Here is a 144,179-nt window from a genome sequence, read left to right on the forward strand (position 1 = left end):
CAATAGGGAATTATCAATGGAAATAGTTGGTTTTCAGTTCAACATTTGTTAGGAACGTCAGTCCTGAACTCATAGCTACATGTGGCAAGCTCTCATTGGTACAACCTGAAGTAGGATACTTGTTATTTGGTCATTGGCACAGTTTTATTGCAAGGAATTCTAATTGTCAACCACAGGCTAGGGATTGGTTATAAAGTACATCCTGTCCCTTTGTTCTGTGGAGAGAATCACAGGGGACGGGCGCATGAACAGCAACCATCAATCGCCCTGCATGATTTGTTCTCTCTGAATAAACCTATTATATGTGAGCTTTTCTGACAGCTGGTGCTTAAAGCTAGTGAGGGAGATAAGCATTTCCAGTTTCAGAGATTTTTGTAGTTCGTTCCAGTCATTGGCAGCAGAGAACTGGAAGGAAAGGCGGCCGATGGAGGAATTGGCTTTGGGGGTGACTAGAGAGATATACCTGCTGGAGCGCATGCTGCAGGTGGGTGCTGCTATGGTGACCAGTGAGTTGAGATAAGGCGGGGCTTTACCTAGCAACGACTTATAGATGACCAAGAGCCAGTGGATTTGGCGACGGATGTGAAGCGAGGGCCAGCCAACGAGAGCATACAGGTCGCAGTGGTGGGTAGTATATGGGGCTTTGGTGACAGAATGGATGGCACTGTGATAGACTGCATGCAATCTGCTGAGTAGAGTGTTGGAGGTTATTTTGTAAATGACATCGCTGAAGTCGAGGATCGGTAGCAGAGTCAGTTTTACTAGGGCAAGTTTGGCGGCGTGAGTGAAGGAGGCTTTGTTGCGAAATAGAAAGCCGACTCTAGATTTGATTTTAGATTGAAGATGTTTGATATGATTCTGGAAGGAGAGTTTACAGTCTAGCCAGACTCCTAAGTACTTATAGATGTCCATATATTCTAGGTCGGAACCATCCAGGGTGGTGATGCTAGTCGGGCATGCGTGTGCAGGCAGCGAACGGTTGAAAAGCATGCATTTTGTTTTACTAGCGTTTAAGAGCAGTTGGAGGCCACGGAAGGAGTGTTGTACGGCATTGAAGCTCATTTGGAGGTTAGATAGCACAGTGTCCAAGGAAGGGCCAGAAGTTTACAGAATGGAGTCGTCTGCGTAGAGGTGGATCAGGGAATCGCCCGCAGCAAGAGCAACATCATTGATATATACAGAGAAAAGAGTCGGCCCGAGAATTGAACCCTGTGGCACCCCCATAGAGACTGCCAGAGGAAAAGGACAACATGCCCTCCGATTTGACACACTGAACTCTGTCTGCAAAATAATTGGTGAACCAGGCAAGGCAGTCATCCGAAAAACCGAGGCTACTGAGTCTGCCGATAAGAATATGGTGATTGACAGAGTCGAAAGCCTTGGCAAGGTCGATGAAGACGGCTGCACAGTACTGTCTTTTATTGATGGCGGTTATGATATTGTTTAGTACCTTGAGTGCGGCTGCGGTGCACCCGTGACTGGCTCGGAAACCAGATTGCACAGCGGAGAAGGTACGATGGGATTTGAGATGGTCAGTGATTGTTTGTTGACTTGGCTTTCGAAGACCTTAGATAGGCAGGGCAGGATGGATATAGGTCTGTAACAGTTTGGGTCCAGGGTGTCTCCCCCTTTGAAGAGGGGGATGACTGCGGCAGCTTTCCAATCCTTGGGGATCTCAGACGATATGAAAGAGAGGTTGAACAGGCTGGTAATAGGTGTTGCGACAATGGCGGCGGATAGTTTCAGAAATAGAGGGTCCAGATTGTCAAGCCCAGCTGATTTGTATGGGTCCAGGTTTTGCAGCTCTTTCAGAACATCTGCTATCTGGATTTGGGTAAAGGAGAAGCTGGGGAGGCTTGGGCCAGTAGCTGCGGGGGGGGGCAGGGCTGTTGGCCGAGGTTGGAGTAGCCAGGAGGAAGGCATGGCCAGCCGTTGAGAAATGTTGAAGTTTTCGATTATCATGGATTTATCGGTGGTGACCGTGTTACCTAGCCTCAGTGGGGAGCTGGGAGGAGGTGCTCTTGTCAGAGGAACTTTACAGTGTCCCAGAACTTTTTGGAGTTAGAGCTACAGGATGCACATTTCTGCTTGAAAAAGCTGGCCTTTGCTTTCCAGACTTTTTAATTATTTATTTTTTTACCTTTATTTAACTAGGCAAGTCAGTTAAGAACAAATTCTTATTTTCAATGACGGCCTAGGAACAGTGGGTTAACTGCCTGTTCAGGGGCAGAACGACATATTTGTACCTTGTCAGCTCTGGGATTTGAACTTGCAACCTTTCGGTTACTAGTCCAACACTCTAACCACTAGGCTACCCTGCCGACTGACTGTGTGTATTGGTTCCTGACTTCCCTGAACAGTTGCATATCGCGGGGACTATTCGATGCTATTGCAGTCCGCCACAGGATGTTTTTGTGCTGGTCGAGGACAGTCAGGTCTGGAGTGAACCAAGGGCTGTTCTTAGTTCTGCATTTTTTGAACGGAGCATGCTTATCTAAGATGGTGAGGAAGGTACTTTCAAAGAATGACCAGGCATCCTCAACTGACGGGATGAGGTCAATATCCTTCCAGGATACCCGGGCCAGGTCGATTAGAAAGGCCTGCTCGCAGAAGTGTTTTAGGGAGCGTTTGACAGTGATGAGGGGTGGTCGTTTGACTGCGGATCCGTAGCGGATACAGGCAATGAGGCAGTGATCGCTGAGATCCTGGTTGAAGACACCGGAGGTGTATTTGGAGGGCCAGTTGGTCAGGATGACGTCTATGAGGGTTCCCTTGTTTACAGATTTAGGGTTGTACCTGGTGGGTTCCTTGATGATGTGTGTGAAATTGAGGGACTCTAGCTTAGATTGTAGGACTGCCGGGGTGTTAAGCATATCCCAGTTTAGGTCACCTAACAGAACAAACTCTGAAGCTAGATGGGGAGCGATCAATTCACAAATAGTGTCCAGGGCACAGCTGAGAGCTCAGGGGGGTCGGTAGCAGGCGGCAACAGTGAGAGACTTATTTCTGGAGAGAGTCATTTTTAAAATTAGTACTTCGAACTGTTTGGGTATGGACCTGGAAAGTATGACATTACTTTGCAGGCTATCTCTGCAGTAGACTGCAACTCCTCCCCCTTTGGCAGTTCTATCTTGACGGAAAATGTTATAGTTGGGTATGGAAATCTCAGAATTTTTGGGGGCCTTCCTGAGCCAGGATTCAGACACGGCAAGGACATCAGGGTTAGCAGAGTGTGCTAAAGCAGTGAGTAAAACAAACTTAGGGAGGAGGCTTCTGATGTTGACATGCACTTAACCAAGGCTTTTTCGATCACAGAAGTCAACAAATGAGGGTGCCTGGGGACATGCAGGGCCTGGGTTTACCTCCACATCACCCGCGGAACAGAGGAGTAGTATGAGGGTGCGGCTAAAGGCTATCAAAACTGGTCGCCTAGAGCGTTGGGGACAAAGAATAAAAGGAGCAGATTTCTGGGCATGGTAGAATATATTCAGGGCATAATGTGCAGACAGGGGTATGGTGGGGTGCGGGTACAGCAGAGGTAAGCCCAGGCACTGGGTGATAATAAGAGAGGTAGTATCTCTGGACATGCTGGTTGTAATGGGTGAGGTCACCGCATGTGTGGGAGGTGGGACAAAGGAGGTATCAGAGGTATGAAGAGTGGAACTAGGGGCTCCATTGTAAACTAAAACAATGATAACTAACCTGAACAACAGTATACAAAGCATATTGACATTTGAGAGAGACATACAGCGAGGCATAAAGTAATCGCAGGTGTTGATTAGGAGAGCTAGCTAAAACAACAGGTGAGACAACAACAGCTAATCAGCTAACACAACAACAGCAGGTAAAATGGTGATGACTAGGCAGAGAGGGTCAGATTAACTACACACAGAGCCTGAGTTCGCGGCTGGGGCCGACAGATAAAAATAAATAAACAGAATGGAGTACCGTGATTAATGGACAGTCCAGCAGGCATCAGCTATGTAGCCAAGTGATCATAGTGTCCAGGGGGCAGCAGTAGATGGAACAGGGAAGCCGCCACTACGTTAGCATGCGGGCGACACAGCGTTAGTAGCCCGGGGATAGTAGGAGCGTCTGCTCCGACGGAGGCCGGTTGAAGGCACAGCGGATGGAGTATTCATCGTCAGACCAGTCGTGGTGGTGCGGCGGGGCGCCGTGTCGACAGAGAATCCAAGCCAGATGGCGATGTAGAATTTAGTTTGCTAGCCGGGAGATGCGCCTGGCTCACGGCTAACACGGTTAACTGGTGCTAGCTTCGTGGCAGTGTCATTAGCCACTAAAGCCAATCGGTAGCAGCAGTGATCCGGTGCCAAGGTCCAGAGTTTACAGCAAGGATCCGGTGGAGTATTGGGCTCTAGCCGTGTATGAGTGGGGTTCGGGTGAACAGCTGAGTAGGCCAGGAGGTGGGCCTCAGGGATAGCTTCGGTGCCACGGTGAATGCAAGCTAGCTGTTAGCTAGCTGTGAAGATCAGAAGTAGTGGTCCAGGGATTACGGCAGGAATCCGGCGTTGTTGTGGAGAGACAGTCCGATACTGGTAGACTAGCGAGTATTATCCAGGCTAAAAACAGGGCTGGTATCTGTGCAGAAAGTAAAAGCCGCTAGCAGTGGCTAACAATGACTAAATAGCTTGTAGCTAATTAGCTGGTTAGCTTCTGGAGGTTCTTGAATGTGTTCTAAAATTGAAAATAATAGCGATTCCGTATCACATTGGGTGAGGCAGGTTACCGGAAGGTATAATCTAATTAAAAATCGAAAAGAGTTTGAAAATAAATTGAAATATATATACAAAAAATATGAAAAAAATACAAAAGTATTAAAAAAACACGTCTTCACTGCTACGCCATCACTGAGGTATAAAGAACTGGAGACAGCATCCAAGATGGCCGACAGTTGTTTTCAACGCATACACCGTTTTGTGGTAGCTGCCATCTTGCTAGTTACTGATAGTGTCATTGCATTTTGGTACACCAGAAGTACATACATTTCCAATGGAACGCTGCGTTTTCCTTTCAACATTGTGTTGCAGAGGCAGTTGCAGTGCGTTCTGTGTGGTGCATACATTGGCTTTATCAAATGTATGCCTCAAACTGTATGCCTCACTGTATGCATAGAGGACTTGACAAAAATGGTAGCAGAAGGTGAATGTTGAACTTTTGGTGCACACATATCCAGATGATTACCATTTTGCTCAAGATGCTGTAGGTGTGATAGAGGCGTTGCTGGGACTATTTTGCCTGTACACTAGTAACGGAGCAGCACGAGCAACAACTTCATCATGAGTGCAGGAAGCTTTTGGGCAGTCTGCCAGTGTTGCCAGGGACTGCATGGCTGCAACTAGTTGGGGGAGGTGAAATCTAATTTTGCACCACCACAATTACCACAACCACTAGAAACATGAAAAGTAATTTTGTGTAAGCAGTTGTATGCGAGTCATTTATTGAAGACTAAATGTGCTCTAGCTAGCTCTACATGTACGTTGTGCCGTACAGTTAGTTGTACGATTTGTTTATATTCAACACAATGCAATCACAACAATACACACAAATTGTTATACAATAAAACGTTTGTGAGAATAGTTTCTGCAAAAGCTATGCAGTTATGAATTGCCTGTTAGTAATTTGAGATGTGTCCCAATGAATCACGCAGTTAATCAGTCAAGTCTAGTGGCATTATACACCTGGCCAACCTCGATCATTGTTTCTGTCTTAAGTAACCTCATTTCTTTATCTGTGAGATTGAAATTCAATGCATACAACATTGTGTACTGCACACAAAGTGTTTTTACATTTTGTGTGCCTGTCATGAATTTCCAATGAGCCATTTGTGCCTATTTCACAATCTGTGATACTGGGTTGGCTAGAGAATCTGGTAACTATAATGGATAATCTGTGTCAAGGGGTGTTGTGCTTGTTACAGCCCACAGAGGGAGCCGCTGCCTAGTCAGTGAGTCAGTTGAACGAGTAGGCACCAGATACACTAATGATTTTAAACCTGATATTCAGGGTGAGTTATAAAGCATAGCATAGATGCATAAATTCCTCCTGCAGGAATTAGCCTTTTACGGATTCATTTGACACATTTCTGCAGAAATGTGAATTGTTGTTGTGATGGCACCAGAGGGGATGTCTGCTGTATTACTGGCTCTTAACCAACCGAGCTATTTATTTTTTTGCGTTATTCGTAACTTCTTTTGTACATAATGTTGATGCTATCATCTCTTATGCCTGAAAAGAGCTTCTGGACATCAGAACAGCGATTATTCACCCCAAATTGGACAAATAGTTTTTCTTTAATGAGTCGGACAAGAAGGATATACTCCAAACACCCGAACAGGCCCTCATCCACGTCATTCGCTGGAGAATGAAACAGAGATTTTGCGGAAAGAGATCAGGGTGCCTTGTGACGATCAGGCAACGAGTGGGTAATCTGACTTTGCCCTCTGTACTGCTAGCTAACGTTCAATCGCTGGAAAATAAATAGGACGAACTGAAAGCATGTATATCCTACCAACGGGACATTAAAACTATAATATGTTATGTTTCACCAGGTCGTGGATGAACAACGATCAACGACATTAATAACATACAGCTGGCGGGTTATACACTCTATCGGCAGGATTTAACAGCAGCCTCTGGTAAGACACAGGGACGCATATTTGTAAACAACAGCTGGTGCACGATATCTAAGGAAGTCTAGAGGTTTTACTCTACCTCAAGCGAGCATCTCATGATGCCAATGCCATGATTACTGTATATATGTGATAACCTTTGTATGCTTGCAATGCACAATGATGGAAAAGTACTGGGTAAATGGAGATGTACTGCTTTAGTACTCAGGCTGAGAACTGCCTGCACCTGCTGATAGTCACGCAGCCTCAAGGCCATCTTATAGTAGAGTGAGAACCTGATCACCGACAACGATGAGACTGCCTATAGGGAGGAGGTCAGAGACCTGGCCGTGTGGTACAAGGACAACAACCTCTCCCTCAACGTGATCAAGACAAAGGAGATGATTGTGGACTACAGGAAAAAGAGAACGAAGCACGCCCCCATTCACATCGACGGGGCTGTAGTGGGGCAGGTTGAGAATGTCAAGTTCCATGATCCAAGCACACCAAGACAGTCGTGAACAGGGCACGACAAAACCTATTCCCCCTCAGGAGACTGATAAGATTTGGCATGGGTCCTCAGATCCTTAAAAGGTTCTACAGCTGCACCATCGAGAGCATCCTAACTGGTTGCATCACCGCCTGGTATGACAACTGCTCAGCCTCCGACCGCAAGGCACTACAGAGGGTAGTGCGTACGGCCCAGTACATCACTGGGGTCAAGCTTCCTGCCATCCAGGACCTCTATACCAGGCGTTGTCTTAGGAAGGCCCTAAAAATTGTCAAAGATTCTCTCTGCTACCTCACGGTAAGCGGTACCGGATCGCCAAGTCTAGGTCCAAGAGGCTTCTAAAGAGCCTCTACCCCCAAGCCATAAGACTCCCGAACAGCTAATCAAATGGCTACCCAGACTATTTGCATGCCCCCCCCCCCCCCCCCCCCTCTCTCTTCTACGCTGCTGCTACTCTGTTATTATTTAGTCACTTTAATAACTCTACCGACATGTACATATTACCTCAAAACAGGTGCCCCTGCACATCGACTCTGTACCGGTAACCCCTGTATATAGCCTCCACATTGACTCTGTACTGGTACCACATGTATACAGCCCCGCTATTGTTATTTACTGCTGCTCTTTAATTAGTTGGTATTCTTATCTCTTACTTTTTTTGGGGGGGGGGGGGTATTTTCTTAAATATTTTCTTAAACAACTGCATTGTTGTATTGGCACATGTAATTGATTCTCTTAGCAGACGCCATTTCTTTTTAGTGGTAACCTGTTCGAGTATAAATGTAGCTGTATCTCAGGAGACACCATATATTTCTGAGTATTTTCAATTCTGTCGTATTATACATCACATTCAACCCACGTTAAAGCACACAGCTTTATTCAAACAGAACATTCAGCCCACATTAAACCACACAGCTTAATTCAAACAGAATTGGTCCTATTTTTTTCATATTTCTTGACACTGCTAGAGGCTAAGGAATTCTCCTGTGGTGATGTACTGTAGCCCATACATGTGTGTATTTCTCATGCTTACGGCCAATAGGAAAGGATAGGATGAACTTTAATATCCTCCAGGGGAGAATTGTCTTCGACACACAGTACTCCTGTATACATTGCACGTTACCCATCAATAGCCACAAGAAGCCTAATGAAAGGGTCTCCAGAGGACCTAATACTGTATTCAGAATCTAAAGCATTGGATAATAGGACATGGATGCATACACACACACACGCATTCATGCATGCATGCGCACACACGCACACACACAGAGAAAGAGAGAGAGCTAAACACACAGAGAAAGAGAGAGAGCAAAACACAGAGAAAGAGAGAGAGCTAAACACAGAGAAAGAGAGAGAGCAAAACACAGAGAAAGAGAGAGAGCTAAACACACAGAGAGAAAGAGAGAGAGCTAAACACACAGAGAGAAAGAGAAAGAGCTAAACACACAGAGAGAAAGAGAGAGAGCTAAACACACAGAGAGAAAGAGAAAGAGCAAAACACACAGAGAAAGAGAGAGCTAAACACAGAGAAAGAGAGAGAGCAAAACACAGAGAAAGAGAGAGAGCTAAACACACAGAGAGAAAGAGAGAGCTAAACACACAGAGAGAAAGAGAGAGAGCTAAACACACAGAGAGAAAGAGAAAGAGCTAAACACACAGAGAGAAAGAGAGAGAGCTAAACACACAGAGAGAAAGAGAAAGAGCAAAACACACAGAGAAAGAGAGAGCTAAACACACAGAGAAAGAGAGAGAGCTAAACACACAGAGAGAAAGAGAGAGAGCAAAACACACACAGAGGCACTGAAACACAGAGAGAAAGCTACAAGACAATATTCCCATAAAACAGGGACACATTTGATACATAAAACCCTCTATTTTCCAGTCGAAATTATTTTTGAACTTTGTTTCGTTAAAAAAAAAAAAAATCCACACTTTATTTGCTGTCTCAATACCAATTGGGATACAATCCTTGATGGTATAGTACCTCAGAGACAGGCTTCTCTGTAACTTAACCATAGATGATACTGAAGAGGAGAAAGAGGAGGAGGAGGAGGATGAGGAGGAGGAAGGGCATTTCACAGTGCTGCAACAGTTCATCTTGAGCTGGACACAATGGATGAACCCAGTGGTGGTCCCTTTAGCAATGAGATTGTGATGATGGGAAGAGAGGACATTGTATGCTTTAGGGACACAATGTACAGCACCCTCTCCTTCTAAAAATATATACGCAATGTGTGGAGGCCACAGGAATTAGAAGAAGAATATGACCGTTGTCCAATGGAAACTTCTGGTTTATTCCAACCCCGCCGAAAGACACACATATAGAGGTTGGAGAAAGGAGGAGGAGGAGGTGGATGAAGAATGTAGCCCTAGAAATGTGTGTCCATCTGACTTCCCTTGGCACCGGGCAGAACCACTCCGTTGCTGTTCTCCTGCCACCTAAGCCACCTCATATGGATTTCCTTTTGGACCTGATACAAACAGAAACACACCCAGAGAATTAGGAATTAGAATACTAGAATGGACGATGATGGGATAAAGGGCAACCATTTTGGTCAGGAGTTGGTCAAATATGATTTGCCAGTACTGTGATAAGATCATTGTGCAAAACAATGAAGGTGAAGAATTTATCTGCACTGTATCTGTGTTAGCTATATTGCCAGACAGTTTTAGAGGAATGATTCCATACATTTTTCAAATTAACTGCCAACATTCCATTCAAAGTCAATCCCCAGCTATACACTGGCTCAAAACAGTTGATGATAGGACAGGCCAGTTGTAAATGTACTGATATTGTATCATATAACACCACTCACTGATTTCCAAGAAAACAGTATCTAAAACATTTATGGTCTGTTTACATATATTTTAGAGGCTATTTATACAGAAAGTGTATAAAACCCATATAAACTGTATTTATAATTATACGACAGGTTGATTATAATTCCATTACACAATTTTGTATATATTAAATGCCTTATTTTTATTTTCCTGCATAACTAAAAGCAGGGAATGCATCACCTATACCTCTACTGCCATTCAATCCAATTAGACTGGTTTGGAATTTCTTCTTGACCAAGATGGCTGCCATTTTCGCCCCATTATGGAACTTTATGACATAGCCCCTCTAGTAATTTAATTGGATCTAAATGCACACACACAAAGACCTCAGATTACATCACCACAGACATTGTAGGAGATACTTCAGATCACGACAGCCAGTTTTTAGTGTTGTTGAAAATGATTGGATGGATGAATAAATGAACGAATTAACAAACAAATGAAATAAATTAATTTGAAAAAATGAATCACTTATTGACTATTGTGTGTTTCTATATACAGCAGCACTGAGCTTCATTGCTGAATTACACAAGCTAGTCATTAAGTGGTGCACATCTGAAAAAAAAAAAAAAACCCAGCTGGGGTCAAATTAACTGATTTCTAAGCACTCGGTGTAAACTCAGTAGGGATGAATATTTTCCCGAAATTCTACCAAGTTTCAATACCGGGAATAATTCAAATTTATCTCTAGAGTCTCGGAAAATACCGCAAAAATCAGATGTGCCCCATCTACACCATTTAAAACCAAGATGTGGTCACTATGGGCTCTCCCCAAATAAGAGTGGTGCTGCGCCACCTTGTCGGCTTGACTGCGCCACTATGTAAAGATTTCAGAGCAAATTAAACTGATAGAGTAACTATCGTGCATTGCTAAATATATTTGATCACCAATGACATTGTTGTGAATTGCAAAACAGGCCTTTCATAGATTCATAGCGTTATCATGTTTCTCAATTAATTCAGCGCATTTCGACACAGAGCACACCCAGAGTATAGCATTTTCCAATCATACAACATTTGTAATGGCAGTCAAAACCAAAGTTGCTAAGCTTGCTAGATAACCTCCTTTGACGAATGACAGAATATATCCTATATTTGGCAAAATCAAGTGGATGATTATACAGATGGCAGATCAGCTCATGAATAACAGGGGGGGGGGGGGGGGGTGGAGAGTGGAAATTGTTTAAATATCAAGGTATCTTAACGGGGATCATCTCTACTGTCATACCGTTTGTTGATCACACATTCTCTCCCGAAGCTCTCATACGGGCAGCAGGTGGGTGGGTGCTAACATTTGTCCTATTTCACACATGTGCATGTATTATGAGACACCCTCGGAGAGTGGGTTCACGGCCAGGGATCAAACATTATGTGTTTGTTCCACATCCCGCTCCCCCTGAGACACCCTCGGAGAGTGGGTTCACGGCCAGGGATCAAACATTATTGACTGTGACCCTGGAGCAATGTTGCATATTTTTGTGGAATTGCATTGGTGCGACATTGGGGATGTTGTATTTCTTTGGCAGGTCTTGTCATTCGATTTTTCAGGAAATGTGAAGAGTGTTCCAGAGACAACCCCGGGATCCATGGTAACCCATGTTAATAACCCCGGGATCCATGGTAACCCATGTTAATAACCCCGGGATCCATGGTAACCCATGTTAATAACCCCGGGATCCATGGTAACCCATGTTAATAACCCCGGGATCCATGGTAACCCATGTTAATAACCCCGGGATCCATGGTAACCCATGTTAATAACCCCGGGATCCATGGTAACCCATATTAATAACACCGGGATCCATGGTAACCCATGTTAACACCTAAAACACTTGTGTAAGTTGCTTTGGCTACAGGCATCTGCTCAATGGCTTATATTACATTATTAGCTTCTGATTTATATCAAAGCAACATTTAGAGAGCAGAATGGTTGGTGTTTATTATTGTTGGAACGTTAGTGAAGGCTACTCACCTCTTGATTGAGAAAGCAGTAGAGGATCGCTACTATCAGCCCCTACAAGACAGAGGATATATCATCAATAACTCAATATTTATAGATTTTAAGTACCCAGATGTTCTCAAAATTTAAGAGAAGTATAATTGTTGCAAGTATAATTGTACATAAAGCCATAAAAGGTATATTATATATTGCTGCACAGATTCAGCCATAGCGTCAACAGCTGAACGACCACAAATATGTATCGTGCTTGTTAATGAGCTCGCTGTAAGCTATGCTAGTGTTGAACTAGTTGATGAGACTGGTTGTAATTCCCAACATAGTGCACTAGGGATCTGGTCAAAAGTAGGGCACTATAATAGGGCGCCATTTGGGACGCATGCACTGTCTAAACTCTCCTGCTTTTCCTGTCGCCTTTACAACCTAAAGACGTGGCACGAATCAGTTCTCAGCTGTTTCTCACTCTTCCCATGAACAAAGCCTGTATTAGAGCTAATTTATGATAGTTTATTCCTGTTTCTCATAGTTGCCTAACGGTTTATTTTTCTATATTTGATAAGTATAATTGTTGTCTTTATCTGTTGTCTAGTACTGTCTTTTTGCTATCTAGGGCCATCTGCTTTAAGTGCTGTATGTCTCCCCAGTTGCGTACTTGTGGTGTGAACTGCTGACTGCTCAGATGATTGTTGACACATTCACCAGAATCAATGGGCAGGGCAATTTGTGACTTGTTTTGGTAATCAGTGACTTTATTGGGGGGGAATGGTTTCTACTCTCCTAGGCAATCAGCAATTAGTACAGGGAGGTGTGCTCTCCACCTGTGCTTGGCAATTAGCAATTAGTGTTAGTTCTTCAGTCTCCCCTGGTTTCTCAGCGGCAGCTGTAAATGGCGGGTCGTGTCAGTCTCGTCGGAAAAGACCGTCGCCGGAACAAAGATGGTTCTGCAGAGTTATAATGAAGGAAGGAGAGGGAGGCTACCCACCATTATCTCATTTGAATATCTTACAAAGTTATTTACAGATTCTCATTTAGCTCTTTTGTAGCTTTGGGGTGTGTGTGTGTGTGTGTGTGTGTGTGTGTGTGTGTGTGTGTGTGTGTGTGTGTGTGTGTGTGTGTGTGTGTGTGTGTGTGTGTGTGTGTGTGTGTGTGTGTGTGTGTGTGTGTGTGTGTGTGTGTGTGTGTTCTATACCTGTTCGCTCCTCTCCCTGCAGGCTTTACAAACGTTTCCCACCCCTTGGCTGCAACTCTTAGTGTAGCCTGTGCACACAACCCATGTGGAATTCAAGTTCTCTGGCAGCATTTGGAACTGCCGATCTACGGTCAAGAACACATAGTTCATCTCACCCTATGCTGCCCTTCACTCCCTTTACTTGTTTGGCCCTGATGGAGACCCAGAGAACACTGCTGCTCTCTGACCACATTTTCTTTCATAGTCCAAGAGCATCTGGGCGTCGCAGTGATGGCACAGGGCTATTCATTTCTCTTAACTGGATATTTTATGTTTTCTCCCTCTCTCACCTCCATCTCATGTGAATTCCATGCAGTCGCTGTCATTTGTCCACTCAAGCTTAACATTGTCGTCATCTATCACCAACCAGGTGCCCTTGGGGAGTTCCTCAATAAGCTTGACACCTTTAAGCAAATTTCCTGACAATGGCTCACCACACTTCTTACTTTGCAACTTCAACCTTACCGACTTCTGCCTTTGATTAATTTCTTTCCAACTCTCTTTCCCCTCTTTGCCCCTTGACCTCACCCTTTCCCAATCCCCTCCAACTCACAAGGCAGGCAATACACTTGACCTCATCTTTACAAGAGGTTATTCACCTACTAACCTCACTGCAACCCCCCCCCCCCCCCCCCTCAGGTCTCTGATCACTACCTTGTTTCCTTTGTCTCCCTTTCCTCCAACCCTAACCACTCAGCCCCTACCCAGATGGTCATGCGCCATCGCAATCTAAGCTCTCTCTCCCACTACTCTCTCCTCTTCTATCCAATCATCTCTCCCTTCTGATAAATCATTTTCCTTCCTGTCTCCTGATTCTGCCTCTTCGGCCCTACTCTCCTTCCTTTCCGCATCCTATGATTCGCACGGTTTCCTCCCAGCCGGCTCGGACCTTCCCTCCTGCTTCGTGGCTGAGTGACTCATTGCAAGCTTACTGAACAGGGCTTCAGGCAGATGACCGAAAAATGGAGGAAAACTAAACTTCTGGAGGTCCTATCATCCTTTCAGTCTCTCTCTACCTTCTCCTCCTCTGTGTGTGCTGGTAAAGCTACCTTCTCAATCTAAATGGCAGGCTTCTGCCTCCAACCCTCTTTTCACCTTCTCCTCCCTCCTTAATCCTCCACCCCGTCCCTCTCTACTGACGACTTTGTCAACCACTTTGAAAGAAGGTTGACAACATCCACTCCTCAACCACTCAACCTATTGAGTCCAATAGTCCCACTCAAACAGAACTACCATATGCCTTGACCTCTTTCTCCCCTCTCTCCAGATGAAATCCTGCGACTAGTGAGGTCTGGCAACCCGACAACTTGCCCTCTCGATCCCATACCCTCCTCCAGACCATGTCTGGAAACCTCCCATTCCTCACTTCCCTCATCAACTCATCTCTGACCACTGGCTGCTTCCCCTCGGACTTCAAAATGTCCTGAGTCGCACCCCTCAAGAAACTCACAAGGCTCCCCTCCATCAACTCATCTGATGTGAAAACCTACAGACCTTCTCTATTTTCTTTCCAAAACACTTGAGTGTGCTGTCTCTAACAATCTTCTTGAATGTAACCAGTCAGGCTTCAAGACAGGTCACTCAACTGAGACCGGCCTTCCTGTGTCATGGAGGCTCTCCGCACTGCCAAAGACAACTCTCTTTCCTCGTCCTCAACACAGTGAACCATCAGAACCTCCTCGCCACCCTGCATCCTACCTCGCAGGCCAGTGCCATGCTCTACCCACTGAGCCACACAGGAGTCCTCTTCTCGCATCCTCACATGGTCTCTCCTATCATCCTCACATGGTCTCTCCTATCATCCTCACATGGTCTCTCCTATCATTCTCACATGGTCTCTCCTATCATCCTTACATGGTCTCTCCTATCATCCTCACATGGTCTCTCCTATCATTCTCACATGGTCTCTCCTATCATCCTTACATGGTCTCTCCTATCATCCTCACATGGTCTCTCCTATCATCCTCACATGGTCTCTCCTATCATCCTCACATGGTCTCTCTTATCATCCTCACATGGTCTCTCCTATCATCCTCACATGGTCTCTCCTATCATCCTCACATGGTCTCTCCTATCATCCTCACATGGTCTCTCCTATCATCCTCGCATGGTCTCTCCTATCATCCTCGCATGGTCTCTCCTATCATCTTCACATGGTCTCTCCTATCATCCTCACGTGGTCTCTCCTATCATCCTCACATGGTCTCTCCTATCATCCTCACATGGTCTCTCCTATCATCCTCACATGGTCTCTTCTATCATCCTCACATGGTCTCTCCTATCATCCTCACATGGTCTCTCCTATCACTGCTATGCGGTTGATACTCTACTACTTTTCTCCCATGGCACCCGCTCCTCCGCACACGCCACTGGCTTCCAATCGATGCTCACATCTAGTACGAGACCATGGTGCTTGACTACGGAGCAACAAGAGGAACTTCTCCTCCCCACCTTCAGGCTGTGCTCAAAGCCTACACCCCAAACCGAGCACTCCGTTCTGAATCAGGGTTAGTTTGGCAGCTGGGGTGAAAAAGGAACAATTAAGTTAGAGGACACCAAGTCTAGATTTAATCTTAGCCTGCGGCTTGGCTATGTGCTAAGAGGACAGTGTACTGTCTAGCCATACTCACAAGTACTTGTATGAGGTGACTATCTCAAGCTCTAAACCCTCAGAAGTAGTAATCACACTGGTGGGGAAAAAGGCATTATTTTTACCAAACCACACGACCATTGTTTTGGAAGTGATCAGACCCTAGCCTCATGTGACCTTGGATAAAATATTGACAATCAAGTGTTTCTACGGAGCTGTCTGGTCCACTAGCCCGGGCTGTCTCCCTCTATCAAGCACTTGATCTTACAGAGGGAGAGGAGCATTCTAGAGGGCATGATTGGGCAGAGCAAGTGATAGCTTGAAAACATTTTTGGGGATGTTATCCAATTTTATTTGATCAGATTTTTTATAAGTTTTGTAAAAGGCCAAATGAAAAACTAATATGCTATGATTATCAGGCTTTACATAGCTTGAGAATTGTTCATGTAAGTAACTGCTCTTTTTCAATATTCTGATGCCTTTTTTTACAGGCTGTAAAAGTGGAATCCCAGGAATAATTTATGTAATTTATGTAAATTAGATTTATATAAATATTCATACGATGTACATGCCACAACACATTTTGAGGCAACATATCCACTTCATAAGACTGTGTCAGTGTTTTCTTTAGCCGGTAATGGCTGGCTTTTAATCTATTAAAAATAAAAGCAGATGAATTAAATTGGCACCGGTGTATTGTCCAGGAGAAGAGGGGAAAAAATCCATTGCGAAATAATGCATTTGAGCCTATTCATTGATTGAAATAGCAGTCGCTGTAGCGAGAGTGAAACGTGCTTCAATAAGACACATCAGTGCACAACAATTCTAAAAGCATTGGTGTGTAAAAATACTCTTTTTTTTTCAAATGGTAAATTGAAACTCGCATAGGCAACTAGACAGGCTTCACTCGCCGAGGGGGGCATAGCCGATGTTCTCCGCTGGTGCCAATAAGAGGCTACTTTTCGCTCAATTAAATTGCGAATTTTGCTTATTAAAAGACCGAGACTTTTCATTCTTATATTAACAGCAATAGCCATTTCGCTTTCCAAACTGTTTTTCTATTTGGTATTTGCCGAGCGCTCTGGCCAAATTGTCGACCCTTCAGACTGTAGGTTATGCGATCTAAAACAATCAGCAGCTTAAAAAAAATAAAAATAAGCCAATGATCCTCTGTGGCCAAATCATGCTTTCTGGTGTAGTAGCCTATTTTGAATGATTATATTTGTTTATGTATAGAAGAGTAAGCTATTTAGGGAACTTCTAGCTTCCCTATCTTTATTGATGCCCCACCTATTTATTCTAACGTCTTCAAATTGCTCATCAGAATTCGGTTAGAATGCCGCACGCTGTTATATTTTGTGTTAAGATGAATTTCCATAAAATAAATGTGACTTCTGGAATTTTGAGCACAGTGAGTGGATGCCCCTCAGGTTGCCCAACCAATATGGATCCGGTACATTTCTTAAATGCCCGGTAAATGTAAAGGCTTCCGGTCAAGTGTCCGGAGCCCACATTTTCCATCGGAAATCCTGGTGTGTGCGTGCGTGTGTGTGTGTGTGTGTGTGTGTGTGTGTGGATCAGAGTACCTGAAAGGACCCCATGCAGAGCTCGAACCAGAGGCGCACGCTAACATTGAAGTAGTCAGGTAGGAAGTTAAACACCATGTAGGGGGTCCCGAAGAGGGGGATGAGGAGCAGGGTTGACTTAGTCAGCCGTCTAGCAGAGAGGGAAGAGAAAATACGTTTGAGTAATAAGCTCTGGGGGTGTTCATGTTTATCAAATGTATTGGTCACATACACAAATTTAGCGGGTGTAGCGAAATGTTGGAGTAAATGTGATTGTGTACAATAATGCATTTCAAAGTAATTTACGAGTAGGAAAATACTGGTATCATATTATTCATGTCTTTTTTTTAAGTCTACTTCACTGACCTTTGAGAATATAATAGGGCTTTCAAGGCTCTAGTCAATTACTCTGCACTGCCCCCCAGTAAGGTACTCATCTACTAAGCCTCTTGAGTGGTGAAGTGGTGTAGGTTCCAGGTGGGTGAATCAGACCTTGCCCACATTGGAAGCATTCCATTACAAACACATGTTTCCTTCAGCCCTTGACTACTCCCCTTCCTGGATATCAAGAGACTGGATAGGTAAGTAATAGGTCGATTTTCCACCGTTGTTTTCACCTGTTAGTGCTCTCAGATCTGTGAGGGAAAGTTAAAGGTGGTGCAATGTGCGTTTTAGAAGTGAAATCCAGCTATGATTACAGAAGGTAGCAGACAGACATCCACATGAAATGAACTAGAGGAACTGAAGTGAGCTGAATGGAAATGTACTTACATGAACTGATCATTTGATTTCAGTTCATTTAAGTAAATTGACTCCAGTTCAAAGTTTGATGCAGTTTTGCCTGTATAGGAAGCCTCCTAGCTCATTAAAACTGCAACAGAGCTCTTCATAAGAGGCCTGTTTCTGAACTCTCTAAAAGCACCCAACAGTGTACATGAAAAGTGCTTTACAATTCGTACACGTTCTCTCTCTAATTGCTGAAATGTACTCCATTTAACCAGTGCCATGCAGCAGCCAAGCCACTGAGTAGACCGTTCCCTTCAGTAATCCTCTAAATCAAAGATTATTTGTCACGTGCTGAATACAACAGGTGTAGACCTTACAGTGAAATGCTTACTTACAAGCCCTTAACACATTTTTCTTAACTTGTTGGTTATCAATTTTTTACTTAAGTAAAAAAAAATATAAAATAAAAGTAACAAATAATTAAACAGCAGCAGTAAAATATCAATAGCGAGGCTATATACAGGGGGTACCAGTACAGAGTCAATGTGCGAGGGCACCGGTTAGTCAAGGTAATGTACATGTAGGTAGAGATAATGTGACCATGCATAGATGATAAACAGAGAGCAGCAGTAGCAGCGTAAAAGAGGGGTCTGGGTAACACTTTGGGATAGTAGCTGTTAAGCCTTTTGGACCTAGACTTGGCGCTCTGGTACCACTTGCCGTGCGGTAACAGAGAGCAGTCTATGACTAGGGTGGCTGGTGTCTTTTTAGGGCCTTCCTCTGACACCGCCTGGTATAGAGGTGCTGGATGGCGGGAAGCTTGGCCCCAGTGATGTACTGGGCCGTACACACTACCCTGTTTAGTGCCCTGTGGTCGGAGGCTGAGCAGTTGTCATACCAAGCAGTGATGCAACCAGTTAGGATGCTCTCGATGGTGCAGCTGTAGAACCTTTTGAGGATCTGAGGACCCATGCCAAATCTTTTCAGTCTCCTGAGGGGGAATAGGTTTTGTCGTGCCCTCTTCACGACTGTCTTGGTGTGCTTGGACCATGTTAGTTTGTTGGTGATGTGGACACCATGGAACTTGAAGTTCTCAACCTGCTCCACTACAGCCCCGTCGATGAGAATGGGGGCGTGCTCGGACCTCCTTTTCCTGTAGTCCACAATAATTTCCTTTGTCTTGATCACATTGAGGGAGAGGTTGTTGTCCTTGCACCACACGACCAGGTCTCTGACCTCCTCTCTATAGGCTGTCTCATCGTTGTTGGTGATCAGGCCTGCTACTGATGTGTCATCGGTAAACTTGATGATAGTGTTGGAGCCGTGCCTGGCCGTGCAGTCATGAGTGAACAGGGAGTACAGGAAGGGACTGAGCACGCACCCCTCGGGGGCCCCTGTGTTGAGGATCAGCGTGGTGGATGTGTCATTACCTACCCTTATCACCTGGGGTTGAGTGCATATGGATCGGTAGTCATTTAGGCAGGTTGCCTTTGTCCCTGTACCCAAGAACACTATGGTGGTCTGCTTGAAACATGTTGGTATTACAGACTCGGACAGGGAGAGGTTGAAAATGTCAGTGAAGACACTTGCTAGTTGGTCAGCGCATGCTCGCAGTACACGTCCTGGTAATCCGTCTGGCCTTGTGGCCTCGTGAATGTTGACCTGTTTAAATGTCTTACTCACATCGGCTATGGAGAGCGTGATCACACAGTCGTCCGGAACTGCTGATGCTCTCATGCATGCTTGCATACTTGCCTTGAAGCGAGCATATTATTAGCTCGTCTGGCAGGCTCGTGTCACTGGGCAGCTCGCAGCTGTGCTTCCCTTTGTAGGCTAAATGGACTGAACTTCAGTGACCCCAGAATGTGCCTGAGCAACAACCTTCATTACCTACTTCTGCATTGCATAAGGTACTCAGAATACTATGTCAGTCAGTCATTATGGTGACTCTGTCTCTCTCCTCAAAATGGAGACTAGGAAAGTTGACTTCACTCAGATCTCCCATTTATCTGTTGCAGACAGACGTCATAATAGATGGAAAAGTAGATATAATCTAGATTGTATCCTATAATTGTCTCCCCCTGTCTTTTCCGGGCAGTAACTTCCCATTGGAACTGCCCAATCAAATCATCTCCCCCATATCGATCCATTCTTGTATCATCCAATGGAAGAAAAGAAAACCTCACCTGTAGTGGTCGGAGTTGTTGAACTGGATCAGACGAGGGTTCAGTTTCTGTATCAGGATTTTGATGATGTTCAGAAAGAGGATGAAATTGACCTGTTGATTTAATACAAATTGTATCAATCATTTTATAAAGCCCTTTTTTTTATCCACAGTGTCTGAGTGCTTTACAGTAACACAACATGAGTACAACTATAGAAAAACATGGAGACAATCTTCCCAAGGGGATTCAATAAAGTAAACTAAACAATATTCCTCCTTTTCTGAGTTGCAACTTGCATTGCCATGGCAACAGGAACACCAATCTGTACTTGGTATGGATTCAGGACAATTTTCCCTGCCTAGAATTGACAGAGATCAATGGTGAAATATCAGAATAAATGACAAGTTCCCTGTCACATAAGTAAGGGATAAGGCTATGCATTCTATGGAAAATAATGAATGACATGGAAGGTGTTCCACGACGCGCTGAGTGGAACCACAGAACAATGAGACGGATATTTCACTGGATGTATGAACGTGAAGCATCTGCTTGGCGTTTCCACTCACTCCCAAATATGGTAGCGAGAGGAAGCCCATTGGCCGGCAGTGGGAGAAGATGGCGTGAGATGGATTTTGGCCGACATTCTGCACATTTTCTCATCAATGAAACATTTGATCTCAATACAGTTTTCTGTTCCCCAAACTAGAATCATATGAACAGAGTGGAAGACTTTACCCAAACTAGAATCATATGAACAGAGTGGAAGACTTTACCCAAACAAGAATCATATGAACAGAGTGGAAGACTTTACCCAAACTAGAATCATATGAACAGAGTGGAAGACTTTACCCAAACTAGAATCATATGAACAGAGTGGAAGACTTTACCCAAACTAGAATCATATGAACAGAGTGGAAGACTTTACCCAAACTAGAATCATATGAACAGAGTGGAAGACTTTACCCAAACTAGAATCATATGAACAGAGTGGAAGACTTTACCCAAACTAGAATCATATGAACAGAGTGGAAGACTTTACCCAAACTAGAATCATAGGAACAGAGTGGATGTCTTTACCCAAACTAGAATCATAGGAACAGTGTGGAAGACTTTACCCAAACTAGAATCATATGAACAGAGTGGAAGTCTTTACCCAAACTAGAATCATAGGAACAGAGTGGAAGTCTTTACCCAAACTAGAATCATAGGAACAGAGTGGAAGACTTTACCCAAACTAGAATCATATGAACAGAGTGGAAGTCTTTACCCAAACTAGAATCATAGGAACAGAGTGGAAGTCTTTACCCAAACTAGAATCATAGGAACAGAGTGGAAGACTTTACCCAAACTAGAATCATATGAACAGAGTGGACTAAGACTTTACCCTTTGGCCTCTGCCCACCTTCTTGCTTGTTCTGCCCACTATGACTCGTGTTCCCATTGGAAACGACAGGCTGTGGGCTATTGGTTTAGTTATAACAATCTTTGGTGGAACTAACCTTCCAAAGAGTTGCAGAGTTTTCAGAGAAAGCATAAAGACACAGGTTGATTATCCTTTTTGTACCATGGCTATAATTTAACACATTTGCAGCAAGAAATGTCTTCAACCGCCGCTGAAGTTGCCTTGGTAACCAAACAGACTTGCCAGTTTAGCTAACTTTACCATCAGTCCTAGCTTGCTATTATGAAAATCTAATTCAACAATGCCTGTACTGTTTTCAATTTGACTTTTGCTTTCAAAAGCAGCTCAAACATAGAACATGTAAGAATGAACTATATCATTGAATTCTACCATGCTGACATACTGTACCATAAGTTATTTAAGCAGTAAGACCCGAGGAGGTGTGGTATATGGCCAATATACCACGGCTAAGGGTTGTTCTTGGGCACAACGGCAATCAGCATTCAGGGCTCGAACCACCCAGTTTATAAAGGGAATACTGATTGGATGAGCAGCGTTCCAAGCCGTGCTGTATTGGCCGTCACACACACCTATGCCTGCTAACAGTTCCATCTGAAAATGATTACCAAATTATTACATAATATCATGTTCATGTAGCTGTCTGAATCATCTTGTGTATTTATATCAACTCACATTATCCCCCCTTGCTTCCAGTCTAGTATTTAGTTTGGTAAAGCAGAGGTTAATATGAACCTTGCTGTCTGCCTGTCTGGAAACATTTCACTGTTGAATTTTGATCTCTGTAGTCATTATCATGGGACATGTCCAAGAAAATGGCAATAGATAAAATGATCAAACAAACGGAAATGCAGCTTGTGTAGTGTCATTGGGGGGGCCCGAGTGGCGCAGCGGTCCAAGGCACTACAGACCCAGGTTTGATCCCGAGGCTGTATCACAACCGCAAGTAATCGGGAGTCCCATAGGGCAGCGCACAATTGGCCCAGCATCATCCGGTTTAGGACAGGGCTTAGCTGGGGTAGGCCATCATTGTAAATAAGAATGTTCTTAACTAACTTGCCTAGTTATATGAGGAAAAACAACTGGTTCAATGTTTGACGTGAATGAGTTAGCTGAAGTTTGCTAATTAGCTAGCAAGTGACAAGAACGTTATCCAGCCTGTGTAGCCACCATTTTGTTTAGAATGGATGGCCAGTTCTGTATCACAGTACAGAATACCTTCCAGTATTCAAGATATAGCACTGCCTCATGTGCCTTATTGTTTAAAGTGGAACTGACAGTGTTTTAGCAACATGAAATCTTATTCAAATTGGTTTATTTACACCCCCAGGAAGAATGACACTTTTTAAAAAACAATTTCTGGCAAACGAGCACTTAAATTGTAATTTTCATAAATCCATAGAATGTTTGAGAATGACGTATAGTAAGGCCTTTGTGAAAATTCTATAGCAATATAGAGTGGGAAAGCGGCCAAGTTTGGACAATTAATTAATTTCCTTCCAGTTCTCTGCTGCCAATGACTGGAACGAATTGCAAAAATCACTGAAGTTGGAGACTTATCTCCCTCACTAACTTTAAGCGTCAGCTGTCAGAGCAGCTAACCGATCGCTGCAGCTGTACACAGCCCATCTGTAATTAGCCCATCCAACCAACTACCTACCTCATCCCCATATTTGTTTTTCTGCTCTTTTGCACACCAGTATTTCTACTTGCACATCCTCATCTGCACATATATCACTCCAGTGTAAATTGCTAAATTGTAATTACTTTGCCACTATTGGCCTATTTATTGCCTTACCTCCTTACGTCATTTGCACACACTGTATACATATCTTCCTATTGTGTGATTGTACGTTTGTTTATCCCATGTGTAACTCTGTGTCGTTGTTTTTTGTCGCACTGCTTTGTGTTTATCTTGGCCTGGTCGCAGTTATAAATGAGAACTTGTTCTCAACTGGCCTACCTGGTTAAATAAAGGTGAAAAAAATAAAAAATACTGCAGTACTGTAAATGAAACCTAAAAAAACATATGTCTACACTGACCGGTGCACTATAGCCAATCAGAGCTACAGTAGGCTTATATGCAAATATAGGCCTACTGTATCGGTTGCTTATGCACATCAACAACAAAATCAACCAACGCTTGCCAGAGCGAGATTAGCTCAAATCTAACGAGGTAACATTAGATAAACCCTGTCAAACTTTTTCAGCTAGTTGGGCGTCAAAATTGCACTGATAAACGATGTGGAAGAGTAGCCTGCTCGCCCTTCTGCAGCTTGCCCCAACCCACGTTTTGACAACTGAATGGGAACTTACCTGCCTGCCCGTCCATTTTGTCAATGACAAATATATTTGATTGACAACTAAGAGACATGCTAACTGTGGATAACAGTCGTTCAAGTTTAGCATAGCTAGCTAATTAGCAAATGCATTTAGCTTGCTAAATAAATAGCTAGCTAGATAAATAGATACGCTAGCACAGGGGTGTCAAACTCAATCAGCTCACGGGCCATATAGATAAAACACAACAAATTCACCCTTTATAATGTCAACTTATGTACATAGAATGCTGTATATAGCATTGTAACATTAAAACAAAAGAGATATAATATGTGTCCAACATTTGCTGCTATTTCACTGTAAGTTCTACCTGTTGTATCTGGAGCATGTGACAAAAAAAATTTGATTTGATGCTTGCAGATGTGCATAATATGCTGCAACCCTAATCCGAAAGTATTTAACTCCAAATAACAAAAACGTAGCTATAGGTTGTTGTAACATTTTAAACATGTAATATTTTTTCAATGCACTGCATGTACAGTATCACTGGCAGTGATGCCAACTTAGCAATTTTGTTGCTAGATTTAGCAACTTTTCAGACTACGCTGGCAACTCGTTTTTCTTCAAACAGCACCTAGCAACAAATTTAGCTACTTTAAAAAAATGTATTTGTAACTTTTAGTAACTTTTGAAAAGTGACTCAAACGCTAAAATGCATTTTCCCTCTAAATGGCACAAAAGCGATTTTCTCTGTCACACAGTCAGTCACAACACATGTGCCTGGCTGAAAAAGTATGTTGTGAGTGATGTCAGCAGCAGGCGCTCAGCTCGTGCACAGGCAGCAGCAGGCCAGCAGCAATTTCAGCAAATTGCAAATCATTGTTGGCTGACTCAGCAGCAGTAGTATGGGTTCAATGAGCCAAACCCAATGATTATAGTTGATCACTAATGTTTGATCTTGAACAGAACTTACATCAATCAACATGTCTCAATCAAAATTGTACAGCCAGAAGTACAGAAAAGAGTGGGAGTCTGTACCTGAACAAATGTCAAATCCTATTTTTTGCAGAGATGGCCAGTCAATTTGAGTAACGTTATTATGTATTCTACATAATGATGCAGTTTTACGTTATCACGCAATGACATCACAACGTAATTTAACAACTTATAGCAACAAATCAACTTGCCTCTAGCAACTTACCCTGAAAATTAGTTGGCAACACTGAACTTGTGCGGGTGAATGCAACATTGCTATATGGTGCACTCAATGTACTGTAGTTGAATAGCTAGCCTAGGCTACTGCTCAAATGTTGCTGTCATAGGCCTATTCATGGTGTTTTGTTGCAGGTTTAGTTTTTTAGTTATTCATTCTCAAGCTTTAACAAAAGACCAAAGCCAGACTACAACATTTTAGTATCCTAGCTAGGACTGTGGCATGTGTCTGTACACTTTCCCTCCACTGTGTACTGTAAATGGGACACACGAAAGCAGCACAATTGAATTTGAATACACTGATGCAAGCACATCAGGCTGTAATTACTAGATGACTCAACTGTTGACTCATTTATACTGTCCTATTTGGCCCGCAGGCCTTGTGTGTCCTATTTGGCCCGCAGGCCTCGTGTGTCCTATTTGGCCCGCAGGCCTCGTGTGTCCTATTTGGCCCGCAGGCCTCGTGTGTCCTATTCGGCCCGCAGGCCTCGTGTGTCCTATTCGGCCCGCAGGCCTCGTGTGTCCTATTCGGCTCGCAGGCCTCGTGTGTCCTATTCGGCCCGCAGGCCTCGTGTGTCCTATTCGGCCCGCAGGCCTCGTTTGTCCTATTCGGCCCGTAGGCCTCGTTTGTCCTATTCGGCCCGCAGGCTTTGTGTGTCCTATTCGGCCCGCAGGCCTCGTGTGTCCTATTCGGCCCGCAGCAGGCCTCGTTTGTCCTATTCGGCCCGCAGGCCTCGTGTGTCCTATTCGGCCCGCAGGCCTCGTGTGTCCTATTCGGCCCGTAGGCCTTGCGTGTCCTATTCAGCCCGTAGGCCTTGCGTGTGCACTAGCCTATTAGCCACGTTATGACTGACTTGTGATCATTGCTCTTGCTAGTTTGATTGTATTGTCGTTCCCAGCCTTAGTTACAGTTGTCCGTTTCTGTTCAAAATATTGAGTCATTGAAACTGAACCAGTGCATCCTGAATGGAGGCAGCAAACAATATACCAGGCCAGCTGTGATTTACAACTTGATAGCAATATTTTTGGGACTACAAAGAAATGTATTGGTGAATTATATTAATTATGCATTGAACTGCATCCATCTATTCTGCCAACAATGTCTTACTGTACGTCATGGAATTTGTGAAATATAACCTATTTTTATAACCTCTTAAAGTTGGTTTTGAGGCAAAAACTGGGAATTATATATTTTTGACTGATATTATGATTGTTTGTTTGTTTAATATCTGCAAAGTACTTAATGCTTTAAGTTCCACTTTAAATAATGTGTACTCTAGAATGCCCTTCAAGCTAGTCAGAAACGAGTATTGAACAATGCCATGATATAAATGGCCTATAATTAGTAAGTATCTCCCTTTAAAATATGACACATTGTGTATGACTGCACCCCTGTAAGGTCTACTTACCCCGATAGAAACAACAATTGGCCCTTTTACGATCCACCAATAGGGGGAGTCCTCATTGATGTCCCAGCATCTATAGGAGGAGATGCGAACAATCGGTCAGACAGAACTCTCTGGTGGGAGTCTTTCTCTGTGAATATTATAGTTCCATGTAAACACTGACGGTACAACCCTACTGAGAATAGCGAGTAGCACATTTTCCAGAGGAAAGAAAATGGCTTCAATTGAGGACAGGATCCGATTAGGGTTATCAGGTATACAGTGCATTCAGAAAGTATTCAGGTCCCTTGACTTTTTCCACATTTTGTTACATTACAGCCTTATTCTAAAAGGTGTTAAATATATTTTTCACCCTCATAAATCTACACACAATACAATACCCCATAATGACCAAGCAAAAACAGATGTAGACATTTCTGCAAATGTATTAAAAATAAACTTCACATTTACATAAGTATTCAGACCCTTTACTCCGTACATTGTTGAAGCATGAGATTTGGCAGAGATTACAGCCTGGAGTCTATTTGGGTCTGACGCTAAAAGCTTGGCACACCTGTATCTGAAGACATTCTACCATTCCTCTCTGCAGATCCTCTCCAGCTCTGTCAGGTTAGATAGGGAGCGTTGCTGCACAGCTATTTACAGGTTTCTCCAGAGATCAGGTTCAAGTCTGGCCTCTGGCTGAGACACTCATGGACATTCAGAGACTTGTCCCGAAGCCAGTCCTGCATTGTCTTGGCTGTGTGCTTAGGGTTGTTGTCCTGTTGGAAGGTGAACCTTTGCCCCAAGTGGGCTGTCATGTGTCTTTTACTGTGGAGTGGCTCCTGTCTGGCAACTCTACCATAAAAGCCTGATTGGTGGAGTGCTGATGAGATGGTTGTACTTCTGCAAGGTTCTCCCATCTCCACAGAGGAACTCTGAAGCTCTGTCAGAGTGACGATCGGGTTCTTGGTCACGCCAAGGCCCTTCTCCCCCGATTACTCAGTTTACCCGGGCCGCCAGCTCTAGGAAGAGTCTTTGTGGTTCCAAACTTCTTCCATTTAAGAATGATGAAGGCCACTATGTTTTTGGGTACCCCTACCCAGATCTGGTAGCGGTACCAACACAATCCTGTCTCTGAGCTCTTAATTGGAGGTGGACTCCAATTAAGTTGTAAAAACATTGCAAGGATGATTAATGGAAACAGGATGCACCTGAGCTCAATTTAAATTATCATAGCAAAGGGTCTGAATACCTATAGTATGTAACCTCAGCAAAAAAAGAAACGTCCTCTCACTGTCAACTGCGTTTATTTTCAGCAAACTTAACATGTGTAAATATTTGTATAATCACCCTTGCCCTCTCCCTCCGATTCAACAGGTCCCAGGTCCCATTGCTCAACGGGATTGAGATCCGGGCTCCTCGCTGGCCATAGCAGAACACTGACATTCCTGTCTTGCAGGAAATCACTCGCTGAACGAGCAGTATTGCATTGTCATGCTGGAGGGTCATGTCAGGATGAGCCTGCAGGAAGGGTACCACATGAGGGAGGAGGATGTCTTCGCTGTAAAGCACAGCATTGAGATTGCCTGCCATGACAATAAGCTCAGTCCGATGATGCTGTGACACCCCGCCCCAGACCATGACGGACCCTCCACCTCCAAATCGATCCCACTCCAGATTACAGGCCTTGTAACGCATATTTCTTCAACGATAAACGCAAATCTGACTATCACCCCTGTTGAGACAAAACCGCAACTCGTCAGTGAAGAGCACTTTTTGCCAGTCCTGTCTCGTCCAGCGATGGTGGGTTTGTGTCCTTAGGTGACGTTTTTGCCAGTGATGTCTGGTGAGGACCTGTCTTACAACAGGCCTACAAGCCCTCAGTCCAGCCTCTCTCAACCTATTGCAGACAGTCTGAGCACTGATTCAGGGATTGTGCGTTCCTGGTGTAACTCAGGCAGTTGTTGCCATCTTCTACCTGTCCCGCAGGTGTGATGTTCGGATGTTCCAATCCTGTGTAGGTGTTTACACGTGGTCTGTCACTGCTAGGATGATCAGCTGTCCGCCCTGTTTCCATATAGCCCTGTCTTAGGCATCCCACAGTACGGACATTGCACTTTATTGCTTTGGCCGCATCTGCAGTCCTCATGTCTCCTTGCAGCATGTCTTAGGTATGTTCTTGCAGATGAGCAGGTATCTTGGTGTTTTTCAGTGTCAGTAGAAAGGCCTCTTTAGTGTCCTAAGTTTTCATAACTGTGACCTTAATTGCCTACCGTCTGTAAGCTGTTAGTGTCTTAACGACCGTTCCACAGGTGCATGTTCATACATTGTTTATGGTTCATTGGACAAGCATGGGAAACAGTGTTTAAACCCTTTACAACAAGCATGGGAAACAGTGTTTAAACCCTTTACAATAAGCATGGGAAACAGTGTATAAACCCATTACAACAAACATGGGAAACAGTGTTTAAACCCATTACAACAAGCATGGGAAACAGTGTTTAAACCCATTACAATAAGCATGGGAAACAGTGTTTAAACCCATTACAACAAGCATGGGAAACAGTGTTTAAACCCATTACAACAAGCATGGGAAACAGTGTTTAAACCCATTACAATAAGCATGGGAAACAGTGTTTAAACTCATTACAACAAGCATGGAAAACAGTGTTTAAACCCTTTACAACAAGCATGGGAAACAGTGTTTAAACCCTTTACAATAAGCACGGGAAACAGTGTATAAACCCATTACAACAAGCATGGGAAACAGTGTTTAAACCCATTACAATAAGCATGGGAAACAGTGTTTAAACCCATTACAATAAGCATGGGAAACAGTGTTTAAACCCATTACAACAAGCATGGGAAACAGTGTATAAACCCATTACAACAAGCATGGGAAACAGTGTTTAAACCCATTACAATAAGCATGGGAAACAGTGTATAAACCCTTTACAATAAGCATGGGAAACAGTATATAAACCCATTACAACAAGCATGGGAAACAGTGTTTAAACCCATTACAATAAGCATGGGAAACAGTGTATAAACCCATTACAACAAGCATGGGAAACAGTGTTTAAACCCATTACAATAAGCATGGGAAACAGTGTTTAAACCCATTACAACAAGCATGGGAAACAGTATATAAACCCATTACAACAAGCATGGGAAACAGTGTTTAAACCCATTACAATAAGCATGGGAAACAGTGTATAAACCCATTACAACAAGCATGGGAAACAGTGTTTAAACCCATTACAATAAGCATGGGAAACAGTGTTTAAACCCATTACAATAAGCATGGGAAACAGTGTTTAAACTCATTACAACAAGCATTGGAAACAGTGTTTAAACCCTTTACAACAAGCATGGGAAACAGTGTTTAAACCCTTTACAATAAGCATGGGAAACAGTGTATAAACCCATTACAACAAGCATGGGAAACAGTGTTTAAACCCATTACAATAAGCATGGGAAACAGTGTTTAAACCCATTACAATAAGCATGGGAAACAGTGTTTAAACCCATTACAACAAGCATGGGAAACAGTGTTTAAACCCATTACAACAAGCATGGGAAACAGTGTATAAACCCATTACAACAAGCATGGGAAACAGTGTTTAAACCCATTACAATAAGCATGGGAAACAGTGTTTAAACCCTTTACAATAAGCATGGGAAACAGTGTTTAAACCCATTACAACAAGCATGGGAAACAGTATATAAACCCATTACAACAAGCATGGGAAACAGTGTTTAAACCCATTACAATAAGCATGGGAAACAGTGTTTAAACCCATTACAACAAGCATGGGAAACAGTGTTTAAACCCATTACAATAAGCATGGGAAACAGTGTTTAAACCCATTACAACAAGCATGGGAAACCGTGTTTAAACCCTTTACAATGAAGATCTGTGAAGTTATTTGGATCTTTACGTATTATCTTTGAAAGACTGGGTCCTGAAAAAGGGACGTTCATTTTTTTGCTGAGTTTAGATAAAGTTTTTTTGTAATTTTTTTGTAACCTGTGTCACGCCCTGACCTTAGAGAGCTTTTTATGTCTCTATTTTGGTTTGGTCAGGGTGTGATTTGGGTGGGCATTCTATGTTCTTTTTTCTATGTTTTGTATTTCTTTGTTTTGGCCGGGTATGGTTCTCAATCAGGGACAGCTGTCTATCGTTGTCTCTGATTGGGAACCATACTTAGGTAGCTTTTTCCCGCATGGTTTTTGTGGGTAGTTGTTTTCTGTTTAGTGTTTTGCACTCCGATTCCTCCTCTTCAGAAGACGACACCCGTTACAACCTGTTTTTGCTTTGTCATTATGGGGTATTTATTGTGTTTGAGGAAAATAAATCATTTATATAAATTTTAGAATAAGGTTGTAATGTAAAAATGTGAAGGGGTCCAAATGCACTATACAGTACTGTGAGAGAATGACAGAGTAATACTCACTCAGTATCCTCAAAATACACCCTGGACCCAATCCATATGACTGTGAAGATGATGGGTACACCTAAAAAAGTAAGGCCAAGAATCAACTTGAAAAGGAAACATGTTCATGTAAAATCATAACGTTAATGTAATGAGTGGAGGCAAATGTAAAAGTTTGTGAAGATGGAAGAAGGAATGTGCTGTTTGGCTGAACATGAGTGACATATAGTAATTATAGAAAATAAGATGTACATTTTGGACTAGTCGGTGGAATGTAACAATTATATGCTGAGATGTAGCACTTACTGAGTAATTATGGAGAACATAGAACTAAGTACTACTTGCAGTAGCTGGACAGGTTTTTCTAGAACTTCTCGGTAACCTACTCCCCGTTCTGCTTCAGTTAAATACACCTGAATGTCTAAGGACCAAGCATTGAAATGGTAAAAGTAATGTATTTAAGCATTTCATTAACTGAGTGGGAAACACCTGCTGTTCACATCTCAGCAGAATGTGCATCATGGTCCGATTGCGGGAGAAATGGTGACAGAACTATTAATTATCAATCTGTTGATTCATATGCATATCAAGGAGGCACCTCATTGAAGAAAAAATCTGTATCTCAGATGATTAATAACTGTAATAAGCATGCAACACTAGACAGCATAGGGGGGAAAAATATATTATTCAACTCTTAATCCAATCCAAAATACCAGTGAGAATTGCCACAGGCCAATAAGTTTAACTTAGGAGTAAACTTTCATTATGGAACCATCTATGTAGAGAGTTATTTGTGCCATTTAAAAATAGTAAGCAAGTGATGTTTTGTTTTGCACAGTTTGAGTTCATTTGAATTCATTCTAAAAGTGCATAGTGGAATGAATATCAAACAGGATTTGAATAGTGACACACCACGAACCCAAGCCACATAAACAAATGGGTCTTAAATGAACTAAAGGAATTACTACAGACAGACAGGGGCGAGGTGGAAAGTGCTTACCCCAGCCCAGCAGGCCAAAGCCCAAGAGGCAGCGACGGTAGTGGTGGAAGGAGGAGAGGAGCAGTGAGTTGAGGTAGAGGGCCTCAACCAGGAGCCAGAAGAAGTTAGTCATAACACAGTAGTGACAGAAGGCCACTGATGCCTTACAGGCTGCCTGGAGAGAGGGGAAAAACAGGGAAGAGGTAATTGAGAGAGACAATCAGAGAGAGAGAGGGCATGGGAAGGAAGACTGAGAAAGAGAGGTAACAGTAGTGGGAAGTGGAAGGTGCAGTGGTTGATTTACGGTGGACAGGGTGCATTGGTTGATTTATGGTTTACAGGGTGCAGTGGTTGACTTACGGTGGAGAGGGTGCAGTGGTTGGTGTCGTCGCTGGCGAATAGTGTGGCGTCCTTGATGAACACAGCCACCGCCTTTAGCATGAAGGTGACAAACAGCTGGATGTGAATATAGTTCCTGGCACAGTGAAGCCTCCTGGGAAGATCCACAGAACACGGTCAGGACCAAGGACCGCAGGTTAAACACAAAGCAGTGTCAGGACCAAGGACCAGAGGGCAAACACAAAGCATGGTCAGGACCAAGGACCACAGGGCACACACAAAACACCATCAGGGCCAAGGACCGCACACACAAAACACCATCAGGGCCAGGACCGCACACACAAAACACCATCAGGGCCAGGACCGCACACACAAAACACCATCAGGGCCAAGGACCGCACACACAAAACACCATCAGGGCCAAGGACCGCACACACAAAACACCATCAGGGCCAAGGACCGCACACACAAAACACCATCAGGGCCAAGGACCGCACACACAAAACACCATCAGGGCCAAGGACCGCACACACAAAACACCATCAGGGCAAAGGACCACACCCACACAAAACACAGTCAGGGCAAAGGACCACACACACAAAACACCATCAGGGCAAAGGACCACACCCACACAAAACACAGTCAGGGCAAAGGACCACACACACAAAACACCATCAGGGCCAAGGACCGCACACACAAAACACCATCAGGGCCAAGGACCGCACACACAAAACACCATCAGGGCAAAGGACCACACCCACACAAAACACAGTCAGGGCAAAGGACCACACACAACACCATCAGGACAATCTTCAACTTAAGCCTACTAGAAAGTGTGTGCCCTCAGTCCTGGAGGGAAGCAAAAGTAATTCATCTACCTAAGAATAGTAAAGCCCCCTTTACTGGCTCAAATAGCCGACCAATCAGCCTGTTACCAACCCTTAGTAAACATTGAGTTTGACCAGATAAAATGCTATTTTACTGTAAAGAAATTGACAACAGACTTCCAGCACACTTATAGGGAAGGACATTCAACAAGAACAGCATGTACACAAATGACTGATGATTGGCTGAGAGAAATTTATTATAAAAAGATTGTGGGGGCTGTTTTGTTAGACTTCAGTGCGGCTTTTGACATTATAGATCATAGTCTGTTGTCAATCTCTCATGGCTCAAAGTGGAGGAGAGATTGACTTCATCACTACTTGTATTTGTGAGAGGTATTGACATGTTGAATGCACTGAGTTGTCTGTTTGAACTACTGGCACACAGCTCGGATACCCATGCATACCCCACAAGACGTCTCTTCACAGTCCCCAAGTCCAGAAGACTATGGGAGGCCCACAGTACTACAGAGCCATGACTACATGGAACTCTATTCCAATCAAGTAACTCATGCCAGCAGTAAAATGAGATTTAAAAAACAGATAAATATACACCTTATGGAACAGCGGGGACTGTGAAGCAACACAAACATAGAAACATGCATACAAACACATGATAACATACACACTATACACACATGGATTTTGTGTTATAAATATGTGGTAGTAGAGTAGAGGCCTGAGGGCACACATTTATGTTGTGAAATCTGTTATGATTTCATATTTAACCTTTATTTAACTTGGCAAGTCAGTTAAGTTCAAATTCTTATTTACAATGATGGCCTACCCCAGCCAAACCCGGACGACGCTGGGCCAATTGTGCGCCGCCCTATGGGATTCACAATCACAGCCGGATGTGATACAGCCTGGATCCGAACCAGGGACTGTAGTGATCCCTCTTGCACTGAGATGCAGTGCCTTAGACCGCTGCGCCACTCGGAGCATGTACTGTAATGTTTTTAAAATGTATAACTGCCTTAATTTTGCTGGTAGAGTAGCTGCTGCCTTGGCAACTGCTAATGGGCAACAGCTAATCCATAATAAATACAAATACAAAAGGACCACACACACACACACACACACACACACACACACACACACACACACACACACACACACACACACACACACACACACACACACACACACACACACACACACACACACACACACACACAACCCTGTCAGGACAACCCTGTCAGGACAACGGACCACACACACAACACCGTCAGGACAAAGAACACACACCCACAACACCGTCAGGACAGAGGACACACACACACACACACACACACACACACACACACACAAAACACTGTCAGGACGAAGGACCACACTTCTCGACCAACAATTGAAAGACATTAAAATTAGGTCAAGGAGAATAGTACAACAATAGGGGAGCCTCAGGTTTAGAAACAATAATATGTTGAGAAGAGTCCCTTAAGCAAGATGGTCCTGGGGCTCTGTTCACAAACACACCCCACAGAGCCCCAGGACAGCAGCACAATTAGACCCAACCAAATCATGAGAAAACAAAAAAACTATAACTTGACACATTGGAAAGAAATAACAAAAAACAGAGTAAACTAGAATTCTATCTGGCCCTAAACAGAGAGTACACAGTGGCAGAATACCTGACCTGTTGCCACGAGAAAAGGACAACCAGTGAAGAACAAACACCATTGTAAAAACAACCCATATTTATGTTGATTTATTTTCCCTTTTGTACTTGAACTATTTGCACATCATTACAACACTGTAGACATAATATGACATTTGAATGTCTTTATTCTTTTGGAAGTGTCATTTTTACTGTTAATTGTTTGTTTCACTTTTGTTTATCTACTTCACTTGCTTTGGCACTGTTAACATATGTTTCCCATGCCAATAAAGCCCTTACATTGAAATTGAATTGACAGAGAGAGAGAGAGAGAGAGAGAGTGCGTGCTGGCGTTAGCAGGTGTTTGTTACTGAGATCATAAATTATACCACTCGGCTTTAGTATGCCACCCCCCTCTACTGTATTACAGTAGAGTATGCAAATTCTAGCCATTATTTTTCTTCACCCAACAACGACCTCAAAACAATCTCCTGTTGTGACCTTTGACCTCCTCCTACCTGAAGAGCAATAGGATCACCACGGCGATGAAGAGGAAGACCAGGGAGGTGCCGTAACCAATGGTGTAGATCAGCTTGACAGTGGCAAAGTAGGAGTCCTGCATAGGTTTCACATAGAGATCAGAACCCATATTCAGGCTCAGAGTAGTGGAACTGATCTAAGATCAGCTTCACCATGTCCATATACTTTTGTTCATTATGATCTAAAAACAAACAGATCTTATATCGGCACTCCCACTTGACACCAGGACCTGTACTCATGAAGCCTCTCAGAGTACGGGTGCTCATTTAGGATCAGTTCTCTATTTTAGATCATAATAAGTACAATTATATGAACAGGGGGACCTGATCCTAAATCAGCTCTGAGGCTCTGGGGTCATTCCATGTCATTTCAGCAAACCATGACACCCACTCAGATTATTCTGAAATCGTTTCTGTAGTTAGAAACAGATAAGATAATAATTCCTGAAACACTATCCAGAGTAGTGCAGGTGCAGGCAGTGATCGGTTGAAAAGCATGCATTTAGTTTGACTTATATTTAAGAGCAGGGGGGCTGAGTCACTGGCTTGCTAGTGCTCTCCCATGCCGTCCCTAGGAGGGGTGCATCAAGTCTTGACAGAAGTCAAGTCACTGACGTTACACCACCCCCAAAGAGTTAGTCTGTCTTATCTGGTGAAATTTTCCTGCCTTATCTGGTTTCCTGTGTGATCTTAAGCATTCTTCCTCTAATTCTTCCATCTCTCTCTTCGCTCGCAGAGGACCTAGGCCCAAGGACCATGCCTCAGGACAACCTGGCCTGACGACTCCTGACTGTCCCCTTCCCCAGTCGACCTTTCTGCTGTTCTGCCTGCTGCTATGGAACCGGACCTGTTCACCGGACCTGTTCACCGGACCTGCTACTTTATCCCGGAACTGATGTTTTAACCCTCCATCTCTCTCTGCCACATCTGCTGTCTCGACCTCTGAATGATTGGCTATGAAAAGCCAATTGACATTTACTCCTGAGGTGCTGACCTGTTACACCCTCTATAACCACTGTGATTATTATTTGACACTGCTGGTCATCTAGGAACGTTTGAACATCTTGAGGAACAGTCTAGTCTTAATGGCCACGTACTCTTTTAATCTCCACAGGCACAGCGAGGTTCCTGCTTTCTAGTTTTTTTTCCTAGCCACCGTGCGTCTACTGTATATCTGCATTGCTTGCTCTTTGTGGTTTTAGGCTAGGTTTACCTATAAGCACTTTGTGACATCTGTTGATGTAAGAAGGGCTTTTTAAATACATTTGATTGATTGAAAGTATTATGGAGCTGTTGCTTAGAGTATTGATAATTCAACCTTTGTAATGCACTCCCTTTGAACATGGTGACTTTTATCCCCCCTGTTCAGAGAAATTAGCCATTGAAGTCACTTGCAATCTTTACCATAAATGAGTGTGACAGTACCAAGTGTTGCCCACTAGATGTCGCTGTTCCTGCTACTGCCACCACACCCTTTTATAAATGTTTCTGGTCTCTTGTGTTTTATAAAATTGTCTTTGCAACTTTGGGTAGAAAACCAATTGCTTTTGCTCATGATGATAATATCAGTCCCATGACTTGAATGAGATTTCCAACTATAGGTTTTTTTCACAACTGCCACCAGTTTGGCCCCAAAACATTTACAACATTGACATGTTAAACACCATACCATTATTTGACTATGAAACCCTGAAAACCAATGGTGTTCACTACATTGATGGTTTATATTTAGGATAATGTTTACAGCTTTATCATGGTATTTTAAATACATTTTTAAATGATCTTATTTGATGTTATATATATTTTACATGTGATGGGGCCACACAGAGGGCCAGAGATAATTACAGACACTTGTAATAATTTTGTAATAAATACCCAAAAAGGCCACTAGATGTCATCGATAAATTCATATATTCCTTGAAAGTTACCAAAATGTTGGTTGTTTACTGGTAAGTTTCCAGTAATATACCCTCCCTTTGCAACCCTACCCCTGAACCTTATCTCTAAACTCTCTTTCACCTCTGGAATGGGAACGTCGTCGCCCACACTACAGGCTGTGTGGTACGGGGGGAAGGGTCGCGACCATCCGATGCTGGTGCAGTTTCTGCTGACTGACCCTGCTGAGGTAGAGGCCAAAGGTTAGGGGTCACCGGGGATGAGAAACAGAACCCCCATGAGGGGCGGGACTATGGGCTGTCAGTCACTGTGACTGACAGGGATTGAAAGCCAGTGGAAAACGGACGAAGATAATTACTGTATAAGAGAAAAACCATAACATATTACCTGTATATCATTGTACTGTACCACCCACTATGTGAACTCATACACAAATGTCACCTGCACCTGTGTTATTCCCCCAAAAAGAGAAGACAGCAGGACAGGTTGTGTTGATCATCTCACCAACTGCAGCATATGGCCAGCACACCACAGAGTCCCAGAACGGTAGACAACCTTAGAGAGAGAGAGCGAGAGAGAGAGAGAGAGAGAGAGAGAGAGAGAGAGAGATTGGTTGACCCTCCTTTGGCAGTAATAACCCCAACCAAACATTTCTGTAGTTGCGGATCAGACCTGCACAACGGTCAGGAGGAATTTTGGACCATTCGTCTTTACAAAACTGTTTCAGTTCAGCAATATTCTTGGGACGTCTGGTGTGAACCGCTCTCTTGAGGTCATGCCACAGCATCTCAATCAGGTTGAGGTAGGACTCTGACTGGGCCACTCCAGAAGGCGTATTTTATTCTGTTGAAGCCATTCTGTTGTTGATTTACTGTGTTTAGGTTGTAGTCCTGTTGCATCACTCAACTTCTGTTGAGCTTCAATTAGCGGACGGATAGCCTAACATTCTCCCGCAAAATGTCTTGATAAACTTGGGAATTCATTTCTCTGTCGATGATAGCAAGCTGTCCAGGCCCTGAGGCAGCAAAGCAGCCCCAAACCCTGATGCTCCCTCCACCATACTTTACAGTTGGATGAGGTTTTGATGTTGGTGTGCTGTGCCTTTTTTTCTCCTCACATAGTGTTGTGTGTTTCTTCCAAACAACTCAACTGTAGTTTCATCTGTCCAGAGAATATTTTGCCAGTAGTGCTGTGGAACATTCAGGTGCACTTATACAAACTTCAGAAGTGCCGCAATGTTTTTTTGGACAGCAGTGGCTTCTTCCGTGGTGTCCTCCCATGAACACCGTTTTTGTTTAGTGTTTTACGTATCGTAGACTTGTCAACAGAGATGTTAGCATATTCCAGAGATTTCTGTTAGTCTAGGATTCATCTTAACCTCATTGAGCATTCTGCGCTGTGCCACTCAAGGACATTCAGAGACCTGTCCCAAAGCCACTCCGGCCTTGTCTTGGCTGTGTGCTTAGTGTCGTTGTCCTCATTGAAGGTGAACCTTCACCCCAGTCTGAGGTCCTGAGCGCTCTGGAGCAGGTTTTCATCAAGGATCTCTTTGCTCTATTCATCTTTCCCTGACTAGCCTCACAGTCCCTGCCGCTGAAAAACATCCCCACATCCCCCATGCTACCACCACCATGCTTAACCATAGGGATGGTGCCAGGTTTCCTCCAGACATGATGCTTGGCATTCAGGCCAAAGAGTTCAATCTTGATTCCATCAGACCAGAGAATCTTGTTTCTCATGGTCTGGAGACCTTTAGGTGACTTTTGGCAAACTCCAAGCGGGCTGTCATGTGCCTTTTACTGAGGAGTGGCTTCTGTCTGGCCACTCTACCATAAAGGCCTGATTGGTGGTGTGCTGCAGAGATGATTGTCCTTCTGGAAGGTTCACCCATCGCCAAAGACGAACTCTGAATCTCTGACAGATTGACCATTGGGTTCTTGGTCACTTCGACCTCATGGCTTGGTTTTTGCGCTGACATGCACCGTCAATTGTGGGACCTTGAATAGACTGGTGTGTGCCTTTCCAAATCATGTCCAATCAATTGAATTGACCACAGGTGGACTCCAAGTTGTAGAAACATCTCAAGGATGATCAATGGAAACATGATGCATCTGAGCTCAATTTCGAGTCTCATAGCAAAGGGTCTGAATAGTTATGTAAATCATGTATTTCTGTTTTTTTATTTATAATACATTTGCAAAAATGTCTAAACACCTGTTTTTCTATTTATCATTGTGGGGTATTGTGTGTAGATTGATGATGGGGAAAAAAAGTATTTTAATCCATTTTATAATAAGGCTGTAATGTAACAAAATGTGAAAAAATGGAAGGGGTCTGAATACTTTCTGAATGCACTGTATATAGACCTTAAAGGGATAGCTCACCTCAACTATGCACTGTATATAGGCCTTAAAGGGATAGCTCACCTCAACTATGCCCAGTATATAGGCCTTAAAGGGATAGCTCACCTCAACTATGCCCAGTATATAGACCTTAAAGGGATAGCTGACCTCAACTATGCACTGTATATAGGCCTTAAAGGGATAGCTCACCTCAACTATGCCCAGTATATAGGCCTTAAAGGGATAGCTCACCTCAACTATGCCCAGTATATAGACCTTAAAGGGATAGCTGACCTCAACTATGCACTGTATATAGGCCTTAAAGGGATAGATCACCTCAACTATGCACTGTATATAGGCCTTAAAGGGTTGGCTCACCTCAACTATGTACTGTATATAGGCCTTAAAGGGATAGATCACCTCAACTATGCACTGTATATAGGCCTTAAAGGGATAGCTCACCTCAACTATGCACTGTATATAGGCCTTAAAGGGATAGATCACCTCAACTATGCACTGTATATAGGCCTTAAAGGGATAGCTCACCTCAACTATGCACTGTATATAGGCCTTAAAGGGATAGCTCACCTCAACTATGCACTGTATATAGGCCTTAAAGCATAGGTGTCAAACTCTGGCCCGTGGGCCAAATTTAGCCCGCGGGGTAATTATATTTGGCCCGCGAGACAATACCAAATTACTACTAGAGCTGGCCCGCCGGTATTATACAGCGCATTCACCACTAATACTACGAATCCCATAATGCTCTGCTGTTTTCGCGCGCCAATCAGGACAGGACCCAGAAACGCTCTCTCCTCTGTGACAGTAGTCATAGCAACATAGACGCTACAACTGTCAGCGAGCTAACCCTTCCCAAAAATGGCGAAAAGAAAGGCAGAAAACAGGAGCTTTCTGGACAAGTGGGAGGCAGAATATCTGTTTACATATGTAAAAGACAAACCTGTTTGTCTTGTTTGTGGAGTCAACGTGGCTGTAAGTAAGGAGTACAACATTAGACGACACTATGAAACGAAACACCATGACAAATACAAGGACCTGGACATGACTCAAAGGAGCCAGAAAGTAGAGGAGATGAAAAGAAGTTTGGTTTCACAACAGAATATGTTTAAAAAAGCCACATCCCAAAGCGAGGCTGCTGTAAAGGCTAGTTATATAGTGGCAGCAGAGATCGCAAAATCAGCCCGGCCCTTTAATGAGGGAGAGTTCATGAAAAAGTGCATGATGAAGGTTTGTGACCTCGTATGCCCAGAGAAAAAACAAGCATTTTCAAACGTGAGCCTGAGCAGGAACACAGTAGCTGATCGCACATGTGATCTTGCCACCAATCTGTATGACCAGCTGATGGAAAAGGGAAAAGATTTTGTTGCGTTCTCCCTCGCTGTGGATGAGAGCTGCGACGCATCTGATACTGCTCAGCTGTCAGTCTTCATCCGTGGAGTGGACTCAAATCTGTGTGTTACGGAGGAGCTATTAGGATTCAAATCAATGCATGGCACAACCACAGGAAATGAAATATTTGAGGAGGTTTCCAAATGTGTAACTGAAATAAAGCTGCCGTGGGATAAACTCGTTGGATTAACGACAGATGGTGCGCCAGCGATGTGCGGTAAAAAGAGTGGACTGGTGGGCATGGTTCGGGAGAAGATGCGGGAAGAGAACTGTGCAGGTGAGCTAACTGTTTACCACTGCATCATACATCAGGAAGCACTGTGTGCCAAAGCCCTAAAGATGGAACATGTTATGACCACAGTAACACAGGTAGTTAACTTTATAAGAGCCAAAGGTCTAAATCACCGCCAATTTAAATCTTTTCTGGAGGAGTGTGGTTCGGAATACGCAGACGTGCCGTATCACACAGAGGTGAGATGGCTAAGCAGAGGAAAAGTACTGAACAGATGTTTCGAGCTGCGTGAGGAAATATGTCAATTCCTGGAAACCAAAGGGAAGGATACAGCAGAGCTCCGGGAGCAAAAGTTCCTGTGTGAGCTGGCCTTTCTCTGTGACATCTCGAGCCATCTCGATGCGCTGAACCTGCAGCTTCAGGGGCGGGGGCGCATCATCACAGACATGTACGCTGCAGTGAGGGCCTTCAAAACTAAACTGTGCCTGTGGGAGAATCAGATGCTGCAAGGAAACCCTTGCCATTTTCCCTGCTGCCAATCCATAAAAGCGCAGATCTCTACCGCCGTGTTCCCATGCGCACAGTTTGCTGAAAAACTCAGTGTTCTCGCCGCTGAGTTTAGCCGGCGATTTGCCGACTTCGATGCCCAGAAATGCAAGTTTGAACTGCTTAGTAATCCCTTCGCAGTTGATGTGGAAAATGCACCAACCAACATCCAAATGGAGCTGATTGAACTCCAGTTCAACGACACGCTGAAGTCAAAGTATGATGCTGTGGGCGCCGCACAGTCTCCACGGTTCATCCCTGACACAATGCCTCATCTCCGCACCCAAGCTGCTCAGATGCTCTCCATGTTCGGCAGCACTTATCTCTGCGAGCAACTTTTCTCCTCGATGAAGATGACCAAAACAACTCACAGGAGACGTCTGACTGATGAACATCTTCGCTCGATACTGAGGATTTCTTCAGCTCAGAGCTTGAGCCCAGACATTGATGAACTAGCATCCAAGAAGAGATGCCAGGTATCTGGCTTGGGCACATCAGATTAGACCAGTGTGCAATAATTAATGTTTTCTTTATGCACTTTTTCTTGCTACAAGGCATGGGCTTGAATGGTTGATTGATTTATTATCATTTTATTTGTAAAATTATTAGCCAGTGGAAAAAGTTTATTTTGGTATTTAAATCAGAAGGCTGCAAATAGAAAAGAGGCATACAATTTTTATTTAAATTTTATTTATTTAATAAATTAATGCCATTGATGTGTTTTTTCATTTGAAATTCGATTTTGCATGTCTCCACTATTAAATTATATATTGTATGGTAATAAGCGATGCTTGTTCCATATTCAATGTTAAAGCAAAACTTGTTTGGGTCCATATTAAAAGGTTAATTTGTTCAATGTTGGCCCGTGACTTTGTTCAGGTTTTACATTTTGGCCCACTGGGTATTTGAGTTTGACACCCCTGCCTTAAAGGGATAGCTCACCTCAACTATGCCCTGTACATAGGCCTTAAAGGGCTAGCTCACCTCAACTATGCCCAGTATATAGGCCTTAAAGGGATAGATCACCTCAACTATGCACTGTAGCTCCTCTCTTTTGTTATTTTATAATACACTTACTACTTTTACACTAGAATCGTTTTGGAATCTGCTCTTTCAACAAACTATTGTCTATAAACCATTTATTCAATGCCAGACTCTCATGTTTACATGTGAACATACTGTATATCATATTATGACTGACTATTCATTGAGATGAGCAGTAAACTGGAGAGTGAGAAAATGTAATGGCTCATTCTAAGACGATAGTGACATGGATACCTAGTGTACTGTGGTTGTTGTCATGCTCTGCGATGTATTGAAGACAATGCCGCTCCTCTCTCTCCAGCTGTAATATATACTCGCAGTCTGGGTGCAGACTGGACAGATCCTGGCGAGAGAGATGGGTCGGGGAGAGAAAGAGAAACAGAAAGTGAGGCAAATATTGAACCAAAAGTTGAAACCATAGAAACAAAACCAATCATTCTTCTCTTAAGTGTATGGAAGAACACTCACGTCTCCCTCCAGAACCCACCTGAATGGCTATTGAAGAAAGTAATGAATGTTATCTACTAGCTGAGATGTCTGCACATTTTATTATTCATTTTAAGTGCACCCAGATGAAATGACATTTTTGAAATTTGAAGGTGGCTATTCCCAAGGAAAAAAAGAACACAAAACAACTTGACATTGACAGAGTCTGTATCCCGAATGTCAGAGAAAGGAAAATTAACCAACAAGACCAACAGAACCCTGAACAGCTTCAATCCCCAAGCTATAAGACTGCTAAATGGTTAGTTAAATAGTTGACCAATAGCTACCCGGACCATCTGCAATGACCCTGTTGACTCATCACATAAGCTGCTGCTACTGTTTATTATCTATCCCATTGTCACTTTACCCCTACCTATATGTACAGTTCAAGTCAGAAGTTTACATACACCTTAGCCAACTACATTTAGACTCAGTTTTTCCACAATTCCTGACATTTAATCCCAGTAAAGCTTCCCTGTCTTAGGTCAGTTAGGGTCACCACTTTATTTAAAGAATGTGAAATGTCAGAATAATAGTAGAGATAATGATTTAATTCAGCTTTTATTTCTTTCATCACATTCCCAGTGGGACAGAAGTTTACATACATTCAATTAGTATTTGGTAGGATTGCTGGTGTAACTGAATCAGGTTTGTAGGCCTCCTTGCTCGCACATGCTTTTTCAGTTCTGCCCACAACATTTCTATAGGATTGAGGTCAGGGCTTTGTGATGGCCACTCCAATACCTTGACTTTGTTGTCCTTAAGCCATTTTGCCACAACTTTGGAAGTTTGCTTGGGGTCATTGATCATTTGGAAGACCCATTTGCGACAAAGCTTTAACTTCCTGACTGATGTCTTGAGATGTTGCTTCAATATATCCACATCATTTTCGTACCTCATGATGCCATCTATTTTGTGTACCAGTTCCTCCTCAGCAAAGCACCCCCACAACATGACGATGTGCTTCACGGTTGGGATGGTGTTCTTCGACTTGCAAGCTTCCCCCTTTTTCCTCCAAACATAACGATGGTCATTATGACCAAACAGTTCTATTTTTGTTTCATCAGACCAGACGACGTTTCTCCAAAAAGTACGATCTTTGTCCCCATGTGCAGTTGCAAACCGTAATCTGGCTTTTTTAAGTCGGTTTTGGAGCAGTGGCTTCTTCCTTGCTGAGAGGCCTTTCAGGTTATGTCGATATAGGACTCGTTTTACTGTGGATATAGACACTTTTGTACCTGTTTCCTCCACCATCTTCACAGGGTCCTTTGCTGTTGTTCTGGGATTGATTTGTACTTTTCGCAAAGTACATTCATCTCTAGGAGACAGAACGCATCTCCTTCCTGAGCAGTATGACAGCTGCGTGGTCCCATGGTGTTTATACTATTGTTTGTACAGATGAACGTGGTACCTTCAGGAGTTTGATAATTGCTCCCAAGGATTAACCAGACTTGTGGAGGTCTACAATTTGTTTTCCGAGGTCTTTTCTGATTTCTGTTGATTTTCCCAAAGAGGCACTGAGTTTGAAGGTAGGCCTTGAAATACATCCACAGGTACACCTCCAATTGACTCAAATTATGTAAATTAGCCTATCAGAAGCTTCTAAAGCTATTAATTCATTTTCTGGAATTTTCCAAGCTGTTTAAAGGCACAGTCAACTTAGCGTATGTAAACTTCTGACCCACTGGAATTGTGATGCAGTGAATTATAAGTGAAATAATGTCTGTAAACAATTGTTGGAAAAATTACTTGTCATGCACAAAGTAGATGTCCTATCCGACTTTCCAAAACTATAGTTTGTTAACAAGATATTTGTGGAGTGGTTGAAAAACGAGTTTTAATGACTCCAACCTAAGTGTATGTAAACTTCTGACTTCAACTGTACACGTCTACCTCAATTCCCTCGTACTATTGGACATCGACTAGGTATGTCACGGATCTAACAGATTTCCAAACCTGGATTGTGCAACATTTGCCAGTTTTTTTGTTTTTGTTTTATTCTTCAAGCTCTGTCAAATTGGTTGTTGATCATTGCTAGACAAACATTTTCAGGTCTTGACATATATTTTAAAGTAGATTTAAGTCAAACTCGGCCACTCAGGAACATTCATTGTCTTCTTGGTAAGCAACTCCAGTGTAGATTTGGCCTTGTGTTGTAGGTTACTGAGACAGGTGAAAGGAAGTGCGAGCGAGAGACATTAATTCATTAAGTTTTCTCTAAATGCCACATTCGTTTCAATTAGGGTCGCAGGTCATTGTCATGCCAAGTCGCCTGAAGTCAATATGTACATAGGCAAACCCTTAGAGCCCTTTAACTTAGGCCTAGACTGCTCTGAATTACTAAGTACCTGTACCTTGACATTAGATGCCGATTATGGATCTATCTACTATAGTTTATCTTTCCATCAATCTATCTGCCTATACTTACTGTACAGTCATATACATCCAGTCCTATACACCCAGTCCTATACTTACAGTCCCTTTACCTACAGTCCCTTTACCTACAGTCCTTCTAAAAATAAATTGCGTTTTATAAAAGCATCTAAGATATACATATAAACTAGATGGTCATTTTCCATGAAGTAAAATTGTGTGACTTGCTTCAGCTCTTTAAAAAGTATTTTTGTGGCGGTGGACAAGATAGCCTGAATATGTGAAAGTTGGTTTGGTGACTAATTTGAACGGTTCAAGAGTTACTGTTGGTGTGTTATTTTATGCAAATGTTGATAAGAGTTTTATGAATTTCAAGTTAGGAAAGCCTGAATATTAAGCGTCTGATGCTCAGTTACACCTGCAGAGATGATTGTGTGGTGCCTGGATGATCAGATAAAGTAACCAGACATATGAAACCATTATCTTCTAGGTGGGAAGTATAATATATACAGTGCTCTTTACAAGGCTAAGCAGGTACGGGGAAAACATTTTGTGTGCCTGCGTTCGCGTGCGCGTGTGCCTGCGCCCGTGTGCCTGCGTTCGTGTGCCCGTGTGCCTGTGTTCGTGTGCGCGTGTGCCTGCGCCCGTGTGCCTGTGTTCGTGAGCCCGTGTGCCTGCGTTCGCGTGCGCGTGTGCCTGCGTTCGTGTGCGCGTGTGCCTGCGTGAACGGAGGACTGGAGGAAGCAACACACGCATATTTCTTCCATTTCCGTGTGTGAGAGTATGTTTGTGGAATTGTTAGTTTTAGGATATGTTGAGTGGTTGTGTGGATGGACATACTCTGCATTTGGAAAGTATGCAGACCCCTTGACTTCTTCCACATTTTGTTATATTACAGCCTTATTCTAACCTGTATTTTTCCCCTCATCAATCTACACACAAAAGACAAAGCACAAACAGTTGTTTTTTTGCAAATGTATTAAAAATGAAAATATCACATTTACATAAATATTCAGACCCTTAATTCAGTACTTTGTTGAAGCATCTTTGGCAGAGATTACAGCCTTGATTCTTCTTAGGTATGACGCTAAAAGCTTGGTACACCTGTATTTAAGGAGTTTCTCCCATTCCTCTCTGCAGGTCCTCTCAAGCTCTGTCAGGTTGGATGGGGAGCGTCGCTGCACAGCTATTTTCAGGTCTCTTCAGATATGTTTGATTGGGTTCAAGCCTGGGCTCTGGCTGGGCCACTCAAGGACATTCAGAGACTTGTCCCGAAGCCACTCCTGTGTTGTCTTGGCTGTGTGCTTAGGGTCGTTGTAATATTGGAAGGTTAACCTTCACCCCAGTCTAAGGTCCTGAGCGCTCTGGAGCAGGTTTTCATCAAGGATCTCTCTGTACTTTGCTCTGTTCATCTTTCCCTCGATTTTGACTAGGGTTGCAAAGGGTCGGAAACTTTCCTGGAAATTTCCGGACATTTTCTGGAAGTTCTCCATGGGGAGTTAATTTGGGGAATTTTGCTTAAATTCATCAAAAAAAGTTAGCTTATATAGTTAGCTTATAATTTTAGTAAGTAGTAGGCAAGACAGATTTCAGACACGGACAGTTTCGTGGCTTTTACCGACACACTCTGAATTCCATATCGCCCCCTAGACACTTGTCTTAATCTCAGAGGATTGGCTACATAGCAGCGTTACGGTAATCACTTCTGATTGGTTGCAATAGGTCTATTGGTTCTAATTGGTTGCCATAGGCCTATTGGTTCCATCTATCCAATCCTCTCAGATCTACAGTAGTGCCTAGGGTGTAGGGTCTAAGGGTTAGGATTAAGGTGTAGGGCTAGGGGTTAGGGTCTAGGGATCAATATGGAACTGAGCATAAGCAGAGTAGAGTCACTCTGTGTTTGTCTGGATCACTGTTAGGTTAGTAGGGTTAATAACTAGGTAATTACAAGTCTCTGGGTAGAAGAGTAGAGAAAAAAGGATACCAGAAGAGGAGAGCAATGTGTGTTCTGTATGATGTAGTTAGTGGCATAGTCACTTCAACTAAAATAATCTCAGGGTTTATGTTTACATTTGTAAGATATGCAGGTCATGTTGTCGGTCATGTTGGAAAACGCTAAGAGAGCTAATGCTAACCACATCACTACTGTAATTGACCTTTGAACTTGTTTGTGTAGAGCATTTACACTGGTTGCTCTTATTGGCTTCATTACAACAATATCATCAACAATAACAACATGTGTGTGTCAGTAACACGCTTGTCAAATTCACCATATGGGAATATTTCCCACCAGACGTTATTGTCTCCTGGTTTGGCAGTTGCTATAAAATGGATAATTGTCGTTTTGAAAAACCAGGTCACGTTGATTCTGATAAAGGACTTTATTTCTTTGGATAAGCCGAGGCACAACGACGACATAATCTCCCTGGAGTAGAAAAGTGTAGATAACTCACAGGTTGGTCGGGGTCTCTCTCATACACACATCCATATGTCAGTCTTGTCACTGAAAAAGGTTACATTTTGTTTTCCTGTTTCCTGTCAATTCTTCACTCTTCAAATGAAGGCTACCCAATAGAAACTTTCAGTCCCACTTTAGGCATTACAACTTTTAAAGGCTTTATGTAGCATACATAACATCTTCATAAGCACTTTAAAGATGCTTCACAAATCCTTATAATATGTACATAGCTATCTCAATTACCTCGTACCCCTGCACATCGACTCGGTACTGGTACTCCCTGTATATAGCCATGTTATTTTTTTTACTCGTTATAGTTATTCACTGTGTATTTATGCCTTGTGTCACTATTTCTAATTTGATTTTATATTTTTATCTTATCTTTAACTCTGCATTGTTGGAAAATGACCCTTAAGTAAGAATTTCACTGTTAGTTTACACCTGTTGTTTACAAAGCACGTGACAAATACAATCTGATGTCATACCATATTAAGGGTGTATGGGAAGGGGGATACCTAGTCAGTTGTACAACTGAAATCTGTCTTCCGCATTTAACCCAACCCCTTTGAATCAGAGAGGTGCGGGGGACTGCTTTAATCGACATCTTCGGCACCCAGGGGGAACAGCAGCTTAACTGCCTTGCTCAGGGGCAGAACAACAGATTTTTACCTTGTCAGCTCGGGGATTGGAACCAGCAACTTTTCAGTTACTGGCCCAACGCTCTGGGTGCATTGCCAAATGTGACCAAATGTTCTGATGTGAAGAGCAAAGTGCTACAATTGAATAAAATCAGTCAGATATCATGGTGGAGTTCAATGCTCAACTTCTAACTTTGTCGGTAAAAACACTTTTTAGTAATTTTTGTAATACTTGACCCAGTTACCTGGTTATTTTGTTTGCACTGCCTTTCTGTCTCAATCTGACTACAGAAATGTTTCAGAGGAAGAGGGATAAAGAGCGGTTAATGTTTCAATGTAGCAGTTTGTATGTTAATACGGGTCTCCCGAGTGGTGCAGTGGTCTAAGACACTGCATCTCAGTGCTAGAGGCCTTACTATAGACACCCTAGTTCAATTCCAGGCTGTATCACAACTGGATGTGATTGGGAGTCCCATAGGGCGGCTCACAATTTGGCCGGTGCAGGTCGTCATTGTAAATAAGAATTTGTTCTTAACTGACTTGCCTAGTTAAATATAGATCAAATCATTTCTGGGTAACAATTAAGTATCTTACTGTAAATGTTTTCAATTAAAATGGTCAAAAATAAACAAAAATAGCTTCTTAGCAAAAATGTATTTCTTAAGAGAGAATTTTGCTAGGACTGTTTGGAAGTTGCCTGAGCGGGGAGGGGAAAACTGAAAACTAGCTGTTATTGGCAGAGAGGTTTGGAACTCTTTTTCTTATTGGTCTATTAACTAATTTACTGGTGATGTCACCAGGCAGGCCAAAACTCCATCCCACCAAAACAGGCTAACATTTCAGGTGGTCTTTTCCAACAGCTCTTACACTAACAGAGCATTATCATTATTTTCACAATTCCACAGAGGAAATATACACTGAGTATCCAAAACATTAAGAACACCTGCTCTTTCCATGACATAGACTGACCAGGCGAATCCAGGTGAAAGATTGATATCACTTGTTAAAGGAGACAGGATAAAGAAGGATTTTTAAGCATTGAGACAATTATGACATGGATTGTGTATGAGTGCCATTCAGAGGGTGAATGGGCAAGACTAAATATTTAAGTGTCTTTGAACGGGGTATGGTAGCATGGCCAGGCCAACGCTGCTTTTTCCCCCCCACACTCAACAGTTTCCTGTGTGTATCAAGAATGGTCCACCACCCAAAGAACATCAGGCCAACTTGACACAACTGTGGGAAACATTGGAGTAGAGAGAGAGAGAGAGAGAGAGAGAGAGAGAGAAGAGGGTAAGATAGACAGATGTGTGTGTGTGTGTGTTCCTGAAATTCTACAGATGTTTCCATGGGGGCAGAGAGGTACTGTAGCACCATTTGGAACGTAGCCATAGAGATGGACAAATAAGAGAGCTCTCTTGACAAATAACTCCAGACGGTAAATGGAACGTTCCACTCTCGCCAAATCTGCGATTGTAGAGTGAGAGAGGGGGGGAGAAAGTAAGAGAACGAAAGAACGAAATAGAGAGAGAGAGAGGGATGTATAGTCTCCAGTATATTAATTCATGTGTGACAGAGAGAGCGAGAGAGAGAGAGAGAACAGGAGAGGGTGAACAGATAACCAGAGAGACCCATATTATAATTATTATTGTTGTTGTTGTTATTATTATCAGTGTTTAGAATTATTTCTCGTTATGCTGCAGTTAGAGGTCTTGGGTCATCGGAATGGAATGAGGTAAGAGACGAGCAGTCACATCTCACCACCAAGCTTAGTTTGGTAATCACTCTGTTGTTGTCACCACCAAGCTTAGTTTGGTAATCACTCTGTTGTTGTCACCACCAAGCTTAGTTTGGTAATCACTCTGTTGTTGTCACCACCAAGCTTAGTTTGGTAATCACTATGTTGTTGTCACCACCAAGCTTAGTTTGGTAATCACTATGTTGTTGTCACCACCAAGTTTAGTTTGGTAATCACAATGTTGTTGTCACCATCAAGCTTAGTTAGGTAATCACTCTGTTGTCACCACCAAGCTTAGTTTGGTAATCACTCTGTTGTTGTCACCACCAAGCTTAGTTTGGTAATCACACTGTTGTCACCACCAAGTTTAGTTTGGTAATCACTCTGTTGTTGTCACCACCAAGCTTAGTTAGGTAATCACACTGTTGTCACTACCAAGCTTAGTTAGGTAATCACACTGTTGTCACCACCAAGTTTAGTTTGGTAATCACTCTGTTGTTGTCACCACCAAGCTTAGTTTGGTAATCACACTGTTGTCACCACCAAGCTTAGTTAGGTAATCACACTGTTGTCACCACCAAGCTTAGTTTGGTAATCACTCTGTTGTCACCACCAAGCTTAGTTTGGTAATCACACTGTTGTTGTCACCACCAAGCTTAGTTTGGTAATCACACTGTTGTTGTCACCACCAAGCTTAGTTTGGTAATCACACTGTTGTTGTCACCACCAAGCTTAGCTTGGTAATCACACTGTTGTTGTCACCACCAAGCTTAGCTTGGTAATCACTCTGTTGTTGTCACCACCAAGCTTAGTTTGGTAATCATAATGTTGTTGTCACACCAAGCTTAGTTTGGTAATCACTCTGTTGCTGTCACCACCAAGTTTAGTTTGGCAATCATAATGTTGCTGTCACACCAAGCTTAGTTTGGTAATCACACGGTTGTTGTCACCACCAAGCTTAGTTTGGTAATCACTCTGTTGTTGTCACCACCAAGCTTAGTTTGGTAATCATAATGTTGTTGTCACACCAAGCTTAGTTTGGTAATCACTCTGTTGTTTTCACCACTAATCTTAGTTTGGTAATCATAATGTTGTTGTCACACCAAGCTTAGTTTGGTAATCACTCTGTTGCTGTCACCACCAAGTTTAGTTCGGCAATCATAATGTTGCTGTCACACCAAGCTTAGTTTGGTAATCACACTGTTGTTGTCACCACCAAGCTTAGTTAGGTAATCACACTGTTGTTGTCACCACCAAGCTTAGTTAGGTAATCACTCTGTTGTCACCACCAAGCTTAGTTAGGTAATCACTCTGTTGTCACCACCAAGCTTAGTTAGGTAATCACACTGTCGTCACCACCAAGCTTAGTTTGGTAATCACACTGTTGTTGTCACCACCAAGCTTAGTTAGGTAATCACACTGTTGTTGTCCCCACCAAGCTTAGTTAGGTAATCACACTGTTGTCACCACCAAGCTTAGTTAGGTAATCACTCTGTTGTCACCACCAAGCTTAGTTAGGTAATCACACTGTTGTTGTCCCCACCAAGCTTAGTTAGTGAATCACTCTGTTGTCACCACCAAGCTTAGTTAGGTAATCACTCTGTCCATTATTATCCTGGACACACACACTGTCATACTGTTAGCTTGGGACAGGAATATGGTTTTAATTTGGCAGATGTCACATACATAAACCTTTGGAGATAAAGTTTGTTCATTGGTAACCAGACTCTAATGGCTAGTGGAATCAGTCATAACCCTCCAAGCTGAACATAGAGTATTTGCTTGGCTATTTTTAGCTCTGGTCCATGTCGTTAGTGTGAGCTCCTAATCAAGGTTGTTAATGAGCATGGAGAAATTCACACTAACGTTGTGGACCAGAGATAGGTTATTAGGTGTCTCTGCAAAAGTGAATGGGCCAAGAACACCATTTAATTTTCACTGATCACATTTCATTTTGACGGAGACAACATCACCCTTGGTTCTAGTTAAATCAGAGCACCGTATGCCTAGCCTGGTCCCATCTGTTTGTGCTCTTGCAAACGACATAGCTGTCATTGAAAAGCTGAACACGACATTGTCATTGGCATGACAAGGAGTTGGCATGATAGCACAAACAGACTGGCCCCGGGGCTACCATAGGCCCACCCATGTGGAGGAAGAGGAAAGCCAACACGGTCATATATGACCAGTATATTCCAACAACAATTTAGTACAAACCTAGCCTGGTGGTCCAAGATCTAATTGTGTTGTCTTGTCAACTACTAGGCTATATGGTCATTGTCATTGCCACACATCAGCCATAGGAGTCTGCAAACAGACAGCACAAACAGATCTGGGACCACCAGGCTAACACAAATCCTACTTTTATATGGGAACACAGTCTACTTTTAATTTCATGATTGAGATACAGTTCATTTAATAGCCTGGCTACACTTCAAAATGTGGATATAGGGTGACTGCCTTGTGGCACAAACAACATTCATTAATAAATCACATCATTACTCTGCAGATACCACGTAGTCCCATGGGATTAACATTAACCTTGAAGAATTACTTTAATTATAATTTCCCTATAGAGGGGAGGAGCAGGGCTTATTAGAAGACAATCAGTGTCAGCACAAACTCATTCATTATGGGGCTTTCGTGCCATGGATTTAATTACGCCAATGAAAGACCCCTCCACACTCACACAAACACGCAAACACACGCAAAACACATGTACAGACACACACTTAAAATTTGATATAGCTATCTCCTTGCAGTCTTTCAAATGAATTATAATGGGCTCATCACGCTCTAGCGACTCCTTGTGGTGGGCCGGTTGCCTCAGGCTGACTTCGGTCATCAGTTGAACAGTGTTTCCTTCAACACATTGGTGCAGCTGGTTTCCGGGTTAAGCAAGTGGGTTTTAAGAGGTGCGGTTTGGCGGATCACGTTTTAGAGGCTGCATGACTCGACCTTCACCTCTCCCGAGCCGTTGGGGAGTTGCAGCGGTGAGACAAGATCGTAACCACAAAATTGGGTAGGAAAAGGGGGTAAAAATAATACATATATTTTTTATACACAGCTACATCAAAGTTTGATATTTCAAAAAAGGAAATAAAGGGATGAATGAAAGTGTACACTGAGTGTGGTGGACCATCCTTGATACACACTGGAAATGGTTGAGCATGAAAAACCCAGCAGTGTTGCGGTTCTTGACACAAAGCTGTGAGCATGGCACCTACTACCATAACCTGTTCAAAGGCACTTAAATATTGTCTTGCCCATTCACCCTCTGAATGGCACACATACACAGTCCATGTCTCAAGGCTTAAAAAATCCTTCTTTAACCTGTCTCCTCCCCTTCATCTACACTGATTGAAGTGGGTTTAACAATGGACATCAATCAGGGATCATAGCTTTCACCTATATTCAGCTGGTCAGTTTATATCATTGAAGGAGCAGGTGTTCTTAATGTTTTGTACACAGCGTATTTCTTCATCATACACGTGACATTTTAAGTTATCCAAAACATGTAGGCGATAACCTATTCTGTATACATGCGTGTACCCTAATTGTCAATGCTTCGGCAGTTGTTTACACTTTTAGAGGCTAATGCATGCACAATACGGTCCTCAACATCTGTGTACAGTAAGTCATATTGTGGAAGAAAGCACTTCAAATACTTACAGATGGAGCCAAAGACGTCACGAAAATAATCCAATAGAGAAGGACACGCATCTTGAGTGTTCGATGCTGTTTGAATGCGTCAGATCAACTCAGCAAACCGTTCACTCTCACTGAACTGCCGTCTATTTAATTAAGTCTCCAATGACATGCGCTGAAGAAGGGAGGGATGCATCTAAAACCATATCTCCGCTGCGTCGGAGCCTGCGCGTGCCACCGGCGGTCTACACTACAAAGTCACATTACTGAAGCTAGAATCTGTTTGAAATTTGATTATCACATCTAACACTACCCATGTAAACTTTTATTGTGGGTTTACTGCGCCTTATGTGCGTTAAACCCAGTGTCCGACTGTATTCCAGTCTTTTCTTGTGCATCATTGGACATTTCTGTAAGCATGTGTGGGGTGTAATTAGGGCCATTTCCACTTTGGACAGATCACCTGTAGACTGGAATGTACACAGTTGATTTTCCTCTTTATTTTAATCTTAGAAGTCAATACATACATTAACATTAAAGCACAATGCGCACTTAATTCACTAATGGCCTGGTAGCTCCGGCGCACACATCAATGCACATTTTCGCCTCATCTTGTTGTCACGGCTGCCCCCAAGCTGCGTGGATACGATAGTCTATGATTCCATGTAGGTAGGGGTACCGGAGCGCCAAGTCTAGTTCCAAACGACAAGATACAATGGATCCTCTGGAGGTGGTAAGGAAGATCTGATCACAATCAGATCACAATGCATATCTTAATTGAATACTTCTGTCTAAAACTGTGAGCCCAATCAGAATGTGGACAAGATGCATGTTATACCCAGTGCATGTTAGCACCAGATACCAGCACCAGATATAAACAGGGCTAAAGACTTCCAACCTGGAACAGGTGTGAGGAGTTAGGAGGAGGAAGAGAGTGACATCATTAACAAACTTTATTTTTAAGTTGAACTGTACATGTTTTTACATCATAGTGACTGCATAGATAAAGAATAGGGTCATGTGGATTTCACTGAAGTCACATGATGCTGGTGGCAGACTTGAAAGCCCTCAGTTTGTTAAAAAAGATAGGATATTTTTCCCTGCACAATCACTTTTACAAACACCAGAAAGTACTATCAAAATACTATTCCTTGTGACATTGTAAATCATTATTATTGCTAAATTCAATCCAAAAGTGCAAAACTGTAGAGAAAATATGAGGCTTTGTATACAAATCGCACACATTTAGACCACTTATAAAATACAAAAGAAAAGCTCCCAATAAAAATGGAAAACAGTTCTCTGTAAAAGCAGCATTCGATGTAGTTACTGAGCCCCATTGGTGTAGGTAGGGTGAAGTTGCCCCTAGAATCTGATCTTGGGTCAGTGTTGAAATTTTCCTCACTAAGGGTTAAGGTTATGACTGGTGGAGGGGAAGCTCATCCTAGATCTGTACTAAAGGAAAATTCACCCCAGAGCTGGCTTCATTAGTGAAGAACATTGGTCGCCTCCTTGACTGATGGTATGACTGAGATGTCATTCCTTATTGCTTTCAGATACTATAATACATACAAAGGAAAATATCAACACTTATGATCCTTACAAGAACAAAAAAACAGATGTCCTATTTATACACGGTATCTAAAATGTATGGCTATAACAAAATACTAAAATCCCTTATAACGAAACATAACGAAATCATATTCCTATGATGGTATATAATCTATAGGCCTGCTGTTATGCTCAATCCAGATCTTATCCAAAGAGACCTTACACAAACATAAGCTTGCCGTGGTACACTACACTATGCCTTGAGGTGCTCAGGGAGGATAGCCTAAACACAAAAGAGTATAAGCCCTGGGCACAGCAGTGTATTCTCAAAGATGCGGACTATAGCAAGAACTGGCTATGCAAAACACGTGTAAATCCACACTTGGAAAATCGTAATTTTTTTTCTTTAAAGTGCAATTTTATATGTGTCTTTTGTAATCAAAACATAATTCAAAACTATGTTGAAGGGGAACTTATCTCCTATAGGCAAAAGTTGGCACTTGCTTTGTCAGTAAGTGACATTGTTCTTATAGGTCACAGTAATAGATCATGTTAGTTGATAGTGTGCTGTATAATATTGAAGCAATACAACCAAATTATTATGTTGCAGTTATCTTAATGAAATTATCATTAAACATTATTTTGCATCAAAACCATTTGAAAATTGATTTCTTAAAAACGATCCTTTTGGGATATAAATGCTCCCCACGTGCTTTTTACATTCAAATAAATATTGCAGTCTTTCATTTGAAATCTTGAAACTATGGAAAAACTTGAGGAAAGCCTATTAACGGTCGAAGAGAGTTCCTCTATAGTGTATAACCCATGAGTCTGAGTTCAATTCGTTTAAACAGAAGGCTTCAAAAGCTCCCACAGACACAAGCAATTGGTAGCAAAGCTTTCAATCTCTTGTATTACTTAGTGCCCATTTTCCCCCCACACAATTATCTTCCCTTCAGCCTGGCAGCATTTGAGGATGACACAAAGTAACTGCCTCCTCCTAAACATAATGTAGTCTAGCTGTACTTGTTTTATTAACATTATTCATGTTTTTGTAGCATGAAAAATATGCTATTTTGTTCAGTATTGTCCTCTGTATTGTGTGATTACAATGTGAGCAGTTGCTCAATAAGTGTCATCTTACTTGTGGACACTGTGTTAGTCCATGATAGAAAACAATCATAGCTAATAACATTGTATAAATGTGTACGCAATAACCTCTCTATCTCTGTTTAACAAGACCATGTAGTGAACTCATAAGGCTACCCTTTTAACTCTTCACCTGTGGTTAAGTTTTGAATTCCTGGTTTTCCTACAGATGTAGGATCTAAATTTGGACCCCGTTTGCTACAGCAGGAAAATAATCCTGCAGCAACAGAAAATGTGAATTATAATTAATTGGCATTTCTTTAGGGTTTGATAGATTTTTGTAAGGGAAAATCAAGTCTGAAATGTAAAAGTGGAAACAACAAACTTTAGAAGCCTCTTTAAGCCTCAAATACACAACAGGTTTTACATTTCATGAAAGTTCTCCTGCAAGAGGGTAATCAAATTAAGACCCTACATCTGTACGTTTGTTTCACCACATACTCTATGTGAAGAGTCCATTAGTTCAAAACAACCACCATGTCTGTAGTGCTCTAACTAAAACATGACCAACACACTCAAAACATAAAAACATTAGTGTTAAAAATATAGGGATCCAACAAAAACTTTTTTTTTTAAATATATATATAAGAGCAAAACCAAACATAAAATAGTGTACTTGGTGGGGCATCCAGAAACAAATACGCATTTGAAAAAAAACTATAACCTCCACCCTGCGTAAGTATCCATTATCCAGACTTAGAAGTCACTCCCATCGTATATAATCGTCTTCTCGATTGTCAAGTGGTAGAGGACTTTCTTTGAGATGAACCTGTCAGGGTTGTAGTGAAGAAATAGAACAATATAACATTTTGCAACAAAAATGAAACCCTCATAAAGCAACTTCATAGTACTGCAGTGCTTCAGAGAGCTGTGTCATCCTTCACCACAAGGGCACATGGGAACTGGAGACTGACTTGATGCTAGCGATAGATGTTCTACAGAAGCACACTGCCATGAGAAGGTGGGTTTCAGTGTGGTTACGGTTAAGAACGTGACTGTTTTGCCTATCGTTCGCTGAGAAGGGATAACGTTCTGCTCTACACAAGCACAAGGAGAGGTAAAGAGTGTCGACTGACTACAAGGGTAATTCTAATAATAAAGGTGTGTGGTGTATCATACCTTGAGAAGGAGTTGTCAAAGATGAGAGTGTAGAGACCAGGGTTCCTGACTTTCAGCTGGCCTTGGATGGTCTCTTTGTGAGAGTTACAGCGAGTCAGAGGAATCAGCACCTGAGACGAGAACACGAGAATAAGTCCTAGCTTATAACACTCAGTGATAATATTGTCGATGTGGAGCCGTTTATATTTGAGATATTAAAGTTCATGTTCAAAAAGAGGCCCCAATCTTCAGTCTTGTTGTAATCTGATAGGTTCATTTAATTGGGAATTGGGAAGTGGGGGAGCCCTTCTTTTAGGTGACCATTCAAAACCCAAAGTTATTTTATTGAGAGTTTTAGCCCCCGCCCTCTCCTGTCCCTATGGAAACCTCTTTCTCAAAGCTAAGGATCCGGACCACGTTCTGCTCGTGTTATTTTACACACACTATGTAGCTACTGCTCACACTCCCCGTCCGTTTACGTTTCAGTCTTTACTCAACCTCTTCTGAACCATGATGATGTAGCCTATCTCTCTACTTTTAAACAGCTGAAATGAAAACCTTGTGACGTTTTAAACGAACATTCCCACAAATATTTATTGTCAGTTGTAACATATATTGCAGTTCCACAAGCAGGACGCTGTCCCTAACAGATTGCATTGGAGCAAAAACAATCAGTGTTTTCTGTGATGATGTAGAATCATCTTTGTAGTTGCTGCCATATTGTAGCCACTAGCCACCAGCCACCAGCCACTAGCCTGAGTTCCTGAAAAACAGAATGTAACTCCCTGCTTGAGTTTTAACCCTTCTATCAAATCAAACATAATGCAACCTAATGATCTTCATCAGATGACACTCATAGGACTTCATGTTACACAATACATGTGTTTTGTTTGATAAAGTTAATATTTATATCAAAATCTGAGTTTACATTGGCGCATTACGTTCAATTCTAGGCTGTCTCCACCGGCTCACAATTGACCCAGCGTCGTATGGGTTAGGGGAGGGTTTGGCAGGCCGGGATGTCCTTGTCCCATCGTGCTCTAGCGACTCCTGTGGTGGGACGAGTGCATGCACACTGACACGGTTGCCAGGTGTACATGTTTCCTACGACAAGAATTTTGAAGGTGTCCAATTGTGTCAAGAAGCAGAGCGGCTTGGCGGGGTCGTGTTTTGAAGGACACATGGCTCTCGACCTTCACCTCTGCCGAGTCCATACGGGAGTTGCAGCGATGGGACAAGACTGTAACTACCAATTGGATACCACAAAATTGGGGGTATAAAAAAAAGAATATAATAACAATAATAAAGTTCACTGATGTCATGTTTTGACCTCTTATTTTTCAGAGTTCCCAGCTGTCTTGAAAGCACCATAAAACTCATGGTAGGCTACCCTTCGCCAGCTCTTATCAGTGCTCTCGTCTGCATTAAAACCAAATATCAATCCAGGTTGGATGTGACAGCAGAGATGAGGTGCTCACTGTCGACCACGCCCCCTGACTTTGAGAAGCTCTGACGCGACATGCATCAAGCACACCCATCTCATTAGTGGTGGTGAGATAAGATACATTACGTAAGACTAATTTGAGATTGACTGTTATATCCCCACAATAAAAGTATGGATCATGAGTTGAGAAGACAATCAGAAATACTGTTAGAATGTTTTTCAATTTTCTGTCATAGCCCCAAATATATATATTTTTTACATTGACTGTTAATTACATACTTTTTTTCAAATGGATCGGGTCTCGAAAATGTTCAGATGTCAAAATGGGGTGGTGGTCCCAAAAGGTTTAGGAACCCATGCTTTAAAGGGTTCCCTTTCACCTGTTACCATGGTTATGCATGTTGCTTTTCATAATTGTTTCCATTAGAAGCATTTACATTTAGGCCTGTCCATAGTAGAGGTTGACCGATTATGACTTTTCAACACCAATACCGATTATTGGAGGACCAAAAAAAGCAGATACCGATTAATCGGACGGTTTTTATATATATTTGTAATAATGACAATTACAACAATACTGAAGGAACAATGAACACTTATTTTAACTTAATACAGTATAATACAGAAATAAAATCTATTTCGTCTCAAATAAATAATGAAACATGCTCAATTTGGTTTACATAATGGAAAAACACAGTGTTGGAGAAGAAAGTAAAGTGCAATAAAGTGCAATATGTGCCATGTAAAAAAGCTAACGTTTTAAGTTCCTTGCTCAGAACATGAGAACATATGAAAGCTGGAGGTTCAATATTCCCAGTTAAGAAGTTTTAGGTTGTAGTTATTGGAATTACAACGCGTCAACTATTTCTCTCTATACCATTTGTATTTCATATACCTTTGACTATTGGATGTTCTAATAGGCACAATAGTATTGCCAGCATTAGCTCCGGAGTTGATAGGATTGAAGTTATAAACCGCGTGTGAATCAAGCATTGCTAAGAGCTGTCGGCAAACGCAGTAAAGTTTGAATGAATGCTTACGAGCCTGCTGCAGCCTACCCCCGCTCAGTCAGACTGCTCTATCAAATATCAAATCATAGACTTAATTATAATATAATAAACACAGAAATACGGAACCGTTCCGTATTTTATCGAACGGGTGGCAACTCAAGTCTAAATATTTCTGTTACATTGCACAACCTTCAATGTTATGCCATAATTACGTAAAATTCTGGCAAATTAGTTCACAACGAGCCAGGCGGCCCAAATTGTTGCAAATACCCTGACTCTGCGTGCAATGAACGCAAGAGAAGTAACCCAATTTCCCTAGTTAATATTGCCTGCTAACATGAATTTATTTAACTAAATATGCAGATTTTAAAAAAATTACATCTTTGTAATGATTTTTAGAAAGGCATTGATGCTTATGGTTAGGTACATTCGTGCAACGATTGTGCTTTTTTCGCGAATGCGCTTTTATTAAATCATCCCCCGTTTGGCGAAGTAGGCTGTGTTTCGATGATAAATTAACAGGCACCGCATTGATTATATGCAACACAGGACCAGCTAGATAAACTAGTAATATCATCAACAATGTGTAGTTAACTAGTGATTATGTGAAGATTGATTGTAAGATAAGTTTAATGCTAGCTAGCAACTTATCTTGGCTCCTTGCTGCACTCGCGTAACAGGTGGTCAGCCTGCCACGCAGTTTCCACATGGAATGCAATGTAATCGGTCATAATCGGCGCCCAATAATGTCGATTACCAATTGTTATGAAAACTTTAAATCAGCCCTGCCTATTAATCGGTCGACCTCTAGTCCATAGTTAATTCCCTGGAGTGCAATGGACTACCTGAGCTGCACCAGGCTGCTTGCTCTACTTTAGGTGAAAGGTCAATAAAGAGTTCTGTTCTCAGCAGGGGGAGCTCCTCTCTCATTTACACTGCTCTCGGGTGAAGCTTCCCCTACAGGTACAGATTTAGAATAATCTTTCCGTTCTCAATCCAGAATTTAAACATTAGTTAGGGAAATGCAAAACTGACCAGAGATCAGCGTCTAGGGGCAACATCATCCTACACTATTTAGACTCAACGAGGGTTATTATTAGCTACTGGGATCATCTGCAGCAACAGGCCTCCTAATCACGGCCCTGGAGAGCAACAGGCCTCCTAATCACGGCCCTGGAGAGCAACAGGCCCCCTAATCACGGCCCTGGAGAGCAACAGGCCTCCTAATCACGGCCCTGGAGAGCAACAGGCCTCCTAATCACGGCCCTGGAGAGCAACAGGCCAACTCATCTTAGTCTTGATGACTGCACAAAATCCTGCTTGTACCTCCAATAGCTCTTTAGGTCCAGGGTTAGTGACTGACCACTGGTCTATGAGCGGAGCTGGTCCATAGTGGTCCTACCTTGGACTGTTCCACCGGGACATCGGTGGTCTCACGGTACACCACGCTGAAAGAGATGCTCTTGGGCTCCGAGGAGAACACCCAACTCACGGTAGGCCCACAATCGACCACGGCGATGTTGATCACGCTGTAGCAACTGGACTTGACAAAGAGCTCTCGGGAGCCATCGCCAAACTGAGAGATGTCTTCGATGCTGAGAGGGACAACCAGCCTGCAAACACAACCAGATAGCAGAGGAAGAGTAGGCATTGATTTGACTGAGATTACAACTTGAGTTTTCACACACAATACACTGGCAGTCTTGGCCAGGATTTGGTTTCTTGATCAGCGTAGGTATTGTGGAAAAAGGAAGTGCTGGCAGAGGAAGCTGTAACGGTAGTGCTTTTATTTCCAACATATGTGTGATTGTGTGTGTGCAATTGTGTCTGTGCGCGCAAGGTTCTAGACTCACGTGACTTCTCCAGACTTGAGAAGGGTGATCTCTGTGTCCTGCACAGTGGGTACATTCTCTTCCGGGTCGTCTGGGGACACTGCTCCTGTGCCTCTGCAGGTCATGGGTGGAAAATAAGTATTTGGTCAATAACAAAAGTTTATCTCAATACTTTGTTATATACCCTTTGTTGGCAATGACAGAGGTCAAACGTTTTCTGTAAGTCTTCAAAAGGTTTTCACACACTGTTGCTGGTATTTTGGCCCATTCCTCCATGCAGATCTCCTCTAGAGAAGTGATGTTTTGGGGCTGTTGCTGGGCAACACAGACTTTCAACTCCCTCCAGAGATTTTCTATGGGGTTGAGATCTGGAGACTGGCTAGGCCACTCCAGGACCTTGAAATGCTTCTTACGAAGCCACTCCTTCGTTGCCCGGGCGGTGTGTTTGGGATCATTGTCATGCTGAAAGACCCAGCCACGTTTCATCTTCAATGCCCTTGCTGATGGAAGGAGGTTTTCACTCAAAATCTCACGATACATGGCCCCATTCATTCTTTCCTTTACACGGATCAGTCGTCCTGGTCCCTTTGCAGAAAAACAGACAGAAAGCATGATGTTTCCACCCCCATGCTTCACAGTAGGTATGGTGATCTTTGGATGCAACTCAGCATTCTTTGTCCTCCAAACACGACGAGTTGAGTTTTTACCACCGTTCTTGTGATCATTTTTACCCCACGGGGTGAGATCTTGCATGGAGCCCCAGATCGAGGGAGATTATCAATGGTCTTGTATATCTTCCATTTCCTAATAATTGCTCCCACAGTTGATTTCTTCAAACCAAGCTGCTTACCTATTGCAGATTCAGTCTTCCCAGCCTGGTGCAGGTCTACAGTTTTGTTTCTGGTGTCCTTTGACAGCTCTTTGGTCTTGGCCATAGTGGAGTTTGGAGTGTGACTGTTTGAGGTTGTGGACAGGTGTCTTTTATACTGATAACAAGTTCAAACAGGTGCCATTAATACAGGTAACGAGTGGAGGACAGAGGAGCCTCTTAAAGAAGAAGTTACAGGTCTGTGAGAGCCAGAAATCTTGCTTGTTTGTAGGTGACCAAATACTTATTTTCCACCATAATTTGCAAATAAATTCATTAAAAATCCTACAATGTGATTTTCTGGATTTTTTCCTTCTCATTTTGTCTGTCATAGTTGAAGTGTACATATGATGAAAATTACATGCCTCTCTTATCTTTTTAAGTTGGAGAACTTGCACAATTGGTGGCTGACTAAATACTTTTTTGCCCCACTGTACCTACTGGGCTGATTAACACTATGGGACTGACCAGAACCGTACCGTGCTGTGCTGGACCACATTTTGCTTTCACATTGTCCTTTCCAGCACGGTTCTAGTATGGTGGATATGTAACCTGGCCCAGTACAGCTAGACTTGGCTCCTGTGTAACCTGGAACAGTACAGCTAGACTTGGCTAAGCTTGGCTCCTGTGTAACCTGGAACAGTACAGCTAGGCTCCTGTGTAACCTGGAACAGTACAGCTAGGCTTGGCTCCTGTGTAACCTGGGTCAGTACAGCTAGGCTTGGCTCAGCTTTGCTCCAGTGTAACCTGGCCCAGTACATCTAAGGCTTGGCTGCAGTGTAACCTGGCCCAGTACAGCTAGGCTTGGCTCAGCTTGGCTCCAGTGTAACATGGCCCAGTACAGCTAGGCTTGGCTCAGCTTGGCTCCAGTGTAACCTGGCCCAGTACATCTAAGGCTTGGCTCCAGTGTAACCTGGCCCAGTACAGCTAGGCTTGCCTCAGCTTGGCTCCAGTGTAACCTGGCCCAGTACAGCTAGGGCTTGGGTCCGTAGGGGGATCGACTAGATCACCAGAAGGATACAGAGTGAAAGTGTGACAAGTAAAGCTCTATATTTCGAAGGTTTCTCAGATGACTGAGAAACCTGTAAAGAGAGTGACTTATTGATGGCTACGGTGAGTCACAAATACATTTTTTGGAATGATCTTGGGTGACATCGCTCACTTTGTTCATGGTGTGTTTTTTGATAACGACACCCCTCACAAACAAGGGTCCAATCAAGCCGAAGCAATATCTGAGATTAGAATATTCTCCAAAACGGGAGACGATGATATAAGAAATCACATTTATAAATGTGGATGTCTTAAATCGCACCTCTGGATGCATAAACTCACAGTCATGTTCTCTCCCATTGTTTACTCCTGGGGTTCTCCTTGGTCTGCTCATGCCTTCCATTTACAATCATTTCAGCAGCAGGTGTTCATAAATGGAAGGCAGCAGAATGTGTGAAGGTCACACTGAACTTTTTGTCTTTCAGAGATTTGAGAGAGAGTTTGTCATGGCTTTGACATGACTGTTTGAGAGAGAGTTTGTCATGACTGGACACTTGGACTGTGAATGCTGTGTTTGTGTGTGTATGTGTACGTACACATTTGTGTGTGTGTGTATGTGTACGTACACATTTGTGTGTGTGCGCGCGGGCGTGTTTAATTTGGCTAGGTATCTGTCCACGTCTGGTTGCACTCACATGTCTAGCGCCCCCAGTGGCCGTGTGTCCTGTTCTCCCTCCAGTGAACCGCCTGTTGTTTGGGACAGTGAGTCACTGTCGTAGGTCCCATTCACTTCCTCCTGCGTGATGATGTCATAGGCCGCGTCATCAGACTTGGCACTGGGGTCCGACACTGCAAAGGACACAGGACGTCAAACCAGTCATGTACCTGTAACACTTTACTGTAGCCTCTTATGTATACATTCATAAAGCCTTCATAAGAGCTACATAAGACATGACAGGAAGTCAAACCTATGCCTATTCTAATACCAGACAGTCATACACGTTTTACACAGAGAAAAGCCATTGTTATGATAACATTGTGTGTTTATGCACAACAGATTGTGATCACCAAGGCTTTTCTCTTGATGTACTTACCAGCCTGTCTACTATCCTCTGAGGTAGAAGCAGTGTTGCCAACAAATTTTCAGGGTAAGTTGCTAGAGGCAGGTTGATTTGTAATGACGTAAAACTGCGTCATTATGTAGCATACACAATAACGTTACTCAAATTGACTGGCCATCTCTGCAAAAAATAGGATTTGACATTTGTTCAGGTGCAGACTCCCACTCTTTTCTGTACTTCTGGCTGTACAATTTTGATTGAGACATGTTGATTGATGTTGTAAGTTCTGTTCAAGATCAAACATTAGTAACCAACTATAATCATTGGGTTTGGCTCATCGAACCCGTACTACTGCTGCCAACAATGATTTGCAATTTGCTGAAATTGCTGCTGGCCTGCTGCTGCTTGTGCACGAGCTGAGCGCCTGCTGCTAACATCACTCACAATGCACTTTTTCAGCCAGGCAGGTGTGTTGTGACTGACTGTGTGACAGAGAAAATCGCTTTTGTGTCATTTAGAGGGAAAATGCATTTTAACATTTGAGTCACCTTTCAAAAGTTGCTAAAAGTTACAAATACATTTTTTAAAGTAGCTAAATTTGTTGCTAGGTGCTGTTTGAAAAATAAGCTGCCAGGGTAGTCTGAAAAGTTGCTAAATCTAGCAACGAAATTGCTAAGTTGGCATCACTGGGTAGACGTATATCCTATATGTTCAAGCACTTCTCTTTTTATATGGGCATAATCATAGAATTACTTATAAAATCCCTATTCATTTAATAGGGTCTTTATGGGCCTAATAGTGAAGATATGCTGTTTAACTTTGAAAATGTATTAGCCTACCTTTTAATGTGGCATAAACACAACAGGTCATGATGTTTTTATCCGATTGTCAAACAATTACTCCAAAAGGCTTGCCTGACGACTCAAACTGAATTATTCCGCTGCATTATGTTCGCTAGATACTTTAGTTCGCTAGATACTTTAGTTCGCTAGATACTTTAGTTCACTAGATACTTTAGTTCACTAGATACTTTAGTTCACTAGATACTTTAGTTCGCTAGATACTTTAGTTCACTAGATACTTTAGTTCACTAGATACTTTAGTTCGCTAGATACTTTAGTTCACTAGATACTTTAGTTCGCTAGATACTTTAGTTCGCTAGATACTTTAGTTCGCTAGATACTTTAGTTCGCTAGATACTTTAGTTCACTAGATACTTTAGTTCACTAGATACTTTAGTTCGCTAGATACTTTTTGTGGCGACTTCAAAATGAGGGGTGTTGTACAAAACAAAGTCATCCGAGATTGGATCATCTCTAATCAACTAGAGTATCAAAGTTCTGGCTCTGGCCCAACCCATCAGTTTCTGGGTCCAATCAGAACAGTTAGAAGGTGTTTGCGTCCTAGAAATCGTTGGGGGGGTACTCGGATCCAGACTCATTGCGGAGAAGAAACGAACGTCCGTGGGTGTGGAATAGCGTTTGGCCGTAGCAAGGAGTTTGGGTAGCCAGGCAACATGTAGGCTACCTGCACACGTTACTCAGGGATGGCAGAACAATAGGCTGTGCAGGGGGAAAAAATAGCTTTTAAGCCTCATTTAGATATTTTTCTGCTTATAATTTCTGACATTTGGTAGGCTATTTCTTAGTCAACTTCTTAGTCTATAATTAGATAGATGCAGTTTGTATTCTGTCATTACTTGATGCTTGTCCAGAATATTAAAGAAAGCCTTGATCACCACAATAATGGGCATACATTTATAGAATGATCAATGCATCATCAACAATCTAGTTGACATCAGTAACGTTTTATTTTTCATTTCTGCTTCTCTCACAGAAAGAGGCCATTTAGGGACCAGGGGAATTTCAAAAGTTTGACCGGTTTAAAGGAAATGAAAAGGTGTGAAAATTATCCAAAATCTTTCTGATAGTATTTCAACGCATATTTTATGTGGATAAAAATGAGATACTGTCAGCTTTTATGTCTAAAATACATAGTTAACCTCTAGCACTTAGCCATCCCGGATCCGGGAGCGTGAATACAGACTCAAGCTCATTACCATAACTCAAGAAGAAATACGATTCTTGAAAATAAAGTTGGATTTGTTCTTGGAAATGTTTTTAATTCCAAGATAGCTAAACCCTTCTCTTAAACTCAGGGCAGTGAGAGAATAAGCTAATCAAAGCAATTGAACATGTTTAATTCACTTACAAACTTTATCTAAAAGTTTATCTAAACGCAATCTCCGCTGCGAGTTTTGTCATTTTCAAATGAATGCAGTAAAGCAGAATGGAGAGTAAAGAAATTAGATTAAAAAATGTTTCCCTTTTTGCTCAGAACAGGGTAAACCCCTAGAATCAATCACATTTATAAAGTCCTTTTTATATCAGATGTCACAAAGTGATGTACAGAAACCCAGCCTAAAACCCCAAACAGCAAGCAATGCAGATGTAGAAGCACAGTGGATAAGAAAAACTCCCTAGAAAGGCAGGAACCTAGGAAGAAACCTAGAGAGGAACCAGGCTAGGGGTGGCCGGCACCCCACACCACTTTTTGTAAAGTCCCCCCCATGGAGGGGACCAAGAGTATTGGGACAAATTCACTTATATGTGTATTAAAGTTGTCAAAAGTTTAGTCTTTAGTCCCATATTCCTAGCACACAAGGACCTCATCAAGCTTGTGACTCTACGAACTTGTTGGATGCATTTGCTGTTTGTTTGTTTTGGTTGTGTTTCATATTATTTTGTGCCCAATAGCAATGACTGGTAAATCATGTATTGTCATTTTGGAGTCACTTTTATTGTAAATAAGAATATAATATGAACACTTCTACATCAATGCGGATGCTACCATGATTATGGATAGTCCTGAATGAATCATGAATAATGATGAGTTACAGAGGCATAAATATCATACCCCCCCAAAAAATGCTAACCTCCCCTGTTATGGTAATGGTGAGAGATTAGCATGTTTTGGGGGTATGATATTTGTGCGTTTGCATATGTGTGTACATCTCACCTTTAACCCTGGGAGTGGGTTTGTAGGGGGCTGGTTCGGGGGGTGAGTGAGGCCCAAAACTGAGGGGAGGTGGCTGGGTATCGGAGGGGCTCAGCTCACCCTCGGTGAACCTCTCCACCACGGCGCTGTGCTGGGAGTAACACTCCCTGCAGCAACGCTCCTTCTTCCCACTGTGCTTGGTCATCACAAAGTTGTTACTACAGTAGTAGCAGAAGACACGTCCACACAGCCTGAAACAAGAAGAGTGTACTGTAGTATTATAACACTGTGGAACATTCACCCAAAACCTGAAACCTCTCAGATTTTCTAAATTTCTGGAAACTATTGTATCACAGTGCAATAGAGCGGAACACCTTTTCTCTCAACATCAATTCAAGAGTGACATTCAAATGACCAGTCAGACCGAAGTCTGTGGAAGCCACGATACAAACAAAACAAAGTCACCGACTCTCTCTGACGTGTCCAGTCAGCTCTAAAAGCAATAGAAGCACTGCCATTACAGCTTCCTCTGCCAGTACCTCAATTACCTCGACACCGGTACCCCCTGTATATAGCCTCCACATTGACTCTGTACTGGTACCCCCTGTATATAGCCTCCACATTGACTCTGTACCGGTACCCCCTGTATATAGCCTCCACATTGACTCTGTACTGGTACCCCCTGTATATAGCCTCCACATTGACTCTGTACCGGTACCCCCTGTATATAGCCTCCACATTGACTCTATACCGGTACCCCCTGTATATAGCCTCCACATTGACTCTGTACCGGTACCCCCTGTATATAGCCTCCACATTGACTCTGTACCGGTACCCCCTGTATATAGCCTCTACATTGACTCTGTACCGGTACCCCCTGTATATAGCCTCCACATTGACTCTGTACCGGTACCCCCTGTATATAGCCTCCACATTGACTCTGTACCAGTACCCCCTGTATATAGCCTCCACATTGACTCTGTACCGGTACCCCCTGTATATAGCCTCCACATTGACTCTGTACTGGTACCACATGTATACAGCCCCGCTATTGTTATTTACTGCTGCTCTTTAATTATTTGTTATTCTTATCTCTTCCCTTTTTGGGGAATTTTCTTAAAACTGAATTGTTGGTTAAGGGCTTGTAAATAAGCATTTCACTGTATTCAGCGCATGTGACAAATAACATTGGTTTGATTTTACTTCCTTTTTCCACTACACATGCGCTGATCACTAATCCAAATCTCGGCCAAGACTGGCAGTGTATTGTGTGTGAAAACACAAGTTGAAATCTCAGTCAAATCATTGCCTACTCTTCCTCTGCTATCTGGTTGTGTTGCTAGTAGCGCTTAACATGTTGTCCATTGTTCCTGTAACAAGACATAACAAGGCCATCTAGTGAGTCAGCGCACTCTCTGTGCCCACCTGCAGTTATGTCGGCGTAACCACCAGGTGAAATGGGCCTGGCAGCCCAGGCAGTGGGTGGTCTCCTTGTCCTGCAACAACCGCTCCTCTGCCCACAGCTTCTGCTCAAACTCCAGAGCGTCCGATTTCTGCCACAGAACATCCTTATCCCTGCAGGAACCCACACACACACACACACACACACACACACACACAATACATTTTTTATGTTTGGATCCAGCATGGAAGTACAATGGACCCAAAAGATCACCAACACACACACAGACAGACACCCAAAGACAGACACACACAGGTGGGCGGTTAAGGCGTCAGCATGCTTCAGTTCCGCTGGCGGCTAGCCGAAGTCGGCTCGTTGAACCAAACAGGTGTGCTCAAATAAAAGACATTCACTTGAAAAACACAGAAAAAGAGGCAATAGTACTGTTTGTCTATTTTGAGACGCCATAGCCAGCATTCACTTCCTCACAATATTCAGAATTAATCTAAGATAATTTAAGAAATCTGATATTAACTTTGACGTTTTGGACGAGAAGATCTTAGTCACGTGATTTTACATCTAACTAAGATGTTTGGAACAGTATTTCTCAATGACTAAATGTGCATGAAAACGAGTCGTCTCTCGTTGAATGACAACAAAAACTTTACTGAAGAATCCCTACTGTTGACCAATCACCGATGTAGGGGCGTCGACTTTGGCTACCAACTTCGGTTTGCCTCAAGAAAAAAATGTGTGCCCGAACAACCGGAAAAAAACGTAAGTAAATCCAAAACTAACAAAAACATCACAAAATGTTGTCATAATATTTGCACAAAGTCTTCCGGCTGGGAAGCATGCGGATGCCTTTAGAGGGCAGGTTACATCAGTCTGGTTGTTCCCCTCTTCAAAATCAGGATATTGTCTGCTCAGTGAGGTTTCTTTAGGCATGGTTTCTTTGTAATCAGTGAATCATACATTTTTGTGATTTGTGGGTATTTGAGGACTAAACTTAGTGTCCACCTGCTCATGGACTCTCTAACATCCCCAAGGACTGCGGTTGAAAACGAGCTAAAACCATCACTTTCCCTGAAACGTCGATTCATGTGTACTGTCCCTGTAAAAATGAGCTCAATAAAGTCAACAAAATCATTATTCATGCTATTCTGGTTATATTGTCCTAATCTAATTTTACATGCACTTCCAACGACCCCCTGTTCTGATGTACTGTACGTCTCTCTGCCAATGAGCAGTTGGAATATAAAACAATGTAGGAGTAAATTAAGACAAACAAAAAAGATTGTGGTTAAATAAGGACACCCCAGGGGAGCTGGCATTGTGTTTTATGCCCTACAGGGGATGAGAGCTATGCAAATAGGGGAGACACACACACACACATACACACACACACATAGAGAGAGAGACACATAGACACAGACACAGAGAGAGAGAGAGCGAAAGAGAGACACACCCAGACACAGAAAAAGAGAGAAAGAGCGAGAGAGCAATGCCTGCCAAAAAAACTGAAAATTCATAAGCAGACGAGAGCTGTCGCTTTCTGTTCCCTCTTAATATCCCCCCTCGCTGTCTTCCTCCTTGATATCCCCCTCTCACTGTCTTCCTCCTTGATATCCCCCTCTCGCTGTCTTCCTCCTTGTTATCCCCCTCTTGCTGTCTTCCTCCTTGATATCCCCCTCTCGCAGTCTTCCTCCTTGATATCCCCTCTCACTGTCTTCCTCCTTGATATCCCCCTCTCACTGTCTTCCTCCTTGATATCCCCCCTCGCTGTCTTCCTCCTTGATATCCTCCTCTCGCTGTCTTCCTCCTTGATATCCCCCCTCACTGTCTTCCTCCTTGATATCCCCCCTCGCTGTCTTCCTCCTTGATATCCTCCTCTCGCTGTCTTCCTCCTTGATATCCCCCCTCGCTGTCTTCCTCCTTGATATCCCCCCTCGCTGTCTTCCTCCTTGATATCCCCCTCTCACTGTCTTCCTCCTTGATATCCCCCTCACTGTCTTCCTCCTTGATATCCCCCCTCATTGTCTTCCTCCTTGATATCCCCTCTCACTGTCTTCCTCCTTGATATCCCCCCTCGCTGTCTTCCTCCTTGATATCCCCCTCTCGCTGTCTTCCTCCTTGATATCCCCCTCTCACTGTCTTCCTCCTTGATATCCCCCCTCACTGTCTTCCTCCTTGATATCCCCCCTCACTGTCTTCCTCCTTGATATCCCCTCTCACTGTCTTCCTCATTGATATCCCCCTCGCTGTCTTCCTCCTTGATATCCCCCTCTCGCTGTCTTCCTCCTTGATATCCCCCCTCACTGTCTTCCTCCTTGATATCCCCTTTCACTGTCTTCCTCCTTGATATCCCCCTCGCTGTCTTCCTCCTTGATATCCCCCCCTGGCTGTCTTCCTCCTTGATATCCCCCTCACTGTCTTCCTCCCTGATATCCCCCTCACTGTCTTCCTCCTTGATATTCCCCTCTCTGTCTTCCTCCCTGATATCCCCTCTCACTGTCTTCCTTCTTGATATCCCCTCTCACTGTCTTCCTCCTTGATATCCCCCTCTCTGTCTTCCTCCCTGATATCCCCTCTCACTGTCTTCCTTCTTGATATCCCCCTCGCTGTCTTCCTCCCTGATATCCCCCTCACTGTCTTCCTCCTTGATATCCCCCCTCGCTGTCTTCCTCCCTGATATCCCCCTCACTGTCTTCCTCCTTGATATCCCCCTCTCACTGTCTTCCTCCCTGATATCCCCCTCACTGTCTTCCTCCTTGATATCCCCCTCACTGTCTTCCTCCCTGATATCCCCCTCGCTGTCTTCCTCCCTGATATCCCCTCTCACTGTCTTCCTTCTTGATATCCCCCCTCGCTGTCTTCCTCCCTGATATCCCCCTCTCTGTCTTCCTCCCTGATATCCCCTCTCACTGTCTTCCTTCTTGATATCCCCCCTCGCTGTCTTCCACCCTGATATCCCCCTCTTCCTGTCTTCCTCCCTGATATCCCCCTCTCGCTGTCTTCTTCCTTGATATCTTGGGATTCTTTCTGAATTCCGAATGGACTACTCCTAGGCAAAGATCCCTCCTTTCATCAGATCCCTCTCTCCCTCCTTTATGTCAGATCCCTCCCTCCCTCCTTTTCATCAGATCCCTCTCTCCCTCCTTCATGTCAGATCCCTTCCTCCCTCCATTATGTCAGATCCCTCTCTCCCTCCTTTATGTCAGATCCCTTCCTCCCTCCTTTATGTCAGATCCCTCTCTCCCTTCTTTATGTCAGATCCCTCCCTCCTTTATGTCAGATCCCTCCCTCCCTCCTTTTCATCAGATCCCTCCCTCCCTCCTTTATGTCAGATCCCTCCCTCCTTTATGTCAGATCCCTCTCTCCCTCCTTTTCATCAGATCCCTTTCTCCCTCCTTTATGTCAGATCCCTCTCTCCCTCCTTTTCATCAGATCCCTCCCTCCCTCCTTTATGTCAGATCCCTCCCTCCTTTATGTCAGATCCCTCTCTCCCTCCTTTTCATCAGATCCCTCTCTCCCTCCTTTTCATCAGATCCCTCTCTCCCTCCTTTTCGTCAGATCCCTCTCTCCCTCCTTTTCGTCAGATCCCTCTCTCCCTCCTTTATGTCAGATCCCTTTCTCCCTCCTTTATGTCAGATCCCTCTCTCCCTCCTTTTCATCAGATCCCTCTCTCCCTCCTTTATGTCAGATCCCTCTCTCCCTCCTTTTCATCAGATCCCTCTCTCCCTCCTTTATGTCAGATCCCTCTCTCCCTCCTTTATGTCAGATCCCTCCCTCCCTCCTTTGTCAGATCCCTCCCTCCTTTATGTCAGATCCCTCTCTCCCTCCTTTTCATCAGATCTCTCTCTCCCTCCTTTATGTCAGATCCCTCCCTCCCTCCCTCCTTTATGTCAGATCTCTCCCTCCTTTATGTCAGATCCCTCTCTCCCTCCTTTTCATCAGATCCCTCTCTCCCTCCTTTATGTCAGATCCCTCCCTCCTTTGTCAGATCCCTCTCTCCATTATTTTCATTAGATCCCTCTCTCCCTCCTTTTCATCAGATCCCTCCCTCCCTCCTTTACGTCAGATCCCTCTCTCCCTCCTTTTCATCAGATCCCTCCCTCCCTCCTTTATGTCAGATCCCTCCCTCCTTTGTCAGATCCCTCTCTCCCTCCTTTTCATCAGATCCCTCCCTCCCTCCTTTTCATCAGATGAGACTGTCAGTGGTGAGATGGCATTACAAAGACCCATACTGTGCTCGCTATGGGAGAGCATCCTCAGAAGAAACACTCCCCACAGGACTCAGCCAAGAGGGTAGAACCAGACCTTGCTATCTGATCACCCAAACGAAGGCAGAAAACAACAACACCCTTTCCAGTTTCTAAACAAAAGCCTGTCTTAGATCTACAGATCAAAGTTTCAGCTGTCGCTTTGTCTTTTTCTTCCCGCGCTCAGGATAGTGCAGAGGAGGGACTAGGTCGTACTTGATAAGTTCGATGAGGCGCTCCTCCAGGGTGCTCTTGGTTCGGTATAGGTCGTCGATCTCTGCGGTCGTCCTAAGGTAATAACTACGTTTGTCCACCTCGGCCTGCTCCAGTTTCTGCTTTAGCTCCTCACACACCGCCTGGACCGTTGAGAGAGCCTCCTCAGCACTAAATGACAGAAAGATAAGGGAGAGAAAAATATTAAAGTACAAGGCTCTGCATGGTCAATCCGACATCTAAAGTTGCCGTACAGCATTTACTGCAATGAGGACTCCACAGAAGTCAGAGCATTCATACTTCTTGCGCATCGCGGAGCAGAGTCGAGCTGCTGTGAAGGAAGTTGTCAAGGAAGTTTGATTGTATTTATACAGGACCTCCTGCCCCCACCTACCATCAACCAATCATGTCAATGCGGAGCTATACGGAGCCCTTCGCAGTGCGGCGCTAGCTCGATTTGGCCTTCGCAAGCCTCCGGAGGCTCCGCAATTGCATCACACTCTCTGTACAGAGCCTCCGGATCGCATTTCTGGAGTAAGCATAAATTGGCTTTAACTGTCCACTAAATATTTGTACAAGTTAATATTCTGTTAACTCACCCCAAATAATGTTGTTGACTTGTCCTATACTAGTATATGTGGCCAAAACATAAATTGGAGAAAAAACACTTCAAAAACCCCACCTCAAACTTGTATCTCAAAAAGATTGTTTAAAAAATGCTTGCTATTTCCTCATAGAGCATGATGTCATGTTGGCTTGTTGGCTGAGCTGGCCAATCAGCGGTCTACTTCCATGAATATTTTAATGACTGGTATACGCCCACCCCATTTTGTTGTTGAGGTACTCCCACATATTTCCAACACATGAAAGCTGCTTTTTAACATACTTAGTAATAACAACTTTAAATTAATTATAGGCCATATTTCATAGAAATCTGGAAATACTGGACAGTTACTTTAAGTGAATGGAAGAAGGAGTGTGTACGATTACATGGTGTTGACTGTATAAAATCAAATCAGAGTTTATTTCTCACGTGCGCCGAATACAACAGATGTAGTAGACCTTACAGTGAAATGCTGAATACAACAGGTGTAAACTTTACAGTGAAATGCTGAATACAACAGGTGTAGTAGACCTTACAGTGAAATGCTGAATACAACAGGTGTAGTAGACCTTACAGTGAAATGCTGAATACAACAGGTGTAGTAGACCTTACAGTGAAATGCCGAATACAACAGGTGTAGTAGACCTCACAGTGAAATGCTGAATACAACAGGTGTAGTAGACCTCACAGTGAAATGCTGAATACAACAGGTGTAGTAGACCTCACAGTGAAATGCTGAATACAACAGGTGTAGTAGACCTTACAGTGAAATGCCGAATACAACAGGTGTAGTAGACCTCACAGTGAAATGCTGAATACAACAGGTGTAGTAGACCTCACAGTGAAATGCTGAATACAACAGGTGTAGTAGACCTCACAGTGAAATGCTGAATACAACAGATGTAGTAGACCTCACAGTGAAATGCTGAATACAACAGGTGTAGTAGACCTCACAGTGAAATGCCGAATACAACAGGTGTAGTAGACCTCACAGTAAAATGCTGAATACAACAGGTGTAGTAGACCTCACAGTGAAATGCCGAATACAACAGGTGTAGTAGACCTTACAGTGAAATGCTGAATACAACAGGTGTAGTAGACCTCACAGTGAAATGCCGAATACAACAGGTGTAGTAGACCTTACAGTGAAATGCCGAATACAACAGGTGTAGTAGACCTTACAGTGAAATGCTTACTTACAGGCTCTAACCAATAGTGCAAAAAAGGTATTAGGTGAACAATAGGTAGGTAAAGAAATAAAAACAACAGTAAAAAAACAGTGAAAAATAACAGTAGCGAGGCTATAAAAGTAGCGAGGCTATAAAAGTAGCGAGGCTATAAAAGTAGCAAGGCTACATACAGACACCGGTTGGTCGGGCTGATTGAGGTAGTATGTACATGTAGATATGGTTAAAGTGACCTTGCATATATGATGAACATTGAGTAGCAGTAGCGTAAAGAGGGGTTGGCGGGTAGCGGGACACAATGCAAATAGCCCGGTTAGCCAATGTGCGGGAGCACTGGTTGGTCGGGCCAATTGATGTAGTATGTACATATGTACATGAATGTATAGTTAAAGTGACTGTGCATATATGATAAACAGAAAGTAGCAGCAGCGTAAAAGAGGGGTTGGGGGGAGGGTCACAATGCAAATAGTCTGGGTAGCCATTTGATTACCTGTTCAAGAGTCTTATGGCTTGGGGGTAAAAACTGTTGAGAAGCCTTTTTGTCCTAGACTTGGCACTCCGGTACCGCTTGCCATGCAGTAGTAGTGAGAACAGTCTATGACTGGGGTGGCTGGGGTCTTTGACAATTTTTAGGGCCGTCCTCTGACACCGCCTGGTGTAGAGGTCCTGGATGGCAGGCTGCTTAGCTCCAGTGATGTACTGGGCCGTTCACACTACCCTCTGTAGTGCCTTGCAGTCGGAGGCCGAGCCGTACCAGGCAGTGATGCAACCAGATGGTCTCGATGTTTCAGCTGTAGAACCTTTTGAGGATCTCAGGACCCATGTCAAATCTTTTTAGTTTCCTGAGGGGGAATAGGCTTTGTCGTGCCCTCTTCACAACTGTCTTGGTGTGTTCGGACCATTCTAGTTTGTTGGTGATGTGGACACTCAACCTGCTCCACTACAGCCCCGGGTGTACTCAGTCCTCCTTTTCCTGTAGTCCACAATCATCTCCTTAGTCTAGGTTACGTTGAGGGGTAGGCTTTTATTCTTGCACCACCCGGCCAGGTCTCTGACCTTCTCCCTATAGGCTGTCTTGTCGTTGTCGGTGATCAGGCCTACCACTGTTATGTCATCTGCAAACTTAATGATGGTGTTGGAGTCGTGCCTGGCCATGCAGTCGTGGGTGAACAGGGAGTACAGGAGGGGACTGAGCACGCACACCTGGGGAGCTCCAGTGTTTAGGATCAGCGTTGCAGATGTGTTGCTACCTACCCTCACCACCTGGGGGCGGCCCGTCAGGATCCAGGATCCAGTTGCAGAGGGAGGTGTTTCGTCGCAGGATCCTTAGCTTAGTGATGAGCTTTGAGGGTACTATGGTGTTGAATGCTGAGCTGTAGTCAATGAATAGCATTCTCACATAGGTGCTCCTTTTGTCCAGGGCAGTGTGGAGTGCAATAGAGATTGCATCATCTGTGGATCTGTTTGGACGGTATGCAAATTGGAGTGGGTCTATGGTCTCTGGGATAATGGTGTTGATGTGAGCCATTACCAGCCTTTCAAAGCACTTCATGGCTACTGATGTGAGTGCTACAGGTCTGTAGTCATTTAGGCAGGTTGCCTTTGTGTTCTTGTGCGCAGGGACTATGGTGGTCTGCTTGAAACATGTTGGTATTACAGACTCAATCAGGGACATAATCTTTGACTCATGCACTTACATAAGAGAATAGCAGACATAATTGTCTTGTCGATTCTGTACGATGCGTTTAAAAATATCTTAAGACGGGCTACTTAGCTCATCTAAATGGAAAGGTTGTTTTCTGTGTGGGGTATAATAGGTAAATGCCGGGGTTATAGCCTTACCTGGTGACAGAGTCTCTTAGGTGCTGAATCTCTCCCTCACTCTGACAAATGGCTGCTTCGGACTTTGTGATGTGAGCATCCTTCTCTCCAATCAGCCGTGAGTACTCCTCATTCACCCCCTTCATCAAACATAATCATAACATGCAGTAGTTATAAAAATAGAACCAACAAACTTTCAGAAACAGATGTTTGATCGGTTGATAAATTAATACAGACCAAGGTTTAAGAAGTCTACAGAGGAGCGATGCTTTGTAAATGAACAGCCTATCTCTCTCCTTCACTCAGATTATCATAGCACAGTACAGGCAGATGAATTACAACGTGTCACATCCTGTCTAGGCAAGGACAGGAAGGAGATTAAGACCACTCTGCTCTCTGTTTTATCATACTCGGCTGATGAACACCGAACTCTAATCTGTTTCGTATTAATTAACCCGGTCAAGTGTGTACAGGCCTGCTCTTCTTTCATATTCATTTCTTTGCCCTCCCTCATATGTATTCCTAGGCATCTCTAATGAAAACGTAAAAACATACGCCAGAGCAGACAGGCTGGACGTGTGCACATCTGACTTTGTCATCCACCCAATTATATGATAATCTTATGAATTCTTAAGATTCTTATGAATCTTACTGATTCTTTGCTTTCAGCTATTTCAATGTCAGCTATTTCAATTGAGTCTAATGACAGTGCTGAACAGACATGCCATGTAGCCAATCATTTTTTTCTCTGCCAGTGTTTCCCAAAGTGTTTTACTGTATGTATCTCGATTGTGATTTATTAGGATCCCCATGGTGACGCCAATGGCAACAGCTAGTCTTACTGGGTTCCGGCATATAACAAAATTTACATTACAGACAAAAGACATTACAGACAAAAGACATTACAAGACAAGGGATTGGAGACTGTCTGTTATATTGCACTCTTGTCATACAGTGCATTCGGAAAGTATTCAGACCCTTTGACTTTTCCCACATTTTGTTATGTTACAGCATTATTCTAAAATTGATTAATTAAGGAAAAAATCATCACGATACCCCCTATTGACAAAGCGAAAACAGGTTAAGAAATTTTTGCAAATGGATTACAAATAAAGAACAGAAATACCTTCCTTCTATACATAAGTATTCAGACCCTTTGCTACTAGATTTGAAATTGAGCTCAGGTGCATCCTGTTTCCATTGATCATCCTTGAGATGTTTCTACAACTTGATTGGAGTCCACCTGTGCTAAATTCAATTGATTGGACATGATTTGGAAAGACACACACCTGTCTATATAAGATCCCACAGTTGACAGTGCATGTCAGAGCAAAAACCAAGCCATGAGGTCGAAGGAATTGTCCGTAGAGCCCCGAGACAGGATTGTGTCGAGGCACAGATCTGGGGAAGAGTAACAAAAAATGTCTGCAGCATTGAAGGTCCTCAAGAACACAGTGGCCTCCATCATTCTTAAATGGAAGAAGTTTGCAACCACAAAGACTCTTCCTAGAGCTGGCCGCCCAGCCAAACTGAGCAATCGGGGGAGAAGGGCCTTGGTCAGGGAGGTGACCAAGAACCCGATGGTCACTCAGACAGAGCTCCAAAGTTCCTCTGTGGAGATGGGAGAACCTTCCAGAAGGAAGCAGCACTTCGCCAATCAGGCCTTTATTGTAGAGTGGCCAGCCGGAAGCCACTCCTCAGTAAAAGGCACATGACAGCCCACTTGGAGATTGCCAAAAGACACCTAAAGACTCTCAGACCAGCGTCACGTCTGGAGGAAACCTGGCACCATCCCTACAGTGAAGCATGGTGGTGGCAGCATCATGCTATGGGGATGTTTTGTTCAGGACCTCAGACTGGGGCGAAGGTTCACCTTCCAACAGAACAACAACCCTAAGCACACAGCCAAGACAACCAAGGAGTGGCTTCGGGACAAGTCTCTGAATGTCCTTGAGTGGCCCAGCCAGAGCCTGGACATGAACCAGGTCAAACATAACTGGAGAGACCTGAAAATAGCTGTGCAGTGATGCTCCCCATTCAACCTGACAGAGCTTGACATGATCTGCAGAGAAGAATGGGAGAAACTCCCCAAATACAGGTGTGCCAAGCTCGTAGCGTCATACCCAAGAAGACTGAAGACTGTAATCACTGCCAAAGGTGCTTCAACAAAGTACTGAGTAATACTTATGTAAATGTGATAATTTCAGTTGTTTTTTATTGTAAATTTGCAACAATTTATTGAAACCTGTGTTTTCTTTGTCATTATGAGGTATTGTGTGTAGATTGATGAAGAAGAAAAAACAATTTAATATATTTTAGAATAAGGCTGTATTGTAACAAAATTTGGAAAAATACAAGGGGTCTGAATACTTTCTGAATGCACTGTATGTGAATAATGCGAAGAGGTGAAGATACAGACCTCTAACTCTGAGACTTTGGCCTCCAGACCGGACACCTTTTCCTGCTCTTTTGGCAGCTGGACTCTCAGTTTCCCCAGCTCATCATTCACACTCTGGATTGATAGAGAGTAAAACACACAGGTGTTCAAATGAAGAGTAAAACACATAGGTGTTCTAATGGAGAGTAAAACACACAGGTGTTCTAATGGAGAGTAAAACACACAGGTGTTCTAATGGAGAGTAAAACACACAGGTGTTCTAATGTAGAGTAAAACACACAGGTGTCCTAATGGAGAGTAAAACACACAGGTGTTCTAATGGAGAGTAAAACACACAGGTGTTCTAATGGACAGTAAAACACACGGGTGTTCTAATGGAGAGTAAAACACACAGGTGTTCTAATGGAGAGTAAAACACACAGGCGTTCTAATGGAGAGTAAAACACACAGGTGTTCTAATGGAGAGTAAAACACACAGGCGTTCTAATGGAGAGTAAAACACGCAGGTGTTCTAATGAAGAGTAAAACACACAGGTGTTCTAATAGAGAGTAAAACACACAGGCGTTCTAATGGAGAGTAAAACACACAGGCGTTCTAATGGAGAGTAAAACACACAGGTGTTCTAATGGAGAGTAAAACACACAGGCGTTCTAATGGAGAGTAAAACACACAGGTGTTCTAATAGAGAGTAAAACACACAGGCGTTCTAATGGAGAGTAAAACACACAGGCGTTCTAATGGAGAGTAAAACACACAGGTGTTCTAATGGAGAGTAAAACACACAGGCGTTCTAATGGAGAGTAAAACACGCAGGTGTTCTAATGAAGAGTAAAACACGCAGGTGTTCTAATAGAGAGTAAAACACACAGGCGTTCTAATGGAGAGTAAAACACACAGGCGTTCTAATAGAGAGTAAAACACACAGGTGTTCTAATGGAGAGTAAAACACACAGGTGTTCTAATGGAGAGTAAAACACACAGGTGTTCTAATGGAGAGTAAAACACACAGGTGTTCTAATGGTGCCAAGTAATCATTAACTGTTTACACCCTTATGATATACTAGGGAAATTGTGTCTCCGTAGCTAGGGCTGACAGTGAGGATTTGTGAAGAGCAGAATCAACATCCTCCGCTGGGTGTTGAAGTCCACAGTCAGACATTGTAATTTAAATGTCAGCTGAAAAGTACCAGTGACCTGGCTTTGGCCCCAAGTTAGAGCAGGTCCGTCTGAGTCATGGCCCAGTGAGACACGGGTGCTGACCCCCGCAGATGGAAACAGAAAAGTCTGAGACTTTTGGGTAAACACTGGGTGGAAATACACCATAAACTGCCCTTTCATGTGCTGCCGTAATGCTATGATTTTGCTCCTGTCCGGGATTCCCCCAAGGCACACGCTTTTCACAGAACTCCAGTCAAACTCACCTTGATCTGGTTCTGATGATTCATGCTCTCGGAGCTCATCTGGAATTTGACCGCCTCCATCTCCTCCCGACTTGAGTCTTTGAGGCTCCTCACCTGGCCCTCCGCCTTCTCCAGCTTCTCCTGGAGTTCCAGCATGGCTGCCGGAAGGTTCTCCATCATCCTCAGCTCCTCTCTCAGGCTGGCGTTCTCCTGGCGAAGGGCGGCCATGCAAGCCTCCTGCCGCTCCACCTCCCTGGACGTCCGCTCTTCTAGCTCCCCTATCCTGCCTGCCTCCCCCGCCCAGCCTTCCTTGGCCTCCTCCCTTTCTGCCGTCAGTCTACATATGGTCATCCCAAGCTCTGCCATCTCTGTATTGGCCCGGTGGAGGCTCTCGCGTGTCTCAGCATTCTCCATGGCCAGCCTCTCGTTCTGGGTCTTGAGTGTGGCCAGCTCTCCTCTAGCGGAGGCCTCAGCGGCAGCCAATTCTGCCCTGGTGGCTGCCTCCACCCGGTCACGCTCCCTGCTCAGTGCCTCTTCCCTCTCATTGCACTGCAGGAGCTCGGCTACGTGCCTCTGGTTGAGTGCCTCGGTCTGGGCTTTAAGCTGCTCCGTTAGGGTCCTGAGTTCGTCTCTCTGGGCCTCCGTCACCTCCAGCTGGGCCTGGCTCCTCATCCTGTCCTCCGCAGAGGTGTTCAGCTGCACCCTCAGATCCAACACTTCTGCCTGGAGCCTGGTCACTTCCTTCATGTTCACCTCCAGCTGGCCCTCTACCATGGTCATTTTGGCGGTTATCTCCTGGCTCTCCTTGGCCTGGGCAGAGCTCCTCACTAGCTGGGTTCTCTCCACCGTTTGCTTCTCGGTGGTGACCCTCTCTATCAGCTTTGTCTTTTTGGCGCAGGCCTTTTCTGCATCTGTCTTAGCCTTCTCCAGTGCCCTACCCCTGGCCTCTAGGGCCTCCACCCTGGCCTGGAGCTCTACACAGCCCTTCTCCTTGTTCTCGAGCTGTGCCTGCCGGTCTTTGAGCTGCTCCTGCAGGCTGGCCTCACTCCGGCGGGACCGACCCAAGCTCTTCTCCAGCTCTCCGATCTGCCCATGGATGGCCTTCAGCTCATCCTGCATGGAGCTCAGGGCCGCCCTCACTGTGGCCTGCTCCTCCCTCAGGCCTAGGTTCTCCTGCTCCAGCCGTTTGCCGGCGGCGTCTGACACCTCGGCAGCCATGGCTGCCCTCTGCAGACTCTCGTCCAAGGCCCGGTTCTCCTCACGCAGCCTCCTGTCCTTCTCATCCACAGTCACTTTGGCGTCGTCCAGCTGGCTCCTCAACTGCTTGTCAGAGGCCCTCAGAGCAGCCACCTCACCCTCAAGGGCTACCCGGCTTTCTGCCAGCTCCTTCTTCAGCTCCTCATTCCTCTTCACTGTGCCCAGCAACTTCCCGTTCAGCTCCATCAGGTTGGTGCACTGGGTCTTGTACTCCTCGATCCTATTGGCTTGCTCCCTGACGCTGGACTCCAGTTCTGAGAGGTTGGTGCTCAGGCCATCGCGCTCTGTGGTCAGGCTATGGCTCTGGACCTCCAGGTGCTGGAGCTTCTGGGTGCTGGAGAGCAGCTCCGCCTCTCTGGTCTTCAACTGCTTCTTCAGGTAGAGGAGTTCCACCTCCAAGGCTTCTTTCAGATTGCCCATGCTTCCCTGGATCTCCTCTTTCTCTTCCTGCGCCCTGTCCCTGGCCTCCTCGGCCTGTATCTCCCTTTCTTCCAGAGCACTCTGGAGGTCATGCAGCTGCCTCTGCAGGTTGCTGGCCTCCTTCTCCCTCAAAGTCAATGCCCCCTGCAGCTTGTCAATGGCTATACACTGCTCCTCTGCACACTCTGCGAACTTAGACTTCTCCTCTGCAGCAGACTTTGACAGCGCCTCCAGCTTGGCCTCATCCTCCTTTGCTGCCACCTCCTTGACCCTTAGCTCATTTGCCAGCTTCTCGGCCTGCCGCCTCCTATCCTCTCCCTCTGCCAGAGCCTCTATCTTCCCCCCCTCTGCCTCCTTCAGTCTGTCCAGCAGCTCGTGGATCTTCTGTGCTGAGTCAAAATAGCTGGTCACCTGCTGGCCCTTCTCATCCAACACACCGTCCAGCTTGGCCATTAGTTCTACGTTCTTCCCCTCTGCGGCCACCAGCTTCTCCTGGAGGTGGCGCTGTTCTGCTTCCCTGGCCCTCTCCCCAGCCCTCAGGGTCTCCAGCTCGTGGGACAAGGCCTCCTCACGCCTCTCCAGGGCTTTCAGGGTCCCTTGCATACCCTGCTGTTCCTCCTGTGCGGTCAGCGACACATCCAGCTGCCTCTGGAGCTCCACCACCACGCCTTTGAGCTCAGCACCCTCCTCCCCCATCAGGCGCACCCTGTCCTGGAGCTCCCGCTGCTTCAGCTCTGACTGGTCCAGCTCCAGGCGGAGCTCGTCCAACATGCTCACCTCCACGCCGGAAGGCAGCGACTCGTTCAGCTCGCTCAGCATGCCCGGGCCGTACTCAGGACTGCCGGGGAACTCATGAGCGTGCTGGGGGGTTATTAGAGAAACAGGGTACTAGAGTGAGTACTGCAGACTTGACACATTGTTAAGACTTCACTAGAAATACTGTATGATCTCACAAGATATGACTAGCTCCTTATAGAACCATATTAGTCCCAGTAGAGTAAAAGCTCTGAGGATCTGTGTCAGTACCTGTGAGTATGTGCTGGCCAGGCTGTTAATGCTGGAGCTGCGACTGGGTGGTTTCCACATGTGGCCAGGTGAGTTGGGCATGCCCAGTGTCCTCCTGGAGATAAGAAAACACACATGTGATGAGGGGACATCACCAAGTGTCTACATTTGATAAATTCCTCAATCCAATGCGCAGCATCTTGAGTGTGGGGTGCATTTATAAACATAATGACTTTGCAATTGGTTACCGTGCAAAGGTGGGCCAGGACGAGTCAAGGTCATGACCCCTGGAAGCCACGTCAAACTGGATCTCGTTGAGCTCATACAGGTGACTTACAATGTCAACACTGAGGTGGGATTTCAGCAAGGGGCTGCGAGCATAGTACCAGTCACTGCAAGGAGAAGGAGAGAAGCATATACAGGGAAATGAGTTGAGAGATAGGCATAACTACACACATGTGCATACATTCACATAGAAATACCTTCACTAACACACTTGGATTGTTCCTTATATTAAATCACTTCGACACATACAAAAAGTACTTTTTTGCACTAATGTACATGCCTTTTACAAACACACAGGTACATTTCACAAGTACATAGAGCATATAGACGTGGTTCTGTACAACGGGAGAAGTAACTTTTCGAGAAGCGGATTGGTACAAAATGCTGTATCTATACTGAGTCAGACAACGTCTACTCCCCTCCCACTGAACACTGCTTCCAGTAACCTTTGGCAACATAAGAACCAGCACACTGTGTTTACTCACCTGAGGAACAGGGAAACGTTTACAGAAGTAAAACACCACAAAGGAAAAGAGAAATGAAAGGCGCTAACAAGAATCAGGAAGGAGACGTTGTTTACTTGAAACAATCGATTTCAGAATAGTAGTCTGTAACATAAACAAGTCCCTTCATTTAGCCAAACACTATCCCAGACGTGAACCTATGACCTACCATGTTTAACGGCTAAAACTGTTGCTGGAGTGGGGTCAGGTTTGAGATTTGAAAAAAAAAAGTGTCTGCTCACTTTGCAGTTTCCAAGTATGATATTTATTTGAGACTTGACCCCCTCTTTGCCGCAGGGATTTCAACCAATGACCTGTGAATCCTGTGCTGGGTCGAGTTTTACCTGGTCACCCTTTGGTTCATCAGGCACTGCTGCAGCGTGTCGGCCAGTCGCTGGTGCACCAGGGAGTAACGAATGAAAGCCCTGCCTTTCCCCAGAGAAGTCTTCAGCTGGAAGGGAAAAGTACAGGAAATATTCACAGTGCTGTACAGCAAATATATGTGATAGCTGTTCCTCTGCCAATGAGGCCTTAAACTAGCGTATGTTTCCTGAATGTGTCCATTAAAGGGATAGTTAAAATCAGAGTTCGTCAGACATTTTCATTCCTCAAAAGTGGTCTATAATCAATCATCCATATTCAACTAAATCTGTTGTGTAGATCCTGTTAACAAATATGATTTGTTTTTCATGGCTAGTATCCACTACCCGGCAGAATGCTAAATTCCCCCATGCCCTTATAACTACTTATCAGTGAGACTGACAATTGAATGCATCTATGTTAATTATGCAATCCGTGACAGCTGCAATGTCAGGAGTATTATCCGTTTCATCACACAAGGGAAATATGCGTCAAAGTAGATTTGGTAGATCATTTGTAGATACAGTTAATTTGTTCCTTCATTATTTCACATTTGGTGAAACTGTAATGGTATACATAACTTCAGAAATGTTTGCTGTGACCCATAAAAAAAGTGGTAAAGAACTCTAAAGATAGAACGTCATTATGTATGAATTACTACTATACATTGTGTAATAACAGTTGACAATCCTTATAATTGACCTTTAAAAGTGCTGATCTCAATACCTCAGGGATGGATTTGACAAAGCGGATACCATCGTTGGCTCCTTTGATCTTGGCCAGACAGTCGCTGAAATAATCCCAGTAGTCTTTTCTGGTGCCAAGAAATGTTGTCTTCTCCTTCTGGTCAAACTGAAAAGCGTAGATGACGTGTTAGCGACAAATTGTACGTGACCTACTGTACAGAGATCTGAACAATGCCATATTGGTGAGCATAGCAGGTTGGCCTTGATTTGACTTGGACTCTGTGCGGCGGTTTCCTGGACACAGATTACACCTAATCCTGGATTGAAAAGCATGTTGCTTAATCTGTGTCTGGTAGGAAAAAAAAACGTATTGATCTATAGATGTTTTGATTAATTAACCAGTCCTGGATGTTGCTTTGGGGCCTTGGTCCCGCCTAAAGAAAGGGAAAACACTGTTCGTACTATACCACTGTCTATGAACAGTGAGTGACTCACCTGTAGAAGGTACTCCAGTTTGTAGGAGAATTTCTGCAGATTGGGACTATCATCTGTGATTGGCTCCCTATTCTCCCTGTACTCTTTAGTGAGCTCAGCAACAGCATCTGTGGTTCAGAGAGAGGACAAGAGAGAGAGAGAGAGAGAGAGAGAGAGCGAGAGCGACATGTTTTTTCTCTGTTTATACGATGTTCTACATTGTAGAATAATAGTGAAGACATAAAGCTATGAAATAGCACATATGTAATCATGTAGCAACCAAAAAAGTGTTAAACAAATCAAAATATATTTTATATTTGAGATTCTTCAAAGTAGCTACCCTTCGCCTTAATGACAGCTTTGCACACTCTTGGCATTCTCTCAACCAGCTTCCAACAGTCCTGAAGGAGTTCCCACATACGATGAGCACTTGTTGGCTGCTTTTCCTTCACTCTGCGGTCCAACTCATCCCAAACCATCTCAATTGGGTTGAGGTCGGGTGATTGCGAAGGCCAGGTCATCTGAATCAGCACAGCTGTTCTTGCCATAACGTGGACTTGATATTTTACCAAATAGGGCTGTCTTCTGTATATCACCGCTATCTTGTCACAACACAACTGATTGGCTCAAATGCATTAAGGAAAGAAATTCCACAAATTCACTTTTAACAAGGCACACCTGTTAATTCAAATGGATTCCAGGTGACTACCTCATGAAGCTGGTTGAGAGAATGCCAAGAGTGTGCAAAGCTGTCATCAAGGTAAAGGGTGGCTACTTTGAAGAATCTCAAATATAAAATATATTTTGATTTGTTTAACACTTTTTTGGTTACTACATGGTTCCATATGTGGTATTTCATAGTTTTGATGTCTCCACTCTTATTGTAGAATGTAGAAAATAGTAAAAAATAAAGAAAAACCCTGGAACGAGTAGGTGTGTCCAAACTTTTGACTGGTACTGTACATCGACGTTACACAAGTATTCCCCTCACTCATACACAGCTGACAGGAACTGAGTTTCTACTACACGAGCTTTACCTGTTGAGAGAAACACATTACTGTGATCGTCCCTGACCTGGTAGCCTCTTTCTCCTGAACTAAACAAAAAAAAACGTAAATCGATCTAGGCCAATAGGCACAGTATCTGTGGAACGTTTTAAGTGGGCACAGAAACCCTAAAATTTCTAGAAACCATTACAATGTACCACAAATACAGTACACACAGTCAGATGTAATATCCTCACAGTGCCCTGGATACATTTCAATGGTTTCCAGGTCATATACAGGTCAAACCAGTATATCCACCCAGGCATGTCTCCCCAACCCCTACCCACAACCTCTAACTCCACACAGATGACCCCTTCCTCACACATCCCAGCTCAGTACAATTACCCACTTGCCTCTCATCCAGCGTAAAAACAGGAAAGACACCCGTGACGGGTGCACCCTGAGGCTAAGCACCCCCTCTCTCTCTCGCTGCATGCTGACAGGGCCTCTCTGTCGCCCCAGCCACACCCTGGGGGGTACACCCCGGGGACTGGGGGAGAGGGTCGGCTCCATGATGTCGTCCCAATGAGGAGACCGGACAACCAATGTGTGGAAAGAAATGCTGTCGGGCTTGAAGCCGAGGCCAAGCCAGTTACATCGAGGCCACTGCAACCCTTCTGTCACTCTCTACCTCTGTGATCCTACTCTCTTTCTATCTTTCTCTCCCTCTCTGACTCTACCCCTGTAACTATCACACAGGCCCGCACGCACTGGTTGTTACAAAGGGACCGACACGCGAGAAGTCACACGCAGTCACGCACACAAAAACACACAATGGCAGTGTACCATGCAGATCTCTGATAATCCTCTGAAGCTGGCTCTCCCCCACACCGCCGGCCATGGTCCGACTGGCTCTATGGCAACCAGGTCACGGGGTGATACACAGTCTGCTGAATCAGAGAATCAGATGGACAGTCAGGAACAAAAGACAAGCATGTACTGACACACACACACACACGGGCGGGCGGACTGGGACCAAAAATCTACCCCCATTATTAGCTACATAATGATAATTTAGACAATTTAGACAATCCGACTGGGCTAAAAATGGACCAGCCCAACATCTCAGTACTACATCCCTTTCTCATTCTATCTGTCATTCACTCACTATATCACACACACACACATGCATGCAAACACACACATACAGTCAAACACACACACACACACTTTCATTACACATTTCTAAGCACCGCTGGAGACCATGCTGTGTTTCCCAACTTGTGGTTTGAACTCCACCTACCTTGGTCGTGGCTAAACAAAATTAAATATTTGATTCTGGTACATAAGCCTGTGAGATCAGTGTTACCTCAAGACAAGTCTGAGAAAGAAATAGATGAGCTTTCTATGAGTTCCACAGGGAACTCACTTTTAGAATATGGTATTCTTGGATTTTGAATATGGTGTTCTTGGATTTTGAATATGGTATTCTTGGATTCTGAATATGGTGTTCTTGGATTCTGAATATGGTGTTCTTGGATTCTGAATATGGTGTTCTTGGATTCTGAATATGGTGTTCTTGGATTCTGAATATGGTATTCTTGGATTCTGAATATGGTGTTCTTGGATTCTGAATATGGTGTTCTTGGATTCTGAATATGGTGTTCTTGGATTCTGAATATGGTGTTCTTGGCTGCCTGGTTGCATAGAGATCACCCTCTGCGAGGCCAGAACAAACAGATGCATCTGGTTTTCATGGGAAATGGAAAGAGATCCTGTGACGCAACTACCACATTTGGACGTTAACAACAAAGATTGTACAGTATGAAGATAGGCAGAAACTGCTTCTCCAGGTGAAATCCCTGATCACACTTGTAGGTGAACGTCATGACGACGTTGGCTTGCTAAGCTCATGCGTAGAAACACGTCAGCGGGTTTAATGGTCATCTCGCACTGAACTGAGCATGTGCAGGCCGTCAAATCAAAAGCACTTCTTCGATATAAGTTGTTTTGGACAAAAATGAAAAAGTGTCAGTTTGTCACTTTCACGAGGTTGGAGTATTAAGATGTTCAACTAGTTAAGTCATTTGCTCAAATCTAGGTTGTGCCTTTAGATTTCAAGAAAATTAACAAAGGAATCATTTTTCACTTCTCTCATTGACTTCTCAAACTCCAAACCCCGGCCTGGTCTGTTTAGTCTGTTTCGCAAGTTCCACCTATGGTTTTTAGAAACGTTGCATTAACAAGGCGACACCAGGCAACACGCCACCTTTACATACTGGCCACACCAGCACGTTGCGTGTGCGAGTGTGGCAAAATAAATGTACACATACATTACATGGCCAAAAGTATGTCACCTCCTCGTCGAACATCTCATTCCAAAATCATGGGCGTTAATATGGAGGTGTTAATATGGAAGGCTTTCCACTAGATGTTGGAACATTGCTGCGGGGACTTGTTTCCATTCAGCCACAAGAGCATTAGTGAGGTCGGACACTGATGTTGGGCAGTTAGGCCTGGCTCACAGTCGGTGTTCCAATTCATCCCAAAGGTGTTCGATGGGATTGAGGTCAGGGCTCTGTGCAGGTCAGTCAAATTCTTCCACACCGATTTCGACAAACCATTTCTGTATAGACCTCACTTTGTGCACGGGGGCAATGCACGGGGGCATTGCACAGGGGGCATTGCACGGGGGCATTGGGGTGGCAGGTACCCTAGTGGTTAGAGCGTAGGCCATTAAACGAAAGGTTGCTGGATCAAATCCCTGAGCTGACAAGGTAAAAATATGTTGTTCTACCCCTGAACAAGGCAGTTAACCCACTGTTCCCCGGTAGGCCTTCATTGCAAATAAGAATTTGTTCTTAACTAACTTGCCTAGTTAAATAATGTTTAAATAAATAAAAAACAATTACCTTGTTATGTTGAAAGAGGAAAGGGCCTTCCCCAAACTGTTGCCACAAAGTTGGAAGCATAGAATAGTCTAGAATGTCATTGTATGTGTAACGGTCTGAGTGAAGTGGGTGAGGAGTCAGGCGCAGGAAGCAGAGAGTTCAGGGGAGTGCTATTTTAATGCACTGAATAAACGCTGAACATAAGCCAACCCTCACAAAAACACAGGGCGTACCGAACAAACAAATGCCCCAAACAGGGGGACTTAAACTGTCCAGGGAAAACCCACAAAATGGGAAACCACAAAACCCAATAGACGTGCACACAAGTACACCAAACAGACGATCACAATAATTAATCCCGCACAAGGAACCCTGCGGGCCGGCTGACTAATAAAGCCTACTACCTAACTCAAAACAGGTGCACACAATCAACACATAAGGAGGGGGAGGAAATAATCAGTAGCAGCTAGTAGGCCGGCGACGACGACCGCCGAGCGCCACCCGAACGGGAAGGGGAGTGTCCTTCGGTCGGAGTCGTGACAGTACCCCCCCCTTGACGCGTGGCTCCCGCAGCGCGCCGACACCGGCCTCGAGGTCGACCCGGAGGACGAGGCGCAGGGCGATCCGGATGGAGGCGATGGAAATCCCTCAACATTGACGGATCCAAAATGTCCCTGGTGGGTACCCAGCACCTCTCCTCCGGACCGTACCCCTCCCAGTCCACGAGGTACTGCAGGCCCCTCACCCGGCGTCTCGAGTCCAGAATGGCCCGTATCGTATACGCCGGGGACCCCTCGATGTCCAGAGGGGGAGGAGGGACCTCCAGCACCTCACCGTCCTGTAGGGGACCAGCTACCACCGGCCTGAGGAGAGACACATGAAACGAGGGGTTAATACGATAATAGGAAGGGAGTTGTAATCGATAACACACCTCGTTTATTCTCCTCAGGACTTTGAACGGCCCTACACACTGCGGCCCAAGCTTCCGGCAGGGCACGCGGAGGGGTAGGTTTCGGGTCGAGAGCCAGACCCTGTCCCCTGGTACAAACACGGGGGCCTCACTGCGGTGGCGGTCAGCACTCCTTTTCTGCCGTCCACTAGCCTGTTGAAGGGATTCCTGGACGGCCCTCCAGGTTTCTTTGGAGCGCTGCACCCATTCCTCCACCGCAGGAGCCTCGGTCTGGCTCGGATGCCACGGTGCCAGGACCGGCTGGTACCCCAACACACACTGAAAGGGGGACACATTAGTAGAGGAGTGGCGTAATGAGTTCTGGGCCATTTCCGCCCAGGGGATGTATCTCGCCCACTCCCCTGGCCGGTCCTGGCAGTACGACCGCAGAAACCTACCCACCTCCTGGTTTACTCTCTCCACCTGCCCATTACTTTCAGGGTGATAACCGGAGGTCAGGCTGACCGAGATCCCCAGACGCTCCATGAACGCCCTCCATACTCGGGACGTGAACTGGGGACCCCGATCAGAAACGATGTCCTCCGGCACCCCGTAGTGCCGGAAGACATGGGTGAATAATGCCTCCGCAGTCTGTAGGGCTGTTGGGATACCGGGCAACGGGAGGAGACGGCAGGACTTAGAGAACCGATCCACAATCACCAGAACCGTGGTGTTGCCCTGAGACAGGGGAAGGTCGGTCAGGAAATCTACGGATAGATGTGACCATGGCCGTTGTGGAACGGGGAGGGGTTGTAACTTCCCTCTAGGAAGGTGCCTAGGAGCCTTACTCTGGGCGCATACCGAACAGGAGGAGACATAAACCTTAACGTCCCTAGCCAAGGTAGGCCACCAATACCTCCCCCGAAGGCTCCCTACTGTCCTCCTCACCCCAGGGTGACCCGAGGAGGGTAGGACGTGAGCCCACCGAATCAGTTGGTCCCGAACACCAAGCGGCACGTACCTCCGCCCCGCCGGACACTGAGGAGGCGCTGGTTCAGCCCGTAACGCCCGCTCGATGTCCGAGTCCACCTCCCACACCACCGGTGCCATCAGCTTTGAGGCCGGAAGGATGGGAGTAGGTTCGGTGGACCTATCCTCCGTGTCGTAAAAGCGGGACAGTGCGTCCGCCTTCACGTTCTGGGAGCCTGGTCTATATGATAAAGTGAACCGGAATCGGGTGAAGAACATGGCCCACCTTGCCTGCCGCGGGTTCAGTCTCCTAGCTGCCCGAATATACTCCAGATTTTGGTGGTCGGTCCAGATGAGAAAGGGGTGCTTAGCCCCCTCAAGCCAGTGTCTCCACACCTTCAGAGCCCTGACCACCGCTAACAACTCCCGGTCCCCCACATCATAGTTACGCTCCGCTGGGCTGAGCTTACTCGAGAAGAAAGCGCAGGGGCGGAGTTTTGGTGGCGTACCCGAGCGCTGTGATAGCACGGCACCCACCCCAGCCTCGGACGCGTCCACCTCCACTATGAATGCTAGAGAGGGGTCCGGATGCGCCAACACAGGTGCATCCGTGAACAGCACCTTCAACCTGTTGAAAGCTCTGTCCGCCTCTGCTGACCACTGCAACCGCACCGGGCCCCCCTTTAGCAGTGAGGTAATTGGAGCCGCTACCTGGCCAAAACCCCGGATAAACCTCCGGTAGTAGTTGGAAAAACCCAAAAACCGCTGCACCTCTTTTACCGTGGTTGGAGTCGGCCAATTACGCACGGCCTTACTGCGGTCACCCTCCATCTCCACCCCCGAGGTGGAAATGCGATAACCCAGAAAGGAGACGGCTCGTTTGGAGAACACACACTTCTCAGCCTTGACGTAGAGGTCATGCTCCAGCAGTCTACCAAGCACCTTGCGTACCAGAGACACATGCGCGGCGTGAGTGGCTGAGTAGATCAGAATGTCATCGATATAAACAACCACTCCCTGCCCGTGCAGGTCCCTGAGAATATCGTCTACAAAGGATTGAAAAATGGCTGGAGCATTTTTTAACCCATACGGCATGACGCAGTACTCATAGTGGCCCGATGTGGTACTAAATGCGGTTTTCCACTCGTCTCCCTTCCGAATACGCACCAGGCTATACGCGCTCCTGAGATCCAATTTTGTGAAGAACTGCGCTCCCTGAAAGGATTCCACTGCCGTAGCAATGAGAGGTAGTGGGTAGCTGAACCCCACTGTGATGGCATTTAGACCTCTATAATCAATACAAGGACGCAAACCTCCCTCCTTTTTCTTCACAAAAAAGAAACTCGAGGAGACGGGTGAAATGGAGGACCGAATGTACCCCTGTCCCAGAGACTCCGTGATATATGTCTCCATAGCCAACGTCTCCTCTTGGGACAATGGGTACACGTGACTCTTGGGAAGCGCAGCGTTTACCTGGAGATCTATCGCACAATCTCTTCCCGGTCGATGTGGTGGTAATTTAGTCGCCTTCTTTTTACTAAAAGCGATTGCCAAATCGGCATACTCGGGGGGAATGCACACTGTGGGACCCTGATCTGGACTTTCCACCGAGGTGGCACCGACGGAAACTCCCAGACACCTTCCAGAACACTCCTCTGACCACCCCTTGAGAACCCCCTGTCTCCACAAAATTTTAGGATTGTGCCGGGCCAGCCAGGGAATCCCCAACACCACTGGAAACGCAGGCGAATCAATAATATAGAGACTGATACGCTCCCTATGGTTCCCCTGCGTTACCATGTCCAGTGGGATTGTGGTCTCCCTGACCACCCCTGACCCTAATGGCCGGCTATCTAGGGAGTGCACGGGAAAGGGAGAATCTATCGGCACAAGCGGAACACCTAATTTAATAGCTAGTCCGCGATCCATAAAGTTCCCAGCTGCGCCTGAATCGACTAGCGCCCTATGCTGGGAAGAGGGGAAAAATTTAAGGAAAAAAATCAAGACAAACATGTGACCAACAGGGGGTTCTGGGTGAGTTTGGTGCTGACTCACCTGGGGTGATCGAGAAATGTTCCGCCTACCATCTCGACTCCCAGACGGACCCCCCCAGCACCGATCGGCCGTGTGTCCTCTCCGACCACAGTTGGTGCAGAGGGAGCCTCCTCCTCCGGTACCCCTCGGCAAAGCCCCTCCCAACTCCATCGTAACAGGAGTGGAGGTGCTGGGTGGTGGAACACACAGGACCCTCTCCGAACGCCCGCGGGCAGCCAGCAGATTGTCCAGTCGGATGGACATGTCAATTAGCTCATCCAAGGAAAGAGCGGTGTCCCGACACGCTAGCTCCCTGCGGACGTCCTCTCGGAGACTACACCTGTAGTGGTCGATAAGGGCCCTGTCGTTCCACCCGGATCCTGCTGCCAAGGTACGGAACTCCAACGCGTAATCCTGGGCGCTCCTTTTCTCCTGCCGGAGATGGAATAGTCGTTCTCCCGCCGCTCGGCCATCTGGAGGATGGTCAAACACGGCGCGGAAACGGCGAGAAAACTCGGGGTAGTGCTCCTTCGCTGAGTCTGGGCCGTTCCAAACTGCATTTGCCCACTCCAGAGCACGACCCGTGAGGCAGGAGATGAGGACATTCACCCTCTCCGCTCCCGAGGGAGTAGGTCTGACGGTGGCCAGGTACAGTTCTAGCTGGAGTAAGAACCCCTGGCACCCTGCTGCCGCTCCATCATAGACCCTTGGAAGCGTAAGACGGAGGGTGCTGGAGTCGGGAGATGGGGAGTCCTGAGGAGGGGGGGCCGAAGGTGGAGAGAGGGGGGCCGAAGGTGGAGAGAGGAGACCGCTTCTCTCCCATCGGTCCATTCTCTCCATCACCAGATCCATCGCCGTTCCGATCCGATGGAGAACGGTGGTGTGATGTAGAACCCTCTCTTCCATCGATGGGAGGGGAGTGGCTGTTGCTCCTGCTGACTCCATTCCAGGCGGGTGCGGGATTCTGTAACGGTCTGAGTGAAGTGGGTGAGGAGTCAGGCGCAGGAAGCAGAGAGTTCAGGGGAGTGCTATTTTAATGCACTGAATAAACGCTGAACATAAGCCAACCCTCACAAAAACACAGGGCGTACCGAACAAACAAATGCCCCAAACAGGGGGACTTAAACTGTCCAGGGAAAACCCACAAAATGGGAAACCACAAAACCCAATAGACGTGCACACAAGTACACCAAACAGACGATCACAATAATTAATCCCGCACAAGGAACCCTGCGGGCCGGCTGACTAATAAAGCCTACTACCTAACTCAAAACAGGTGCACACAATCAACACATAAGGAGGGGGAGGAAATAATCAGTAGCAGCTAGTAGGCCGGCGACGACGACCGCCGAGCGCCACCCGAACGGGAAGGGGAGTGTCCTTCGGTCGGAGTCGTGACAGTATGTTGTAGCATTAAGATTTCCCTTCACTGGAACTAAGGAGCCTGAACCATGAAAAACAGCCCCAGGCCATTATTCCTCCTCCACCAAACTTTACAGTTGGTACTATGCATTGGGGCAGGGAAAATAACAATCCAATGTTTATATCCCAGGACAAATTAGCTGGCAACAGCAAGCTAGCTATCTAAATGTCCATGAATGTCTCATGTGTTTCTTCCTGTCCCCATTAATATAGTTGGTTCAGAGTTATTTTTGATATTTCAAACTGCATGTCCTGATCTCATCCTGTGTGGATGGACAAAATCAACATGTGCAAGATGGCGCACACGGACGCCCAGTGTAGTCAGCATGTAACTCCTCCTCCACATTTACTGGATTGGTTCTCCAGAGCAGAAGATAACCTTCCCCGACAGGGCCATCAAAAATGAAATGCTGCTCAGGTGTTTCCGTTATGCCTGCTACGTCACATGCTGACTAAACTGGGCACGTGCATGCGTCCGCGTGCACCATAACACACATGTTGATTTTGGCCATCTAGACACGCAGATTGAAATATCAAAACAAACTCCGAACCAACTATATTAATTTGGGACAGGTCGAAACCCATGAAACATTTATGGACATTTAGCCAGCTAGCGAATATGTCCTGGGATATAAACATTGGGTTGTTATTTTACCTGAAATGCACAAGGTCCTTTTTTTCTGGAACTTTGTAGAATTTTGACTCATTTTGAGTTAAAAGGTGAAACCTAGTTAGTTTCTAGTAATCTCTCCTCCTTCAGTCTTCTTCTTCTGTGGACTTTATATGGCGGTTGGCAAACAACTTTAAGGTGCATTACCACCACCAACTGGACTTGCCAAATTCTATTTTAGCGCCTGGCTACTCAGACACCAGTTGACGTGCACGAGCGTTTTGGATGAAATTATTGAATAACATGTATGTGTACATTTACTTTGCAACGTTCTTGCAGGCAACGCAGGTGGTGTGGTCAGCATGTTAGGTTACATAGAGATTCTTCCATTTACCACAGCATCCATTGCCTCACCTCCACACCTATCATTTACTGTACTGAGAGTTTTGCTTAGTCTTATCTACGATAGGTGAAGTGGATATTATTAGGTTGGCACTCAGGCTACAAAGGCAAAATGTCTATAAAATATGCAGGCCAACCTTCAGGCCAATTCTAAAATAACGTATCAGACTTCTTAATTCAACTGTCTTTTATTTTGGTTCTTCCTTTCTTTCTTATCAACGTTCTTTCTCTCTCTATCTATCTTAGCCTAGTAACGCAGTTTAATGTGATGGCTGCAAATGTGCACTGTATTATATACAGTTGAAGTCGGAAGTTTACATACACTTAGGTTGGAGTCATTAAAACTAGTTTTTCAACCACTCCAAAAATGTCTTGTTAACAAACTATACTTTTGGTAAGTTGTTTAGGACATCTAAAGTAATTTTCTAACAGTTGTTTAAAGACAGATTATTTCACTTATTGTTCACTGTATCACAATTCCAGTGGGTCGGAAGTTTAATAATTACACTAAGTTGTCTGTGCCTTTAAACAGCTTGGAAAATTACAGAAAATTATGTCATGGCTTTAGAAGCTTCTGATAGGCTAATTGACATCATTGGAGTCAGTTGGAGGTGTACCTGTGGATGTATTTCAAGACCTACCTTCAAACTCAGTGCCTCTTTGCTTGACATCATGGGAAAATCAAAAGAAATCAACCAAGAAAATCAGCCAGTCTGCAAAAAATTTGGTTCATCCTTGGGAGCAATTTCCAAACGCCTGAAGGTACCACGTTCATCTGTTCCTTCAATAGTATGCACCATGGGACCACGCAGCCGTCATACTGCCCAGGAAGGAGACGCGTTCTTTCTCCTAGAGATGAACGTACTTTGGTGCGAAAAGTGCAAATCAATCCCAGAACAACAGCAAAGGACCTTGTGAAGATGCTGGAGGAAACAGGTACAAAAGTGTCTATATCCACAGTAAAACGAGTCCTATATCGACATAACCTAAAAGGCAGCTCAGCAAGGAAGAAGCCACTGCTCCAAAACCGCCATAAAAAAGCCAGACTACGGTTTGCAACTGCACATGGGGACAAAGATCATACTTTTTGGAGAAATGTCCTCTGGTCTGATGGAACAAAAATAGAACTGTTTGGTCATAATGACCATCGTTATGTTTACAGGAAAATGGGGGAGTCTTGCAAGTCGAAGAACACCATGCCAACCGTGAAGTACGGGGGTGGCAGCATCATGTTGTGGGGGTGCTTTGCTGAGGAGGGACTGGTGCACTTCACAAAATAGATGGCATCATGAGGCAGAAAAATTATGTGAATATTTTATTTATTTTTTTATTTATTTTACCTTTATTTAACCAGGCAAGTCAGTTAAGAACAAATTCTTATTTTCAATGACGGCCTGGGAACAGTGGGTTATCACAAAGCCCTGACCTCAATCCAGTAGAACATTTGTGGGCAGAACTGAAAAGTTTACACCAGCTCTGTCAGGAGGAATTGGCCAAAATTCACCCAAATTATTGTGGGAAGCTTGTGGAAGGCTGTCCGAAACATTAGACCCAAGTTAAACAATGTAAAGGGAATGCCACCAAATAGTAATTGAGTGTATGTAAACTTTTGACCCACTGGGAATGTGATGAAAGAAATAAAAGCTGAAATAAATAATTATATTATTCTATTATTCTGACATTTCACATTCTTAAAATAAAGTGGTGATCCTAACTGACCTAAGACAGGGATTTTTACTAGGATTAAATGTCAGGAATTGTGAAAAACTGAGTTTAAATGTATTTGGCTAAGGTGTATGTAAACTTCCAACTTCAACTGTATATTACGTGTGTGTTTAAATTGCATAGTTGTATCCTCTGAGTGGAACAGACTGTATTGTGGCTGCAACAAGAATCAGATCATTGAAAACTGTTGCGTAAGAACAGGGTAATGTTTAGCGTAAGAACAGGGTAATGTTTAACTATCAATCCCCGGAATGCGAAAACATTGGGCACTAGTCCTTTAAACATTTTACTTGACGCTTAAAGTTGATTATGTTCGCACACAACAAGGTTTTATTCATGAGAAAATCCATCGATCGATTGTAATACGCGAGAGACTAAAAAGGTTCACTCAGACCGCGATGTTGCCAAAAGAGGAAGTGGGGAGGAACTGTAAACTAAGTGAAACTATTCCTACGTTGTTGTATAATTTTGCTAATTGTTGGATAAAGGGAACCGAAAACTGGGAGCGGATTTATTATGGTTTGTATTTCAAAAAGAACAAGCTGTCCAAACGTAACAATATAGACTGTACTTCATTCTTAATAGCTATTCAAATTAAAACACTAATTGCCAAATAATTTGACTCTAGACTACAGTATGTTAAACAACACATTTGACTAAAACCCAAAATAAAATGGGCTGGTATGTCCACATAGCTAATAATGTTGTTATTATCTGACTATATCCAGTGACAGTCTGTCCTTGGCATGTATATAGCCCTAAATCAGTTATTTCATTCTAAGTGAATGTACATAAAACACATTTATATTAATATAAACAAATAGACATTGATCATTTAAGGGAAAAAAACAACTTAAACGTACGTTAAACTGCGTGATCCATGAAAATCCAGATAGTTTACGTCCACACACAATCTTGCTATGTATGGGCCGGCAACAATAACTGGATTGACAAGTACGTCAACCACTTACAATGCGAGAATGAGGACAAGGGCAATGGGTTTCCACTAGTTACTACAGCCACAAAGTCAAAATTGGCTATTGGCCTATCGTTATTTTTTAAAGCTTTTTTGTATTTATTTAAAGTTACGGTTAGGCATAAACATAGCAGTGTGATTAGGTTAAGGTTTGCGGTTAGGGATAGGTTTAAAATCAGATTTTAAGAAGATAAATTGTAGAAATAGGCGGTGTGTACGACTTTGTGGCTGGGGTAATTAGTGACGACCCAAGGGCAGAGGACTCGGTATGTGTAGTTTGGTTGTAGAGTATTACAAGGTAAATAGTAAAATCATGTGGGATGATTAATGTAGGACTGGTTTATTTCTCAGGACTACCACACCCAACTCAGGCATGATTTGTAGGAGATAGGCTTTTAGCCAGAGCTGCACAGGCGAAGAGAAGGGGTTTACTTCTACCCAATATCTGCCCGTGAAAATATGACCACGAAGTGGGTTGAAACCTGGTCTCAGAGCATTTCGTATTCTATAGGTAAATCCGAGACACTCCATTTATACTGAACAAAAATATAAACGCAACATGTAAAGTGTTGGTCCCATGTTTCATGAGCTGAAAATAAAAGATCCCAGAAATGTTCCATATGCACAAAAAGCTTATTTCTCTACAATGTTGTGCACAAATTTGTTTACTGTCAAATCAAATTTTATTTGTCACATACACATGGTTAGCAGATGTGAATGCGAGTGTAGCGAAATGCTTGTGCTTCTAGTTCCGTTAGGTAGTAATACCTAACAAGTAATCTAACCTAACAATTTCACAACAACTACCTGCATAGGCAAGATGCAGTAGATGGTATAGAGTAGAGTTTATACATCTGAGATGAGTAATGTAGGGTATTAAACATTATATAAAGTGGCATTGTTTAAAGTGGTTACTGATACATTTATTACATAAATGTTTCATTATTAAAGTGGCTAGAGATGAGTCAGTATGTTCGCAGCAGCCACTCAATGTTAGTGATGGCTGTTTAACAGTCTGATGGCCTTGAGATAGAAGCTGTTTTTCAGTCTCTCGGTCCCCGCTTTGATGCACCTGTACTGACCTCACCTTCTGGATGATAGAGGGATGAACAGGCAGTGGCTCGGGTGGTTTCATGTCCTTGATGATCTTTTTGGCCTTCCTGTGACATCGGGTGGTGTAGGTGTCCTGGAGGGCAGGTAGTTTGCCCCCGGTGATGCATTGTGCAGACCTCACTACCCTCTGGAGAGCCTTGCGGTTGTGGGCGGAGCAGTTTCCGTACCAGGCGGCGATGCAGCCCGGCAGGATGTGTGTTTTTGGTGACAAGCCAAATTTCTTCAGCCTCCTGAGGTAGAAGAGGCGCTGCTGCTCCATCTTCACCACGCTGTCTGTGTGGGTGGACCATTTCAGTTTGTCCGTGATGTGTACGCCAAGGAACTTAAAACTTTCCACCTTCTCCACTACTGTCCCGTTGATGTGGATAGGGGGCTGCTCCCTCTGCTGTTTCCTGAAGTCCACGATCATCTCTTTTGTTTTGTTGACATTGAGTGTGAGGTTATTTTCCTGACACCACACTCCGAGGACCCTCACCTCCTCCCTGTAGGTCGTCTCGTCGTTGTCGGTAATCAAGCCTACCACTGTAGTGTTGTCTGCAAACTTGATGATTGAGTTAGAGGCGTGCATGGCCATGTAGTCATGGGTGAACAGGGAGTTGAGATGTTGATACCTACCTCACCACCTGGGGGCGGCCCGTCAGGAAGTCCAGAACCCAGTTCCACAGGGCGGGGTTGAGACCCAGGGTCTTGAGCTTAATGACGAGTTTGGAGGGTACTATGGTGTTAAATGCTGAGCTGTAGTCGATGAACAGCATTCTTACATAGGTATTCCTCTTGCCCAGATGGGTTAGGGCAGTGTGCAGTGTGATTGCGATAGCGTCGTCTGTGGACCTATTGGGGCGGTAAGCAAATTGGAGTGGGTCTAGGGTGTCAGGTTAGGGTGAAGGTGATATGGTCCTTGGTGAGTCTCTCAAAGCACTTCATGATGACAGAAGTGAGTGCTATGGGGCGATAGTCATTTAGCTCAGTTACCTTCGCTTTCTTGGGAAAAGGAACAATGGTGGCCCTCTTGAAGCATGTGGGAACAGCAGACTGGGATAAGGATTGATTGAATATGTCCGTAAACACACCAGCCAGCTGGTATGCACATGCTCTGAGGACGCGGCTGGGGATGCCGTCTGGGCCGGCAGCCTTGCGAGGGTTAACACGTTTAAATGTTTTACTCACGTTGGCTGCAGTGAAGGAGAGCCCGCAGGTTTTGGTAGCGGGCCGTGTCAGTGGCACTGTGTTGTCTTCAAAGCGAGCAAAGAAGTTGTTTAGTTTGTCTGGGAGCAAGACATCATGGTCCACGAAGGGGCCGGTTTTCCTTTTGTAGTCCGTGATTGATAGACCCTGCCACATACCTCTCGTGTCTGAGCTGTTTAATTGCGACTCCACTTTGTCTCTATACTGACGCTTAGCTTGTTTGATTTCCTTGCAAAGGGAATAGCTACACTGTTTGTATTCAGTCTTGTTTCCGGTCACCTTGCCCTGATTAAAAGCAGTGGTTCGCGTGTTCAGTTTTGCACGAATGCTGCCATCAATTCACGGTTTCTGGTTGGGAAATGTTTTGATAGACGCTGTGGGTACAACATCACCGATGCACTTGCTAATAAACTCCCCGAATCAGCATATTCATCCATGTTATTGTCCGGCGCTATGCGGAACATATCCCAGTCCACGTGATCGAAGCAATCTAGAAGCGTGGAATCCGATTGTTCGGACCAGCGTTGAACAGACCTAAGCAAGGGTGCTACCTGTTTTAGTTTCTTTCTATAGGCTGGGAGCAACAAACTGGAGTCGTGGTCAGATTTTCCGAAAGGTGGGTGGGGGAAGGCTTTATATGCGTCGCGGAAGTTAAAATAACAATGATCCAGGGTTTTGCCAGCCCGGGTTGCGCATTCGATATGCTGATAAAATTTAGGGAGCCTTGTTTTCAGATTGGCCTTGTTAAAATCCCCAGCTACAATAAATGCAGCCTCAGGATATGTGGTTTCCAGTTTACATATAGTCAAATTAAGTTCTTTCAGGGCCGTTGATGTGTCTGATTGGGACGGAATATACACGACTGTGATTATGATCGAAGAGAATTCTCTTGGTAGATAATGCGGTCAGCATTTGATTGTAAGGAATTCTAGATCAGGTGAACAAAGGGACTTGAGTTCCTGTAAGGCATACACCCCCGCCCTTCTTCTTACCAGAGAGATCTTTGTTTCTGTCGGCGCGATGCGTGAAGAAGCCGGGTGTCTGTACCGACTCTGAGGACGTATCCCGAGTGAGCCATGTTTCCGTAAAACAAAGAACGTTACAATCTCTGATGTCTCTCTGGAAGGCAACCCTTACTCGGATTTCGTCTACCTTGTTGTCAAGAGACTGGACATTGGCTAGTAGTATACTCGGGAGCGGTGGGCGATGTGCCCTTCTACAGAGCCTGACCAGAAGACAAATCCGTCTGCCCCTTCTGCAGCGCCGTTGTTTTGGGTCGCCGGCTGGGATCCGATCCATTGTCCTGGGTGGTGGACCAAACAGAGGATCCGCTTCGGGAAAGTCGTATTCCTGGTCGTAATGTTCAGTTCAAATAAGCAAAGAGAAACGACAGTCCATCATTACTTTAAGACATGAAGGTCAGTGAATGGGGGAGGGGGGGTTACCACGGTAGCCTACCATGGAGGGGGGGGATTTACCACGGTAGCCTACCATAGCGTAGTGGCTCTGCATATAATTACTAAATCATGAATTCTTATATATATTATATATGGCTGTACATATGGTTTGTGTGGTTCTGGTTCATTTATGTCACTATTTTTTCCGCAGGCTCTAGGCCTAATTCACATTCCATGTGAAAACCTACAACATTTTTCTTGAAAAGAATGCAGATGTTTCAATGTTGTTATAACCATGAGAAATTAAACACAGAAAAAAAAAAACAGAAAAAAATATCAAGAACAGCTTCACAAGACACCATAACATAACAAAGGTTGGCCGGATGCAGTAGATCGCCTACAGGGTGAAAACAAACAATACAATACAAACAATGGCGATTCAACTCGTAGAATCATCTGGAAATGAAAATGACGGCCAATGTTCTGTGGTCAGAGGCAATAGCACAATCACCTGCTGCTTTTTACTGTTCAACAGTTGTCCTTTATTTGTTGATTATTCTGGTCTCTATAGGGTGTTCCCTCTCTATAGGGTGTTCCATCTCTATAGGGTGTTCCATCTCTATAGGGTGTTCCATCTCTATAGGGTGTTCCATCTCTATAGGGTGTTCCATCTCTATAGGGTGTTCCATCTCTATAGGGTGTTCCATCTTTATAGGGTGTTCCATCTCTATAAGGTGTTTCATCTCTATAGGGTGTTCCATCTCTATAGGGTGTTCCATCTCTATAGGGTGTTCCATCTCTATAAGATGTTTCATCTCTATAGGGTGTTCCATTTCTTTTTAAGATTTCTTGGAGTTCTCGTAATGAACTGCTTTCCTTCTTGCTTACACACTGGGCACATTGGCCGGACATGTTAATATTGCTGTTTGAGCCTCACTACCTCTTCCCCCTCAAGAACATCTGGACATCCGCAATGGACACACACATCTGGGAATGACACTGTGATTGCTGAGTAATACTGCGTCACCATTTGCATTCCACAGGTTAGCCCCTTGAAACCATCTATCTGCTCGTGATATGGATTGTCTTCTTGGAAAAGGTCTGAACCACATGTTAAAATTGTTCTCATCCCGAATGCGTTGGACTATATTCTGTTCTTCTTTAGGCAGCTTTTGGCATACAAGCACCTTGATTTCTCACATTCAACATAGTTGATGGTCGCTCTCCCCTTTCCACTGACCATGGCAGCACACCTCTTTACACGTTCTATATTTGGTGTCAGAGAAGGACTATCCTTGTCAGTGGTTTCCAGGCTGTACAGGTCATCAAATGTCTGATGCTCACATCTGTCTGCTGTCAATATTGGATCAGGCACAAAGCTTCATTTCTTAAATTGTTCTTCTGGCAAGAAGTACCAGCATGGATTTTCTCCCTCGCATTTCTTGATCTGTACCATGTATTGTGACATCTTGAAATGTGTGACCTGGAATTGCTTGTACTTTCCTTGTTAAGGACTTTTATGCTGAGGTCATGTATCATGTCAACTTCTGTATCAATGATGTTTAATTGTTATGGAATATTGGCAATTTCTTCCTGTGTTGCGGGCTGATGTACTCCTACGTGTGTTCCTTGCCAGGCGCTCAAACCGGCCAATCACAAGAGCTGCAACAGGATGCACATCATTTTCAAAAACCTCTGGTTGTTTGGTGGCTGTTTCACGTGGGCGTGTCATTGTGCCTCACTTCTTCACACGCTTCTCATTTGATTCTTCCATCTTCTCCCTAGGGTCAGGGTAGCCAGGGCTGTTCCCTGAAGCCCCAAGTTTAGAAGGGAATTAACTCTCTCGGCAGGATTGGCCCAGCTGTCAGCTGGTGCTGTTCTACAGGCGATAAGCATGTCAAGATCCAGTTGAACAAACAGGAGTGTGTGGCATGCTTAAACAGAGGCATACATGGTTCTGTGGTCTGGCCCAGATTGATTGATCAAGATTGACTTGTTGAGAGAGACATCATCTTCACTGTAGTTCTCTCCTCTGACGATGCTGAGATTTTCAACTGTGTGTCGAAGGGAGCTGGATGGCTGGAAAACCTTGTCCTTCACAGTGACATGAACTTTCCCATCATATAATGAACTAGATGGAGATGCTGGGATGTCTGGGATCAACATGACAAACGGTACAAGTCCACTGTTGTTGTAATCATCCAGGACCTCTACACCAGGCGGTGTCAGAGGAAGGCCCTAAAAATTGCCAGAGTCCCCAGCCACCCCAGTCATAGACTGTTCTCTCTACTACCGCATGGCAAGCGGTACCGGAGTGTCAAGTCTAGGACAAAAAGGCTTCTCAACAGTTTTTACCCCCAAGCCATAAGACTCCTGAACAGGTAATCAAATGGCTACCCAAACTATTTGCATTGTGTTCCCCCCAACCCCTGTTTTTACGCTGCTGCTACTCTCTGTTTATCTTATATGCATAGTCAAATGGAAGACATACAAGACCACTGATAATCTCCCTCGATCTGGGGCTCCACGCAAGATCTCAGCCCGTGGGGTCAAAATGATCACAAGAACGGTGAGCAAAAATCCCAGAAACACACGGGGGGACCTAGTGAATGACCTGCAGAGAGCTGGGACCAAAGTAACAAAGCCTACCATCAGGAAAACACTCCGCCGCCAGGGACTCAAATCCTGCAGTGCCAGATGTGTCCCCCTGCTTAAGCCAGTACATGTCCAGGCCCGTCTGAAGTTTGCTAGAGAGCATTTGGATGATCCAGAAGAAGACTGGGAGAATGTCATATGGTCAGATGAAACCAAAATATAACTTTTTGGTAAAAACTCAAATCGTCGTGTTTGGAGGACACTGTGAAGCATGGGGGTGGAAACATCATGCTTTGGGGCTGTTTTTCTGCAAAGGGACCAGGACGACTGATCCGTGTAAAGGAAAGAATGAATGGGGCCATGTATCGTGAGATTTTGAGTGAAACCTCCTTCCATCAGCAAGGGCATTGACAATGAAACGTGGCTGGGTCTTTCAGCATGACAAATGATCCCAAACCGCCCGGGCAACGAAGGAGTAGCCAGTCTCCAGATCTCAACCCCATAGAAAATCTTTGGAGGGAGTTGAAAGTCTATGTTGCCCAGCAACAGCCCCAAAACATCACTGCTAGGGGAGATCTGCATGGAGGAATGGGCCAAAATACCAGCAACAGTGTGTGAAAACCTTGTGAAGACTTACAGAAAACGTTTGACCTCTGTCATTGCCAACAAAGGGTATATAACAAAGTATTGAGATAAACTTTTGTTATTGACCAAATACTTATTTTCCACCATCATTTGCAAATAAATTCATTAAAAATCCTACAATGTGATTTTCTGGATTTTTTTCTCTAATTTTGTCTGTCACAGTTGAAGTGTACCTATGATGAAAATTACAGGCCTCTCTCATCTTTTTAAGTGGGAGAACTTGCACAATTGGTGGCTGACTAAATACTTTTTTGCCCCACTGTATACGTATTTAACAGATGTTATTGTGGGTGTAGCGAAATGCTTGTGATTCTAGCTCCGACAGTACACTAATATCTAACAAGTAATATCTAACAGTTTCACAACATATACCCAAAATACACGTAAATCTAAGTAAGGAATGGATTAAGAATATATATACATATGTCAGAGTGGCATTGGACTAAGATACAGTGGCATAGTAGAGAATACAGTATATACAATATTTACACACAATTAAAGTGACTAAGATATCGTAGAATAGTATAGAGGACAGTTTATACATATGAGATGAGTAATACAATATTTACACACAATTAAAGTGACTAAGATATCGTAGAATAGTATAGAGGACAGTTTATATCAAATCAAATTTATTTATATAGCCCTTCGTACATCAGCTGATATCTCAAAGTGCTGTACAGAAACCCAGCCTAAAACCCCAAACAGCAAGCAATGCAGGTGTAGAAGCACGGTGGCTAGGAAAAACTCCCTAGAAAGGCCAAAACCTAGGAAGAAACCTAGAGAGGAACCAGGCTGTGTGGGGTGGCCAGTCCTCTTCTGGCTGTGCCGGGTGGAGATTATAACAGAACATGGCCAAGATGTTCAAATGTTCATAAATGACCAGCATTGGCCAATAATAATAAGGCAGAACAGTTGAAACTGGAGCAGCAGCACGGCCAGGTGGACTGGGGACAGCAAGGAGTCATCATGTCAGGTAGTCCTGAGGCATGGTCCTAGGGCTCAGGTCCTCCGAGAGAGAGAAAGAAAGAGAGAAAGAGAGAATTAGAGAGAGCACATTTAAATTCACACAGGACACCGAATAGGACAGGAGAAGTACTCCAGATATAACAAACTGACCCTAGCCCCCCGACACATAAACTACTGCAGCATAAATACTGGAGGCTGAGACAGGAGGGGTCAGGAGACACTGTGGCCCCATCCGAGGACACCCCCGGACAGGGCCAAACAGGAAGGATATAACCCCACCCACTTTGCCAAAGCACAGCCCCCCACCACTATAGGAATATCTTTATACATATGAGATGAGTAATACAATATTTACACACAATTAAAGTGACTAAGATATCGTAGAATAGTATAGAGTACAGTTTATACATATGAGATGAGTAATACAATATTTACACACAATTAAAGTGACTAAGATATCGTAGAATAGTATAGAGGACAGTTTATACATATGAGATGGGTAATACAAGATACAGAGACATTATTAAAGTGGCTAGTGTTTAATTTCCTTAAAGTGGCCAGTGATTCCTTAGCCACTGTATTGATGGGATTTTAGTTTCTGGTGGAAGCCGCTTTTCCACTCTGTCACGCAAGTCCTCAACTGATATAGCAAGAGGTGAGTACAAGTACTCCCCATGTCTTATCTTTGACCTAAACTGTGTATTCGTTAAAATACTTCTGTACTTCATCCCAAAAGGGCTGGAATGAGGATTGTGGTTTGCCATTCAGCTTCCTTAAATCCATGATCAGGTCTGGGTCATCACCATCAAGGAGGAATAAGGATACTCTCTCATCAAGTAGGCCCTGTTCATCATTGTTTGCTGACCTCTTTGTCATCAGTTAGAAACTGATACATTTCTCTCAGGAAGTAGCTGTTCACTTTGGCAGCATGTGCATATTTTTGTTTACTTGAGTAAGGCAGCTCCAAAATGCAGGTGTTTCAGCATTGGGGTGGCAGGGTAGCCTAGTGGTTAGAATGTTGGACTAGTAACTGAAAGGTTGCAAGTTCAAATCCCCGAGCTGACAAGGTACAAATCTGTCATTCTGCCCCTGAACAGGCAGTTAACCCACTGTTCCTAGGCCGTCATTGAAAATAAGAATTTGTTCTTAACTGACTTGCCTAGCTAAATAAAGGTAAAATACCGCAGTGCTTTTTGTGGTGGGGCAAGCCAGCAGAAAATACAGAGCGTTGCACTGTGATTGGCTCAGTGTTCTGTCACTCATGGAGACACTACGCCAACGCCTAAGGGTCGACCTCGAAAAGTCTAGCCCCTTGGGTGCTGTCATAGAGCTGTCAAGAAGGTCATTGGCCACAGATAATATTAAGTCAAATCACGCTATATCTACAGTATCTTTGATTGGACTGTCAATATCATACTTTCAAAATTTTAGCTAGCAGTCATCATCATGAATCAAGTTGACAATCTACTGGCAAATCCTTTTAAATCCTTGTTATGTGAAGAGAAATAATGAAGAGAAATGATAGATAAAACGTATCGATGCTCAACGGCCATTGGACATAAACATTACACAACAAGTTGGAAATCGCAAATTCAACAATGAATGGTTTGGAATGAATCAGTGTCTAACTGCAAGCATTGCAAAGCAATCATTAGTCTGCTTTTCAGTGGAGTGGCTGTGTGGTACCAAGTCTAAGATTAAGGGTCTATTTTGATAGTTTAGAATTATAATTCAACATTGGCCATGTGTCACGATCATCTGAAGAAGTTGACCAAAGCGCAGCGTGGTGAGCATACATTTTTGTTTATTAATATAAATGTCGCCAACAAAACAAAAAACAAAGAAACGACCATGAAGCTTACAAGGGATATAGTGCCACTAACAAAGATAACTTCCCACAATAACAAAAGGGAAAAGGCTGCCTAAGTATGATTCCCAATCAGATACAACGTTAGACAGCTGTCCCTGATTGAGAACCATACCCGGCCAAAACATAGAAACAGAAAAACATAGAAATAAAGAAACCAGAATGCCCACCCTAGTCACACCCTGGCCTAACCAAAATAGAGAATAAAACCCTCTCTATGGCCAGGGCGTGACACCATGCTATCAATGAAGCATGATTTGTGGTGCGCTCAAAACAACTGTTAACTTGGAACTGTAAAATCGGACTTAAGTGAGTTCAAGACAACTGGGAACTCGTGGAAAATTAGCTACGACTGGGAAAATACATTTTGAACTTTCATCCAACTTGAAATTGTAAATTCGGAACTCGGGCCTCTTTCTAGAGCTACGACCTGAAGATCACTGACGTCATCATGATTTAACCTTTTTTTTCTCGAGTTCCCAGTTGTCTTGAAAGCCCCATAAATCCAGAGAATGTCGGACTTTGATGACAAAGTTTGATTAGAACATTTGCCCACGAAGGACTGCCACGTCACCTTCCTGTCCAAGTAAACACAGCACAACAAGGTGTCCAAAACTGTCTCGTATGCTACTGCATAAATTATGTAATATGCCAGGGAGATATGCATGCTATAGCTAATAAAAAAATACTAAGTGTATGTTGTGTAGTAAGCTGTTAGTAGCCCATGTGCCTCACCCTAATCATTTGATCTATATTCACCTCTTAATTTTGCCTACTCTTCTGACTTGGTGTGCACATGTAGCCTATAACCTGTTTTAGAGAAATGTAATCATCAAATATTGTAAGAGCTTTCATTGACTGCTTATATGAATGCACCCTTTATTTATCCTACGGTTCTGACTTGGTGTACAGGGAGAACACTGTAAGAATGGCCCATGTTCTGAATTCTGTCTCTGTACATTTCAAAAGTGCTGAACAAATAGTTATTGACTACGTCCGTCCTAGCCCTGAATGTCTTAATCGAAATTACGGATAGCCTCTTATCCTCTTGTCATCCCATTATGCCATAGTTTGTACATCTCAATTGTCAGTAGAAACCACATTTGCTTAAGCAAGTCACCCATATCAGCTATGTTTTTTTAATGGCAGTAAATGAGGCTGAATGACCTGTTTTGCTGCAAGACAAGGCTCTGCTGATAGCCAGGTGTAGCAGTGGTAAGGTGTTGGGTCTGTTGTTGGGACTCTGCTGTTGGGGATGCTTTATTTAGGCCCTAACAGTTTGTGGGCACCGTTATAGTGCAATTAATGTATTGTTTAGTGTTGTGTAGTGGCTTTGCTGGCATGCATCCCACCATTTTGTTTTTGCCCCGCCAAGATTTACGGGCTAAAATCGCCACTGCAGCTGACACACTTAGATTTCATCAATCATTTTGACTTCAATTTTGTTGCCCAAAATACTAATCAGCTTGCTCTGCGTCTTTGTTGATTAATGCCCTGATCTCTGGCCAGTCCATTGGTTCAATGACATTGTTGTTTCATCCAATAATCGATTCTAATAAAATAAAAAATATGCATTAACCAATAACCGTTAATTTAACCGACTGTTTGTTTATAATGACGTTTAATCTGGACACAACAACAGTAGGAATTCGCGCTGGTTTCAGCGATGACTGCATGAGGGAGAAATGAAACATCTGCACGTCGGCTGATGGTGCGAGGGTGTGCGTTTCACTGTCCAATCCAAGACTCGAACATGATCTGAGCGCTTGATCTGTGGTGGTTTGGTCTCTTGCGCATCAACTTGAGAAAGCCGACAGTGCATTATAAAGGGAGAACGGACAGTTCATTACAACGAAAGCGCCGCATATATTGGCCCAAAAATAACAAATCTTTTTTTTTGTTTTTTTGTCCGGCCTTTGTCCGGTCTTACGCTGGAGCTGTAGAGGAAGAGATACGTTATGGGGGTGTTTATAACAGAGATACAGTACCTTACCTTCATCACAACTCCCCTGTCCTCGTATCATTGTGTAGCCTAGCAGGGACAGTGAGGCCATCACGCTAAACCATTATGACGGGTACGACAGGTACGTTTGATTTGGTTAATGATATAGTATGCCACATTTTTCAAACTTCATTCTAGAGTTAAACCCAAACAAAACTATAGAGCAAAAACAATATGCATTTTTTACATTTTAATTGTTGCAGTTTCAGGTGTTCTCTTTTTTTATGCCTTTTTATATTTCTGTAATTGTAGTCGTAGGTGTGTTACTAAATCATCAGAATTATTTGAATTGCTGCTTTAAAAACAGTGTATTGTGAATGAAGATGTGATGTAATTGATTTCATCTGCACTCTTCACTTTTCAAGATTTCAGCCATGCCATGGGCGATATTGAAACCAACGACGCCGATTACGAATATGATGAGGGTTATACAGACGAGGTCTGTAACAAGAACGGCGTTGTCAAGTTTGGCTCCATCGCCACCCCTGCCTTCTTCTCTGTGGTGACTATCCTGAGTCTAGCGGGCAACATCCTGGTCCTGGCCATCCTGGCCAAGTACGAGAACCTCAAGTCTCTCACCAACATCTTCATCCTCAACTTGGCCCTATCTGACCTGGTTTTCACCTTTGGTCTGCCCTTCTGGGCAGCCTACCACATCTGGGGCTGGACCTTTAGCCTGATCCTCTGCAAGACCGTTACCTTTGTCTTCTACGCTGGCTTCTACAGCAGCGTTTTGTTCCTGACCATCATGACTATCCACCGCTACCTGGCCGTGGTGCATCCTCTGTCCGACCATGGTTACCAAAGGGGCTGCTACGGGGTCACAGTCTCTCTCGTCATCTGGGTTGTTAGTTTTGTGGCGGCCGTCCCTGCTTTGATTTTCAGCTCTGTCCAAAAGAACCCCCATGAAGAAGACAACCATTTTTACTGTGAATACTGGGATCCGCTGTGGAAGAGAGTGGGCAGCTACCAACAGAACATCTTCTTCTTGGCTGCTTTTGCAGTGATCGGGTTCTGCTATGTGAGGATATTGAGGACAATCTTCAAGTCAAGGTCACACATGAGGAATCGAACCGTGAAGCTGATCTTCAGTATCGTGGCAGTATTTTTCATTGGCTGGGCGCCTTACAACGTAGTGATATTTCTGAGGTTGTTGACTGACTATTCCGTAGCACCTTTCAATACTTGTGAGGTCAGCACATGGCTTGACTATGGGTTCTATGTGTGTCGACTGATTGCTTTCTCCCACTGCTGTCTCAACCCTGTCTTCTACGCATTTGTTGGGATTAAGTTCAGAAATCACTTGAAGGTGATCTTGCTGAAGCTTTGCCATCGCCAAAGCACCATGGATACACAACAGATTAGATTGCCTAACATTTACTCGATGGGATCAATGTACTAGCACAGGGGTCTTCAATCTTTTCTTGCCCAGGGACCCACGCCAGGCAAACCGGCGACCCAAAATAAGTCACATCTTGTTAAATCAAAATCTAATTTATTGGTCACATACACGTGTTTAGAAGATATTATTGCGGGTGTAGTGAAATGCTTGTGCTTCTAGCTCTGACAGTGCAGTAATATTTAACAAGTAATATCTAACAGTTTCACAACAACTACCCAAAATACACGTAAATCTAAGTAAGGAATGGATTAAGAATATAAATATATGCCAGAGTGGCATTGGACTAAGATATCGTAGAATAGTATAGAGGACAGTTTATACCTATGAGATGAGTAATGCACTATTTACACACAATTAAAGTGACTAAGATATCGTAGAATAGTATAGAGTACAGTTTATACCTATGAGATGAGTAATGCACTATTTACACACAATTAAAGTGACTAAGATATCGTAGAATAGTATAGAGTACAGTTTATACATATGAGATGAGTAATGCACTATTTACACACAATTAAAGTGACTAAGATATCGTAGAATAGTATAGAGTACAGTTTATACATATGAGATGGGTAATACAATATTTACACACAATTAAAGTGACTAAGATATCGTAGAATAGTATAGAGTACAGTTTATACATATGAGATGAGTAATGCAATATTTACACACAATTAAAGTGACTAAGATATCGTAGAATAGTATAGAGTACAGTTTATACATATGAGATGGGTAATACAATATTTACACACAATTAAAGTGACTAAGATATCGTAGAATAGTATAGAGTACAGTTTATACATATGAGATGAGTAATGCAATATTTACACACAATTAAAGTGACTAAGGGACTTATACATATGAGTAATGTAAGATACAGAGATATTATTAAAGTGCATAGTGTTTCATTTCCTTAAAGTGGCCAGCGATTCTTAATCTATGTCTATAGGCTGCAGCCTCTGATGTGCTGGAGATGGCTGTTTAACAGTCAGTGGTGTAGTATAGAATACAGTATATACATGTGAAATGTGTGACGCAATATGTAAATCCAATTTAAAAGTGACTAGTGTGGAGTGCAGTTTATGCATATGAGATGAGTAATGCTAGATACGGAAACATTATTCAAGTGGCTAGTGATCCATTTTTAAAAGTGGCCAGTGATTCCTAATCTATGTCTATAGGTAGCTGCCTCTGATGTGCTTGTGATGGCTGTTTAACAGTCTGATGGCCTTGAGATAGAAGCTGTTTTTCAGTCTCTCGGTCGCAGCTTTGATGCACCTATACTGACCTCGCCTTCTGGATGATTGAGGGAATAACAGGCAGTGGCTCGGGTTGTTGATGTCCTTGATGATCTTTTTGGAATTGTTAGGGCATCATGTGCTTTAGCTGTCTAGGAGGGCGGGAAGTTTGCCCCCGGTAATGCGCTGGGCAGACCGCACCACCCTCTGGAGAGCTTTGCGGTTGTGAGCGGTGCAGTTGCCGTACCAGGCAGTGATACAGCCTGACAGGATGCTCTCAATTGTGCATCTGTAAAAGTTTGTGAGGGTTTTAGGTGTTATGTCAAATGTCTTTATCCTCCTGAGGTTGAAGAGGTGCTGTTGTGCCTTCTTCACCACACTCTCTGTGTGGGTGGCTGCCCACTCATATCATCAGGTTTTGTAAGGGCGCAGCTTTGGGTTTAGAAATGGGGGGGACCAGTGGAGGCTCCTCAGAGGAGGAAGGGGAGGACCATCCTCTTAGTGAATTTCATAAAACTAAAAATGGTAAAGCATTGAAAAAGTGATCCTTTTTAGATAAAACTATACTACATAAATATTCACATTTCACCAAATAATTGATTAAAGTACACTGTTTTGCAATGAAGGTCTACAGCAGCCTCAACAGAAGTCAATATACCAAGAGGAGGACGGAAGCTAGCTGTCCTCCGGCTACACCATGTTGCTACCTTACAGAGTGCTGTTGAGGCTACTATAGACCTTCATTGCAAAACAGTGTGTTTTAATCAATTATTTGGTGACGTGAATATATTTAGTATAGTTTTATCTAAAAAGGATCACTTTTTCAATGTCTTAACATGGCGGATAAGATGTCTATTTCACTAGCCACATTGGCGGGTGGGCAGGGCTCCACAGTGTGACCATTTCACTCGCATTTGTGAATAGAAATAGTCAAGTATGATAACAAAAACAGCAGTTTTAAAGTAGTTCTGCCGGTTTGTTTCATACCTGGTAAATTAAATCGCACAAAGTCAAAGAACTACCTATCCAATATAGCCTATTTCCTCGCGCTGCAACACTGCTTGGCTTGGGGGCTGTGGGCATATATTCATTTTTAGAAACGCTGCGCACAGGCATAAAAGTTGGTCTAATTTACTTTAACCCTTGTGTGGGTCTGTGGGACCCATTTTCAATGTTTATTCAAATAAAAATTATACAATTAATAATTTTTCCAAGCTGAGACTCATTAGCCTTGGCTCATTTTCTGTGAAGAACATGTAAAATAACACATTTTCCTTGAGTGCACACTGTACACATGTTACATGTGTGGTGTTCGGGTCCACTGTGGAAAAGTGTGTGTGTAGGTGAAAACAAGTAAAAATTAAACAAAAAGGTTTGCTGTGTGCCTTCACTCCTGTCTTCATTCTTGTGTTCCTCCTCCCTGGGCCTGCTGTTTCTACACAGCACCAAGAACCTGTCCGACTCCCTGCCTGTCTGTCTTCCTCCTCCCTGGGTCTGCTGTTTCTACACAGCACCAAGAACCTGTCTGTCTCCCTGCCTGTCTGTCTTCCTCCTCCCTGGGCCTGCTGTCTCTACACAGCACCAAGAACCTGTCTGTCTCCCTGTCTGTCTCCCTGCCTGTCTCCCTGTCTGTCTCCCTGCCTGTCTCCCGCTTTTCTCGCACTCTTTACCCTTTGTAGTGTGTGAAACTATGTCTTGCGGGAAACTGCATAATGCTATTACAATACATTATTTCGATACATTGTAAAAAATGCAGTATTTTCCCACACTCGACCCCAGCACAAACATGACTGGAGTTGCGTAACCACGGTAACCTCCTGCCCTTAAAGGGGCAGGTGAAAATGTTTGTCTCATCCGTGATATTCTGGTTAAAAAACTCAGGTCACAAATATGAAATTAAACAATATACCACATTACTTCTTACTAGTAATACATTTATTGTTTTAGAAAGATTACAAATCATGATCATATTTTTTTTTGTGTTTTGTTGGTGTAATTTTAGCTGGGAAAAATAGTTTTGGCTGGTAAAAAATCTGAGTGACTGATAAATATTATAATCTACCTGCCACAGTGGCTTGTGGAACAAAAAGCTAATTTTAGGCCTGGAATTTTTAACACTTTTACATGAATTTGGATGCTACCATGATTATGGATAATCCTGAATGAATTGTGAATAATGATGAGTAAATTATAGACGCACAAATATCATCCCCCCCCCCCAAATGTTTTTCTTTACCTCCCCTCTAATTGTAATGGTGAGAAGTTAGCATGTCTTGGGGGTATGATATTTGTGTGTCTGTAACTTTCTCACTCATCATTATTCACGATTCATTCAGGATTATCCGTAACCATGGTAGCATCCACTTTTTATTATTGTAAATAGTGTTCTTTAATTGTATCTTGTTCTTTTCAATCGGTTGTATTTTAATAACAACTGCAATGTATAAAAATCACATTTCAAATAAAGTTAGTATTGGTATGTAAACAGATCTGAAATAATTACTGTACAAAGGCTACTACAATGCAATGGATTCTAGGACAGATACAGAAGAGGACAGACATTTTAAAAATCACAAATGAGAGATTTAAATATTGGGATATAGACCAAGGGGTTTAAGGGTATAGGTTAGAACCGGGTGATGTCAGTGTGCTCATCCCTGACCATCCCTGTTAAAAGCAAGGATAGAAGTCAAGGATGACCGTGAGTTCTGGAGACAGCTTCACACACTCCTGTAGTTTGACAAGCTCTGTCCGCCTGCTGTTCCTCCAAAGAATTCTCTGTCCACATTTTTGGACTGTGTGATGCTTTAAAAATATATAATTTTAAGAAACTTCAACTAGGGTTCCACTGCCCTCTGCTGGGGAAAGAGAGAAAAAAAGAGGAAAGGTTTACATAACCAGACCCCTTTTAATGCTTATCAGAGTAGGATCAGGTCCCCTCTGTCCATCTTAATCTTATTAATTATGATGCAAATGGAAAAACTAGATCCGACTCTGAGACGCTTCATGAATATGTACCCTGGTATTCCCAGGCGGTCTGTCATCCAAGTAGAACCTAAGCCTGACCCTGCTTACACACACACCCACACACACGGTGGGTTAAGGTGTCAGCATGCTTCAGTTTGGCTGGCATCTAGCCTAACTCGGCTAGCATACTCCCTTAAAATGCTCCCTTCGCTTGAAAAACAAGAATAAAATGGCAACAGTACTGTTTGGCCATTTTGAGACGCTGTACCCAATATACTCTTCCTCAAAATAGTCTGAATTAATCTAAAATAACTAAAGAAATCGGTCATTAATTTTGACAGTTTTTCAGAGGAGATCTTAGTCGCACAATTTTACATCTAAGATCTTTGGTGTAGTATTTCTCAAGTGAAAAAATGTGCATGAAAACAATTTGTCTATCTTTAAATGACACCAGAAAAAAATAGAACCCGAACGTAAAGCTACATGCAGAAAGCAACTACACACAAACAAGATCCCACAAACTAAAGGTGGAAAAAAGTCTGCCTAATTATGATCCCCAATCAGAGACAACGATAGACAGCTGCCTCTGATTGGGAACCATACCCGGCCAACAAAGAAATAGAAAAACTAGAATGCCCACCCAAATCACACCCCGACCTAACCAAATAGAGAAATAAAAAGGCTCTCTAAGGTCAGGGCGTGACACCATGGTGCCGAAGTAATTACAATATTGCAATTAAACACTGGAATGGTAGATGTGCAGAAGATGAATGTGCAAGTAGAGATACTGGGGTGCAAAGGAGCAAGATAAATAAATAAATATAGTATGGGGATGAGGTAGTTGGATGGGCTATTTACAGATGGGCTATGTACAGGTGCAGTGATCTGCTCTGACAGCTGTGAGCTGCTCTGACAGCTGAATATTACTTAGCCAAGCTTCTAGACCAAGATCTCAGTCTTGTATAACACTAGCCAACCATGTGACTTATTTACATGTTGCCGCAGACAGGAAGTAGAATGGAGTGTGTGCTCGCAAACATTGACATCGGTTTTGATTTGAAGGGGGTGGTAGCATCTAACAATTGGATTTAATTATTTCCTGACCACCGCTCGGTGATGCAAACAACTCATTTATTTTCAGAACCGTCCACTGACCACGGATGTACACTCCGACGTGGTTAAAGCGTAGCAAAACAGGCACAGACTTTCATTGTCATTCTTACTTCTTACTATTGTATTGTTGATGTGTTGATGTTAGCCTATACTCATGTATTTCAATCTATAACTGCCATGTGGGTATATTAACTCAAATCAACAAGTTCCACAACATGACCCAGCTGTTCCACACAAAAACGACTTTTTCATATTTCAATCTTAAATATTGCCAGGTTGTTTTTTTCCCACTAGGTGTTGTTGTAAATCCCTTTTGGTATTTGTGAGTTCAACATTATTCAACTATCTGTGTACTGCATCGTATTCAACCACAAGTATACTGCTGTATTACTGAGCTATGGCATGTGGTGGAAGAAGGGGAACATAATCATAATAGGACTAATAGCGTACAAGACAAGACACGGGGAGGGAAGCTCAAAATAAAAATATGCCAGCCAGAGGAGCCAGTGTATGAATTAAACTGATTTGCACATAGTGGCCGATGACATTATTGCAGGAAAACTTAAATCCAATTGACCTAATCTCTACCAGCCTGTCACATGCAACTAGAGGGGGAAAAAACTAGACCACCTTTACTCCACACACAGGGACGTGTACAAAGTTCTCCCTCGCCCTCCATTTGGCAAATCTGATCATAATTCTATCCTCCTGATTCCTGCTTACAAGCAAAAACTAAATCAGGAAGCACCAGCGACTCGCTCAATACGGAAGTGGTCAGATGGCGCATATGTATGCTACAGGACTGTTTTGCTATCACAGACTAGAATATGTTCAAAAATCAAATCAAATTTATTTGTCACATACACATGGTTAGCAGGTGTTAATGCAAGTGTAGCAAAATGCTTGTGCTTCTAGTTCCGACTATGCAGTAATATCTAACAAGTAATCTAACAATTCCACAACAACTACCTTATACACACAAGTGTAAAGGAATGAATACGAATATGTACATAAAAATATAGGAATGAGTGATGCCCGAACGGTATAGGCAAGATGCAGTAGATGGTAAAGAGTACAGTTTATACATATGAGATGAGTAATGTAGGGTATGAAAACATTATATGAAGTGGCATTGTTTAAAGTGGCTAGTGATACATTACATCAAGATGGCAAGATGCAGTAGATGGTATAGCGTACAGTATATACATATGAGATGAGTAATGTAGGGTATGTAAACATTATATCATATAAGTGGCTAGTGATACATTACATCAAGGTGGCAAGATGCAATAGATGGTATAGAGTACAGTATATACATATGAGATGAGTAATGTAGGGTATGAGAACATTATATAAAGTGGCATTGTTTAAAGTGGCTAGTGATTGTTAAGGGATTTTTATCAATAATTACTAATTATGGATACATTTAAATCAGGACTGACTAATCAGAATACTATTATGTTACTGTATATCTATGAATTTTCTTTTAATCCTAGTACTGAATATAATGTGTGTAAATATAATCAAGAAGTAGAACAATGACTGTCTGTTCCTTGGTAGAAATGAATGAACTTATCGCCAGACTGGCTAGAATGCTTATCTACACAGGCAGACCTTGGCTCGGGTCATAAATTATCTAAATTAGGAGAGACGATGTGGGAAGGCTTGAGAACTATACAGCCTTTGTACCAGGGTGAAGAAGAGACGGGACAGTTAGAAAACTAATGACGTCATTTTCAGTTTATAACCTGTGGTCAACTGTATCATGTTCAGTACTCTCCAGAATAAACGCTGCTGGTTGATTTTGAGACTGGTCCCTGTCCATTTTATGCAAATAAGAGTCTTACAAATTCTTAGGGATTGACAGAGTGTTTCATTTTAATTGGGTATTAAAATATATAGGAATATAATTCCTGTAACAGTGATACATTACATCAAGATGGCAAGATGCAGTAGATGGTATAGCGTACAGTAAATACATTTTAGATGAGAAATGTAGGGTATGTAAACATTATTTAATATAAAGTGGCAAGTGATAAATTGATTACATACATTTTTCCATTATTAAAGTGGCTGGAGTTGAGTCTGCATGTTGGCAGCAGCCACTGTTGGCTGTTTAACAGTCTGATGGCCTTGAGATAGAAGCTGTTTTTCAGTCTCTCGGTCCCCGCTTTGATGCACCTGTACTGACCTCGCCTTCTGGATGATAGCGGGGTGAACAGGCAGTGGCTCGGGTGGTTGTTGTCCTTGATGATCTTTTTGGCCTTCCTGTGACATCGGGTGGTGTAGCTGTCCTGGAGGGCAGGTAGTTTGCCCCCGGTGATGCGTTGTGCAGACCTCACTACCCTCTGGAGAGCCTTGTGGTTGTGGGCGGAGCAGCTGCCGTACCATACAGCCCAACAGGATGCTCTCGATTGTGCATCTGTAAAGGTTTGAGTGTTTTTGGTGACAAGACAAATTTCTTCAGCCTCCTGAGGTTGAAGAGGTGCTGCTGCTCCTTCTTCACCACGCTGTCTGTGAGGGTGGACCAATTCAGTTTGTCCGTGATGTGTACGCCGAGGAACTTAAAACTCTCCACCCTCTCCACTACTGTCCCATCAATGTAGATAGGGGGCTGCTCCCTCTGCTGTTTCCTGAAGTCCACGATTATCTCCTTTGTTTTGTTGACATTGAGTGTGAGGTTATTTTCCTGACACCACACTCCGAGGACCCTCACCTCCTCCCTGAGGCCGTCTCGTCGTTGTTGGTAATCAAGCCAACCACTGTAGTGTCATCTGCAAACTTGATGATTGAGTTGGAGGCGTTCATGGCCACGCAGTCATGGGTGAACAGGGAATACAGGAGAGGGCTGAGAACGCACCCTTGTTGGGACCCAGTGTTGAGGATCAGCGGGGTGGAGATTTTGTTACCTACCTTCACCACCTGGGGGTGGCCCGTCAGGAAGTCCAGGACCCAGTTGCACAGGGCGGGGTCGAGACCCAGGGTCTCGAGCTTAATGACGAGTTTGGAGGGTACTATGGTGTTAAAGGCTGAGCTGTAATCGATGAACAGCATTCTTACATAGGTATTCCTCTTGTCCAGATGGGTTAGGGCAGTGTACAGTGTGATAGCGATTGCGTCGTCTGTGGACCTATAGGGGCGGTAAGCAAATTGGAGTGGGTCTAGAGCGTCAGGTAGGGTGGAGGTGATATGGTCCTTGACTAGTCTCTCAAAGCACTTCATGATGACGGAAGTGAGTGCTACAGGGCGGTAGGCGTTTAGCTCAGTTACCTTAGCTTTCTTGGGAAAAGTGACAAGGGTGGCCCTCTTGAAGCATGTGGGGACAGCAGACTGGGATAGGGATTGATTGAATATGTCTGTAAACACACCAGCCAGCTGGTCTGCGCATGCTCTGAGGACGCGGCCGGGAATGCCGTCTGGGCCTGCAGCCTTGCGAGGGTTAACACATTTAAATGATTTACTCATGTTGGCTACAGTGAAGGAGAGCCCGCAGGTTTTGGTAGCGGGCCGTGTCAGTGGCACTGTATTGTCCTCAAAGCAAGCAAAAAAGTTGTTTAGTCTTTCTGGGAGCAAGGTATCGTCATCCGTGACGGGGCTGGTTTTTCTTTTGTAGTCCGTGATTGATATACCCTGCCACATACCTCTCGTGTCTGAGCCGTTGAATTGCGACACTTTGCGACACTTTGCGACACTTTGTCTCTGTACTGACGCTTAGCTTGTTTGATTGCTATGCGAGAGAATAGCTACACTGTGTGTATTCGGTCATGTTTCCGGTCACCTTGCCCTGATTAAAAGCAGTGGTTCGGTGTTCAGTTTTGCCCGAATGCTGCCATCACAATCCACGGTTTCTGGTCTGGGAATGTTTTAATAGATGCTGTGGGTACAACATCACCAATGCACTTGTTAATAAACTCGCACACCGAATCAGCGTATTCGTCAATGTTGTTGTTCGCCGCAATGCAGAACATATCCCAGTCCACGTGATCGAAGCAATCTTGAAGTGTGGAATCCGATTGGTTGGACCAGCGTTGAACAGACCTGAGCAAGGGCGCTACCTGTTTTAGTTTCTTTCTATAGGCAGTGAGCAACAAAATAGAGTCATGATCAGCTTTTCCAAAGGGAAGGCCTTATTTTTTTTTATTACCTTTATTTAACTAGGCAAGTCAGTTAAGAACAAATTCTTATTTTCAATGACGGCCTAGGAACAGTGGGTTAAACAGATTTGTACTTTGCAGGTTTGAACTTGCAACCTTCCGGTTACTGGTCCAACGCTCTAACCACTAGGCTACCCTGCTGCCCCATGTGTTGCGGAAGTTAGAATAACAGTGGTCTAGGGTTTTGCCAGCTCTGGTAGCACAATCGATAAGCTGATAGAATTTGGGGAGCCTTGTTTTCAGATTAGCCTTGTTAAAATCCCCGGCTACAATAAATGCAGCCTCAGGATATGTGGTTTCCAGTTTATATAGAGTCCAATGAAGTTCTTTCAGGGCCGTCGATGTGTCTGCTTGGGGGGGAATATACATGACTGTGATTATGATCGAAGAGAATTCTCTTGGTAGATAATGCAGTTGGCATTTGATTGTAAGGAATTCTAAGTCAGGTGAACAAAAGGACTTGAGTTTCTGTATGTTGTTATGATCACACCACGTCTTGTTAATCATAAGGCATACACCACCGCCCTTCTTCTTACCAGAGAGAAGCTTGTTTCTGTCGGCGCGATGCGTGAAGAAACCAGGTGGCTGTACCGACTCAGATATCGTGTCTCGAGTGAGCCATGTTTCCGTTGTTCAACGTTGTTGACATGTTAGGTTACCCAAAAGTAGTTCCAAATAGTGTTTTCATCTTAAACAGCGATATTGTTGCAGAAATAAGCTTTGTTTACATAGCAGGAATGATAATAAAGGAATTTTGTCTGTAATGATCTCCAAAATCTGACGCTAATAGCTTCTCGAATCCCATTGTGACGGGGGGGGGGGGGGGGGGGGGGGCTTTGGCAGGAGGTCACTATTTGGCATGACATACCCCAAGGGGTGCATGTTTTGGTTTTTGCCCTAACACTACACTGCTGATTCAAATTATCAAAGCTTGATGATGAGTTGATTATTTGAATCAGCTGTGTAGTGTTAGGGCAAAAACCAAAATGTTTGGGAAACCAAGTTTGGGAAACGCTGCCCTGGCAGGTTTAGCTGAAATGATGCCCCTGCGTGTGTTGAAGGGTGATATGGACATAAGCATGATAAGGGAGAAAAATTGGCCTTTTAAATATGTTATTTTTTAAAAATGTTTTATTTAACCTTTATTTAACTAGACAAGTCAGTTAAGAGCAAATTCTTATTAACAATTAAGTCCTACCAGGGAACAGTGTGTTAACTGCCTTGTTCAGGGGCAGAATGACAGATTTGTACCTTGTCAGCTCGGGGATTCGATCCAGCAACCTTTTGGTTACTGGGCCAACACTCTAACCACTTGGGGCGGCAGGTGTGATTAGAGCATTAGGTCAGTAACCAAAAGGTTGGTAGATCAAATCCCTGAGCTGACAAGGTAAAAATCTGTCGTTCTGCCCCTGAACAAGGCAGTTAACCCACTGTTCCTAGGCCGTCATTGTAAGTAAGAATTTGTTCTTGCCCAGTTAAATAAAAAATAATATTTAAAAAATAGGCTACCTGCTGGGTACAAATATTATTGGGCAAAGACATCAGCACAAAGGGCAAGAAGGTAGAGACAACAAAGCAACCACAACTGTCAGTAAGAGTGTCCATGATTGAGTCTTTGAATGAAGCGATTCAGATAAAACTGTCCAGTTTGAGTGTTTGTTGCAGCTCGTTCCAGTCGCTAGCTGCAGCGAACTGAAAAGATGAGCGACCCAGGGATGTGTGTGCGCTTTGGGGACCTTTTACAGAATGTGACTGGCAGAAAGGGTGTTGTATGTGGAGGATGACACTGCAGTAAATATATCAGATAGGGGGGAGTTATCTCCTCTGGACATTTATGTGTGAACCGAATTTTGAGAGGGGAGAGAGAAAAACAAGAAGTAGAAAAGAATGTGAGAGAGATGTAGCCTACTAAAAACTGTGGCAACGTATTAACTTTTTGAGGTGCTTTTCCACTCTACATGCGTGTGTGAGAGAGACAGCGAGAGCGGGTATTGACAGTTAGGGCTCCAAGATACATTTTCTTGTGATGCCAGCCAATGACCAGCAGAGGACGTTAAAGCATAACATAGGAATTCACATTCATAGGCTTCTGAAATACCCCATGAAAAACTGATGTGGTTACTCCGCTCAGGCGTCTTTTTTTATATATATATGTTTTTACCAAAGGCAATACAGTATGACGATAGGTAGAAAATGCATATCCAATAGAAATCCCCGATCACACGTGTAGGCGATGTCATGGCGACGTTAGCTAACTAAACTCATGCGCTGAAACGTGAAAGTGATAAACTTACATTTTTATTTTCGTCAAAAACAACTTTATATTATATACTTTATATTATAAAGTTGTTTTTGACGAAAATAAAAATTTACGTTTATCACTTTCACGAGGTTTGAATAATTAAACTACTTAAGACATTGGCTCTTATCTAGGTTGTGCCTTCATATTTCGAGAATATAAAGGCACAATAAACTAATTATTAATTTTTCACTTCTCTCATTGACTTCTCAAACCCCAAACCTGGCCTGTATGGTCTGTTTCACAAGCGTTCCCGGAAGTCTCACGATGTTGCACCTCTGGGTTTAGAATGTGTGTTTTTTCGCCTGCTACGGTAGTTTACATTGTGTGACGCTTGGACTTGGATACTGACAGGATGGATGTTGGTGGTCATGAGCCGTGACCACACTGTTTGTCTATGGTCGTGACAGAGGGAGCTGCGTTGACAAAGAACAGAGGACCGAAGGAAATATTATTATATATTTTTTCCAGGCCTAAATGTCAGACATCTTTTGAATGTCTGACATAGGCTAATTAGCCAATCTGCTAGAAAATATATATATTTCAAATAGACTCACGCATATATATTTAGATACTTGTTCTGTTCACTAGGCCTACTGATTATTGAATATTCATTTAATGTCGGCATATGTCTTTGAGATTTACCCCCCAAACACTACTTTGAAATATGGGATCGAAAATGGTAGGCCTAAGGACAAAAGAGACATGTAGGCCTAAAGTACACCTAATGTTGGACCTAAGCTTGCATCTCTGAGCATACAGTAAACTGTACCGCACCATACCCACATCGAGTGTCTCGCCTCCTGCTTTGATGGATGACCCTGCAGGTTGCTGGCGTACTGATACCACCAAATCTCCGTCGGCGAGGTGGTCCTGTGAGTTTTACACCTAATTCTGCCAAGTTTCCAAAGTCATCCGGGATCCTGTAAAGACTGCACTGAGGTAAAGACATTTTGTATTCCTAGTTGAATTAGTTAGAGAGCGTAAACAAAGTACAAACTTTTTTTTACATTTGAATTTCAATAGCTCCTTGGTCATGTGACCTACTGACTTCAAACAAGGTTCAGAATGCACACTCAGTGGGCCTACAAATTGCACACCCTTTAGTTTGTCAATTTTCATCTCACACCGTTCTTGACAGGGTTGAGGTGTGGCCGGAGAGATGCTGGCCCTCTCCTGATGCGCATGTTTGTCGGAGAACCTGGTACTAAAGCACTCGTAGACGACCTGATTCTGGGTCAGGGTTTCGTATGTAGCAGAGTAGTTCACTCGCTGCGATCTATTGAAAATCAGCCCTCGATCCAAGCTTTGGAGTCCGGGCGGCCGGACTCAGGGGCTGGGGGCAGCACTCAGGCTGTGAAGGTTGGGTTGGGAACTTAGTCTCTGAGTGGATTAAAGCAGGTGGGTCACCAGGTGCATAGAGCTTGTTTCAGGTTACCAGGTGCACGAGGCGACCTCCCCCAAGGCGGGGGGGCACTCAGAGTCCGAGCAGGGGCGGCCGGACTCAGGGGCTGGGGGCAGCACTCAGGCTGTGAAGGTTGGGTTGGGGACTTAGTCTCTGAGTGGATTAAAGCAGGTGGGTCACCAGGTGCATAGAGCTTGTTTCAGGTTACCAGGTGCACATGGACACCTCCATCAAGGCGGGGGGGAACTCCGAGTCCAAGCAGGGGTTTTTAGGTCACATTTCCAAGTAGCTATTGAAATTAGATACATTAAAAAACATAGAAAATTCATGTAAAATTGCATGAGATGAAAATTGACAAACTAAAGGGGGTGCAATGTGTAGGCCCGCTGAGTGTACATTCTGAACCTTGTTTTAAGTCAGTAGGTCACAACCAAAAAGCTATGTGTGTGTCTATGCCATCGGGTTAGCTAGAACCAGTTTTGAATGTTGTAAGAGTAATGGTTAAAGAGCTATTGAAATTTGAACATTTGAATTGTCACTATGTTGACGGTCCCTAGCTGCTGTTGGTGGACGTAAGGAAAACTACAGGCGAATGAATATCCAACCTGAATCTGTCTTTATCTCGGTAATGACTGCAACCCCTGCAAAATGAACAAAGCAAGATAAAGGCTTCTGATAATTTAGCTGATTTAGCCTATTATTTTTCTCTGTAGATCTATATGTTTATTTCATATAGACTATTTAGCTATAAGAATAGACTACATCATTGTAGAGCCAGCTAAATAATAATGATAACCATAATTGGCAAGGTAGGTTACCAGGTGTAAGCTATGCTGTTTCAATTGAGGTTTTTCATGCAAACCTCTCATGTGAATATTGAATATCTGGCCCAAGAGACACTTGTTAGAGATAATTGATTGACAGTGTTCTGGGTGTTGTCAAATGCATTAACTTAAGAGTTTGATCCAAATGACAGAGAATTCATTAATTATCATTGTTGCACAATATAATATTATCAGAAATACATTCAGAAGACCAATGATATTAATTGTACATGTCGCATTAATTTATTCAAATTCATTAATGATTTTCGCACACACTGTTTAGTTATTCTCCGTCATAAAAGGTTAAGATATTAGTCAAAACAAACACGGCCTAATAGTATTTTTCTCAAGTCAACATCTTCACGGATATGATTTTAAATACGCCCCATTGCTCTATAATTAATTTTGGACTAAGCTTTGGAGCATTTTACAAGGCACATGGGATGTTTTCCTTTCAAATTTCCCGCTTAGCCTATATTTCAGTGCATATCCATTCTCAATAGGCCTATAAGACAACAACAAAAATGTCCTCCCATTTGCCCTCGATAAAACGTCAAATAATAATGAATAATTGTATAAATAATGGTTAAGGGGGCGCAACTGCGCGCCCTTATCTCTCGTCACCACATTGCACCGGTGTTCAGCTCGTTCCCCACACTAAGCGCCACACTGGACATGATGTGGAATTATATAAAACCTCACTTCCAGTTTCCACACAGTACGTCAGTGAATCTAAAACCTTAGACATGGACGACCCTCGACAAAATGGCTCCACACATACTCTATCAACAACACTCCGGCTATGGTAAGGACAGCACACCCAAATAGGCATTATCAAGTCATATTTGTTGTTGGTATGGATTTGTGGATATGTTATCTGTAATGGAAATATAGAAAATTGTTTATCATTGTTCGTTCCTATTTCTGATTGAAAATGCAGGCCAATTTGTTTCTCGGTCAAGGGAAATACAGCAGTTTGCCTATCGATTTGGCGTTCACTTTATCTACCAATATAATAGGCTTCGATATTTTCCTTTTTTATTCGTTTAGCAACATATCCTCAGTCAATTTCCACTATCCACATACTTTGGGAAGGCTATAGGCTAAGAATAATTTGTGGATGATAATTTCATTCTGATTTAGGTTACGGAGCAATAGCCTAATATATTCGTTATGTAGGCCCAGTCTAAAAATGTTATTAATCTCTACATCTTTATAGGCTATTGTGAAACAGAAAATGACCACTCTGTTTCTGTAAAAATGTGTGAAGCCAAGGTCTATCTACACAGTTTGGCTATGGAATGAAAAGGTTTCCACCTCACATTTTGTGCACTCTAAAACCTGATTTAATTCGCTTCAAACGTACAAAACCATAAGTTAATAATGAATGATAGCCTAAAATAAACGACGCAAAAACGTACTCTATACCCTGTTATTGTCATTACCTTTTAAGCGCACGAGCCATAACCAAAACAATATTGGTTGTGAAAAACACTACACTTATTCCTTTAGCAGCATGGGAAGAAATAACATTTAATTTGAAACTAAGTTATGCTCAAGCAAAAAAGTAAGAATATATCAAATAAAATACATTCAAAAGAAAAAGACAATGAACGAAGAATTATGAGCTCAATTGAAAAATATGTGCTCAAGAGTGACAGCGGTTATCATTGCAACTTAATGAATATGAGTGTGGTATAGGCTGCTATATTATAACGATAATGATCCAGCGAAAGACAAAGGCTAATTATATTGATGTTTAATTTAGGGGATCCATGTATGTGAAATGTTGTCTATTGTATTTTGTCTAAGTCTATTGTCTGTAATAGACATTAAAAGGAAGCGTTATCTCTGCGTGGACATTTTAAAATATATACTTTTGTATTTTTTTATTTAGACAATTGTCTAAAAATCCCAAATATATATATATATATATATATATATATATATATATATATATATATATATATATATATATTTTTTTTTTTTTTTTTTTTTTAAATGTCCACGCAGAGATATCGCTTCCGTTTAACCGCACGACGATTGTCGGGCAAATGCAACAATGTGGAAGAATGATTAAGACCCCTCCCTGTTAAAACCTGCGCGTTATCAGAATTGTTATCCACCCTGCCAGTTAATAGCAGCTTATAAGGTCAGGGTCACGTGAACGTGGAGTACCAGTTAGAACAAAGCCAGCTATGTTACATTCTCTATTTATCTTTTATGTACAGGCCAAATAGAACAACAATTGTTTTAAAAAACAATACTATTCTCTAAAGTAGTAGCCATGTCATGTGATATGATAATTCCGATCTGATGGACTACAAGAGTGCATTCAAAATTGTTAATTGGCTTATAGCCTGTAATTGACAAGGGCAGCAGTAATGCAACAGTGTGCTCAAACAGTTAAACACGTTGATAGTATAGGCCTATGCACCCACCTCTAGACCAAGTGCAAATTAATGGATGCAGCTATCTGCCTGCTGAATTGGTTGATGAGGTGGCGTGCGCGGGATTGACAGTACTGGACCCGCAGTGTCGCGACCGCAGGAGTCTGCATTTTTGGATACTCATTAGAAAAATGAGTTTATTCATTAGAAAATGTTTATATTCATAACATTAAAGCATAAGCATAAAAGCTATCTTGTTTTTGCAGGTGACATCAAGGATTAATATCGCCAGATGAGTGGGGTCTTTTCGATGCTCAACTCAGTCAATCTCGGATAAGCCTACCATTAAGCCTTTGCGTTTTTACTAGGCTATTTCATGCATTTTTACGCACGGTCGAATCTATCGAATAGCCGTTGAAATGATGGAAAAACGGAAACCAGAATTTAGGCATCTCAGTCCTATTGTCAATGGGTGCAAGTCCCCACAGCACGACAGCCTGACTACTTCCATAACAGGTCGTGTCAGTGGGGAGGGGGGCGAAGCTGTTAGCGAGACACAGGAAAACACGACTGCGGCGTCGGGGGACTCAGCTGAGAGGAAGCGTGTCCCCAGGGAGCACTGCAACGGGACTATCTTCATTAATGGCGTTTCCAAGGAAACGGCGTACCACAGCGAGCTAAAAAAGTTAGTACCGGTTATCGAATTGGCCAGGGGAGGAGGACCGGTGGATATAAAAGCTAGGGAGCAGACGGCAGACATTAACCACAAGGTACAGACCACGGAGCTGTGCAGACCGCAAATACCCCTGCCACTGGATTCCCGGGACCCGTTGTTGAGCGAAACTCGAATGGTGCAGTTGAGCCCGCTCGCCTTCCCTCTCCCTGCACGAGCGATGCTGTACAGTAACTTTGCTCAACCACTCGCCACAATGAACAGGTAAGGCATACTAACCGTTTGGAAATGTTTTTATGTCCAAATTATGTGCGTGGTCTTGAGATGTTTATGCTGTGGGTCAGCGCAATTATTGTTGGATATGTATTGGATTTATGTAGCCTAGGTCTATCCCAAGTTTAGGCCTGAAATGTGCATTCCGATTTAAATTGTTTTCATTATTATTATTGGCTATTAAATAATAGTAATAATAATAATGATTTGTGTTATTATAAATGCTTTGCGTTTTTCATTTCTTACTTTGCAAATGGAAATGCGTAGGCCTATATTAACTGTCATAGTTATGTCCAACAAAATCACCAGTATAAAAGTCTATAGATATATTAATGTGTGGTCTAATTCCACTTCTAATTCTAATTACTTTCTCTAGTGGCTATGGTGGCGAGACAGAACAGTATGGCATGTACCCCAGCCATAGGATCAAACGACGACCCGCGCCTTATGAGATTGAAATCAACGATGATAATGGTAAGAGTATTTTAGATTTTAATAATTATGTCTATCCACACTTTGCTCTGGATATTGCATCAAACTGTCAGGGTGCAAAGGGAGTTTCTGGACAATAGTCATTTTAAAGAGAAAAGCTGCAACAGGAATACAGAGAGACTGACAACTTGTAAAGTGCTGCATCAAGTCTAACTGTCATACCATTAAAGTGTGGTTTAACACAGAGAGCTGACATCTGGGTTGGTGGTCTTTAGACAGAAGGAAAGGGCATGTAGGGAATAGGAATGACAAACTCAGGTTCTGGAAGGCCACAGTGCAAGCTTTTGTTAAAGCCTAGCTCTAACACATATGATTCAACTATACTGTACATACTGCTGGTGTATGCAGACAGTGTATTATCAAACATATCAGAATACCCACAGTATTTAACACCCTCTCCTCCTCCCCCTTTCAGGCTCACAGCCTAAAATTGTGCGGCGGATCTTCACCAACAGCCGCGAGCGTTGGCGCCAGCAGAACGTGAACGGCGCGTTCGCTGACCTCCGCCAGCTCATCCCTACCCACCCGCCCGATAAGAAGCTCTCCAAAAACGAGATCCTCCGACTGGCCATGAAGTACATCAACTTCCTGGCCAAGCTACTGGACGACCAGGAAGGTGTGGTGGGGGGCGGCAGTGGTGCTGAGGGGGCCTGGGCTCCCGAGGGCCATGAGGAGAGCCTGGTCCGGGAGGAGCTCCTCCAGGGCATGCTGTCATCCAGCAACTCCAGCTGCGGGAGTCTTCTGGGAGGGGATGGGAGTCCCGACAGCTACACCGAGGACCAGGACTCGTCTGTCGAGTCTCGAACGCAAACCTCCAGGGTTCTCCATCCTCACTCTGGACTCCATATGGACGAACACAACCACAGATGACTCAGCATTTTCCCTATGTGGAGAAGAAAAGAGACAATGTGAGAAGCAGGAGGTTGGCGATTTGGAGCATTTTTCCACCTGGGTAGAGAGGGTGTGTCGAATGGTGATGCATTTGTGTTGTGTACAGATTTGCTCTCTCTCTTCTTCCTGTTTCGCTCAATGGCTCTGTCTGTTATTGGCCAATCCAGAGGAGGGTGTGTTCTCTGGTGGAACATGTCCCAGCTGCTGTTGTAAGCAGGTGATGGATTTGGAAGTCATGAAAGTACAAACTAAGTTGAAAATATTTAAAAACAGTGAAGGTATTTATGGAAAAAGGCATGAAATTGCAAAATGATACCTTTTCTTGTCTAAGGTGAAAGTTTGTTTAGGTACACTGCTTGACTCTAAACAAGAATGAGAACTGTGTTCTTAAGTACTACAGACTACTAAATGTAAGTGACTTGTCTTCATTTTAGGGTCCGCTAAAGTTAATTTGAGTTCCTTTAGAACCTAACATTTGGGGTTTATCAAATAATAATGTCCAGACCTGAAGTCCAGAATTGGTTTTCTTGAAGATCACCTCATTAGTTGTTGGATGGCACAGTTAATCCCCAGCACAAATAGTTATTCAGTGAGATAACTGATAATAACCGATAATCGGTCAAGACAAAAAAAAGTGAGGTCTCAGTGTGGCTGTCAATGTTGGGAGAAGAACAAAATGTTTAAAAGTCTACTTGTTAATGTGATATTCACATAAACCACATGGTTGCAATATTTACCATACAAAATGTAATTGAGATAAGTACGACGCAAGTGCACACACACACACCATTCGAAGTTCAGACACACCATTCGAAGTTCACACACACACAAACCATTCAAAGTTCACACACACACACACACACCATTCGAAGTTCACACACACACACCATTCGAAGTTCACACACACACACACCATTCAAAGTTCACACACACACACACACCATTTGAAGTTCACACACACACACACACCATTCAAAGTTCACACACACAAACACCATTCAAGTTAACTGAGAGCCAAAACAAAGGAGGAAATGATTCCTGTCCAATAACAGAACAATAAAACAACATTATAATATCTCTGTATCTAAAGATATTTAAAGACAGGTACAACAAGCATTCCACTTCTAGTGTACATAAAACGGACAATGGAAAAAATGTTCAACTCCTTCTTTCCCTGTAACCACGGTACATTGAGTTTATCCTATTTTTACACATTCACTTCTTTCATTTATCTTTTATTGATAACATTCATAAAGGAAGTGTTTTACCACTGTATTTAACATAATGTACATGCTATTTCAGCATACTATTGAGTAACCAGAATTGGTACCTTTTAATTCTATGATGATATAAAGTTTTTTTTTTTGTGTGTGATATTTTGTAGGATAAAACTTTTCCATCTATAAATACATGCAAAGTTATATCTCAGAGAATTGTATGAAACCACAAAATAAAAAAAATGGAGAAAAATAACTTGACAATCGTGTGCTGTTGTGCTAATCGTTTCCAATTGTTACATGTTATATTTGTCCATCATCTATTTTACTTTAAACATTTCAAAAACAAAAGTATTAAAATCAACCAGGTGGACCCATAGAACTACGTATAGAATCATAGTGAATTATAGGATATGTGGGTATACCCCTCACAGGAAGATGCTTCCCATTTTGTGAATTAGAGGCCTGTCTGCAATCTGCATGGGCAGTAGTTTGCAAACAAAGACATGGTGTAAACATTGTTCGGTGCATGAGTTTGATTGAATTCCAGTTTAATTCAATGGCAGTAGTATAATTTATGCCTACTCCAAATTGGTTTTCAAATAGAGATACAGTACATGGAAGGAATTGGTATGAGGAAGGAATTGTATTTATTTATTATAATAATTTTTTTATGTTGACCCCAACCCCCAAAACTATCCATTAAAAATGCCAATTGAATTTCAACCCATTTTTAGGGAAGTTCCCATCATTTGAAATTCCAATCCCTAAAGATCCATCCACAGACAGACCCCACAATCAGGATAGATGCCTCTTCAGATGAGATGCAATGGGTCAAATGTAACCTTCGTGTTCCCACCATATGAATTGACCACTATTGTTATTATCCACTAATAGGATTGTGATAGAGTGGAGCTAGAAGGTATTTAAGGGGGCACTGGGTAGCAGTATGTCCTGATTACAGCTCTGTGATGAGTGGAGCGATGGTGCAGATGACTGATAAGAATCACAGCCAATGAAAAAGCCATCAGAGACGGAGAGGTCAGGGTACTGGTCCCGTAGGGAATGAAGGGGTGTGTGTGAAATACTGACGCATCACCAGTTCCCATCGCGGTCTACGGGCATCATTTTAATTTCAGGGGAAAAGAGCCTAATGGTTAGAAGCAGAGATATACGGTCTCTTTATAAATGGCTCTGATTGTAAGTAAACTAGTATATCACACAAAATATGAGCATATGGGTCAATATTATATGTGTATATGTGGGTAAATATTATATGTGTATATTTAAGCAATAAGGCCAGAGGGAGTGTGGTATATGGCCAATGGCTGTTGTTATGTACGATGCAACGAGGAGTGCTAGGAGACAGCCCTTAGCCGTGGTATAATAGACATATATCACGAACCACCGTGGTGCGTTATTGCTATTATAAACTGGTTACCAACGAAATTAGAGCAGTAAAAATAAATGTTTTGTCAAACCCATGGTATACGGTCTGATATACCACGGCTTTCAGCCAATCAGCATTCAGGGCTCGAACCATCCAGTTCATAAGTAAGAATATATTATGTATGTATATGTGGGTATATATTATGTGTGTATATGTGGGTATATATTATGGGTGTATATGTGGGTATATATTATGTGTGTATATGTGGGTATATATTATGTGTGTATATGTGGGTATATATTATGGGTGTATATGTGGGTATATATAATGTGTGTATATGTGTGTATATATTGTGTGCATATGTGGGTGTATATTATGTGTGTATATGTAGGTATATATTATGTGTGTATATGTGGGTATATATTATGTGTGTATATGTGAGTACATATTATGTGTGTATATGTGTGTATATATTGTGTGCATATGTGGGTATATATTATGTGTGTATATGTAGGTATATATTATGTGTGTATATGTGGGTATATATTATGGGTGTATATGTGGGTATATATTCTTCGTTAAGAAGGACTACATTGATCTCATACTGCACATGAAGGACCCAGATTAAGACTAGTCCACAATTCAAAGGCACTTTCAATAGAGATTTTCCATTGGGATTCATTTTTAGTCCAGGACTAGGTTTAATTTGTATGTCCAGGGAACTGGCCCTTAAGGAAGTAATGACACAAATACACAATGAGTGAGGTGCTACATCACCCCAGTATTTACACAGCAACTGTGCACTTGTCTCACCCCCACTATAATGACACAGGCAAACACAGAGATTAAACAAACACAGGTTTATATTTCAGAGGCCTTCACATAAAAGACGTGGATTATGTTCTGTAGCTACAGTGTATTCAGAAAGTATTCCAACTCCTTGACTTTTTCCACATTACAGCCTTATTCTAAAATTGATTCAAACGTTTTTTTTCCCTCATCAATCTACACACAATACTTCATAATGACAAAGCAAAAACAGGGTTTTAGAAATGTTTGCAAGTGGATAAAAAAAATTGAAATATTACATTTACATAAGAATTCAGACTCTTTACTCAGTACTTTGTTGAAGCTCCCTTGGAAGTGATTACAGCTTCGAGTCTTCTTGGATATGACGCTACAAGCTTGGCACACCTGTATTTAGGGAGTTTCTCCCATTCTTCTCTGCAGATCCTCTCAAGCTCTTTCAGTTGTATGGGGAGCGTCACTGCACAGCTATTTTCAGGTCTCTCCAGAGATGTTTGATCGAGTTCAAGTCTGGGCTCTGGCTGGGACATTCTGAGACTTGTCCCGAAGCCACGCATGCGTTGTCTTGGCTGTGTGCCATTGTCATTGTCCTGTTGGAAGGTGAAACTTCACGCCAGTCTGAGGTCCTGAGCTCTCTGGAGCAGGTTTTCATCAAGGACCTCTCTGTACTTTGCTCCGTTCATCTTTCCCTCGATTATGACTAGTCTCCCAGGCCCTGTTGCTGAAAAACATTCCTTCGAACTCACGGCTTAGTTTTTGCTCTGCACTGTCAACTGTGGGACCTTAGTCTCATAGCAAAGTGACTGTATTACTTTGTAATAAATTTGCTAACATTTCTTAAAAATCCTTTTGCTTTGTCATTATGGGGTATTGTGTATAGATTGATGAGCATTTTTATTTTATTTGATCCATTTTAGAATAAGGTTGTAAATGTAACAAAATGTGGAAAAAGTCAAAGGGTGTGAATACTTTCCAAATGCACTGTATGTATAGAAATTAATTTAGGCTGGTGTGCAATGGAAATTTTATAGGCACTGTACACACACGCGCGCACGCACGCACGCACACCGAATGTCATATCTTTATACTTGCAACAGCGATCCAACAATATTAATTACAGGTCTGTGCCACACTTATCTACCAATTATGTATTGCTTTCAGGGTAACACTCAGAATAAGGCCTTCCAGATATTAACAAAACATCAGCCCCATCCATAAAAACCACTCGGGTGTATATCCACCTATAAATATGTTCATTTCACATTCATGGCATTATGTCCACTCAAGCGTATTGAGTATGAGAGCGAGTTCCCTCCATTGAAATAATGGATTAAATCAAGACACTTTAACTCAGCAAAATCACAGCGGATTCTTGCCTCTTTTTAACTCTTAGAACCCTTCTCCCATAAGAAGACAGTGAGAGAGCAGTCAGAGCAGCCAGGAGCCAATCTGGGAATGCGTTCCAAATGGCCCCCTATTCCCTACATAGTGCACTACTTTTGACCAGAGCCCTATGAGCCCGTGTCAATAGTAGTGCACTGAATAGGTTGCCATTTGGGCCTTTCAAACAAAAACCAGTGTTACAGACAGATAACAAAATAAAACCTCTTTATGGCTGGAGATAACTAGATAGACAGGGGGAGAAATCAATTAAAGGCCCCCTCCCTACCTCCCTCCTCCCATCCCTCCCTCCCATCCCTCCCTGCCTCTGTGTGTGGTTGATGGGATGGATGGGATGGGCCATATGGGAATTGTGTTCTCTCCAGAGAACAGAACTGAGGGCTGGTTCTCAGCAGGTAACGGGACAGTGGGGAGAGACGCTACTACTGGCTCTCAGGGTCGCTATCTGATATCATTGCCAACCTACTCCCCTGAGGTGTGTGTGAGGGAGATAGAGAAAGAGAGAGGGGGGAGAAGGGGTGGTGTTAATGAGAGGGCGGGGTTGGCTGAAAGGGACCTGCTAATTTGGCTGGTGCTAAGGTTAGGACAAAGCCTAGTACTGATGGACTGTATAAACTGACAGACGGACAGGCGGATGGACAGACACACACACGCTCATCATGTGTCCCTGGAGTCCAGAGGGGGTGTGTCCCCTAACCTTCCTGCACATCCCCCTTTCTGCTCGACTAATCCAGCCTTTTACATTTCCCCGTCATGCCTGAAATAACAACATGCACCCATGTGAAGCCCACTGCACCATCTATACCCATGCAGGCTACAGTAACTACTGAAAGTACACAAGTATGGCTCTGCTAAACGTCAACTTTGACTGCAAAGTCAGCTCCCTTGTTGCATTATGTCAGTCATTCTGGCGCATTGTCAAGTTCACCTTTTTAACGAGATATAGTAAACTATAGTTTTCTGATAACAAATCATCCTAGTATACAACTCTAAATCATGTTAGAATTATACATTAAGCAGGAGAGGGCTGTTTAACTCAGGCTAATATAGTTTACTATGAAAAAATAGATTTTGTCAAGTGGTAACTCCTTAGTGGGCAAAAACTGAGTTCCACGGTTCTTTTAAACTAAAACCTCCAGTGACATATTAGAAGTGTGGTCATGAGACACTAACCAAGCCAAAGTCCTTCTTCAGAGATTAATATTTATTCTCTAGGTTTTTGTGTGTTTCCACTGAGCTGCTATTGGAGTGTGTTTATATAGTCTACTTCCTGGTCACTATAGTGGAAAATCCCCTGTACCAAGTGTTATGTATTGAAGTGGACCTAATAAGTAAATGTTCTCTAATTATGTGTACTTTTGTAGGACAGACAGATTCATTTGCACATCTGAAATAATACAAATATTTGCATATTTTCTGTTAATAGATGGATGGCCTACAAATGTCAATCTCTGAACGAAATCAGCAAATAAAACATGAGGTTATAGCGATTATTACCGAATCATCACCAGTTGTTTGTCTAAGCAGGCATGGGTTAATTATTAACCGAATACTGTGCCAGGATGTGTGTTCTTTACATGCCAAAAAACACAACTGAGCCACATAGAACAAACCTATTCCGAAGAGTTGCTCACGAGGCCATTTTGGGATCTAAAAACATTTTGTGGATTTTCAGAGTCAACAATGGGGAGAGATCCTACTGTGGTTATATGGCTGATGCTGACTTTGGGAGTAGTCACAGCTCAAATAGGTAAGAACTGAAACTAATGGTTACATTTGAAGTTTATAGTAGCCTACATAAAGAAATAGCTAAATTATGTGACTGCATGCTGTTCCAACTCACTGTTGATAAGAGTGGGGAGCATAAAATATAATATATATACACTACCGGTCCAAAGTTTTAGAACACCTACTCATTCAAGAGTTTTTCTTTACTTTTACTATTCTCTACATTGTAGGATAATAGTGAAGATATCAAAACTATGAAATAACACATATGGAATCATGTAGTAACCAAAGTGTTAAACAAATCCAAATAAATTTTTTATTTGAGATTCTTCAAAGTAGCCACCCTTTGCCTTGATGACAGCTTTGCACACATTCTCTCAACCAGCTTCATGAGGTAGTCACCTAGAATGCATTTCAATTAATTGGTGTGCCTCGTTAAAAGTGCATTTGTGTTGTGACAAGGTAGAGTGGTATACAGAAGATATCTCTATCTGGTAAAAGACCAAGTCCATATTATGGCAAGAACAGCTAAAATAAGCAAAGAGAAATGACAGCCCATCATTACTTTAAGACATGAAGGTCAGTCAATCTGGAACATTTCAAGAACTTTGAAAGTTTCTTCAAGTGCAGTCGCAAAAACCATCAAGCGTTATGATGAAACTGGCTCTCATGAGGACCTCCACAGGAAAGGAAGACCCAGAGTTACCTGTCTCTCATGAGGACCGCCACAGGAAAGGAAGACCCAGAGTTACCTGTGCTGCAGAGGACAAGTTCATTAGAGTTACTATCCTCAGAAATTGCAGCCTAAATAAATGCTTCACAGAGCTCAAGTAACAGACCAGTGGTGGAAAAAGTACCCAATTGTCATACTTGAGTAAAAGTATAGATACCTTAATAGAAAGTTACTCAAGTAAAAGTGAGAGTCACCCTGTAAAATAGAGTAAAAGTCTAAAAGTATTTGGTTTTAAATATACTTAAGTATAAGTGCTTTTGGTTGTCAGGAAAAATGTAAGGAGTAAAAAGTGCAATCTTTTCTTTAGGAATGTAGTGAAGTAAAAGTCAAAGTTGTAAAAATATAGTAAAGTAGTTAAGTTAAGTACAGATACCCCCAAAAACGAATGAAGTAACATTATTTACACCACTATAACAGACACATCTCAACATCAACTGTTCAGAGAAGACTGCAGGGAATCAGGCCTTCATGGTTGAATTTCTGCAAAGAAACCACTACTAAAGGACACCAATAATAAGAAGAGATTTACTTGGGCCAAGAAACACGAGTAATGGACATTAGACGTGTGGAAATCTGTCCTTTGGAAAAATTTGAGATTTTTGGTTCCAACCGCCGCGTCTTTGTCAGACGCAGTGTAGGTGAACGGATGATCTCCGCATGTGTGGTTCCCACCGTGAAACATGAAGGAGGGGGTATGATGGTGTGGGGGTGTTTTGCTGGTGACACGCTCTGTGATTTATTTAGAATTCAAGGCACACTTAACCAGCATGGCTACCACACCATTCTGCAGCAATACGCCATCCCATCTGGTTTGCGCTTAGTGGGACTATAATTTGTTTTTCAACAGGACAATGACCCAACATACCTTTAGGCTGTGTAAGGGCTATTTGACCAAGAAGGAGAGTGATGGAGTGCTGCATCAGATGACCTGGTCTCCACAATCACCCGACCTCAACCCAATTGAGATGGTTTGGGATGAGTTGGACCGCAAAGTGAAGGAAAATCAGCCTATGTGAGAACTCTTTCAAGACTGTTGGAAAAGCATTCCAGGTGAAACTGGTTGAGAGAATGCCAAGAGTGTGAAAAGCTGTCATCAAGGCAAAGGGTGGCTACTTTGAAGAAGCTCAAATATTATATAAATGTTGATTTGTTTAACACTTTTTTGGTAACTACATTATTTCCTAGTTTTGATGTCTTCACTACTATTCTACAATGTAGAAAATAGTAAAAATAAAGAAAAACCCTTGAATGAGAAGGTGTCCAAACTTTTGACTGGTACTATATATATATACACACACACACACACACACACACACATATATACACACACACACACACACACACACACATATTAACATATATATATATACCACATATATATATATAATATACCAGTGGTTGAATTTTCCTAACAGTGTGCAATCATTTTCCATAATGAACCATCTATTCATTCATTAAAAATATTTTTTTTTACAACAAATGTTTGGCCTTTTGCTTACTATTTACATGTTCCCTCTGTCAGCATAATGCATGAGTAGGTTCATGGAGTTGTTTTCTCTGCTCATACAGGAGTAATAAAGGCCTAGTTTACTCATTTTGTGGGGGGAAATGTTTGTATTTTTTATTTAGTTATATTTATCAGGGGGTGCTGCAGCATCGTTAGCACCCCTACTTCCTACAGCTATGCGTATAGTTTTGAGAGATGAATGACACATTGCCTGGGGTTTCTTGATTCTCATCAGTTAAGAGCCTTCAACCAGAGGATAAATTAATATTGTCACTCAAGAGTTTATCTTGACTGCCATGTTAATAATCCCATCAACTGGGACGATAACTCAAGAGAATAAAAATCACATTACAGAACATTAGAATGACAAGTGACAGACATACAGCATTGTCTAAATTAAACGTTTAAAGGTGCAACCTGTAACTTACATGACCGGGAGACCCATGAGGTGAAGCACAATTGGCCCAGCGTCGTCTGGGTTAAGGGAGGGGTTTGGCCGGCCGGGATTTCCTTGTCACATCGCACACTAGCGACTCCTTGTGGCGGGCCGGGCACCTGCAAGCTGATTTCATTCGCCAGCTGGATGGTGTTTCCTCTGACACATTGGTGCGGCTGGCTTCCGGCTTAAGCGAGCAGTGTGTCAAGAAGCAGTGCGGCTTGGCAGGGTCGTGTTTCGGAGGACACATGGCTCTCGACCTCCGCTTCTCCCGAGCCCGTAGGGGAGTTGCAGCGATGGGACAAGACTATAACTACCAATTGGATATCATGAAATATATATTTTAAACAAGTGATCTATGCAACAATTGCACCTGTAACAACATGAGGAATCAAAACGATTGCTTAATTGAGCACCGTTAAAGCGGCAAAATGTACATTTTTGGGTGACATGACCAAATTCACATAGAAATAGTAGTTATAGATCTGTCACTGTCATTGAAAGCAAGTATAAGAACCTGCAGATCTGTTCTATGTGCTCTATTTCTATGCTTCCCGTTCTTAAGTTTTGTTTTTTGCGTCTTTTACTTTTAGCCTCAAACAGCTGAGAATATTAGATTTTAGTTAAGATGATACAATGATACGTGTTTCTCTTGTTTTGTCACATAAACTGAATTTAGACGAACTATTAGACTTTTAGCGACCAGGAAACGACGGAGAGATTTCTGCATATTGCACCTACACACCGGTATCCAATGATGACTTCCCCCCTATGTCCTGACTCTTTAAGATAAGGTGGAGCGGGCACTGCCACAGTGGCTGACAGGCATCATAGCTGTGGCTGTGTTTCTCTTCCTCATCTTCGTGGCGTTTCTGGTCAACAAGGCCTGGTGTCAGGACTCGAGGTGAGCCAAGACACCATGTCACCTGCACCCAACGGCATGAGATTGACAAAACGTTATAATTGCTTCTGAATCTGAATGTATACCATTGATTACATGAAGGCCTGACACCAAAGAATGTGAGTGTGGGAAGACCCCTGGGTATGCCAACACCAATGGAGACAGCTATGATACCAGCCTGGACATGTTCAGGTAAGATGCCACTTAATCGCTCTTGTTTCGTAGTCTACTTTTCTTTTTTACCCCTTTTTCTCCCCAATTTCATGGTATCCAATTGTTTTAGTAGCTACAGGCTCGAGAGAGACGAAGGTTGAAAGTCATGTGTCCTCCGATACACAACCCAACCAAGCCGCACTGCTTCTTAACACAGCGCATCCAACCCGGAAGCCAGCCGCACCAATGTGTCGGAGGAAACACCGTGCACCTGGCAACCTTGGTTAGCGCGCACTGCGCCTGGCCCGCCACAGGAGTCGCTGGTGCGCGATGAGACAAGCCCTACCTAACCCGGACGACGCTAGGCCAATTGTTGCCCCACGGACCTCCTGGTCGCAGTCGGTTACGACAGAGCCTGGGTGCAAACTCAGAGTCTCTGATGGCACAGCTGGCACTGCAGTACAGCTGCAGTTCAGCGCCCTTAACCACTGCGCCACCCGGGAGGCCGTAGTCTACTTTTCTAACAGTACAGTACTAGTGACCCACAGAGAAATAATGTTGGTGTGTGTGCAATTACAGTAGGGCCTGTGTTCTAATAAGTATGTGTGTGTGTGTGTGTGTGTGTGTGTATGTGTGTATGTGTGTGTGTGTGTGTGTGTGTGTGTGTGTGTGTGTGTGTGTGTGTGTGTGACCCACAGGAGCAGAGATCACGAGGGTGCATATGAGAACATGGACCTCGAAGGTATTGAAGACAAAGTCACTGTCATGTGACCAATGAGAACCAATAGAAGCCACCAATCTGTGGTTTGTCGTGGACGCGCGCACACACACACACACACACACACACACACGTAGTTTCAGAGACATGCAAAAGCAATTTACCAAGAGCAATCCAAGCAAGTCGCAAAAAGTTTCAAGATCAGTAGATATCCATTAAAGTGAATCTTAGAGTGTAGAATCTTGTCCAACAACTTTCTGATTTGTTTAAAAAGCTACAGTACATATGGGCCTAATGTGTGATAGAACTCTTAAAACCCATTCCTGCAGTCAAATGACCAAATCGCCATCTAGTGGCCTCATGGGTGGAATGTTATTCATATTTTTCATAATATCATAAAACATTTTTTTACATTTTTTTACAGAAGAAAATCTGGTGTTTCTATTTCAGATAATTTTGTTATACTGTATTTCAATCTTCTGTGATGTATATAAAGTGTAATATTGGGGTGCAAACTCAAAATGTAATACATTACAACTCTAGATCTGGTATGATACAGGCGTCTTCTTTTTTATAAGCTCATAACCATGTGTGTGAGGTGTATACTTTTGTTTCAAAGTAGATTTGTTTAAGACTCCCAAGAAGCACTCTGCATGACCCTGATTTAGCCCACTGAAGTATTAATAATATACAGACATGAAACATAAAAGGAACAATCCTCATAAAAATGGAAGCAATTGAGATATTCCTTAACAGTGTATCAATGAGACATGGTAGAATGACCTCTTATTAAAATACATGTATTTTAAGGACTGAACAGCCACACTTGAAGATCAGAGGGAGGACATGGTGGAAATGGTTGTGGTCCCCTTGCATTTAATAAAACCTCATCATCAAACAATGAATCAGAATTCATAAAGAGCATCAATGTAGGAACACACTCAGTACACACATTTAAAGATACGACTTGCAATTGTGATCATAGACAATATATTTTTCACACAAGTTCTTCTATAGACCTACAGTGCATTCGGAAAGTATTCAGACCCCTTGACTTTATCCACATTTTGTTACGTTACAGCCTTATTCTATAATGGATTAAATACAAAAATGTTTTTTTTGTGTGTGTGTAGATTGATGAGGGAAAAAAAATATTTAATACATTTTAGCTGTAAACGAAAGAAAATGTGGAAAAGGTCAAGGGGCCTGAATACTTTCTGAATGCACTGTATATACTCTGTATACACGTTTTACAGCATAACTTGTCACATGTGGACATATGAAAGGTGGATCGTTTCTTTGGATTTGAAAATGCGACCCAACGATCAATGAGGTGAATTAAGATGTTTTCTGTGACGCTAAGGTCGAGCAGTCAGTTCATCGGTGGCATCATAAGACGGAAATATTGGGAGTTACAGGATCATCATCAGTACAACTTCTGATGAACACACACACGTATGTGCACACACACACACACAGCCTATGGCTGATTGACACGCTTAGGACAAGGCCAGACAAAAGCTAAAATTCAACAGTAGATGGAGAGATCACAGGAGGAGAGGGAGGGGGAGAGAGAGCAGTGAGTGGCCGGATGTGTGCATTTAAAGGGGTTGAGCATTAAGACTTGACAGCGCTAGGCTCTCACAGAACTAAGACTGACATATGATAAATAGCCACTGTCTACTCTAGCACATCAGAGACTTATGGCACAGCAGTAGTTCCCTTAAGAGGCACCACATGGCACTAATAGTACACTTCCTCTAAATCCTAGGACCACTTCTGAGTATTCAAGGCGCACATTTAAGACACAGCCTACAATTAGATATTGCCACCAGATTGCACTTCAACTTTTTTTTAACTAAGTCAGTTAAGAACAAAGTCTTATTGGGTTAACTGCCTTGTTCAGGGGCAGAATGACAGATTTGTACCTTCTCAGCTCGGGGATTTGATATTGCAACCTTTCAGTCCAACGCTCTAACCACTAGGCTACCTGCCACCCTTTAACTGAGACG

At 43.3% G+C, this 144,179-nt stretch overlaps 5 protein-coding genes across 6 annotated transcripts; 3 read left to right on the top strand and 2 right to left on the bottom strand.

The window, feature by feature from the left end:
* Positions 1–8,867: 8,867 nt before the first annotated feature.
* On the bottom strand, positions 8,868–54,298 carry LOC110539125 (growth hormone-releasing hormone receptor-like). Its single transcript, XM_021626148.2, has 13 exons — positions 54,125–54,298; positions 42,994–43,102; positions 37,633–37,740; positions 37,309–37,406; positions 35,269–35,366; positions 32,288–32,420; positions 31,949–32,102; positions 30,970–31,030; positions 26,534–26,603; positions 20,234–20,325; positions 17,343–17,472; positions 11,954–11,995; positions 8,868–9,611 (listed from the first exon to the last, which is right to left on the bottom strand). The coding sequence occupies exons 1-13, from the start codon at positions 54,173–54,175 to the stop codon at positions 9,510–9,512; spliced, it is 1,248 nt and encodes a 415-aa protein (XP_021481823.2). The 5' UTR covers positions 54,176–54,298; the 3' UTR covers positions 8,868–9,509.
* Positions 54,299–54,578: 280 nt separating this feature from the next.
* Positions 54,579–99,267, bottom strand: LOC110485093 (FYVE and coiled-coil domain-containing protein 1). 2 transcript variants are annotated; one of them, XM_021556168.2, is made up of 18 exons: positions 99,170–99,267; positions 88,211–88,311; positions 86,400–86,506; positions 85,945–86,070; positions 85,203–85,309; positions 84,319–84,462; positions 84,092–84,185; positions 81,410–83,926; positions 80,009–80,101; positions 77,611–77,729; positions 73,981–74,148; positions 69,526–69,675; positions 68,122–68,351; positions 64,738–64,891; positions 62,206–62,298; positions 61,755–61,965; positions 57,920–58,029; positions 54,579–57,569 (listed from the first exon to the last, which is right to left on the bottom strand). In XM_021556168.2, exons 2-18 carry the CDS (start codon positions 88,263–88,265, stop codon positions 57,497–57,499), a joined length of 4,551 nt encoding a protein of 1,516 aa, XP_021411843.2. In that variant the 5' UTR covers positions 88,266–88,311; positions 99,170–99,267; the 3' UTR covers positions 54,579–57,496. The 2 variants fall into 2 exon arrangements, with proteins under 2 accessions (XP_021411843.2, XP_021411896.2); XM_021556221.2 differs by having other exon boundaries at positions 88,211–88,314; positions 99,170–99,237.
* An 11,551-nt stretch (positions 99,268–110,818) lies between these two features.
* Positions 110,819–112,827, top strand: LOC110485223 (chemokine XC receptor 1-like). Its single transcript, XM_021556316.2, has 2 exons — positions 110,819–111,137; positions 111,421–112,827. Exons 1-2 carry the CDS (start codon positions 111,122–111,124, stop codon positions 112,455–112,457), a joined length of 1,053 nt encoding a protein of 350 aa, XP_021411991.1. The 5' UTR covers positions 110,819–111,121; the 3' UTR covers positions 112,458–112,827.
* Positions 112,828–127,102: 14,275 nt separating this feature from the next.
* LOC110485322 (T-cell acute lymphocytic leukemia protein 1 homolog) lies at positions 127,103–132,654 on the top strand. The gene is made up of 4 exons (XM_021556420.2): positions 127,103–127,262; positions 129,114–129,784; positions 130,170–130,267; positions 130,701–132,654. Exons 2-4 carry the CDS (start codon positions 129,267–129,269, stop codon positions 131,153–131,155), a joined length of 1,071 nt encoding a protein of 356 aa, XP_021412095.1. The 5' UTR covers positions 127,103–127,262; positions 129,114–129,266; the 3' UTR covers positions 131,156–132,654.
* A 4,898-nt stretch (positions 132,655–137,552) lies between these two features.
* Positions 137,553–143,065, top strand: pdzk1ip1 (PDZK1 interacting protein 1). Its single transcript, XM_036946195.1, has 4 exons — positions 137,553–137,741; positions 141,185–141,299; positions 141,399–141,488; positions 142,148–143,065. The coding sequence occupies exons 1-4, from the start codon at positions 137,675–137,677 to the stop codon at positions 142,218–142,220; spliced, it is 345 nt and encodes a 114-aa protein (XP_036802090.1). The 5' UTR covers positions 137,553–137,674; the 3' UTR covers positions 142,221–143,065.
* Positions 143,066–144,179: the final 1,114 nt, after the last annotated feature.

This window comes from Oncorhynchus mykiss, chromosome 1 (assembly GCF_013265735.2).
Source record: "Oncorhynchus mykiss isolate Arlee chromosome 1, USDA_OmykA_1.1, whole genome shotgun sequence".
Lineage (NCBI taxonomy): Eukaryota > Metazoa > Chordata > Actinopteri > Salmoniformes > Salmonidae > Oncorhynchus > Oncorhynchus mykiss.

Excerpts from the sequence above, each read along its gene's own strand:
- LOC110539125 (XM_021626148.2), bottom strand. The coding sequence starts at position 54,175 with ATGCGTGTCCTTCTCTATTGGATTATTTTCGTGACGTCTTTGGCTCCA. Across the intron at positions 43,103-54,124 it reads TGACGTCTTTGGCTCCATCT|GATCTGTCCAGTCTGCACCC; the intron begins GTAAGTATTTGA and ends CTCTCTCGCCAG. Across the intron at positions 20,326-26,533 it reads CAATTGTTGTTTCTATCGGG|GTCAATTTCATCCTCTTTCT; the intron begins GTAAGTAGACCT and ends TTAAATCAACAG.
- LOC110485093 (XM_021556168.2), bottom strand. The coding sequence starts at position 88,265 with ATGGCCGGCGGTGTGGGGGAGAGCCAGCTTCAGAGGATTATCAGAGAT. Across the intron at positions 84,186-84,318 it reads TCCTGGCCCACCTTTGCACG|GAGGACACTGGGCATGCCCA; the intron begins GTAACCAATTGC and ends TCTTATCTCCAG. Across the intron at positions 74,149-77,610 it reads CTAAGAGACTCTGTCACCAG|TGCTGAGGAGGCTCTCTCAA; the intron begins GTAAGGCTATAA and ends TCTGTCATTTAG.
- LOC110485322 (XM_021556420.2), top strand. The coding sequence starts at position 129,267 with ATGATGGAAAAACGGAAACCAGAATTTAGGCATCTCAGTCCTATTGTC. Across the intron at positions 129,785-130,169 it reads CCACTCGCCACAATGAACAG|TGGCTATGGTGGCGAGACAG; the intron begins GTAAGGCATACT and ends TACTTTCTCTAG. Across the intron at positions 130,268-130,700 it reads TGAAATCAACGATGATAATG|GCTCACAGCCTAAAATTGTG; the intron begins GTAAGAGTATTT and ends TCCCCCTTTCAG.
- pdzk1ip1 (XM_036946195.1), top strand. The coding sequence starts at position 137,675 with ATGGGGAGAGATCCTACTGTGGTTATATGGCTGATGCTGACTTTGGGA. Across the intron at positions 137,742-141,184 it reads AGTAGTCACAGCTCAAATAG|ATAAGGTGGAGCGGGCACTG; the intron begins GTAAGAACTGAA and ends TGACTCTTTAAG. Across the intron at positions 141,300-141,398 it reads GCCTGGTGTCAGGACTCGAG|GCCTGACACCAAAGAATGTG; the intron begins GTGAGCCAAGAC and ends GATTACATGAAG.